At 41.7% G+C, this 103146-nt stretch overlaps 1 protein-coding gene across 3 annotated transcripts; it reads right to left on the reverse strand.

Moving 5' to 3' along the window:
- Positions 1 to 9051: 9051 nt before the first annotated feature.
- CABCOCO1 (ciliary associated calcium binding coiled-coil 1) lies at positions 9052 to 68743 on the reverse strand. 3 transcript variants are annotated; one of them, XM_077930549.1, is made up of 8 exons: positions 68597 to 68743; positions 52354 to 52454; positions 51611 to 51780; positions 49606 to 49750; positions 42672 to 42744; positions 14903 to 15025; positions 13758 to 13892; positions 9052 to 9344 (listed from the first exon to the last, which is right to left on the reverse strand). In XM_077930549.1, exons 2-8 carry the CDS (start codon positions 52422 to 52424, stop codon positions 9270 to 9272), a joined length of 792 nt encoding a protein of 263 aa, XP_077786675.1. In that variant the 5' UTR covers positions 52425 to 52454; positions 68597 to 68743; the 3' UTR covers positions 9052 to 9269. The 3 variants fall into 3 exon arrangements, with proteins under 3 accessions (XP_077786675.1, XP_028585191.2, XP_028585190.2); XM_028729358.2 differs by having other exon boundaries at positions 68551 to 68743; XM_028729357.2 differs by lacking the exon at positions 68597 to 68743 and adding an exon at positions 68238 to 68505.
- Positions 68744 to 103146: the final 34403 nt, after the last annotated feature.

Here is a 103146-nt window from a genome sequence, read left to right on the forward strand (position 1 = left end):
CGGCCTACATAGCAGAGCAGGCATGTTCCTGGATTGTACTGCTTCGGACTGCAGGATGGGAGAACGTTGCATGTATGATTTTTGAAACTGTAAATTTCTAGTGTGTCTTTTTCTTAATATACATGGGCAGTGTTCCCCCCCCCAAAAAAAATGTCTAGGGGTACTCTTATTTTCCTACTCATATTGAAATACTGCCTCTCAATGAGGCCAAACTTAGATTCACAAAATGTTTAGGGGTATGCATCCCCTCCACGTCCCATCCCCCCAGAAAAAAGCACTGATATTCTTATTCTTATTCTTATTCCACCCTTCACCCCAAGGTCCCGGGGCAGGACACTCCAACGAAACTCAACACTACAACACAATATTAAAAAGTTACCCTCCCCCCCCAAAATAGCACTGCACACAGGAAAAGAGCAGTCATAAATATGAAAAGTGACAATCCACACATTTTCTTTCTCTGCTTGTTTTGACCTACATACCCATATTTCTCAATTGGCCCAGGGAAAAGTCTCAATTAAAAGCATCGCCATACAGTTCTATTCCTGAATCAGGCCTGATCCTGTACTCTGCTTGAAGGGATGGGGGCACCTGGAAACCATCTTTACATCCCACTGAGCACCTTGCAGGAATAGTGTGGTATGTGTGATAATAATAATAAAAAAACATGTCATGAAATCCTTCAGGTTGGAAACTCACACCCTATATAATCATCTTCAAAATTAAACTGCCTTTTCTCACCTCAGTCTCTTTTTCTAAAATCCTCAGCTTTCAATGCCTTGAGAAGGGGGGGAGAGAGAAGCTTTCAGAGAGAGAGAGAGAGAAAAGAGAGAGAAGTCTTTTCAAATTATTCATGACTTATATCTAGGCCATTCCATCTTTCAATTCAACTGGCAATGTTAAAAAAAGAGGGAGTTTGATCTTTGTTAAAACCGTTTGTCTGAGGATCTTGTAAACTTCTTTCCAGCGGAATGACTTCCTTACAAAACTTCAGCATTCAAACGGAAGAAAGGCCTTTGTGTGAATGAGATCTGTAACAATAGCAAGGGGTTAACAAATGAGCGGCAGGTTCTACAGAAAAATTTAAGAAATCATAATAGGGGCTCAATGGAACTTAGCCACGCTTAAACGACCAAATAGATTCAGTGATGCTTTGGAAAACGAGTCACAGGCACAAGAACCCATATGGACAAAAAAGAAAATATTAATGTCCCCATGAGCCAATATATGAGTTAGAACAACATCAGTCTATTTATTTTGTTGGGCTTGAGAAGTGCTTTGCTTCATGTTGGGTTCCAACCAGAAAGGACAATCCCATGGAAGACAGAGGCATTAACATCCCAATTCATTCAAATGCAAGGAATTTAAGACCATGATTAATGGCACAACCGTATATGTTTCTAGTCAAAAGTAAATCCCATTGTTCTCAATTACAGTCCAATAATAGCCTCATAAAAATTATTATCAAAGGTCAATCCCATTGTGTTCTATGGGGCTTACTCCCAGGAAACTGGGTGTAGGATTGCAGCCTAAATTTCCAAGAGACTTAACCTTAGTTCCGTGGTAGCCATCTTTGAATATCTAAGAGAGGCTTGTCTAGCACCATCATTACATGTCTATAAATGCTGGGCAAAAACATTCCTCTTAACCTAGGCCTTTGGCTGTTAAATAATCAGCTGGCGGGTGTTGGTAGGAGACTGTTATTATGATTATTTTATAATTATGCTGTCTATTTTTATGCCTTTTATTATGTTCTTGTTATTGTGCTCCATAAAATGTGTCCTTAATGTTGTACACTGCCCTGGAATCTTTTGATAAAGGATGGTTAATAATAATAATAATAATAATAATAATAATAATAATAATAATTAATAATAATAATAATAACAGGCTGTCACATAGAAGATGGAGAAAGCTTGTCTCTCCTGCTGTGGAGGCTAATGACTTGAAGTTACAAGAAGGGAGATTCATTCAAACTACCGTAAATATCAGGAAGAAGTTCCTGGTGGCAATAGCTGTTCAACAGTGGAACTGGCTTCCTCGGAAGGTGGTAGGCTCTCTTCCCATTGGAGGATTTTGAGCAGAGATTGGATGGCCATCTGTCAGAGATGCTTCAGTTGGGATTCCTGCGTTAACATTGAAGGAGGTGCATTCTGGTTCTGTTACAGCAGAATACCACAGCTAAACAACAGCAAGCGCCCATCACCTATATGTACTTGTCAATACTAGGCCAAATCTTTAGTTGATTAATCTACCAACAAAATCAATTAAAGCCCTGAAGCCCTGTTATTACCCCTTCTAATCGCATCTCTTTCCCTTGGAAGAAAATTTGCTCCGCTCTGTTGCAAGAAGGTGCTGCTCGTCGGCAGGTGGCAAAGGGCATACTTTTTCCAGTATGTTTACCGTTGGGGAGGAGAGGGAGAACATCAAGTTTAATTGATTAATCAAAAGAGACATTTTCTCATAGAAGAAAACCTCTCCAGACTTTATTAAAGGCACTGAATAAACCATGAGCAATCAACGTTCGGTATCTGAATGTCATCTTGTGCGCCCAGAAAGCAGGCATAATATTTTTTTCAAATAACACAAACATCTTGCTGCTCAAGTTATTAGAAGAAAGTGTGGGGTGTCAGTGTTATTTTGCACACCCGGACATAGCAGGGATGCTTGGCGAGGGGAGGAGATGCAGGACATGCACTGCAAGGTTTAGGCCCAGCTTTAGCTCTGTCCGGCGCTATGGTCTAAACCACTGAGCCCCTTGGGCTTGCTAATCAGAAGGTTGGTGGTTCAAATCCCCGCAATGAGGTGAGCTCCCGTTGCTCTGTCCCAGCTCCTGCCAACCTAACAGTTCAAAAGCACACCAGTGCAAGTAGATAAATAGATAACACTGTGGTGGGAAGGTAAACAGCATTTTCGTGCACTCTGGCTTCCATTGCAGCAGAAGCGGTTTAGTCATGCTGGCCACATGACCCAGAAAACTGTCTGTGGACAAATGCTGGCTCCCTTGGCCTGAAAGCAAGATGAGCATTGCATCCCCAGTCGCCTTTGACTGGACTTAACTGTCCAGGGGTCCTTTACCTTTTTACCTTTTCTACTGTCCATATTGCAGTGGGATGCAATTAGGACACAGGAAGCCTATTTATAACAAGTCAGATATTGGTTCATCTAGTTCAGCATTGCTTACACTGATTGGCAGCAGCAGCCTTCCAGGGTTTCAGGAAGGGCTCTTTCCCAGACCTACCTGGAGATGTCAGGGACTTAAATAAGGACATGGTGCATGCAGTGCAGATGCCCTGCTACTGAGATATGTCCTTCCTCAATTATGTCACAAAGTGCATCATACCCAAAAAATTGTCTTATGTAACACCTTATGTCGAGTATGTCAAGACATTTAACATGTTTAAAGTGGTGGAGATTGATTAAGGACACCCCTGATACTCTGAGAAGTTTACTGAGTGAACAGATACATGTGTGCTCTTCTGGTGAATTCATGAGGTGGGAATGCTTTGGGGGATGTTTTAGCTTGAATGGAGGAACGAATGGCTGTAGAAGGCACTGACTGGCTAGTGCCTGTAACATCACCACCAACAGCACAGATTTGCAATTTTTAAAAACGTTTGCAAATCCTGCTCCTTATTATGATGAAGGAGCAGAAATGTGAGGAAACATTGACCTAGTTCCAAAATAATTATTTTCTTCTGCCTGTTACTTGAGCCTCGAAGCCGTATACAACCATTTAAACATCACTTGTAGCTGATTGCCCAGGCGGTGTTAAAATAAGGTGAAATTAAATAGCCCACTGAAATTAAATGCCAGCGAAAGGCCTGAAAACAGAAAGGCACTTTTAAGAGGCATCAGAACGAGGAGATGGTTCCACAGCAAGGATCACATGGGAAGCTGCCATCAGGTGAATAGTCCACATGATAGTTGGAGTGGGGGGAACTGGTGGCTTAAAATCAAGCACTTCTTTTGCTGCTGTTTCACTAGGTCTCTTTGATGGATTTTGGTATGTTTTCTATTGTAATGTGCTTTCCTCTCCCCCAACAAATGCTTTACTTTTTGTTTTTAAATTTTTGCAAGTTGCTTAGAGACTCCTAATGTGGCAAGCAACTAATAAGCTGAAAATAATGTTAATAATGCAGGTTGGGAAGTCAGGTTTGTATTACGGATGAGAATCCCTTTATGACAGCGTTTACAATCTTGCGTCTACATTTGCCGTTGCATGACGTGATTCTATCACTACCCACAGAGCTAATTTCCAACACAAATGAATAGCTCTCTCCTACCAAAACCCTGGGCAGATTTGTTCCAGCTCTGCAATATGATTCCAAAGCCAAGGCCCGGTTTCCAAACTTGGTGCCGTATGTTTTAAGCTGATCTGTCAAAACTACAGTGGTTACAAGGAGATATTGCAAACAATGCTGCCTAGTATTATATTAAGGAATGCTATGCATGGTATTTTGACTGTATTCCTTGAATTAGAAAAACAAGCAACCGCTTCCTAGAAACAGGAATGTTTTGCAATGCAGAAACAGAGTTTGTGGTAGACCTTCGTTTGCAAACATCTGCCAAATCCCTCCTCCCTCCCCCGACCCATTAGCAGAAATGCGTTTATTATGGCGAGGATTGGGGTGGGGGGGTCAATAAGGCTTGGGAAAAAGTGGCTTGTATGATCCACACCATGCATTTGGCAAGGGGGAGAACTGAGAACATTTCTCTGGAACTCAATCAAGGCACAAAATCATTCCCTGTGAGTAGTCTTGATAATTCTTGAATATTATGCTCTGGGGAAGATTATGAATCCGAGCATGGGGCAGGCTGGAACATTTGGAGTTGATATCTACCCGATAGTACAAAGGAGAGGATTAGAAGGCGGAATTCTCATGTTTGCATACATAGATCTTTTATGGCGAGTTGCCCAATATAAAAGCCTTGCTCCGCAGAGATTTCATTCCAATTTTGACGGTATTGATTTTACAGCCTCTCCCATCTCAAGGAGCTTTTCCAATGGCTATCAATCATGACTTCTAAATAGAATTACCACATATAAAAGGGTGGCTTTCCCTTAAATACAACATGCTGGAGAAGCTATGCTTGCAAGTGCCCAGAGGCAACTTGTCGGCAGCTAGTAGTGGAAGCGGCACTGCAGATTAGACGGCACTTAGGTCTGATTCAGCAAAACAATCCTTATGTACGGAGGGCAGCATTGTGGACCCCAAAAGTGCTGTAAAATATCCAGATGAAAATTCAAGGTAGCTGAAATGCAACAGACGTGTCACCTCTTCAAGCTCAAAACGGTCTTTTTATCTTAACCTTGCTGCCTCTCTCACAAACAACTAAATAAGGTATTATAATAGTTTCATGTGGTACAGTGTTGTTGCATCAGAGTACAGATGGTGGAAATGACACATATTTGCTGTCTGTGGTTTAATGTATAATTTCCAGCATTCTTCTTTCTGTAACCCTACCCAAACCCTTAGAAATAATGGGACTCATTATTGATATCTGGTGAAAAGATGTTATTGGGACGGGGGTTGGGGGAGCATCACAAGTGTACACATTTCATACTGCTTTTAGCTCTCTGGAATGGGGAAAAAATAATCTGGTGTTAATTCCCAGGCTTGAGCTGTCCTGTCCTGCCTTGGCATGCAAATAGTAACAACAAGAGGGCACTATTGGGCAGACATGATGGAACACTGAAAGTTGCCAGCTGTTAAAAGACAATTTGGTTTCTGGGATAACCAGCAGTGGCTCCTGCCTTCTCTCCCCCCCCCCCCAACTTAATTTAAACCCTCATTTAAAGTAAGTCTTTTGAGAAGCCCATTCACGCATTATGGTGGGCAAACGTAGGCTTGCAACTCAAAATGCTCTTGATAGGGAACTGCAGTCAAACTTGGCTCTCTGATGAATGTACCACAATTCATTTATTTTTGCGAGGGGTGGGATAGTTTACAAACCTTATGTGCACACCAAAGAAACATCATGTGTGAATTGACCATGCGCAGGCAGCAATGTACAGTAAACCTGTATTAAAAAGTATTTTAGTAACCTGAAAGCAGATTTTACTGTCTGGGACATTCTTGGCAATCACTGAATTTTAAAGTTAAGTGAATGCAAACTTTGTCCTGCTTTTAACGTTGAAAAAAAGGTATTAAAAATATAATATTAACAAAGAATCCGTGTACTAGTGAGAAGAAGGGGGAAAGCAGGTTAGTTTGGTGTACAGACATATTTTTATTATATGCTGAATTTACAAACAAAAAGAGCAAGTGGTGTCCGATTCCCAATGTCACACAGGTTATTTTATGCAGTAGAAAGAAGCTGCTTTGGCCGACACATTGTAAATGTTGGTTGGATGTAAAAAATTGTTATACACTTATATCCCTTGGAGTCTGCAATATTGTGCATGCCAGAAAAGTCACAGAGAGCTCAAAGCAACTTTTGCTTATAAACTCACTGCATTCAGTTAATAAATGATCAAAATAAACATTATCTAAATACGTTGATGGAACTTAAATTGGGCAAAACTGGAACAATTAGTATAATTGGGCAAATATTACCTAGACAAAAGCTCAGGCCATTGGAAAATCCATCAACTTTCGCTTTTCTTAGTTTCTCTGTTTTCTAGTTGTAAGTTTCGTTCTCCACATTAGCTGGTTACTTTCCCCCAAAATAATGAAAATCTGCTGCTGCTGCTAATAATAATAATAATAATAATAATAATAATCTTAGCCTATCAGAAGTGTGGGCAGTTTTTAAGCTTGGTCAAGACAACTTCCCCAATTCTTAGTGTGGATGCAGAAAACATGATTAAATCTCCCCAGATGAGTCAACTGAGCATGTTCATTCTTGGGATGGGAAACTCGAATGGGGCACAAGGAAGGTATTCAAGGAAGCATAATAAGGCTATGGAAATGGCAGGCTTCCTGCAGTCTCAGCCCCATCCATCTTCACACTGACCAGATTAAGGCTGCATGGGCTTGGGGTCAAACTAATGGACCAAACTGAAACACTCGCAAACCATGAACTGGGAGACTATGGTTGCAAGCCTTAAAAAACAAAACAAACCTTGTTCCTTTTTATAGTAGTATGGCCTTCAAGGGAACGACAGTGGCACAAGAAGTGTGGAATTTCTGTTAGCTGTATACAGTCTTTTGCATCATTAAGAAATACATATGGAATACTCATATTTGATATCCCCCTGCCCCATCAACCCGACATAGCAGGTTGGGGTTGGGAACAACCTGATAAGTTAGCAAATTCAAAGAGTACAGTGGTACCTTGGTTGTTGAACGGCCTGGCTCCCGAACGCTGCAAACCTGGAAGTGAGTGTTCTGGCTTGCGAACATTTTTCAGAAGCCAAACGTCCGACATGGCTTCCGCAGCTTCCGACTGAGTCCAGGAAGCTTCTGCACCCAATCTGAAGCCGCACCTTGGTTTTCGAACAGTTTTGGGAGTCGAATGGACTCCCGGAATGGATTGAGAACCAATGGACCACTGTAGCTCAGTCGTAATAGCCTTGGATCATTTGGAAAAGTTAGTTCATATTGGCAGGTTTATCACAAGGTGACTGCACTGGGATTTGTGCTGGCTCCAGTAGTGTGCAGTTCTTCAAGCAGGGCAACCTCACTGATCTCCCCACCCTTACCCCAGCCTCTTTAACCTGGAAGAGGTAGAACATGCAGATGGGTAATTCTCACATGTTGCCTCAGGCTTTCTTGGGTGCTCCATACAAAGTCCAAATGATGTCTCTTTCAGGGTGGTGGTCCCTCACAAGCCTTGGGACCCTGGCAAATGCCTAATCTTATTTACCAAATGAAGCTGCAGCACCAAGCGGTGACTGGCAAGTCTGAATGAGTCATTAGGCACCAACCACCCTTGACACAACTTTTCAAGTGTCTCATTCGTGGCAAGCCGTTAAAAGAGCAGCCAAATGGAGTCTACCTACATATCAATGAACCAGAAGGTACCCTTCTCTTCAATGTTACATGTGCATTTATAATGCATTCTCATTTTCTTTCCAGCTGGTTTTTGTCCCTTCTTTCCATTTCCCATTAAGACCCTAATCAAGTCCCAAGTGTGCTTAATATAATCAACACAATTAAATTTTATTCACTTCAGTGGGCCTCTTATCATACAGGACTTGGGCTTCACTTAGCCAATTTTTAAGTGCACAGATGTCCAGCATATGTGTGAAGTCGAACAAATCAGCATCGTTGCACACTTATATAGCACTTTTTTCATCTTCAAAGTGTTTTATAGAGCTCCCAGGGCCTCCATAAAACCTGGGAGGTGGCAGGGGGTATCAGTTGATCTTCAGAGTTCGCTAAAGTAAATCAAAGTCAGGCCTAGTCCATAAAAAGACAAACATGGGCTTTGCATTATGATCTCAAGCATAGTACATAACCGTCTGAATAGCTGGCAATATTGATTTAGGAGAGTCTGGCAATAGAAATGCTAAGAAAAGGATCAAAAATTAAACTTGCCAACAACATAATACTATTATACAGATCTAGGCTATGGCTACATTTGCAATATTGCTTCATTGCCCTAACTGGCCTTATTTGTACTAGGTACCTTGTTTGTACCTAGTACAAACACTGGAACTTAACTATCCTCCAGATTTCTCTGAATTTTATGATAGGGTGCTTGTCTCAAAAACAATGCTAAAAAAAGCATATTTTATAATCAAAAATGTTTAGAAATGCACCCAATGACATAAAGTATGGCTTTAACTAACATGTTCTCATTCTTTTTAAAACAGATGAGAAATGGGACAGAATGGATTTATGACTGGCTTCATGCAAAACTTACATGGGCCTGAAACAGACCGATCAATCCATCCCTAAGGGATGACGTAACTATTCTAGGTAAGAGGCTGCTTGTTTATGATCCCCCAAAAGGTTACAATATTTTTATGCCCTTGGATGTTCCGAATATCTTCCACCAACACACATATAGGGGAAAATTTCACAACCCTGATGACTCTCAGATTCAAACAAACAAACAAACAAACAAACAAACAAACAAACAAACAAACACAACCTTCAATAGAGGAAAATTAAAGTTTAATTTTATTTATCTTTTCATAGAACACTCAAATAATATAAAAATAGATGTGCTATGGTAAAGAACAGTGCTTTCTGGATGATGAAACAGCGTCCCAATTATGCTGACTGTAGGTAATAGCAACACATCACAGGGCTTGCTGTCCTGTGTTTTATATAGCAAGTGCAAGACACCACCATCCCTCTGCTTGCTCAGTTCTTTCAGGCCTTCTTCAGCTTGTCTATTCTTGCAGAATAGGCCTCTTGCTGCGTTTGTAGCCTTTCATTAATCTCAGTCTGTAAAGACAATTTTAAAGAAGAAGTAGATGTAACTGAGCTATCAGCTACTGCACATTGTCTTCATGGTTTCACTATAGCAAAGGCTGGCATTATTCTTTGGACAGCTTCCTGTTTTGCAGATGTTACGATGCCCCAGCCTGTACTTGCACAACAATACTTTATCTCATTACTGTGTGCATAGTTCAATACACTATATATGCTTGTCATGAACAGGAAGTGACAACCATCTCTCAATCCACCCGACCAGTAACCTTGCCTTCTCAGATGAATTTTACCAATAAATCTAAATTGGTGAGAGGAGGTGGAATCCTCTGGCATTTGAGTTATTTTCCATCCTCCCCTCCCTTCACAGCAGATGTTTAATCTTTAGAGCAGATCTATTGCACTTAAGAGTGCATTACTGGAAATGTAATGAAGCAATGTGCACAACAACAAGCCAGAACTACTTTACTAGATGTTGCTTGTCTCTCTCTCTACTAAAGCTTCGTTGCAAATGAACATCATACAAACAAGCATCAGAATGTTTGGATTTCCTTGCAGTATACAGAACAATGTCACAAGGATGGCAACAAATATTCCTTGACAGTGATAGTATGTGTCTGCAACTTTCATTTTGTTTTGTTTCTGCAACTTTGTACAAATGCTGGCTGAAATGTATCAGTGGCCTTTGAATTTATGTAACCTTTTAAATAGGTGGATGTGTGTATCTCTTTTGTAGGAAATGTATACTTTTGTGTATTCTGTAATTTCCTGTTTTGGTGGAGGGAATATGGTTGACAAAAGCAGCCTCCAAAGCAACAGAATACAACAGAAAAATAACAGTTTTCTCTCTCTGCTACTTTAGACATAGTTTAAATGCATCTAAGAATTAATACCAAATTCTCTGCTGAATTCAAAAGGATGTTGTTGAAGTCTTGGTGAACTGGAACGGAATTTAGCTCAAAAATCACTTTGTGAAAGAGAACTAGTAGGCAATGTTTTAAATATGGCACAGGCAGAAAGATTGTGGCCCATTTAGGCCAATTTCTGGTGGAAGGCCTCATGTCTAATGGTTACTGAGATTCTGACAAAAACGATGGATGAAAATGGACCTTATACGCACCCAGTTAAATACTTCTCATGTCTCTGAACATGAATGCATAAGAACAGAATAATTTAACACAGATTAGTTATGCCTTCACTGTTAAATATCAGAAGGGCACCCTGAGGATCTCTTAAGTTTGAAGCCCCATTGGTGGCCCATAGGGATCCTAGTTAAAATCACACAGTATTTTTATAAACCCAGTTTGAAACAATTTGTTTCAGAGACAGTGTTAACAGCAAACCTCAACAAAAGATGTAAACTAGATTGTAAAATTGTTTTAATCGTTGGCTTTATGGATTGTATAATGTTTGCACCCTGCTCTGGGTCCCTTTTTGGTGGCAGAAGATGCATCTTAAATAAAATGAATACAGATTAGAATCATATCATGTTCCTCATACGTGGCCCAGATTAATAAAATCCTCCAGAATAAAAAAGGAAGGAAGGGAGTGGGGGAGTTAGACAGTGGAACATAAAGACAAAAGGGCACCTTGGATTCGCCCCTAAGAAGACATCCAAAATCCCTGAGGCTTGATGAGTATCCTCCTTGATTTTGACAGGAGGGTTATCTGTTCAATCGGACAAAGACCCACTACAATTAAATGGTTCAGGGATATAGACAACAATACAGGTGGATTTCCAGAGATTGACTTTTATAGCGATCACAGGATGAACTTCTCCTTATCGTATGTGGGGATGCTGAGCAAGACAGCAGCTCCAGAAACAGGGCAGAAAGCAAATGGCTCACACAGGATAAAGAGAGAAGGGAGAAGGGGAGATGAGAAAAGAGCTATAGCTGGGCCATAGAAGCAGAGAGTCTTAAACATTTTTAAAACGCTGCAATCCTATGCATGGCTAAGCCCCACTGAGTTCAATGCTACCACTCCCCAGTAAGTGCAAACAGGATAGCAGCTTAATTGTTCCAAGTCTAAAACTGGTTCCAAAAAGATATGAAGCCTCGTAAGAAACAAGGTGAGGGTGGGGGTGGGGGCAAGGAGAGAGAGAGACAGTCCTTGTATTGGGATTAAACCACAAGATATTCAAGTAATGGCAGGCACTAGATAGATACACATCAAAATAACCAAACCAAAACTTATTTTGCCCACTGACACATTTTTGCAAATTGCTGACATGCAAATAAAAATACCTACATCGCTTTATTTAAAATGTAACTTGGGGGGGGGGGCTATCTGACTTTTCACAATAGTGCCAGGGGCAGAAGATGGGGAGGAAGGGAGAAAGAAGAGGCCCATCCTAAAGGCACGTGTTTATAGTGATTTTATTAAGTACCCCTGATTTGCGTTAGAGGGAACTGTTGGTTGCAAATCCACTGAAGAGAACTGTGTTTCTTCTATACAATTATTGAAAAAGAGGACAAACATGTGAGGTTAGCCTGACTGTCCTTCAACTGCTTCCTAATGCTGCATGAGAGGGCAAGAATGCAAATGTCTTTATATGACACAGTAGACTTACAAACCAAGGAAGTCATATGATGGTTATGCCTGAAGCTGAATATGCAGACTCTCGCAGAATGGTACTATCTAACCTAGATCTAAACACCTTACAATGTATCATGTTGGATGCTGCCTGCTAGCTATGGAGGGCACTTCTTCATATATAGGCTTTTCTGCTTTTCCTGCCCAGCTAGGACAAAAAAATAGCAGTGGGTGAGCTGTTGTGTACTTGGTAGGCCACAACACATGGCTGGTGGGGTTTGTTAAAGCTCTGTAGGTCCTACTCTGCGCAGTCCTGATTTGCCTTGTTCTTCTGTCCTTGCATCTGCCAAGCAATAAACTAATGCCTGAAACAAACCACACACCAACCTTTAGTCCTGTTTATTTTCTATATTGGAAAATTGTATGCTGCTGCATGAAACACACTTTTCACCCTATGCATTATTATCTAGCATTCCACTCCAGCCCTTTCTTCTGGAATTGCTATTCTTTGTTCACTTACTTTTGGTAGAGAATCCAGGGGACACCACTGCCAAATCCTCACTGTTATGTATTGTCCTCTGGCATATTTTATGATTTGTAACTTTTGAAAACGTTTTTAGCAATAAAATGCAACTGCAGCACCAGCCTGCCCACTGGGGACAGACAAAGCACTATTCCAGCTTTCCTGAGTTCCTGTGCCTTTAATTAAAGGTTTCAAGTTTGTAGGACCTGCCTGTTGTGTCACTTCCTGTTGATTGCAGCTAGGCATTAGTGATTAACGGGCTCTTAATGGCCCTGGGAAATGCCTATCTTTAATTGCTCCATTTTCAGTTTCTGTTTCCATGCAGAGTATTATCTGAAGGCTTTAATTACTGAGTTTCTCATGTTATTTTTTTCTTTTCATGTTTAATAGTGAAATGGCATTATTATTTTTCCAAAAAATGCAGGTCAACAAGTCACTAAAACTCTGCCTATGGCATGAACAAGAACTGATATTGGAGCAATTAAGAGACTAATCCCCAGAAGCCATCAGCACGAAACAATGAAAAGGCCAAATCCTGCAGACAGAAACTTTTAACTAATGTTAGAAAGTGTCTCTGATGAATGTGGCTAACTTATGGGTAAGCGTTATACAAAGATCATAATATAGGACCTCTATTTTAATTCTGCTTCCAGCTAATTATGGAAAATAAACGTTCCAGCAATCCAAAAGGGCTTGAGTGCAGAAGCAATCCCAAATAATTTAGGCATTGTTTGGATCACAGAAATACAGTGGTGCCTCGCAAGACGAAATTAACCCGTTCCGCGAGTCTCTTTGTCTTGCAGTTTTTTCGTCTTGCGAAGCACGGCTATTAGCGGCTTAGCGGCTATAAAAAAAAGGAAACAAACTCGCAAGAACTCGCAAGACGTTTCGTCTTGCGAAGCAAGCCCATAGGGAAATTCGTCTTGCGGAACGACTCAAAAAACGGAAAACCCTTTCGTCTAGCGAGTTTTTCGTCTTGCGAGGCATTCGTCTTGCGGGGCACCACTGTAGTATAATTCTAAGGTCAATGGGCAGGGGCTAAATAATATGAACAAAAAACACTTTGGTTTTGGAACAGACTTCCGGAACGAATTAAGTTTGAGAACCAAGGTACCACTGTATTGTACTTCAGTCTATAATGAGCTGCGTGCAGGATCTTGCATCAATGCACATTTCTATATGCATCATGCATATAGAATAAAGTCTTGTGGCACCCTGAAGACTAACGCATTTATTATGGCATAAGGTTTTCACGAACCAATGGACTGTAGTCCACAAAATTCTATGCAGTAAGAAACTTTTTAAAAGTCACAAGATCCTTTGTTGTGTTTTGCTGCAACAGAGTGCCATCGCCACCTCTCCGAAAATACCTGAATACCGCTGAGCATTTCACCGGTGAGCTGGCCCAGTACCATCTGAACATCCTCAATGGTGTAACCTGTCAAAGGATCCACAATGGTTTCGGCTTCAGCCTCCTCTTCCTGAGGAATGCCTCCCTCCATTTCCTAACAGGGTGGGAGGAAATCTTAGATGAAATGTGTTCGTTTCGGCACCATAAGCAAAAGCAGCATTGCTGTACAGTATTGGCGTAAAAGAGGTAACTTGGAAGGTTGTTTTGGCCAAGCCAGTGGACGGAAGGCTGTCACATTACTTAAGAAACTGAGCAGAAGAGCAGAGACTCAAAGCTAGCAAGTGCCTTGCTACCAGCTGGTATAGTAGATGCAGAGGTCACCAGCTATTTTGGGCCCATGGGCTTCTACAAACCAGAAAAATTGTGATGAACACCATCACACGCCACCTTTTCTATTAGTTACCAGGTATTTTTAAGGCTTTTTTTTAGTGTGCAGTTGGACACAAAATGTGCAGCTGAGGATCTTATCCATGTCCTTGTAAATTGGTGACCCTGCAAAGCATTTGATCTCATCTTGCAAAATCATGGTGTTCACAAACTCAACGAATGCAGTGCCCAACATTTCATCAATGAAAACAGATTTATTTGCAGTACTGCTTTCTTAGAGGAGTGCCACAAACACAACCCAAAAGCAGAATACTACTTCCAAGTCTGATTTCAGCTGGGGGGGGGGGGAGACTTGGTGGGTGCTGGGTTTCCATGGGAACCACATTGGGGACCTCTGTAACAGAGGAAACAAATTCTCATCTTAAAGTGGGTGTAAGTATAAACTGCATTCAATTATGTCTACTTCTGCAGAGGAAGTAAAATATATGCAACACACCAGCTCGCCTTGCATTTTTTGGATAGCTCAGTTGATTAGAACATAAGTGCTGGTAATACCAAGGTTGCAGGTTTGATCCCCGTAAGGGACAGCTGCATATTCCTGCATTGCAGGAAGTTGAACGAGATGATACTCAAGGTCCTTCCAATTCTATGCTTCTATGTTAGAAGACCAGCAAAAATTCTATGGCAGCAGTTCCCAAAGGCCTCACCCTGATGGATAATTAAGGAGCATATCATTTCCTTGACCAAGATAGTTTTAATAGGAAAATTCTCCTTTACCTTAGTTGCATCCTCTTCACCTGGGATCTGTGCTATAAATTTGGAATATATATCGTTCGCCAAACCTTCTTCCAAAGGAGCAGGGAAAGGGCTATCGGCGGGCTTGACCAGTTCTACAACATTCTGTTTGGAAAACAAAATGAAAAAGCTTATACAACAAAGATGTATTTAATGTTCATAATACGCTGATGGGTTTTTCAACACACTTTAGGCTGTTAACCAAAAACACTTTTTGTTACTCTCCCAAGTACTCTGAACTGGGCAGTTTCCTGTCATCCTTTCCAGATCTGTATTTAATTTCTAGTCGTATGTTTTTTCCAGCGGTCCTCCTAAAAGCTGAAAAAGCATTCATCTGTCAGCAGATGCTGAATTCTGTTCAATTACTTAGCATGGAATATTGCACCATTAGAAGGACCTGTGATTATGGATATCACTACCGTTTAATATAAATACATTATAGAAAAGGACTATCCTTATCAGGGCATAGTTTTGTTAGTTTATAAAAGAGTGGTTTTCAATTCCCGGTCTGCAGAATGATGCTAGAGCCCAAACTGCTGGCCTTCAGTACAGAAACCAACACAACCTTTTTTTGCTACTACTGTGCTGCTCTTGAAGCACAAGATAGTTGCACTTTCATTGCCAGGCCAGTGATTTGTGGGCGACAATCTTTTCCTGCACACGGAAGGAAGAGTTAAAAAAATAAATAAATAAAGGAAACCTGAAAGATTCTTTCCTGTAAAGCAAAGAGAAGCTGACTGGCTATAAGGGTGAAAAAAACAGCCTTTCCAATCACTTGCTGTTGGGTTGGGAAAAGCTGGCTAGACATGGGTCCCCAATGTTTTGCTTTGGGGGCCTCAGGCTCCTAGCCCCCCAATTCTTTTTTATATTAGGGGGTTTGAGACTGTTGGATGGGCAGGATTGCATTTTTGGTGTGTTTGTGCAACTGGCCTACTTTCCCCCCCTTATGTTTTGTTTGGGGAGTTTGTGCAGTGTTTTGCCTGCTGTTTGCAGGGAGGGGGTTCTAAGCACTCCCAATTTTTCTTTTGCGAAATGGGCATTTCGTGGTGCCCATGGCAGTTTCTTAAGTTTTCAGATCTGCTCCTAGGATCAAAAGGGTTGGCACTCCCAGGATATATCACTGAATGTCTTTAAACGCATTACAAATGCATTGCTGGCCATTCAGAATTTCAAAATTATTCAAGCCTTAGCCATTAAGATGTTTGCATGTATACACATGTCTTTACAGTGACCTGTATACCTACAGTGGCTCTCCCTGCATTTTCTCTGCTGCTGCCGCCCTTTCAAACAGCCAATTATACTGACATTATCCCAGAACTCGCTGCTTTTGTGAGTCACAACAACCCTAACATTTAGACAATAGCTTTTTTAAAAAAATGCAACTGCAAACAAAGAATTAAAATGAAGTATTTTCTTTAGTAACAGAGGTTTTTGAGCTGAACTATGCTTTGAAGCCAGAATGTAGTGATCTAAAAAGCGTTATTTGGCTCAGTCCTTCCTAAATTTTGCATTCTTAACAAGTCCAGGGGAAAATCAGAATGAATGAATTGTGAAGAGAGCCCAGAGCCAAATGTATTTAAATGAATCCTTCTGATGCAATACTTTCCTTTTAAAAAAATACAATTAAGCCTTTGTGTTTCTTTTAAACAAAACCTCATGTATACGATTACCAATGATTATGCAGTAAAATCTATTTAAAAATAGAGGAGACAAGGTCACCACTATAATCCTCTTTTTAAAGTTGCAATTTTTCCAAGAAAAAAATTACAGCTTTCTTAAGAATGTAGAATAAAGGCGTTTTGCTTCTACAGGCTTCAAGGGAATTAGGTCCACAAATGAATTTAAATTTTTTTAAAAAAGGATTGTTATTTTTTCTAAGTTACAAAACATTTACATTTTCTTAGAATGTTTTTCACTTCCCTATGCAATGTGTCATCTTTGCATTACAAAAATGTTTAAAAAGAATAAAGCAGTGATTATGCAAACCTATGTCTTGTAACGATTCGGCATTCTACAAAATCAGATCCTCAGCAGTTTGACTGCCATGATGCAAAAGGATTTTGAACCGGGCCTCTATAAGCCACTCTGGCTAGGTACATATTAATGGCTTGAAACATGATGAGGTAGCCCCTGTGGCCCAAGTCACTTTTTAATATTGCTATATGGACCAGAGAGGGGGCAGGGATGTCTTCACCTGATGCTCCAAACATGATTTGTTTCCCACGCTGAACTTCACTAAGGCTGTTAACTGTGCATGCGCACTGGCTGCCTGAAATGTGCACACCTCTGCTTAATTGAGGCTTCTGTTTTCTAATTGGATGGAAGCTGGTTTGAAGGAAAGTCCATCAAACAAGAGTGTTTCTCATCATCACCATCTCAATTTATTCCCCACCTGTTACCTTGAGGTCGATGGGTAGGCTATGAAAACCGCATGAAAAACGCTGTGTGTGCAACCCACCTTTTCTAGAAGTGCCCTCCCTCGTCATGTACCGTATTTTTTGCTCTATAAGACGCACTTTTCCCCTCCTAAAAAGTAAGGGGGAATGTGTGTGCGTCTTATGGAACGAATGCAGGCGGGAGGCTCTGCTCAGCGCTCCCTTTAAAGAGCCGCGTGGAGCGTGTGTGCGGCTCATGGGGGCTTTTCCCCGAGGAGGAGCCTTAGCCGTGCGCAGCCTCTTCCAGGCAGGGGATGAAGGCTCCCCTTGCCCGGGAGAGGCTGCGCGCGGCTATCCCATAAGCCAGGACAGCCAGCGGGATCACTGCGCTGTGATCCCACTAGCTGTCCTGGCTTCTGGGATTCAAATTTTTGTTTTTCTTGTTTTCCTCTTCCAGAAACTAGGTGCGTCTTATGGTCTTATAGGTGCGTCTTGTGGTGCGTCTTACAGAGCGAAAAATACGGTACCTGTCAACCCACCCCTGAAATCTGGTAGCAGTCGAGTTGCTGCCGAGAACCCTGGTGTGTGCCTAAAGTGGGTTCTTTAGCATGCAGCCTTGCAGTCTAAAAGTTAGCCTCCAAATATGCTTTTAATTTTCATGGGGGGGGGGGGATAGGAAGTGGTACAACAGATCCACTTCCCACCATGTGTTTGCCATATGCTGTTTGTGGTTGACGTCCAGCAGATTTGCTTTTTAAAAAAAACACACACAAAAGTGTGCAAGACAGCAACATTAAAACGGCATAAATAATAACAAATATTCTGGAGAATGAATGGAAAGGGGTTGCTAAGAAGGCCTAAGGAATGAGTTGCGCAGATGTGGTAGTTATGACAAAATTAACATTGTGCAATCTACCAGTATAAAATCCCACGTCCCCCCAGATGTTATGCTACTTAAGTTCTCTTAAAATGAAAATTATTGTACTGTTTTTCTATACACGATGCTACGGTTACTGAAGTATAAATGGAGAGCTGATTGGTGGAAAAACATTTAATATCATACAAATGGCTCTATAGCATTAGCCACAGCACAGAATACCTGCTCATGTAATATTACAGAGATGAAAGTCAGCTATTTATTTGTGACAGCTAATTCTAACCGCAGGAGACTCCAGCAGCATTTTTCTTTGCAGAAGAAGGAAAAGCTACCTATTCTACTTGAGCAATAACTGGAAACGAGGAGTGAGAGAAAGGGCAGAATGTTTTACTAATATGCCTCCAGAAAATCAGAATCTATCATCTAATACTGCTTAATTTTTCATTAAAAAGAGTGGATATTTGCAGCACAAGCTCCCTTCATCCCTCTCTCCTCAATCTCCCCAGCCATGTTTACATCCATATTGTGAACACGTTATTAATCAAATGTTCAAACAGCAGGGATGACATTAGAACCGTAGTGATAAAATCTAGCCATACCTCTCCAAATATTTAATCACATTTTAGGAGTTATATCCTTGTCTTAGAGTTTGGGCCAAACCAGAATCACACTGAATTTCTATTCCTCCTCTCTTTTTTTGCTTGCCATGTCCGCAAAATTCTCTACCACATATGGGACACAAACATACCATAGGCATATCCAAACATGTCTCATTTCTCAGAACGCAGACACAGGCAAGCTTGTAAACTGAATCACTTAGCTAAGTTAAGGAAGCCTAAAGTTCACTCAATACTCTCATCTTTAGCTGTGCATTTCAGGTTTGGGGAATAAAAAGAGCACACATTAGATGTGCCTGTGCTTGTTTAACTGAAGAGTAAAGTGCTATGACTAATAGGTTACAAAGGAGTTGTTTGTGTAATATTAAAATCTGCTCTTGTTCTGTAGACAGAAAGCATGTTATTCCCTGAATTGAACTGTATCTTAGATTCATGTCCAAATTTTGCCTCCTATCGATTGACTCCAGATGGTACGCCTTGGCTGAGATCCAAATAATTGCATAACTTGAGCCTTCCAAACACATTGCCATCATGTTTTGAAGCTGCTTTCAAAACAGTGAAAGCTAGAAACTTGTTAAAAGGGAAAATGAGATCTCCAGGACTTAGGTGATAGCTTGTGAGGCCACAAAAAATATGACTGAGCCATGTTTTGTATTGATTAAAAAAACATTTTTATAGGGCCTTTCAAAGCAAAAGCAGTACAAAAATACTTTTAATAAGGCAGTTTGCAAGTAAAAGCCACAAAACAATAAAAACATCAAACACTATTAATTAAAAGAACAGGACAAAACCTTCTTATTTCAATATTAAAAAAATATCAGCCAAAGTTAAAACTACAGTTCATAAAATGTAGATGGGCAGCATTATTCAATTAAAAATAGAATAGTATCCAGGTCTTTAGGGTCCATTTAAAAACAGAGAATGAGGCATTTCTCCTGTGAAAAGGTGTTCTATAGGAAGGGACCAAACTATCCAAAATGTATAAAATGAGATCTAATACTTGCTGGAGGTCTAAACAGGCAGAAGGGACACTGCTTCACATATGGTGGGGTTGCCTGGGAAGCTGATGGACACATCTGGAAGACACCATCCCCTTCATCCAGCTGTGGGGCCTATGGGCCATCTGTTATTCCTCCTGGGATGGTGTTTTATATACAGTGCACCCTGGCTTTCCCTGGCCTTCTAATAAATATGAAAATATCTGCATAAAACTACTTTACAAGTATGAAACATATATTGGACAGCAAAACATTTTAATGGCAGAATTATACTGACAATCTAGGAAGCTGTGCATCACTTTAGTAGCAACTTGGCCTCAAGGACATGAGATTCATCTGAAACGCAGTAATCTATACTAATGAATATCAACATGGAATTTTTAAGTGATGTTTAGCAGCAGCACAATGCTTTATGGTTTCAGCTCCTCTACATTCAATCCATAAATTGCTGACAGAAAACACATAAATATTTCCCCTTAGATTCAAGCTATTAAACAGTTTTGAAACACTCTCCCGCAGGTCAACACAGATAATTTTCTTGTTACACCAATGAATGCTGCTGATTTGTCTACTTAGTCAACCAGTCAGAGTACTATTGGCAGAAAACAACCAATTCCCATCTATATATTGACACAGTTTTTAAAAAATGCATGTCGCAACATAAAATAAGGTCCAAATAACTGAGATGCATCAGTTACCAGTTCCCTCCTGACTTATCAAATTTCACAACCCCTATCCCATGTAGATCCACACCATGGCTGCCTTATGCTAGCGTTTCCAAAACGTTTTCATCTCACTTTTCCCTTAAGAATATTCTACCTTCTAGAGCCTCCCAATCCAGCATCAGCCATATGCTCTACAGGTGAGCACGCAGAGATCTCTGCAAGAGGCATACGTGCTAATCTCAGCACTGGCAACTAATGTGGAATAAAGCAAAAATCTGACCATGCACATGTAGCCATAAAAAGATGGAGGCCACAAGTATTTTTTCTTTTTTAAAAAACACAATACAGCATGGTAAATACCGTATTTTTCGTTCTATAAGACGCACTTCCCCCTCCTAGAAAGTAAGAGGAAATGTGTGTGCATCTTATTGAGTGAATGCAGGCTGCGCAGCTTTCGCTGAAGCCAGGAGAGCAAGAGGGATCGGTGTGCACCGATCCCTCTTGCTCTCCTGGCTTCGCTTCGCTGGAGAGGTGCTGCGCAGATTTCCCTCTTTGCGCAGCGCCCCTTCAGCGAAGCGGGAGGAGAAATGGAAGGGGCTCCATTTCTCCTGCCGCTTTGCTGAAGGGGCACTGCGCAGGGAGGGAGAGCTGCGCAGCGCCCCTTCAGTGAAGCGGGAGGAGAAACGGAGCACCTTCCATTTCTCCTGCCGCTTTGCTGGAGAGGCGCTGAGCAGAGAGGGAGAGGATTTTTTTTCTCTTGTTCTCCTCTCTAAAACTAGGTGTGTCTTATGGTCAGGTGCATCTTATAGAGCAAAAAATACGGTAAGCACAGAGAAGCGAGTCCATTCATTAGAGTGCCCAATGACTGGCTGTCAAGTATAACAAAGCACTCCCCAAGGAGCAGAAAACAGACCGGACCCCTATCCAGATAAATCAGCCCCCTCCACAATGCTAGATGGGATGTTGGTAGGAGGGGGACAGACTGACAAGTTGTAGATTTTTGTTGAGGGAGAACAGAAAGGCAAACCAACTTTCTGAAAATAGGGCCACCTGCCCCTTCCTAGGGAACTCTGGGAATTGTAGCTCTGTGGTGAGAATAAGGATCTCCTTAAAACTCTTGGCACCTATAACCAAGGATATTTTGCGATGGGGGTGGGCAGGGAGCTATGGCTGTTTAATTGGTATCATACTGCTTTAAATGTACAGCACCGAGGTAGCCTAAATGACTAACAGTGTGAAAAAATACTTAGTGTTGCCCTACAATACTCATCTTTCCCATCTTTCTCCATCACCCCGTGTTTCAAAAGTCATTTCCAGTTACCTCATCTCTCTTTGTGGAAGAGCTGTCACAGAGTGAATGCATCAGAGACAAAATACTGCACAACAGCTAACAGTGTGGAGGCCATTGAAGAATGTGTATCAAAGTTCTTTTGAGTCCTTGCAGGCATATACTAAGGCTGCCAAAACCCAACTCATTTCCAGCTTATGTATGAACCACTTTTTTTTTCTAGTTCAAAGTAACTGGCATTTAAAAATAAACTTGTCTTAATCCAGAAACAGCAGGACACAAAGTTGTTCAAAGATACAAAAACCGTACTAGTTTCTTTTATAAATACTATGCATTTAGTTAAATGTGTGGGTTGTAAGGAGACGTAAAGGCAGTAATGTTGTGTCCTCTGCCATTAGATACAATATACAAAGAGCTTAAGTCTTTTCCACAAAGCGTGCAACTTTCTGTTAAAATAACCATTTATTCTTTGGACTGCAAATTCAATTACTGATTTTATTGGAATCATATTCCGCTGCGGAAACAAGCACACAGAGAACCAAGCGGAAACTCAAGCCGTTTTTAAAAACATTCCCAAACAGGCACGATTGTGTGAACAAATTGGTTGTGATTATTCCTTGCCTGTGAAAAGCAATGTGTTCCAACCTATTTCCATATTTTTAATTAACACCTACTTAAAAATAAACTCGTACCATAGCTCACTTTAATCATAAAATGGAGGAAACACTAAATTCACTTTATCAGAAAATTGACTAGAGATTGTTTGAGCGACTGTTAGTTTTCATGCCTGCATCATTAGAATTAGGTTATTAGCATGCACTTTCCCTGCTCTGGAATGCTGAAAGTGAAACAGCACCTTTCTAAATGGTCTAAATCCCCACACCTTGTGCCTCAAGCTATGGAGAAGCCAAGTCAATGGCATGACCAGGACAGGGATTATTTGCCCTAATATCCCCCATCCCATGTGACTTCCTTCCTGCCACTCAAGACACTGCATTCCAACGCCTTCTCCTCGTTCAAACAAACACCCAGGTGGAGGTGCTCCAGAAGTATCCACACAGCATCCACTGCAGCCCACATGCTCAGGGTTCTATCTGGGATGGGGCCATAGCTCAGAGGTACGACACACCCTCTGCATGTAGGAGGTCCCAGGTTCTACAGTGGCATCTACAGTGATTAGGTGAGGGGGGAAGCTTTAAGGAAGCTTCTTATCACATGAATCAGTGTTCTTCAACTCTGGGCCCCAAGTGACTGCTGGAATCCCTGATCAATGGCTAAACAAATGTGCCTGGGAATGTTGCCAGGAGTCCAACAACATCTGGGGAGCCAAGGTTGAAGAACGTTATTCCAAACCAAAGAGCACATAAGTTGTATGCAGTTGCCCTTTCTTTCAACAACATTGTTGTGAGCTAGGTAGGTCTTTTTTAAAAAGGCCATGTTCCAAATTTATACGTATTTTTGGTCCCCAGGGTTGCACAACTAAAGTACATCAACAATATGTGATAGAGGCTTAGAATATCTATATTCATTTCAGGACTGTTGAGGCACTGAGTTGCTCCTTCCCTGCCCAAATTGGTGGTTAACAATTCAAACTATAGCAAAACTATACAGCCCTGTGCCATGTTCAATTCTCCCCTCCCGCAATGTATACTTGGACATAGGTAGCAAGTTTTTCATGTTTCTTACAAACAGGCAATTCCTCTCTGGGACACCTGTAATTGTCACATGTCTTTTAACAGTAGCTTAGAATCCACTTTGATGATGTAGCCCATGCAAGGGGAAAAAAAAGAAAATATGAAAGTTAACCAAGGTCCTCCTCTCTTTCGACTGATTTCTCACTGTATCTTTTAGGACTGAAGAAGCTGCCCATGATTGATATGTTTATTCCCGCTGTGTCTCTTATCCCCTTTATATATAACATGGGATTTTGCTCATTAGTCACTTGAAGGAAAATACAGAGGACAAGCTGTTGACTGATACGACGCTTGCTCTAGTTTTTCAAAAAACATAATCATAGGATCATAAGGCTGACAGGGCTCTGAACATCTCTGTGGTCCAATGAATTAAGATAATGAAATAAATGGGACTTACTTCTGAATAAACATGGCTGGGCCTAGGCTGAAAAACTGTACATTTTCTGTGGTGTGGTTAAAAGGTCAAGGGAACCCCCACTACCAAAGAATAAAAATCAATACAGTAAAGGTAAATTAAATATACTCTAAGCTGTGCATTCAGGCAGGATTCTCCATTTATTCACCCATATTTTAGAAGATTTTAATGTGCCTCAAACCAAGAGCAGGAATAGTCAAGGGACACAACACTGGAAGACAGAAGCTACATACACACCATCCATTTAAAGCACATTACTTCCGCTAAATAATCCTGCGAACTGTAATCTGTTAAGGGTGTTGGGAACTGTAGGGAAAACTACAGTTCCCAAGATTCTTGGTCAGAAGTTATGTGCAATCCTGTTCAGATAAGGGGAAGGCGGGCAGGAGAAACCACAATGGCCTCAACCCCGATTCATCAATGAATGTGAAAGCACTGGGGGAATCTGGCAACCAGGGTAAAATTACTGCAATACGGCATAAATTCACACTGCATTGTTATACCAGTTATGAGTTACTTGTGTTTGTAAAAACACAGTAAGGGAAATATAAGCTCATCTGGGTGGGGGTTCTTTCTAAAAACCAACCAGCTCACTAACAAAATGTTTGAAAGCCTTAGCGCCATATCACAGTTGAAGATCTAAAATGAACCACTTTTCTCAAGGAACTAGTGGCCTCCAGTGTAACACATGAATCAAACCAACTGTGTGTTCTATTATAAACAATTTTAGATCAAACGAGACCAACATGTGAGTTGGATGAAATTCAGTTAAACGGGTGCTAAACAAGGCAGGACAACAGAAAACTTATCAAACTAACTCCCCAGACCAGGCAAGCCATAGAAGCTGCAAAACTGGGGAAATGGGAACTGTGATATATTCAGAAGCCAGAAGTGTTGTTTTTATTAGGCCTTAGACAGCATCGGAAAGTGTTATTTCCAAGCGTTGTTGGGCTTGAAATAGTTTCTACTGTGACTTGCTTTGAAAACTGCCAGCAAATCATGTTATTAAATCAGGGTGTTTAAAATGTGTTTAACTAAGAGTGGGAAGAAACAATAACCATCTTCAACCAAATAGTTTCCCCCTGAAGTGAATTGTTACATAACACAGCCATTTCACTCCTTATCCCTCGCCATCTGTAATTTAATTTCCATTTCTTAAAAGCGTGAGAGATGACATTTGTTTAAACAAGATCCCCATAATCATGAAGGGTTTAACCTCAAGCTGAGATTCATGAGAAAAGGTTCTATGCTGCAGAAAAACAGTATGAAGCTTCAGATGCAATTGGGAATGGGTGAGGAAACGGAGCGTTTGAATGCTTGTGTTCAGCCTTTTCTGCTTAGTGGCTCTCTTTCCATTCTTCCAGAGGGAACATCAGATGAAAGATTTTTCTGTTTGACATTCTGTCTGGAGCCAAATGTTCACATAATTCGGCCTAATCTCTGCAGGCCTGTTATGAGTCTCAATGTTTCAAGTTTCACCTCCATAGCAAATAGGATAGGGATTTAAGATTTACGTTGACCAACACCATGGATGACATTAAGGCAGGAGTTGTGATTTAAATTTTTTAAAAGAGATTTTACATTCATATGGATGTCTGAATGAAAGAGAGGTCATTCTTCAAAGTGCTTTCTGATTCTTATATACCCAAAATGGTACCATCCAGGCTGAAGAGGGAGGCTTGACAGCACCATAGGTTTTTCAGAAGGACCCGAAAAAAACACAGCTCTGGGGGAAAATCCTAAGGAAGAAAAAACTTCAAACATAATCCAGTGAGGACCAAGCATGCTCAGTAGCCAAATCTGACCAGGAGGGCAGGGAGATAAAAAAGCAGGTGGGATGGGAATGGGATATCCAAGGAAAACGGAATGGCTGGTTGGTTGGAGTCCTAAACAGGGATGTTCCACACATTTAACATTTTGTTGCCGGTCTCACTTGTCCTTCAAAAAAATATGTAATTCAGGAAACCAGCCCTACTATTGAGGACTATATGAACTGGATAAAGATCATGAATAGAGTGCTGTGTGCTATCCCAACAAAAATAGTTACTGTGTTCTCTTGGTGAAACAACCGGAAGTTGCATGAGGCTAGACTGCTCAGGTATGCCAACCCATCAAGGCCACAAGTGTGAAGAAAAGGAGACATGGTGAGATGAAGAAGTAGTTAGCACAGGGTTTAACCCTAATCATTTTTACACTGAAAGAATCCAACATTTCAATGGGACTTGTATCTAAGGGATTCTGCATTTAAAAATTGTGAGATAGGCAAAAGAAATTAAAGTGGTTTGCCCAACGGAGTTGCATCTGGACATCTGGAGTTGCCCAACCATCAATCAGCAATTGTGAACCTGTAAGCAGGGGCAACACTGAATATGGAAGAAAGAGCCAGCAAGGAAGGGACAGCAAAGAAGGTACAAGAACTGAGCAGGAGAACATGCAAAAATATCCGCTTGGCAAGTGCTTTGCTGTGCAATTTCCACTTTACATTGGCCTGATTTATTGGATGCAACCCCAATACATGCCACATCATCACCATACAAACAATAAAACGGGAGCTTCGCTCTGCGTCTCCCTAACAGGAGCAAAATTTATGGGTCCCACTCTTATACATGGTTCATGCAGAACTAAATGAGCAACAAAAATGCTTCAACTGACAGAAAGCTTTCCTTAAAGAAAAAAAACTTGCCCATCTGATTATGCAAATATTATCTTCTGTGTTATTTATACCTATAGGTATACTCCGCCAATAAATTACCGTACTTTTCCATGTATTAGATGAGGGTTTTTTACTCCAAAATAAAGTAAAAAATGGGGGTCATCTTATACATTGGTAATGCAGAGTGGGGATGAGTGATTGGTTGCATCCGCAAGCAGGATCTAGCGATTGGGTGGGTGAATGGTGTCTGCTGCAAGGGCTGCTTTGTCAAATGGGTGGGCTATTAGAGGATGAATCAAGGGCTGCTTTGGATTGGCTGCCGCTTCGGCAATTTGGCTTGCGTTGCTGCGACTGTTAGCGTTTGCCAGTTGGGTGAGTGATATTTGGTTCGGCATTCCACCCCCCAATTGCTCATTTTCTTAAATTTGAGCCCCCCAAAATAGGGGGCATCTTATACATGGGGGCGCCTTATAGACGGAAAAGTATGGTATGTTGTAAACCAAACTGGATGCAGAGCTCCCTATGCCTGAGATCATGTCCAGTGGAACCCCTGCTCTGCTTTGTATTTAAAGATGATAAATGAGCTCCTTCCTCATGGAAATGAGTTATAGACACCAAAGTAATGCCTTATCCTGTCCCTTAACTCCTGGAACATCACATCACTTGAATGCATGTATGTTTAAAATGAACAGCCACTCAAGCACCAATATTCTAATTAACTCAGAGCTGCTGATTTTAAGAATCTTTTTCCATTGACTCTCCCAACCCTTCCTCTCCCACTGATTTTCCCCTCAATATTCCAGCTTGATAAGAACAGGACAAGTCAGAGCAGACTCCAACCATTGCTGATGACATTCCATGTATAATCTGGTATCTTTAAATTAGACATTTCCTACAGGAAAGCAGCAGCCCCCTTTGATCATTATATGTATATTGGATCTATGATTTTTTAAAAAAACAAAAAAAAACCACCCACCCAACCCAGTAACATTACAACCAAAATTTATAATAAAAATCATCACATAAGATCTCAATCAAACTGAGTCACACTATCAGCTTCCAAGTCAACATGCTGCCAGTAAAGTTGGCAAATTGCCCAGAAAAAAAGTGGGCAGCAGCTGGTGGATCTGATTACCATCTGTAAATCTTCTAATGTGTAAAGGTAAATTGTTTTGTCTCCATCTAGTGATCAATCGCATTTAGGAGAAAAGCTGAGTGGAATTTTAAAATACTAATAATTGGGGAATATCTATTGGGGAATAACTCAAGCATCTTGACTGAAATATGTGTTCTAGGAAAACAACAACAACTTTACGTATGACACGGACTTTAAAAGGATGGCTTTAAGCAAGTGTGAGCCAAGTCTTCAATATAAAGGGTATTAACCAGGTTTCATAAGCTTGCATTTATTTCAATTTCAGCACATTAGAACACAACGCACAGCAAACCGTGAACGGGGAACACTTTGTCCCCAAGTTATTGGAGACCAGGATGCATCCCTATGGTCATTGGGAATGTTCCCTCAGTTGAAACACAGGCATTTTAACCTTAAATTTCAAGGCTCTGTCAGGTTTCACTCAGACGTATCAAACAGAGGACCAAATAACCCGAGCAACTATAAGAGTGACATGCTAGATTGTCTTTATTTTCTTCTCGTCACAATAAGTTTTCCTTATAGATCTCCTACTCTACTTTCAAGAAGGTTATGTGCAAACTTGGATGTAGGAATTCTGTCTTGTGAGTAAGAATGGGCCTGCCTAGGAATCCTGATATTTGGAGTAGTCAGGGAACAGCATACATGCCTCAGAGCTCAAGTCTGACCTACAAGGTCCTAGGTGCTGAGTCCCAAAAGTCAGATACTGATGAGCTCATCACCCAAGAGTGCTTCCTCCATAACAGCCATGGACTTTGGAAGCCCACTGGGATGGAGTTACTTCACTTCAATAGCTCAGCTATTGAACGGGTCTCTCAGTAGATGTGCCTTTTAATCATCAGGGATGAGGAGTTTCTGTTGGGTTGGGGTCTCTATCTCCACTGCTTTAATCCTGAGTTGGGTGTTCCTGGCTCCAGTGTCGACACTTCTACACAACTTGAAGCATAATTTGCTTACAGTTGATGATGAAGGAACTGGAACATCTCTGATTATATTTTCACAGGGCACCCAGCAGTAGTCATTCTTAGTTGGCCAAAAATATGTCAGTGAAGAACCAGGAGGATGCATGAACTGAACTTTAGCATCCCTTTCCTCTACACAGCTGTCTAGAAGAAGTGTTTTACACCATAAAATGAACAAAGGTTCCAAGACGTATTTTTTTTATTAAATAATTAATAAAACTTAATTTTTAAATATTTTATAACCACCAAAAACACCCCTTATTTTTAAAACACAACCAGTTCATGGTTAGCCCATTCTACCAAAAAAAAAAGTATGATACATGTGTTAGTTGTTGCTTGTGCACTATGGCTTATCAAACCTACCAAGATAGAAAATGACTAAAATTCACTTTGAATGGTCGACGACCCTTTTCTGTGGCACTTAATGCCATTTTTATACCTTATTTTGAAAGAGACCAAAACTAGCTTTATTTTGAGACCCAAATAAGCCCAATTGGTTGAAAAATATGCAGAACAGGAGGTTTTTCCTAAACTTGACGCAGAAATTGGATTAGCCTAAATCGTGTGAAAATCGGAATTAAAAAAAAATTCTCCTGAGACCAAAAAAATCTTTAAAAATTAATTTGAGGTTATCTCATAGGTATGTACACAAAAAAACTGAACAAAAAAACTGAACAAAATCTGAGACGTGAGAGCACGGTAGAATATTAAAATCAGGTGATTTGGCATGGAATGACCCAGATACAACGTCTGCACTGAAGAAGAATCTAGACCAGGGTTTCCCAAACTTAGGTCTCCAGCTGTTTTCAGACTGTAACTCCCATTCTCCCTAGCTTGCAGGACTAGTGGTCAGCATGATGGGAATTGTAGTCCAAAACCAGTTGGAGACCTAAGTTTGGGAAACCCTGATCTAGACCATGTAGCAAGTTATCTCTGCAATCTGTGTTAAGCTTTTAATTGAAGTTTTCCCTGTCCATCTTCAAATCAAATTGTAGACATATCATTTAAAAGAAATGTTGTGGCTGCTGAAAAAATTGAACATAATGAATGTTTTCTCATGAATGTCTATGAGAACTCTATGATTCACGCATGCAGTAAGCCCCACCAACCCGATCTCTTTTAAATAAGACATTTTTTTTTATTTACTACAAAAAAATGAATCACTGTAACTGATTTTTTTTCAGTATGAGAGTGGGTTTCCATATCCAATTCTTTGTTGTACTTGGAAAAAGACATTTACTACTTTGTAAGAAGTTCAGCTAAAGGGGACTCTGGTGTAATTGCAATTGTTATACATGCAGCATGACCTCAACTAGCGCACCAACAAAATGTCAGATTTAATCAGAAGCAGATCTACCGCATAAAGGCTGCTTTTATGGAAAATGTGACAGCCCAGTGAGATGCTCAGCTGTGAGAACGGGAAAAAAATAAGAGCTGATGTGTACCAACAGCAATTGTGCTAATTTATTATAAATTATGAATCCTTTTTTGTGGAAGAAATAATAATGGATAAGTGTAGCTTTGGGCTAATTTTAATTCTCTCTAAATAAGGATGAGTGATGTTGAAATAACTTAGAAGAAGTAAGAATGCAGAACGCTCCGAAGAGACTTGCTTTGATTTTGTCCTTGTTCTTAGTGTTTCGGTGCTAGCTACATCATCTTATCCTGCTTCCACGAAAGGGTGCTGGTGATGGAAAGCAAAGCTTGCTCTATGAGGAATAGTTTTACTCTCTTTTTGCTACTTAAAGAAACATAGGAGAAAACCGAGAAGACTGCCGTCTTAAGATCTATCAAATGCTATGTGATAAGAGGCAAAATAGACAAGCTGAAGATGTTTGTGAATGGGAAGAAATGTTGGGGGTAGAGGGGAAAGCTGCCACAAGAAGTTTGGGAATTCTATCTGGGCAAATCTGAACAATTATGCAGTTTGTTCTGTATCATTGTGAGAATTCTGCAAAATCATGGATGCAATTAAGATTTGATTGAAGATAAGAGGATGGAAATGGGGAATGGGGAAGGCAAACTTCATTCACTGTTGGTGGATGTGCCCAGAAGCAAAGAAGTACTGGCAAAGTATTGTATATAATATTTTGAAATGATCTCTTTCCTGACAACCTAAAGTTTTACTGCCGTCTTATTTGAAATATATTTTACCAAAGCGTAGAGAACTATTGTGCCATATGGTTGCTAGTTTTCATTGAACGGTTAATAATTTTATTTCATGAGTTTGTATACCACTTGTATACCACAGTCATCTCTAAGTGGTGTACAGAAGACCCAAAACAATAAGGCTAAAACAAGTTAAAACTCAAAATCAAAATTCAATTAAAAATTGCCTACTGGAATAAAAACAAGTCTTCAGTAAGTGCCAGACATTCAACAGGGAGGGGGCCTGCCTGACCTCAACTTGAAGGAAGTTACACAAAACTGGGACCATAGTATTGAGGCTCATGTTACTTTTTGCACTGTAAACACTACAGGATCAAGCACACATCCTTCATACAGGTCAAACGCGGACAGTCTTAAAGCCAAAGTGAGAATAAACAGGAACTATGTGAAAAAGTTAACAGACTGAGACTTGCCCCTTTACAGATATACCACTAGAGCTACACTGTGAGGTCTATTGAGTCTCATGCAATGTGGTTCCTTAGCGAAAATTATGAGACACGGGCAACTGCTTTGATCCATTTGGACTGTTGCAAAGTGGGGGAACATCTGCTCTGCATACAGAAGGTTCAGTTGACCACAGGTCCAGTTAGGCAGGCTGGGAATGTCCCCTAACTGAAACCGCGGGGGAGCAGCTGCAGGCCAGTGCAGATAATATTGAACTAGATGGACCAATGGTCTAGCTCCACAATGCAGCTACCTAGGTTCCTCTTTGGAAAAATCCAAAAGCCACTGTAGGATAACATTGTTATTAGGACAAACAAAAGAGTCACAAAATAGTGAGCAAACTTCCATGTTCTCCAGAACAATTCTTCAGGACGGATGCTGAGCAAAACAGAACAGCGGAGTGGGGGAGAAAAAACTGGCAATGTTGGAATCCGCTCAACATAAACATAAATTTTTTTAGCTTCTTTTTCACATCTTCCCCTGTACAAGACATCAAAACTGTAAAAGGGGCTTTGGAAACACTCAAAACGAAAATTTCCAGGACAGATCCCTTACCAGGAAGTTATTTAAAACTCACCAATTCTATTGTTTCCTATTTTTGCAGACAGCTCACGGATTAGTGCTTAAGGGAGTCGAACTGTTCACAAAATGACCCTGCTTGGCATCTGTAGTCATTTAGCATAGCTAGCAAGCTGTCTTCTGTCTGCCACCCCCACCCCCTTGAAATCAACCGAAATAGGAGAAATTCAAAACGAGGTCCCAACAGTGAAATGAGATCATCCATAAAACGTTATCACACACTAAAGCTCTTTTAAACAGCACCTCCAACCCCTTGTCATCTTATGCTTGGTTTTAGCTAATACCCAATACTTTGTCACAATCTTGATGCCTCCCTCATCTAAGCATCTGGAGGAGGAGAAAAGGACAGAGTGTGAAGAAAGTTGCGAGTGGAGCAGGTAGAGCAGTGGCCCTTTCCCCATCCTGTGGAGCCCATGGGAAACTCAACAAACCTGCTATACCTGGAACCGGGAGCGGAGGCTGCAGCTGAATGGGACATACCTGTGGGAAGGATGAGGAAGTACCTTCCACCTTGGGCCTGCCCATAAAAAACAAATCTAGATTGAGAGACTAGAGTGATGTCCGCTGTTTCCAGGAGCTCTTCTCGTTGTGAGACTTTTGTGGGTGAGCTGAGAGATTGGACCCAGAGGACAAGAGGGAGGGTGTGTCAGGAAGGCAAATGGATTGATATTGATTTATATATATTAGTAACTTTGTATTGATGTAACTTTTTTATATGTAACTGTGCATTTTTGTAATACTGTAAGTTGTCTATTGTTGCTTCAGTACACTGCTTAGAAATATTTTTAGTATATTAAGCAAGGGGGAAATAATCACTCAATCAATCAATCAATCAATGCATAATATAATTTTATGGATGACCCCAAATCCTGTGCCCTTGTACCAATTCCCCAAACAACATAATTCCCCAAGCAACATAATTCTACCACTCGTTTTGTTGAATCAGTCATTTTTGGAAATCGTTGCAAGTCAGTGACAATATTGGCTGCAATCCTATACCCACTGACCTGGGAATAAGCCCTGTTGAACTCGAAGAGTCTTATTTCAGACATGTATAATTGTACTGTTAACTGAGAAACCCAGCTGCCATCCCAATATTACATCTTCTCAAGTTTATTTTGTTTCTAAAGATCAGAAGCCCTTTCCTCGAAATGAAATCCCTTTATTGAGGAATCCAAAATACTCACACGTACACTTCATGAATATTCACCGGGAAAACATAAAAGCATACCCTCTGAACGGAATTTTCATACTGAATCCAAAATGTAGCAAATGAATGTAGCCTAACAAAGCATTTTTTTTTTTTTGCGAGAGATTAAACTTCTTGTTAAACTTGAAGAACTGAAATTGCTGATGCCCCATCCTCTCTTCTGTGAAAAGGAGCCGATATGCAGAGCAGGCATTAACAGCCTACTAAATAACTTTTATCCCTACATTTCGCCTTTAGAAATGTTTTTCAAGGCATCACTCTTGCCTTTATCAGACAGAAGCTAGCAACCAAAACAATTCCGCTCCATCTTCTGTTCTTGACCTCGTGAGGGACTCTACCCTGCGAAACAATGTAAATGCTTAAGACTGAAACATTCTACTCTCTTCTCAAATTTAATCACAGATTACTTCCTCCCTTTTATCCAGCTTTTGCAAAGGAGCAGATTTCCTAGACGGAATTTGCATTCTCCATGAATCATGCCTCTTGGTGAACTGACATACAACCCAATGAAAAAAGGTAACATTGCATCTGGGGTAAAAAAAAGGTAAAAGGTAAAGGATCCCTGGACAGTTAAGTTCAGTCAAAGGCGACTATGGGGTTGCGGCACTCATCTCGCTTTTCAGGCCAAGGGAGCCGGTGTTTGTCCACAGACAGCTTTCCGGGTCATGTGGCCAGCATGACTAAGCCGCTTCTGGTGCAACGGAACACCTTGTCGGAAGCCAGAGCGCACGGAAATGCCATTTACTTTCCCGCAAAACTGGTATATACCAAGTCAGACACATTGGCCCATCTAGCTCAGTATTGCCAACACTGACTGGAAAACTATCCAGGGTTTCAGGCAGAAATCTTTCCCAGCACCTATTTATCTACTTGCACTCGTATGCTTTCAAACTGCTAGGTTGGCAGAAGCTGGGACAGAGTTCAGAAAACGGCAACCATTGTTAAGCTACAGCAAGGCCAAGGAACACAATGCACTAGGAAGGATGGTTAGTATACAAAAACCACAGCATAAAAAAGGTGGAACGGGCATGTTGTTCTTTGGCCAACTGTGGTCCAGAGGTTTGGCGCAGCCAGCCTTTTATAGGCCAGGGACGGACTGGAATGAAGCCTGATCCACTTCAGTCCTCTCCCAAGCACGGCCCACTCCAACTGTCCAGTTTCAAATGCCTGCATTGCAGGTTGTTGGACCAAATGACCCTCAGGGTCCCTTCCAGCTCTATGATTCTATTGAATGCCCTTGACATTTATTACCTTCATTGTATTTTGCTTTGTATCCTGCAAGTTGGGCCGAGGGGGGCGGGCGGGGGAGAGAGACACGGCAACATAAATCACTTCAGGCAATGATACTATTTTCCATTGTACTGCACTTCAGATTTAAAATATTAAAAAAAAAAAATACATTCAAGTTGCATTTGTCAAACATGATTATTCCCTTAGTGCTTATAAGCTTGCTTAATATAAACTGCCTGAAGCTGAAATTAATAAAATTTACCAATGGCTTATTATTATTAGTCAGTGAAGCTTGTGGACCATAACTGACTGGAATCCTATTGTTTTCAGTGTCACAAGCAACTTTAGTTGGCTTTTCCCTCACAATCTCTACGACCACAGCATTAACCCATTTTCAACCACCTCTACAACATCAACATTTCAGTATTTCTAGATTCATGGCAACAGGACTTTATGCCCAGCTTCAGTAGTGAGATAACCTGCGTCAGGGATAACCTGTGTCCCTGTTTGTATTAATTGACAACATTCTGGTTTTTGATACTGTTGATTGTGGTATCCTTCTGGGGCGGGTTTATTTACATTGTTGCTACAGTTCCTCAATCTTTTAGTGTGTGTTTTAAAACAGCTACTGTACAGATACTATACACTGTATAATATGTTTTTATCATAGTATACATATATAGGCTGTAAATGTCTTTGAGACTATATTAAAGTGATCTGCGAGTCTAATAAATGAAATCAAAACAATCCCAAGCCCATTTTATTATTGAAAAATTATTTTTATTCATGCAATCTTTACTCCCTTTATTAGTTACCTGTCCCAATGAGGATTATTCCCAAACAACAGAAATTCTTCGTTTGGAATGCCAAGTCAAATTTAACCTGTCCTTTTTGCCACTTTAGTGCCATGAGTTGTATTAAATAGTAGCTAGGAAAAGCAGATATAAGTCTGAAGCATGCCTTTGATTGTCCCCCCTGTGCAATTAATTCATCCTGAGCATCTCTGAAAGGAGGATGATTTTCTGATTCAGAAGGATTTATAATACCCAGATAGAAGAGTTTTAAGAAACAGAATTATAAGCAAAGTAAGATTCCTGACCCATTGCTCTGGAATGAACGCTTTGTCTTTTTCCAAAGAGTAAATTTCTAAACAAATACAATATCCTCAAGGCACGTATCTGACAGGCATTTTGACGGAAAAGCATTTCCAGAGAGAGCAATGGGAAAGATGTTTCTGAAACTCCCACATGAGGGCACTCTAGTGCCCTCTGGTAAGAAATTTCTGAAGAGCAACTTAATCTTTATGCAATATCACTTTTTAAACCAATTTCGACTGTACTCAAAATTTAAATGAGCACGTACACACACCTACAGATCTCCAATAACAGAGGCAGGTGAAAGAATAATTCCATTAAATATTCTCTTTGAAGAACAATCATTATGGGTTAATTTAGTCTTTCCTCTATGTAAACGCTTGAAATAGGAATCCAAAATCCTGTAGAGATTCAAAAGCTAACAAGTGGTTTCTATTAGAACAAATGAAGGACCATTAAGGGAACTGCTTGAATAACATTGAAGAATTACAATGATAAATGGACACCATGAATAATGCAGTGAGGAAAACTGTGTGAAAATGTTAAACAGGAATTTGAAGAACTTTGGACAAGTGACCTCTTCACCTGCATTTCCCCCGTTTGTATAAAGAAGGAGACCTGAAGAATATGTACAAGTGCAAAAGCAATACTTGCACGATCGAATTCATTATTTTAAATTAAAAATGCACAGCAGCAGCATTCTACCTACCTTAGGGTTCCTTTCTACTCAGAGTTCACCTGAGAGCTGTCAATTACAGAAGCCCACCAGTCACAAAATGGTGGTGCCTGTCACAAAATGGCAGCAGATGGTGGCATAATCAGCTGGCAATTACATATATCACCTTTCTACCAATTTATCCACCTTTCAAAATTGCTAAATTGTTTGCTACAGAGTTCTCCATATTGCAAGGAGTTCTGTAGCTCAGCTTTCCTCAAACATGGTCCACTGTACCAAATGTGCTAAGAAAGCCAAGGGACTCAATACAGAAGAATTTCCCCGTGTCAACTGCCCAATTACTTATGCAAGATGGCTTTTGGGTGACAAACCCAGCTGATCAGTACGTATTGGCCAAATTTTGGTAGTGCAGGCCAAGTCTGTGTGCTTCTCCAGAATCAAGTCATGGAAGAAAGCAGTCTTTCTTTTTCGGTCAACCTCTTGTTCGCCAGCAGCAAGGCCAAGACAGAGGAGCTGACAGATGTGGAGGCCACATCATTCAAGTCGGGAAAGAAATTGGGAGCAAGGAGAGCTCTAGGTGGTCTTCCCAACCCATTTGATTGCATGTCTCCCCACTGCCATACATCTAGTGCCCCAAAACTATTTGAATTAACTACAACACGCTCCATTCTCCTTGACAGACACATCTCTCAATAACAACTTATTATTATTATTTATTCAATTTCTACACAACCCTTCAACAAACAAAAACAATACCTCTCAATTTAAAAGATCATAGATTGTTTAATTAGCTGAAGTCCTGGGAGAAGAGGAATGTTTTTGCCTGGCACCTAAAGATATGCAACAAAGGAACCAGGTGAGCCTCCCTGGGGAGAGCATTCCACAAATAGGGAGCCACCACAGAAAAGGCCAGTTCTCGTGTTGCCAGCTTCCAGACCTCTCATGGAGGAAGTACATGAAGAAGGGCCTCAGATGTCTATCACAGGGTCTGAGTCAGTTCATATGGGAAGACGCAGTCCTTGAGGTGTTACAGACCTGAGCCATTTAAGGCTTAGTAGGTCAAAGCCAGCACTTTGAATTGGGCCCAGAAACCGTCAGTGGAGTCGGGCTAGGATTGGCATTATATGCTCAAACCATCTTGCCCTTGGTGAGCAGAGGTGGAGACAAAATAGCACTGTGTTATTAGCATCCTTTCTGCTTCAGGATGGGCAGTTCAAAACTAGGACACTGGCAATATCATGGTCTCTTGTTTCTCTCCCAGACTGTGTCAACTACAAACACAGGAAAAGTCAGCTCAAATTCTGAACTCACTGACCTTTCTATAAAATTCATTTCTTTAATTAGAAGACAAACATGGAGGAGAGTTTCTGCTCTGAGCTTTAAGAGCATGCTCAAAGCGGGTTTGAAACTCGTGGGTTTCTACATGCCACTCCTTCTCTTAGCATTGCTAAATGTTTCCATTGTCTTGTGTTTTGATTATTCAGTCAGTCCAAACCCTATGCCAAATGTACCCGGATTAACAAACCACAAATATTTAACTCTGAATATTTCTTTCGTTTCAAAGAGCGAGCTCATATTAATAGTCTGTGTTCTCATTGTATATATCTTATCTTTTTTATTGAAATATAAATAATTCCTTAGGTAGAGTTTCATAAATATACAGATGTATATTACAGGGCTAACCATATGGTAGCAATTTAAATAGTAACACACACTCATTTCCCAGCTGTAGTTATGCAGTGGGTATGACCTCTATTTTCACATTAAATGTAACTCATTGCTGGTACAATAATTTTCAGCTAATATGGGAAAATGCCCATTGACTTGCACGTAATTGGATAGCACAGTACCAGCTAGCTTACTCTGGAATCACCCACAGCTGTAGGTAAATATAGCTTGAAGTGAGACTTTGTTATGAGAACAATGCAGAGATTTCTGATATATAAAGATAAAAAATGTATTTTCTAGTTTGTAAAAATAATTATACGCTGAAGTGAATATTTAATAAGTGTTGTGAATATTAATACAGAACAATGTGTGTATATCAGAAGGGTTTTTTTTGGAGGGGGTGAAATTATGGTGATCCCAAGATGTGGCTTTATTGTAGAATTAGCACAGCTCATGTACACAAGCTTTTTTTTTTCACCCTGCAGATGATCTCATCATCAAAATGTCAAAATGTATTTGTTTTTACATTAAATCAGGGTTTACTCTTATCACATATAATCATTTAAGTAAAAATGAACCATTATATTTCCATAGTCTTTGCTGGTGTGGAAACCAGTTAGAATATTTTGGGGGCAGGTAACTTATTACGTAGGTGTTCCCTGGGAGGTGTTTATCACCACACTCTAATTTTCATTTACTTCCCAACTAAACACAACCTAGCCATATTGCTTCTGTTTGTCCGAACAATGTTAAGTATGCATATTTCCAGCTCCATGCTAGGCACATCAGTCAACAACCCAGTTCAGAAGATCTCAGTTCATATACTGGGATTAAAAAAAATTAATGAAGAGTTCTTGCACAAGAAAAAAGTACCAGATGAAGACTTGTTGAAAGCAACACACGGATAATACCCACAACAACCCAGCTTCAGCTTCTAATTTTCAAACTAACTCCTTTTAAGTAAGGCTTTCTAATCAGCCAATTTGGGGAACAGGGGGGAACAACTTTTCCTGTAACAAATTCACATGAACAAGTGATATATTCCAAATGAAATAAAATCAGGGTTGGAGAGAGTCCAAGTATGGTTATACTCAAGACAGAAATAAGTTAATGTAAATAGTTACTATTTTGCAAAGGTAACTCCAGCGTATGATATCGGGTGACTATAAATTTAATGACAGAGCACGTGTAATATTATATATAAAAAATTACACACACCCCTTGCAATCTGACTCTATGACATCTCTAAGCCCTGGGCAGAATGCTCTGGAAACTTTTTCTGCTCTTGAGAGTTTGAAAATAAACTCATATCATTGGAACTTGTGCACAGAGGTTTCTGTGGACTGTGTCCAAGGTATGAAATTCCTTCAGAAATCCAGTCAGCTGGGCCGTAAAAGGTTGATTATTCCATCACACTGATTGAAGCAAGAAGGGATAAAACTACATTTACCAACCACATTATTTTTTATTAGGAAACGTTTCAAAGCAAACACCATTCCAATTTTTTTTAAGGCTTGTTCCATTCAAGAACAGCATGAACATGTAACCATCAAGGCTGCATTTGTAAATGTTCCCAAAACTCCCCCCACCCCAGGCACGCAGCAATACATCACCCTAAGTAAAATAAATTAGCTGAGCCCCCCCCAACAGAAAATAATAAAAGCTTCTATGCAATTAATGTCTTAGCAATGTAAACATTTGTTATGAGATCTGACATATGTTAATGGAAATTGCTTTGCTGAATGTCTGCATTCAGCATTCCTCCATTTGTGCTCTGTGAATAAGTAGGCTAAGCCAATGTTATATTAAATAAGCAAATTCTGTACCTGAGACAGAAATGAATGCCAAGGCTCGAAGCAAGCATTTCCTGGGTAGATGCGGAACAGTTATTCTCAGTGTGCAGCACACTCCTATGCATGTTTACTCAGAAGTAAGTCCCACTGTGTGATTAGGACCATGGCCTACATTTACAATCCATGGGCTCTTTGGATCCCCAGAGGTCTTCTGTGTTTACATGCTTAAAATGTCCCAGAACATGTGAAGATGAACAATTTTATTCCTGCAGTTAACCTGCCCCGACAATTTATTAGATTGTCAAATGTCAGTCCCCCCTCTCCAAGAACTAGAATTTGGTCCAGAGACAAAAAAATATCAGTAAGGATGTTAAATTAAACCTGCTTAAAAGATTGTAAGGTACTGGGAGACAGGTGTGTCAGAGAATTCCAGTGAAAATGGAAACGAAAGTGGAAACTGCTGCAGTTGGAGTGTTTGTCTGTGGTCCAGAACGGAAATCGGTCAAATCACTATGACTGGTGTTTATTCACATTGCTGTTGTTGTTTTAAGTCCGTAAATGAAATGTCATTAATGACTTTCTTTACATTGTTTAGAAGTTTCATTTGCATGGAAATGAATGTCAGTTACATGTGTCACATAATTACAGTGGTACCTCGGGTTACATACGCTTCAGGTTACATACGCTTCAGGTTACAGACTCCGCTAACCCAGTAATAGTACCTCGGGTTAAGAACTTTGCTTCAGAATGAGAACAGAAATCATGCTCTGGTGGCCCAGCAGCAGCGGGAGGCCCCATAGGCTAAAGTGGTGCTTCAGGTTAAGAACAGTTTCAGGTTAAGAACAGACCTCCGGAACAAATTAAGTACTTAACCCGAGGTACCACTTTACTTAAGTTATGTAATGTTCGACTTCCGAGGTACAACTGTACTAATCCAGAGTATTTGTGCCTTGTGTTGAGCACTTGGGACAGAAACTGGGAATTCTGCCACCCCACTGTCCTGACTGATCTAATGAAGGTCATCTTGGATTTGATGCTGTAGACTCCCAGAATGCTGGTTCTGGGGACTACAAAATTCATGCTTGGGCCACCTTGTTTATGGGGTGGAGTGAGAGCTCATGACTTCACTACTACCATAACATGCCATAAGCTGAGTACATGTACCAGACCACATTCTTGAATGTGCTTTTCTAAACTGTACAGGATGTTGACAATTTGAAGTGGGGGCTATATTCCCTTGTACAGCGCAGATAATTTCCAGCTGAGGATCAGTATTTTAGTGACTTTATCCATGGGTGTTGAAGCTACTGAAATGGTTTGCCATAGAAGGAAATGGATTCCTGAGGATTCTGGAGGATTTTCTGCCTGATATGGCAGGTGTTGATCACTGCAGATGGTGACAGCAGCCACGAAATTAAAAGACGCCTCCTTCTTGGGAGAAGGGCAATGACAGGCCTAGACAGCATCTTGAGAAGTAGAGACGTCACCTTGCCAACAAAGGTCCGTATAGTTAAAGCCATGGTTTTCCCAGTAGTGATGTATGGTAGTGAGAGCTGGACCATAAAGAAGGCTGATCGCCGAAGAATTGATGCTTTTGAATTATGGTGCTGGAGAAGACTCTTGAGAGTCCCATGGACTGCAAGAAGATCAAACGCATACATTCTGAAGGAAATCAGCCCTGAGTGCTCACTGGAAGGACAGATCGTGAAGCTGAGGCTCCAGTACTTTGGCCACCTCATGAGAAGAGAAGACTCCCTGGAGAAGACACTGATGCTGGGAAAGATGGAGGGCACAAGGAGAAGGGGGCGACAGAGGACGAGATGGTTGGATAGTGTTTTCGAGGTTACCAGCATGAGTCTGACCAAACTGCGAGAAGTAGTGGAGGACAGAGGTGCCTGGCGTGCTCTGGTCCATGGGGTCACGAAGAGTCGGACACGACTAAACAACTAAACAACAACAACATGGCAGGTGTTCCCCTCAAAGCCCTAGCTGCTCTTTAGTAAAATTAGCCAAATAAGAGACACTGTCCAGATTGGATTTCGGGTCCCATCCCGCAAAAAAAACCCCACTGGATTTATTTCAATGGCAAATTATTTCTAGAAGGCATTCCCTGCTAAACCATTAAAGAAACTTGACTGTTACTGGACAAATGTTACCTGTTGCTAGCTAAATGCCAAGTTATACCTTCTCGAAAGAGTTTGACATTCATAGTCTGACAGTTTTCTTTTGCAATGGCTTTTTTTTCTCGTTAGACAAACTGAATTATGATGGTTAGCACTCAGCAGGGTAGTAGTGACATTTATTACTTGCTTGCTCCCTTAAAAGCTGCCTTCTCATTGGCTAAAAAAAATAGTTCAAGCCATAATTTTTAGGAAGAGATCATTTTAAAAGTCTCTGGGGAGGGGGGAATCATGTGTTTCACATATTTAAAGTATATGCAGCTTTATCATTTAAAAATAGAAGTGCAGTCCAAAGGTGTGATATGTGAACAGGACAGACCCATGTATGCAGTTGGAGCTCTATCTGCAATTTCTGTCATATCAGTTCCCACTGCCAAAGATATTAGCTGCTCTTAAGAAATGGATTGCCTCCTCAGCAGTGGGAGCACCTGTGGCAGAAAAGGCAAGCTGTGCAAATTCTACTTTCCCATTTGGATTGTGGTCAGTTTCGTGACTAACCACACTAAGGCAGTGATCAAACTGCTGAAGTGAACAGATGTGGGTAACTGAAAGGGATATGGACATATGGACAGACAAGAGTGGAAGAGTGGCACATCAGGAATAGTGAGGAATTAGAAATTAACCACTATTATTATTGAACCTCTTCCACATGCTGATTTATCAATGAAAACAGTCACATACACATTAGCTTTAAACCTCTACAGACCAGCCCTCAGCCATAAGCTGTATCTAAAATTCCATACATCTCCCTTATAAATGATTTCAATGAAGATATTATTGACAAGACAGCAAGAAGTCTAGCCAACAATGGCATATTTAGTCTTCTAAATTTCAAATTTCTGAGGAGACAGGCATTACTGCATTTCTCTTTTATTCTTTCATCTGCAATTCTATGCTGTTAACACTTGAGCTATTGTGACACAAAGTTGCTTTGAGCTATAGAAAACAGATGCCAGCGAACATGCATTAAAACATCCCACTTAATCAGTTCCAGTCATACAAATTACTTACCTCATCTCCCAACACAATTTCTTCCCTGGGAGTGTAGAAAAGAAATTCATATAGTGTATAATGCTGGAATATGCTGGAAGACAAGAACATTGACACTTCATTATGCAGGGGGTAGGGAATCCATTTAGAAAAAGTATTTTGGGAGGAAACTAGGGCCATTTTGATTCACAAGGAAAACATTGCCATAACAAGACTGTACTCTTCTACCTAGATTTTTGGGAAGTATATCTGGGTTTTTTTTCTTACTTTTCCATTGTCCCACCATATTCCTGATTTACAAAATTTTTGTGGGGCAGGTTCTGTCTTTGATTTGTATAGATGTGTGTGGGTTTTAAAAAAATAGATTTCTTATGGTTTTTGTAATTGGCTTTAGTGTATATGCTGTATTGTACGTTGCTCTGGGTCACTTCCGTAAGTAAAACAACAACAACAACAACAACAACAACAACAACAACAACAACAGTGAATATCAGAACCCAAGATAGGACATATTTCCAACTTTATTTAGATAGATTCTTCTATACAAACCTAACAAGGAGATCAAAGAATGTATCAGAGGTCATAGTCTCCAATGTGGACCAATATACTGAAATTTGGAATGTTAGCACAAGTGTTATTTTAAATTAATTCTGATGCTGAGAGACATACCTCGCCTTGAAACACTAAATTTTTTTTAGTCCTTGCTGTTTTTCTCGGTGATCAAGTGGTACAAATTGTCTTTTTCTATTATAGCCCATCTGTTTGTGGGTAGGGGACTTATTCTGGTGAGATCACAATGCTAAGAAAAGGTGACTCATGGCCATAGCAACATGAAAACATTATGACATCAGAGAGTGCGAAAATAGTTGCAGCAGATACATGGCCAGAAGACTCACTTGGACGTACTGATGGAAGCCATGCAGTCAGCAGCAGTCACAGTGCGTTTCTGCAATCCTTATCACTGCTCTCTCTGGATGATATAACACAACGGCACCTATGAATGCTTTTCCTTAAGCACGACTTAAAGAAAAGTTTGATGGGCAAACTTATCAATAGCGGGCATCAGGGACACTGCAGTGTAGTTAGAAATAGCCTTCTAAGTCAGAGAATGGAACGTACAGCAGAGTTCTAAAGAAACAGAAGCCCTTTGTGAACATCACAGAGCCAGGGGGATGCAGTGGATAGGCTAGGACTGGGGACTTCAGTTCAAATCCCCACCCAGCCATGAAAGTTCATTGGGTGTCATTGCACCAATCACCATCTATGAGCACTAATCTGTCTTAGAATATAGAATCATAGAGTTGGAATAGACCACAAGGGCCATCGAGTCCAACCCCCTGCCAAGCAGGAAACACCATCAGAGCACTCCTGACATATGGTTGACAAGCCTCTGCTTAAAGACCTCCATAGAAGGAGACTCCACCACACTCCTTGGCAGCAAATTCCACTGTCGAACAGCTCTTACTGTCAGGAAGTTCTTCCTAATGTTTAGGTGGAATCTTCTTTCTTGTAGTTTGGATCCATTGCTCCGTGTCCGCTTCTCTGGAGCAGCAGAAAACAACCTTTCCTCATAGGAATGTTGTGATTTTATATATATACACACATACACATGGTTCAGTCATGAACACAACCTTGATCTCCTTGGAGTAAAGGTAGGATAGAATTGCTTTATTTTTTATTAAGTTTTATTTATTATTATAACAAGAACTTCCATGTCTATATATTAAAACCCCTCATGAACTCCTGGTCCTAGTTTTTTGTTTTTTGAAAATTACCGCTACAGAAATACTTTATACCTTGGCCATGTCTCTCAGACCGAAGACATGCTCATTTGTGTAACTGAATACACCCTTTTGGATTCAGGGAGGCGAGGGGAGTGCGTATGCGTAGGCCAAATTATTACTGTCCTGGTTCTCAAGGAGCTTCATTGAGCCACATTTCTATCAAATTATGTAGCTTGGACAACATACATATTTCTCCTCCAAAACAGTACAAAATTTCCTTTCCTTTCTTTTTTTATTTAAGGGACACAATGGAATACACTTGGCATTCCTTTCTGCCGTTACTGAGGGTTAGACTTTTGGCACGACAAGACAAATGATTACACATGTGAATGAAGTTACAGGGTAGGGCTTTTTATGACACCTTGCAAGGATCTGAAAGTGATTAATGCCAACATATTTCCCCAGCTTAACTGTTTCCTGAAAGAAAATGTCAAGAGATATGTTGATGCTTGCTTGCCTGCCTCCGGAGACAAGATGAAAAAAGGGTGGGGGGAAGAAAAACACTGTCATCTTTTAGCAGACGTGAAGGCATCATCAGAGCTTCTGTGTGGATTGTGCCTCTATATTCAGGCATTTCTCCTTGTTTTTATTACAGTTCTCAGATGTTTATAACAAAGCTTCCTCCAGGGGGAAAAAAAAAAGGTTTTAAGAGCTGAAGCACCAAATACTCATTTTGAGGAAGGAAAAATACCTTAGCTCCATCACTGAAAATATATACAGAAGTACAGCCTTTGTATCCAGCATCCCTGGCAGCTGTTGATGACTTAAGTGTCCTGGCAGAACCCAATGTTGACCTTCAACTCATTTCTGACATTCTGTTCAGCATTAGGGACTCCATTCTAACAGCACATTATTACCCCAATGCAGAAGCAGGCCAGGCCACTGTAGGAAATTAAAATGATGGACCCCAGACCAGGAATTCTGTGATTCTATGCCACTTCTGCAGCTCTAACAGTAAGGTGGATATGACCTGTTTTAACCTTTCTGAGCACAAATGCAATGAGAAGGAACAGGAAGGTTTAAACAGGTCATAGCCACCTTACTGATAGAGCTGCAGAGATGGAATAGAATCACAGAATTCTAGAGTTGGAAGGGGGCAGAGGGTCATCTAGTCCAACCCCCTGCAGTACAGGAATCTCCAGTAAAGCATCCATGTCAGGCCCAGAACTGGTGTTACTCCACTGCCCTGGTGATCCAGATGCAACTTCTAGTGAAGGAAGGCATGCTGTCTTTCAAGAGACATCTAGTCCCAAGCCAGATCAGGGACTGGCCTGCAGTTTGTGTTTTTTATTATTATTGATTTTACATTTCCATGTCGATACTAAACATTCATTTTTCAATCCCCCCCCCCGCCTTCCCTCAGCTTCCATTTCTGGTTTATTACGTCAAACGATACATTCTACTGTTTGAATATGGGATAATTTTCCTGCAGTTTGGCCAGCAAGCAAGCAGCAAGCAAGCAACAAATGGAAGGATGCAAAGTGAGAGAGCTGCTGTGAATGGTCCACCCCTTTTCTCCCTCAGGTATTAGCTCTTGACCAGTTTTCCTGAGTGGAAAAATGCATCTATCAAGTCTGCTGTTGTACGCAGTTCCCCGTTTCATTGTTCTTGTACAATTCCAGACAGCTTTCACCCTGATATTTATGTTAGGCGTTTATGTTCTGTTGGTTTGTTTTTCAAATTGCTAGTTTCGATGTCCGTTTACATCAAACACATTTATTTTGCCAGTATTGTTGTGGCAATGTGTGATTATGTTTCATGTTATGTTTCCATTTTTTTATGGCTTGTAATATGTCATAAATTGTGCTTTAACAGGTTGTGAGCCACTTTGTGTGAAGGAAACTGCAAAAGGTGGCCTATATATAAATAAAATGTGGCAGCTGATTGGAAGCTTCGTGCTCAAAAGCAGCATACCTCCAAATACCTGGGAGAGGTTGTTGCCTTTGCATGTGACGTTCCTGGGAGCATTTGTCTTTCAGAGAATGACAGAACTGTTGAGTTGGAAGGGACCCAGGGGATCATCTAGTCCAACCCCCCTGCAATGCAGGAATCTTAACATGACAGATGGCCACCCAACCTCTGCTTAAAAACCTCCAAGGAAGGAGAGTTCACCACCATGGGAAGAAGAAGAGAAGAGTTTGGATTTGATATCCCGCTTTATCACTACCCGAAGGAGTCTCAAAGTGGCTAACATTCTCCTTTCCCTTCCTCCCACACAACAAACCCTCTGTGAGGTGAGTGGAGCTGAGAGACTTCAAAGAAGTGTGACTAGCCCAAGGTAACCCAGCAGCTGCATGTGAAGGAGCGGAGACGCGAACCTGGTTCCCCAGATTACGAGTCTACCGCTCTTAACCACTACACCACACTGGCTCTCACTGGCACTGTTCCATTGTTGAACAACTCTTACTATCAAAAGGTTAATCCTGATATTTAGCCAGAATTTACTTTCTCGTAACTTGAAGTCATTGGTTTGGGTCCTAGCAGGAGAAAACAAGGTTGCTCCATCCTACATGTGACAGCCCTTTAGAGATTTGAAGATGGCTATTGTATTTCCCTCTCAGTCTCCTCTTTACCAGGCTAAACATAATTCCATCAACCATTCCTCATAAAATTTGCTTTCCAGATCCTGTATCATCTTGGTTGCCCTCCTCTGCACACATTCCAGTTTGTCAATATCCTTTTTAGTGGTGCCCAGAACCAGAAACAGCACTCTAGTTGCAGTTTGACCGAGGTGGAATAGAGCGGGACTATTACAGTTGTGATCCAGCCAGACATTTATTTTTATATTTGCATTAGTTGCCCTGCACCAATGCTAATATACCTCTGAATAGATGCTTCTTGGGAGAAACTGAACACTTTGTTAATTGAAACTGTTAATGACATTTGATTTCACAAAAGAGGACTGCAACCCCAAGTGGGCAGTTAAGTAAAAAATAAAAAGGGACACCCCCCCCACCTGAAAATATTAATTTAAGACACATGCAAATATAATTAAAAAGCCTATCAATTAAAAAAACAACCTGATGATTAACATATGTTATTGTTTTTTTAACAAAAAGTGCAAATGTAACAATAAAAGAAAACAAAGAATCAAAAATGTAATAATCTGAACAAAGTGTAACAACAAAAATGTAACAACAAAAATGTCAGAAACTGATTAAGATTACACCACTCTCCCACCTAGAAATATACTTTGCCCCTTCTGTGCTCTTCCAAAGAAAAAAAAAATCTGATGCTGCCACTGCTTGTACTATAAGAATTAATGCCACTATCTGAGTCCCAATCTTTACTGTTTAGTTGTGAACCTTCCAGAAGCTCAGAGTTCATTCAGGGCAGTTTACTACTACAAAGGTTGGGTAAAAAGGTAAAGGTAAAGGTACCCCTGCCCGTACCCCTGCCCTTGACAGACTCTAGGGTTGTGCGCCCATCTCACTCTATAGGCCGGGAGCCAGCGCTGTCCGCAGACACTTCCGGGTCACGTGGCCAGCGTGACAAGCTGCATCTGGCGAGCCAGCGCAGCACACGGAATGCTGTTTACCTTCCCGCTGGTAAGCAGTCCCTATTTATCTACTTGCACCCAGGGGTGCTTTCGAACTGCTAGGTTGGCAGGCGCTGGGACCGAACGACGGGAGCGCACCCCACCGCGGGGATTCGAACCGCCGACCATGCGATCAGCAAGTCCTAGGCGCCGAGGTTTTACCCACAGCGCCACCCGCATCCCTAATCCCTAATCCAATGCACGAAATAAGTAAAACTGTAAGTAAAACTGTATACACTCTTGTCTCCTTGTCCCTGTCTCTTCTTCTTTGTCATCCTTAAACATAGACTGAATTTAAAAGTCCCCCCATGTTTTGTTGGCCAGAAACTGTGGCAAGAATATGCATAAGAGGTATTAACTAGAAGGCGATCCCAGAAGTCTCTTAATATATTTCATTTAGTTTAAGATGAACTTTACAAATAGCTTGTTTATTGACTTTTGCCTTCTGGTGAGATTGCTGTCTATTATCACACAAAAATATTGGGGGGGGGGGGGAAGTGTTATATTCACTGTAATAGTAACCTTGATAGAGCTAACTTGTAGTTTTTTACTTTCTCCACTCTGCCCTCTTCAGGTAGTTACTGTATTTCCTCTTAGCTCAGTATTTTCTAACCAGTATCTGCCAGTGTGGTTAGATATTTGTTCACCAACTTTATTCCTATCTCTGGAAGAGCAAAGAAAGACTTTGAAGGAACCTGGGTCAAACTAGTATTGTTAATACTGCTTACTAGCGTGGCAAGTTGAACATACAGTGGAGATATTGTTGAAGCTTCAAACATTTATATTGGGGTTCACAGGCAGGGAACTCATGTCTGACCTAAAGTCAAGCATTTTGTTTTGAACTGTAGTGGGAACACATCATCTGGGAAATGCTGAAATGTAGATGCCAAAACTGAGCTTCAGACAGCTCACCATGATTCAAGACATTTCTTAAAATTGGACATTGCTACTGATCAATGTGAGTAAGGATATAAATATCAGAGAGAAATTGTATGTGAGGTTCTTCCCATCAAGACCTCCTTGACTTTGTGCTTTTTTGTCACTGTTATATGCACCCATATCATATTTTGTTATCCTGTGAATTTGATATGTTGAAGTAAATTAGTTTTTATTTTTAAAAGGACCTCTTTTTCCCATTTAACTTGGTTTTATATTTTAATGGATGTATGATACCTATCAGGACCCTCAGAAAATACAGATGTATGTCACACAAGTAACCCAAAACATGGTTTATTAGCTGCTGTGGTGTGTGTGGGCTTATTATTATAAATTAATATTATTACTACTACATTTCTTTTATATCCCACCTTTCCTCTAAGGCGCTGAAGGTGACATGGATGGCGCCCCCCATTTTATCAACACAACAATCCTGTGGTGTAGGTTATGCCGCGACAACCCTGTGAGGTAGGTTGTACTGCGAGACTAACTGGCCCAAGGTTGCTCACTGAACTACATGGTTGAGCGGCTATTTGAACCCTGGTCTTCTAAGTCCTAATCCAATACCACTCTGCTTCTCTTATCCATAAGAAGCTATACTTATTCATAAGAGGCATCTATGACATCTGAACACTGCGTGCATTTGGTAAGGTGCATCACAGAGTGCTTCTTAACAATGAACATGTAAGATAAATACCTGATCTTCAAATAATTGATTATGGCTTTGGCTTGGTCTACTGTGAAGAACTCAAAGCCACCGCTTTTCTCCGAATTACGTCGCCCAATTCCAGCCATTGCATTTCTGAGTTCTTGGATGTTATCTTCCAGTGTCATATGCTGAGCTGCAATGCATACCAGAAAACACATACAACCCACCCTCATTTTTAACACTTTGAAGGTTTTAAATCAAGTGTGGAAAATAAGATCTGACAACTAGTTATTAGCTGGAAAGACATTATGTCGCAAATCTTTTACATACAAACAACTAGATAATTCAGCTAGATTTCACCCGGATCTCATGGCTTTCAAAGCTCAATGTATTTGCCACATTAAGAAATAAATTGCACAAGCAATTCTCCAGGCATAATCACTCCTAAATTCACTTGATTGGTGTTCAAGAGATGAATTAGATACTGAACTAAGAGAAGGCAAAAAAATAACCAAGGCAAAATCAGATAATGGCCATTTTCTTCAGGATATTAAAGTGGGGATGAGTGAATTGCCCTGTAAGAATGCACTCTTGTTCAAACTACCAAAGACAGTGAACAATACTGCTATCCCAGAGCATAGTCTTTGATGGAGGTCATATACTTCTTAAAATAAATAAATAACTATGCCAGCCCCAAATAGCATGGAATTCCCTGTTAATGTAAACAAGGTGGTTGATTCAGAAAAGCAATTATGAGGCAGCCACCTCTGGAAGAACACCAGGAAGAACCAACTGGGAAAATATTCCCACAAAAGAGCAGATCGTACCTTTGGACTGAGTCTACTGAAAAGAATGTCAAGCTCTTTTTCAGAGAACTGCTTCATATTGCAAACAGATCTGCAAAGCTTTGGCTTTCAAATACTCCCATGTCAAGGTTAGTCTTTATGCACAAAGGTGGCTATAGAAAAGGAGAAAGGAGGAAGCAAAGAAATGTGGGGTGGGGGTGTTTCTGTGTGCAAAGGGAAGTTGAAAAAAATGAAGGAGGTGGTAGGGAAAAGGGGGAAAAGGTAATCATGGTATGTGCAAGGAGGGGTGTTCAGAATGAAAGGAGAAGGTATGGAAATGGGGGATAATCTGTGTGCAGAAGAGAGTTGAGAAAAATAAGAAGACTGGTGGAGGAAAAAAGGGAGTAAAGGTGAAAATAAGGGTGCAAAGGAGGTTCCAAAAAAAGTAGGGAGTAGGTGGCATGGAAATAGGGTTGAACTTGAAACCTGGGACATGAAAGGGTCTGAAGGATAGGAGAGGATGGTGGCTTCATAACTGGGCAGAACGTGGAAAGGGTGCTTGGTAGTTGCACTGTGTGGCATGAGGAAGATGCAGAAGGTCATCATGGGAATGGTTTGTGCTCAAGGTGGATTACACAAAAGCAGGAACACATGGACACGGGTGAAAGCGAAAACGTGTGCAAAGCGGTGACTTCAGAAATTGGGTTGGGAGGGTGAATGAGGAGGGAAGGGGAAGCTCCAGGGGTTAATGTTAACAGACTGACAAGGGAGTTGGTGAGTGGAGCAAGTAGGGGCGCAGCCACACACACACACAAGTCTAAAAGTGCAGCAAGTTTACAATATGATGATCATGGTCGTTATCTGGTTTATATATAAAGTAAATTAATTCTATTTTCAGATCCTTTCAAATAAATTAATTACAAAATATATCAACTGTATTTGATTAGTGAGAAGGTGTGCAGAAGGCTTCAAACAACATGAAACCATGGTCAGGCCTACACAGTATGTCACTGCCTTTAACTCTGCAATTTCTGGCTTCCATGCATCTTTTCAATTTACTAAGCAAAATAACAATGGCTAGTGAGTTGTATCAAAAATAAACTTACAACCTGCTGAAACTTGGGATGCTCAAAAATCATGCTTTTGCAACTCATTCTTGCTCAAAAACAAAACAGGGTTGAGAAAACAACTACTTCTAACAAAAAGTAAATTAATTTATTAAAATGCTCAAACGGGAAACCCAAAATGCAAAATACAACAAAACTTACTCTCAATGTTATTCATCAGCATATTTAAGAGAGTCAGGAGTCCTCCAAGTTGCACAGGTGTGAACTCTAATGCTTTAGCCCACCAAAATCCAGAGACATAATAATCCAGTAATACAGCTTGTTTCAAAGACGTCAAAGGTTCTTTCATATTTAGGAACATTTCCATATAACTGCAATTAAAAATTGTGATTATCCAAAACTGGAGCATTAAGACCAAGCTAGGACATGTAGCTACAACAATCTTGCTTCCCATACCCTCCTTTTAAAAGAGCAGGTTAACCAGACTTTAGTAATCTGCGTAAATCCTGTTGACCTGATAGAAAACCATTATCATGTGATTCCTCACTGTAAGCACTGTATCATGAGCTCAGGCCTAATTTAGTGCAAATAAGCGTTAATTAATTACGATAACATTTTCATGTTGTCAGCTATCCAGAGCTTTGGAAAGACAGGGCATAAATTAATAAATGTAATTAACTCACTTTGATTATGTAGTCACTTTAAATAAACCCACAAGTGGAGTAACACAAGATAAATTCCCTTACAATGGCAATCAAACACAAGAAAGCATGAGTGTGTGGATAACTACTAGTCAAAAGATCCTAAATCAGTATAGGATTCCATTGCTCTATCCTTTGGAAAGAATCTGGCAAAAACTGGTATAAGCTGTTCAACCCATTAACTCAACAGAGAATAAAAATAAGAACAAAATCTATACTTATGGGTAAGTTCAACAGACTTACCTTTGAACTCCTGCTATATCTTGTTCCAACAGAATATTAATCTGCGTAAGGGAAAGCAATTTCCAAGCCATTGCCTCTTCTTCTTTAACAGCATCCTCATCCTGTAGAAAGCAAATTACATTACATTACAATAGCAGCCACACACACAACTTATTTATCTCAAGGATCTCTCTTCATCAATGCATAAAAAGAAACAATGGCAGCTGCCAATGCTAACTTAGCTGATTTGGGAACAGACAGATAAGTGGAAATTAATTTGTCTTACATTGTAAATGAAATACTTCTCAGAGAACGCAACATTGCAAAGCAGAAATTCAAGTTCATACTAGATAACAAGTTAAATTTGAATGAAACTCTTAACCCAGAGGTTATTTAACTATGGTCCAAGAACCACAAGAGGTTCACCACAGACCACCCTTTCAGGGACTTCACCAAGACGGTAATGAAAATAGACAACAAATGCTGAACGTCCCTGAAGCTTCTTTCACTTACTGAAATAATAACCTATCCCAGGCACCCCCAACCTTCGGTCCTCCAGATGTTTTGGATTACAATTCCCATCATCCCTGACCACTGGTCCTGTTAGCTAGGGATCATGGGAGTTGTAGGCCAAAACATCTGGAGGGCCACAGGTTGGAGATGCCTGACCTATCCAATTCCTATAAGGTGTCTCCTCTTATCTCCCCCCCCTCCAACTTCTTTTTTTTCCTTCTTGAAAAAAACCATTGAAATATTTTGCCTAGTTTCAAAATGCATCACCCAAATTTGATTATATAGATATTGATTAAGCAAAGGAGGAACCCTTTTCAGCCCTAGGCCAGCATTTTCCTGTGCGAAACCTGCAGAGGAGCACATTAGGGTTGACAGATCAAGAGACCCTGTGATATCAGGGGCCTAACCGGAGACCTAGGGGGCGGCCCCTGATGATGTCATGGGGGTAGGTCCTGAAGATGGAGCTTAATTGAGAAAGGGGAGGGGACAGCCCCTCCCCACCCTGACTGTCTATGCTATAATTTGCAATGAACTCCTGTCAGGCTGAAGCTTGAAATCTTTATTTATTAAAGGCACTCTTGCCCACTTGGAGATGCGGGGGCCGAGCAAACCTGGAGACTTCAGGCTAGACCTGGAGCTTTGGCAACCCTAGATCAGGTGTCTGTGATAGGGTCAGAGAGAAGTAGGTGTGGCCAGAAACAAAAAATTGGTTGGGCCAAGGTAAGAGTGGTAGAGCAACATAATGCAATTCCAACATTCCAGCATGCAAACATTTCTGCACCCAAACACATTTCTATAACCTCCATGAAGGCATGCAAGAGAGATTATCACAGTTCAACAGCACATCCCTGACACATAAAAGCACTCAAGGAGGGTATGGAGCATGGCTAATGATCTTTTGATGAAGGGCGGTATATAAATTTAATAAATGAATAAAAAAAGGGGGGAGTGGCCTGGGAATTGGCTTGGGCAAAGTCCTGAGGAGTGGATAGAGTGGCCTGGATGACCACATTTGGCCCCCAGGCTCGAGCTATAAAGGAAAACAGGCATCAATGATCAAGATAATTGGTTGTCTCCAATGGAATCACCCCATTAGTGCAAAGACGTCTGCTTCCATGGTGGAACTTCCACTCTCTACGCCCCTCCAAAATCTGCTCAAGGAGGGGGAACCCCCAGAACAGATGCGGGGCATGAGGAGGAGAGGAAGAGGAAGTTCCACTGCACAAGCAAATGTCTTCCCATGGAGGAAGCAGACTGCCTTTCAAAAGAAAGCAATGGCTGGGGATGAGTAAGTACTTCTGTAGCTGGACAATCTTTATGTACCAGATACCATATCAGGCTTTGGGGGGAGGGTTTACATAACATTCACTGGTAGAGAAGCTAGCCAGTGCCTTAGACCCCAAACTCGTCCTGCACATAACTGACATAGTCTAACAGCACACAGACTCACTGTTTCTAAATATACATTAATTTCTGAAAGTCTCAAATTATCCATGCTATCACCAGGCAGGTAGAGTGCAATAGCATCTATTTTTGAGCTGTTCTATTTCTTAAGCAAGGAAGCACACCAAAAATAGCCATGTTGATTTACAATCCCACTCAAAATAGAAGTCATGTCCTAGAACAGTGTTTCCCAACCGGTGTTCCGCGGCACAGGAGTGTGCCGTGAGACATCGGCGGGTGTGCCGCGAGATGCCTGGAGGGAGGCGGGCGAGTCGGCGGCGAGAGGCGGGGCGGCGGCGGCGAGGAGAGGCCGCGCCTCCTGCTGCTGCCTGGCGCTCCTCCTCGCAGCCGGCAGCGCTGCCTGGGCGCCTCCGCGCGACTCTGCCTCGCTGGGTTTGGTCTCCCAGCAGAGACGGGTCACACGCGCCCCTCCCTCCCTCCCTCAGCCTGCGCGGAGGGAGAGCCAGAGAGAGGCATCGCTCCTGCGCGCCGGGAGAGGGAGCAGCCGGAGCGATGCCCCTTGAAATCTTCGCCCTGCCTTCTTCTGGAGCGACGGAGAGCCTCTTAAAACTCGTCCGTCCGCTTCTCTCCCTGCCAAGAGGCGTCCAGCAAGCCGGCTTTGCCAGCGGAGCCAGCCTTGGAACAGACCCATCCGTCAAGCGGGGATTGTGCGTCCTCCTGGACAGAGTGTAAGCAACCGGGTTTAATTTGGGTTACGCGGAACTCCAGCGCTCAGGGCGGGAGTTTAGGAAATCCAATCGGGTGGCGCCGCTCTTCCTTGGGACCCCATGGGGAAACACTGGGGACCTACTTCTAAGCAAACGGGTCTACACGTCTCTCTGCCCCCCCCCCTTTAACCTTTAGCTTCAAAGCCAGAGCAAACCGAGGCTAAATCCGTATTTACATAGGATAGCTTTCGTGCGTCCCTCCCGGCGTGACGCTGCGCGCTGACGTCACGGGGCGGGGCTTTAATGGTGGTGTGCCGCGAGATTTTTTTTCAGTAAACAGGTGTGCCGTTGCCCAAAAAAGTTTGGGAAACACTGTCCTAGAAGACAAAGTCAATGCAAGGAGGGAGCCCCCTCCCTGACCCCACCAGGGCTTAATAGTTAAAAGCAATTAAAAAAAAAGGAAAGGGAAAATAAACCACGGCTTGTAAATCACACTGTAGAACTATAGGAATTATTAGCAATTTAAGAAATGTGCACCTGTTTACTTGTACCGAACACCAAATACCACTATTTACCAATTCATATCTTATTACCAACAAGAAGTGAAAAGTCCCCCTGCCCCCTTGCTTCGGCTGTACATGTATAAGAACATAATGGCCTGTTGGATCATCGTTGCTTTCTGTGGCAGAGGGTTCCATAGTTTTACTGCTGGTTTATCAACTGCAGTGGTTTGCCCGCAACACTGAAATGTGTGAACTGGGATCTTCCTTACTTAGAGATTCCCAATTGTCTCATTGGGGATATGTTCATAAGCAATCGCTGTATTGGGAGAAATTGCTGCCATATTTTGGACTTCTGAGGTTTTAGTATCATCTGGCAGCAACTTCTGAAGCAGCAGCTACAATTAACCTAATATCCCTCGGCAAATTGGTAGAAAGCAATGTGAGGTTCTGCTGGGGAAGACTTAGTTCCTATAAAAGCCAGCATTTTATATCCAATAGCAACAAACCTCACTTCTTACTCCACTTCATTGTGAGAAATGTCTGCATACTCCTAATCTCTGCTTCCTGTTCTTTAACCAGTTACCAATCCACGGCAGCTAAGTTTACTCAAGAGCCTTTGATGAGGACCTTTGCCAAAAGCTTTGTGGAAACTCAACTATATAATGCCTACACCCATATTTTTGTGTTTGTTGACACTTCTAAAGAACTCCTAGGGGTTGGTAAGACAGAACTTCTTTTTTCAGAAGCCACATTGATTTTTCCTCAGCAGAGCTTGTTATTTCATATGTTTAATTCTGCTTCCCATCAATTTACCTGGAACAGACAGTAGGATTCAAGACCTCTTCTTAAAAACTGGTATAAGATTAGCAGCATTCAAATCCTCCAACATGAAGGCCAATTTCAGTGCAAAGATCAATCAAGGACTGAGTAAAGTAGAACCACTCATCCACACTCCCTTGCCTCAGAACACACAGTGGGAGCTGCTGTGTGGCAACTACTCACAAAGACTTAGCTCTACTGTGAGATGAGCGAGACCCAGCTGCTTAGACCCACTCCCTTGCCTACTGTAAGCTGTTGCCTGCCAACTGTTATCAAGGAAACACTTGCCTCCATCATGCCTGCCTCCATCATCACCTGGACAAGACCCAGCTCCTCAGTCTCATTCCTTTGTCTCAAAGATCTCAATAGGAACTGTTGCTTGGCAACTGCCAACAGGCAACAAAGGAAGATTCTCTCCATCATGGTCTGAGTGAGATCCAGGGAGGACATCAGAAGTGCAACCAGGGATGAGGGTAGGAAATACCTCCTGAATAATTCTGGCACCAAAGGGCTAATAATAATAATAATAATACAGTGGTGCCCCGCAAGACGAATGCCTTGCAAGACGAAAAACTCGCTAGACGAAAGGGTTTTCCGTTTTTTGAGTCGTTCCGCAAGACGAATTTCCCTATGGGCTTGCTTCGCAAGACGAAACGTCTTGCGAGTTCTTGCGAGTTCTTGCGAGTTCGTTTCCTTTTTCTTAAAGCCGCTAAGCCGTTAATAGCCGCTAAGCTGCTAATAGCCGTGCTTCGCAAGGCGAAAAAACCGCAAGACGAAGAGACTCGCGGAACGGATTAATTTTGTCTTGCGAGGCACCACTGTAATAAATTTTATTTATATCCCACCCTCCACAGCCATAACTGGGCTCAGGGCAGCTAACATCAAAACATAAATACATTAAAACATAAAATTCAGCAATTGACTGAAATACAGCTTAAAATCAGATTAACCATGTGCTCTCTTGTCCTAGTAGCAGGCTTGAATCTTTCGTAGGTCACTTTGATTGCCTTTTGAGACTATAAAGCAGGATATAAGTATTAATAAAATACATATTCTTAAAGTATCAGAAATTTCACTTTTAAGAACTCTTATTCCTAACCCATGCGGACCCAGCCATGCATTAATTTTTTATTTGTTGATTACCTCAGATAATTAAACTTGTCGCCTTTATTTGACTTAGTTTTCAAAGTAGTATCTTCGGCAGGGCTCTATGAAAATCTACCAATCCTTCTTCAGTCATCCTTTTGTACGTAGGTCATTTAACAATTCAAGCGCCTCCAGGGCTGGTTTCTGGATTCTGATATATTTAGACTATTTAATTTTGTCTTAATGTTTTCAGCAACAAACTCCCCAAGTTCTTTTTCCCTTGCCTTGTTGCCAAAGTATGCACTCCTTTTTATTTCCCCCATTTCAACAAAACTCCCACTTTTTAAATGAAAACTTCTTGCCTTTTATAGCTTCCTTGACTCTGCTCGTTAAGCAGACTATTGGTGCTTAACATCAAAAAGGCCGCAGAGCAGCTTTTAAACCTATTTCTGGGGGAAAGCTGACAGGAGCTGTGGAACATTGGGTTCAGGACAATTCATCCTTTAGGGATGATGGTGTAAATATTTCTAGTCATCAAAGTGGCAATAGGGTAAAACTTGACAATGAGCATACAGGGGAGGGGGAGAAATGACAGCTGTTTGAAGAGGCCAGAGAGAACTTGCACACAAAGAGACAATTTTGAGAGGGGCACAGAGTAAAGGTACTTACAGGCTAGTACTAGAACAATTCAAGATAGAGACATGGGATTGCACACTGTTAAGAGAGAACATAGGTATAATGGGCATATCACAAATCTTCTGGAAGAGAAAAAAAAATCCAGGAAAAATAGAAATGTCATTTAGGTACAGTCACAATACTGCTTTCCTACTTTGAGGTGATTTTCTGAAGCCATCTTTTGAAAAATACTGTGTTTCATAAAAAAGAAAAAGCAAATCCATCTCAGAAGGAAAGAAAATATGGTAAAGATTTTGCCCCAGTTTTTAAGTGTACAGATGTCTATAGACAGAGCCAATCTTAGTATTATGGGTGAGATCCAATGTTGCACCAGCAGACACAGTGGTCCTTTTCCTCCTGCCCCTTGCAGCCCACCCATGGCCCCAACCTGTTTCCAAGGGATCCCCAAACCCCCTAGAGCTGATTTTGGGGGTACACAGGAGGGAGCTGCAGGGAGAGGAGAAAGGGGAAGTCCTGGAAGAGGAAGTCTGCTGCACAAGTGGGATGCCACATCTGGATATTGACCTGTAAATGCAACTGACCCTTTTCTACAACACTGTTCCCAAAATGATGGAAACCCAGGTAAGGATAAATGGACCCATCTTTCCCATCTTTGACAAAAGAGAGCATTTGAATGCAAGGAAATGCAAGCCCAATCTTTACCTGACCATACTCCAATGAATTACAATTTTAATTCTTACACAATCTGAATTAATGCACTTCACCATCTCACAACCATTGGTCTGTTCAAACCATAGTTAAAAACTATGGTTTAATGTGAATGGGCAGCAAGCTGGTGCCTTACTACTTCTCTGCTTCTGCCACACTGCCAGAAAACAAGTCAGAGTTTGTTTTGTTTTAATGTTCAAATCCTAGCTTGTGATTCATTTCTCTCCCAATAAACCGTAAGTAGTAACAAAGGTTTGTTCTTGGCTTACTTTTCCTGGGGGGTAACAAATCAGAAGCCAAGGTTCGGATATCACGAAAAATCAGATTCTTAACTCTTTCCCATATGTACTAATCCATTTATTCATAAAATAATTTCTATACCACACTTTGGTCCTCATTAAAGTGCCAGTTTAAAAAGTTATAAAACCAGAGAGCATTAAAACAAACCAACAAATTCATGCCACAGGCAGCTATGAATTAAAATTAACTGAAAGCCTGGCAGAATAAAAATGCCATACCTGTACTACTAGATGCAATATTTTTCCATTGTATTTTTATGTTGTGAGCCTCCCCAAGATCTACAAATAATGGGTGGCATACAAATTTAATTACCGTATTTTTCGCACCATAGGGCGCACCGGACCATAGGGCGCACCCAGTTTTTAGGGGGGGAAATCAAGAAAAAAAAACTCCCCCCCCCAGCCCCAAAGAGCAGCGTACAGGCTGCGCACAACCTCTCCCTGCCGGAGGGGTTGTGCTCGGCTATGGCACAAGCCAAGGCAGTGAGCAGGATGGATCCCGCTCGCTGTTTTGGCTTCCTCTTTAGCCCCGCGCAACCTCTCCTTGCCGGGAGACGCTGCGCAGGGCTGAAAAAGCCACAGCCCCGTGCAGCCTCTCCTTGCCGGAGGGGTTGCGCACAGCTATGGAAGAAGCCAAGGCAGCGAGCGGGATGGATCCCACTCACTGTTTTGGCTTCCCCTTTAGCCCCGTGCAGCCTCTCCTTGCCGGGAGACGCTGTGCAGGGCTTTCCTGGCTTTACTGGGAGGTGGGGGGATTCCCTCACCTCTCCCAAAAGCCCGCAGAAGCCGCGCAACCCCTTTAAAGAGATCGCGGCTTCTCCTGGCTTTTCTGGGAGGTGGGAGAAGGGACTGATGCGGCCAGTCAGTCCCTTCTCCCTCCTGTGGAAAAGCCCGCAAGAGCACACGGAGCTTGGGGGCTTTTCCCGCCTGCCTCCCCCCTGCATTCGCTCCATAGGACGGACACACATTTTCCCTTGCTTTTTAGGAGGGAAAAAGTGCGTCCTATGGTGCAAAAAATACGGTAATTTTTTTATTAAAAAAATCATTAGTGAGAGGTGTAACTGAACTTCTAGATAAAACACAGACTATTAAAATCTATCTCACACACATACATCTTTCTGGTTTAATCCCAGCTACCAGCAGCAATAGAAAAGTGATTTCCTTTACATCTCATGCCAGTCTACTTTCTGAATTAAAGCTCTTCCTTCATACATTTGATTCACACAGGCTTCTCCTGACTGACCTTCCTTCCCTTTTTGGTTTTCTTACTTACTTACTTATCAAACCTTTATTAGGCATTATGCAAATAAAACCATAAAAGAGAAAATAGCATATAAAAGCCTTAAAATATATATAGAAAGGCAGCAGTTGGCTACATACATATTTATATATATACATATAAAATCAGTGGTTTTCCTTGTTAACCTGCTCCTTGGAGGACTGCTACCAAAAACTCGGCTACCCCCGCCGTTACCCTTTGGTCAACGTCGGATAGGCAGAATCCCACACATTCACCTTGCTGGGGTTCCAGACCACCCAAAAGAGGGGACAGCACGCGTTGACGGAGCGTACTGTACAATGGGCAATGAAAGAGAATATGCTCTACAGTGTCCGGGACATTCATAGAACATCTGCAGAATCTCTTGTTTCTGGGAATGTTTTGATATCTTCCCCTGACAAATGCTGAGGGAAAAACATTCAAACGGGCCAGCATAAAAGCCCTACGTTGGGCTGGGATTATTAATTTAGTGACATAATTGGCTCTGCTATCTAAGATATTTAAATCATAGAATATGGGGGAGCAAATTTTGTTTACAGCTGCCATAATATTTTGTCTCTCGACATCCTTTAGTCTAGTTAGGATATTATGGAAAATGTATTGCTCATTAGAATTGTACAGGGGCTCCAGCTCGATGCCTAAAGATTCAATCTTTTTTTCGAGGTACTGATACCATCTTGATTTATAGGAGTCTTTGAGCAAATCAGCGAGCAGACTTGATGGAGGGCAGCGAAAATGGCAGCGTAACCAGTACTTTATTGAGGTGGACCAGGCCCAATATTCCATTGTGTGTATGCCTATTTCTGCACACATTGTTTCATATTTGATCACAGCTGGGAGTCCAAGAATACGCCTCAGAAAGCTGGAGTGAATCTTTTTTAAATCACTGTTATATGCTTGGACCCATAGCGGGATTCCATAGAATATCTGGGATTGCACTTTTGTTTGAAATATCTGATTGGCCGCAGGAATAAATTGATTACCTTTCTGATAGTAAAAACGGGCAACTGCTGATGAGGTGCACTTTGCCTGTTTTATGGCATTTGTGCGATGATTTGCCCACCCTAAATTGCTCTGGAATAAGATTCCCAGATACCTATAGATTTTCACTTGTTGGATTTCTTGCCCTCTTATTTTCCATTTCTCTAATTTCCAACCATTCGAGAAGACCAAAATTTTTGTCTTCTCATAATTTATAGAGAGTTTGTTACATTCACAGTAAAGGATCAGAGAAGATATAAGACGTTTCAGACCCACGCTCGTTAATGATAGTAGGACAGCATCGTCTGCGTATAATAAGAGAGGGACTGGTTTCTGATTAAGTTTAGGGGCATGTGATTCTATTTTTTGAAGGTGATCTGGCAAGTCTGATAAAAATAAATTAAATAGAAAGGGGGCAAGAATACACCCTTGTTTTACCCCTTTCGAGTTTGGGATGTCTGATGAAAGGTGACCTTTGGTGTTAAGTTTGACTTGACAGGTATTGGAAGAGTATAGATTTTGTATTAAAATCAATAAACGCTGATCAATTTTTAATTCTGCGAGTTTCCTCCACAGCTTTGGGCGGTCAATTGAGTCGAATGCACCACGAAAGTCCACAAAAGCAGCATATATCTTAGATTGCCTTTGGGATCTGTATTTTTCAACCAAATGCATAAGTATAAGGCAGTGGTCTAATGTAGAGCAACCTTTGGAAAAACCTATTTGTTCTTTCCCTGGTAAATTTAGGTTTTTCATCCAGGTAAGGAGTTTAGATAAGAGGTGCTTAGCGTAGATTTTCCCTATCACTGATAGTAGGCTTATCGGTCTATAATTCCTTGGTTCTTTTGGGTCGCCATTTTTAAAGATTGGGATAATTATTGATCTTAGCCATATCTCAGGTATGATCCCATGTTTATCTATGAGAGTAAACAATTGAGCTAAGGGTTCTGCCCACCAATCTATATAGGTCTTGAATAATTCTATTGGTAGACCGTCTGGCCCAGGAGATTTCCCCGATTTGAAATTTTTAACTATCTCTCTAATTTCCTCTTCTTCTACCCTTGGCCACTCCTGGAGTTTATTGATTTTATTTTTAGTGGTCTCATTTCCTTTAGGTTCACTGTGTAGATTGTTAAATACAGATGTAAAGTATTGGGACCATTTGGATTCTGCAATTGGTGGTAGAGTTAGTTGATTTTCGGCTTTCAATCCTCCGTACACTAGGTTCCAGAACGCTTTGTTGTTTTTACTCTGAATTGAGTCGAATAATTGTAGCCATTTTTGGGTTGCATATTTCTGTTTCTTTTCGGCCAGAATGTAATGATATTTTCTTTTTTCATCAAGATAAGAGGGCTCTAGTTTAGTGCGATTATTTTTAAATATTTGGCGCAGTTTTCTTTTTAGCTGGAAACATTCATCATCAAACCAAGGGCTAGCGCTATGTTTAAGTACCCAAACTTTAGGTGGAGTACTAAGCTCTACGAACATTTGGAAGATTTCATTATAAATTTTCGGAATATCACTGTGGGAATTAGTGGTGTTTAAGTTGGATAATATTTGTTTTCTCAGGTTGGCTGTAAGTTTTTGCCCCACTGCTGCACTCATTTCCTGGGACCATTTTAATTGGGTCATTTGTTTGTATTGAGAAGGTTCTATGATACTGTACTTGGTTGTTTTGGTTTCGACCTTTAAGTTAATAGACAACGATAATGGCTGATGGTCGCTTTCAGTACGCGTTCCAATTTTGAGGTCCATGATCGAATTTATAATATTATAAGGGACAAGAATATAGTCGATGACACTGCATCCTCGGGGGGAGAAGTATGTAAACTCCCCGCTTCTATCGCCTTTTGTTGAACCGTTCACAATCTGCAAATTAAAGTTGTTACATAATTCAAGTAGGCGTAGGCCTTCGTTGTTTACAACCCTATCTCTAGAGAATCGTCCTATTTTCAGGGCATGTGCGATATCATTATCGGTATTCCAATTTAGTTTGCTACATAGTTGTTCATTGTTGGTTCCCACTCTGGCATTAAAATCACCTGCTATTATCAGTGAGGCGTTTGGGTATTTATCGGTCAAATTTTCTATATAAAAGGTTAGTTGTGACCAATTTTCACTGCTGCTGTTGTTTTTAGTTGGGGGGATATAGACATTTACAAGTAGCAAAGTATCGTCTTTTTGGGTTAAAAGTAGAGCTTGTGCAAGTGGTAAGCATTTTTCTAGCTGCTTGATTTCAAACCCTAAGTTGTCTTTGATCATACAACAGAACCCTGCTTTCGGCCGGCCCTTCGTGTTTGTTTTCAGTGCGGGTTTCGTATAGGAGGTGAATCCATTGATTTTAATATCTCTAGTTGACCATGTTTCTTGTAGAAGTATTAATTCAAAATCTTTAAAGAAGTTCATTAGGTCTGGGTCTCCGTCTTTGTTTCCCCACCCTGCAATATTCCAGGACAGCAAGCGTAGGATCCGTTTTTGAGTTGGTGGCTGGTTGACAGCATTTAGTCATTCTAGTTCTGTTATTGAGTCCAGCGAGGGATTTTGTCTTATGCAGATACAGCCATTTGTCGCTGCTTTCGGTGGGGAACATAATGGTGGATCTTTTAGACTCTTTTTTAAAGTGCGGGAAATTAAAATTTCCTCCCTTTCTTGATTTTCTTCCTTAGCTGTTCCTTGTTCCTGAGAAATTTCTGTGGTTGGTGGACTGTTATGGACAGTAGGACTGTTTTCAGTCTCTACTTCCATTTCTTTGGCCTCATTTGGTGTTGAGCTCAGTGTGTCAGGTCTGTTGGGGGTCATCTTTTGTTCGGCAATGTTAGAGTCCTTTGTAGTACTTAAATAAGGGGTACCTATTTCATTTGGAGCTAGTATTTGATATCTCAGCCAGGAATTTGTGGTCTCGTTGCTGGAATTTTTCCTTGCCATTTCATATTCTAAAGGAGGCTGGATTTGAAGCTCTGCATCTATACATTTGAAAGTTCCATTAGTAGCTCTCTTTTTGACTATGCATTTTGGGGAGAAGGCTGGTAAGTGTAAAGTTTGATTGTGTATTGTTTCTACTGCATTTTGTTGACCTTGTTGGTGAATTTCGGTCAATCTGGCCTGTAGTTTCGTCAATTTACTGAGTATGTTTATTTGTTCTTTATCTGGTAGCTTGGTAAAGTTACTCAGCAGATCTTCTTCTTCTGGGACTGTCCAGTCTATTGTGTCAAGGGCGAGGCTGTTATTTGATGCTACAGTCGCATGGTTTGGGAGCTTGGATTTTTCTTGCGTGATTTCCCGGGTAGCTGGCTGCGGTTTCTCCCATCTACTGGGTTCTTCCACGGGAGTAGGGCAGATGTCGGCTTCTGGTGGAATGGCCTTGTTCATCTTGTTCTGTCTTTTAGATGCAATCAATGGTCTGAGTGATATATCTTTAAAGTGTCGACGCGGAATAATTCCTTTCTGGGCTAAATGAGCCTTTTCCCTTAAGATTTTGGTTGGAATTTTGGTTTTCTCCCCAATGTGCTTTGTCTAACTTCAGATTGTAAGTCTTTGGACACTGCCTGTTTTCTTCCTGATTTTTGTACACTGCCAAATAAATTATATTAAAAAGCAAGCCAGCTTTACTCAGTCTTCAGTCCTACACATGCTTATTTAAGAGTAAAACCCTACTGAACTGTCTCAAACACCAAAATTAACATGCATAGGATCAGGCTGTCAGATTTCCAAGTCATGGCCCAAACAGAAAGCTTTGCTTCAAAACACTGACATCAAGGGTTTTGGTGTTGTTTTTTTAAAAAAAAGTTTGTGTCTTTTATTTATTTATTTATAAAAGTATTTATATACCACCCTCTCATAAAATATCAGGGTGGTGTACATTATGTATACTATAAAATATAAACACAATTAAAAACAGAACAGAGTGATCATTAAAGTGACTGGCTGGTCAAAAGGTTTAAAAAGCAGCATAAGTCTCTTGGCATTTATACCATTAAAACATGTCAATTACCAATCTACAGGACCATAGGAAGTTGCTTATACCAAGTTAGATCACCTGTCCTTTTAGGTTGCTATTGTCTCTAAGCTGATTGGAAGAACTTCTCCATGTTTTCAGGAAGTTATCCCAAGGTATGAGTCTGGGAACTTCCGCATTTGACACATGTTTAGCTAAAGCTCTTTGGCATTGCATGTACACTATTTTTAGCAACTAGGTTGGCACTCCACAACTTCTGTTCTTCTTCTCCTTCTTCTTAACAATTAAAGCTTACTTCCAACACTTCCACCATGCTAACTCTGCCCTTTTCACTCATTTCACATGATCCGCTTGAAGCGCTTTCGAGTTTCTTTCCCATTCTTGGTATGGACGCATAAAACATGAAGATGCAATACTAAATGTGCTTGCATCAGTTTTTATGGACACCTAGCAATATGTATTTATAACTACATTCAATCTTTCTGCATTTTTGCATCACCTGTATACAAATGCTTTCTATCTGGAGGGAATGTTTAATTCTCAGAACACCATCTCCCCCCACAGAATCATTCCAATTTGGGAGTGGCTTTGTCACATTTTCAGTCTTTGTCTATGTAAATCTCTTTGATCACAACTAACTGGTATAGGATGGACCCCAGATTCCTCCTCTTTTACTATTGCAGAAGACATCTGCCACACAGCCATTTTCTTTACTGTTCCCATCCCCTGGCCTCTCATAAAATTAATAAGAGATAGGGAAATCATTAGCAATTTTGTAGATGCGAATTTCCTTTTCTCTATTCCATTGCCTCTGAAGTTCAGGGAAATTAACAAGGTGGGAGAAAAGCATGGCAATTTGTTTTAATCTAAAAACCACTATGTACACCAGTGCTAATGCAAACATGTATATACTGACAAAACTTATGGTTTCCCTACCGGAATCCAGAGAGGCACATCTTGGTGAAAATGAAAAGGTTTTCTCATGTTTGTGAAGAGTAGTAGAGAGGTAGTACAGTGAAGGAAATAACAGTGTGGAAGACTGAAAGAGAGCTATGTCATCAGTTATGTCATAATGGAGCTATATCCCCTTATGACATAGCTGATGCCACTGTCATCAGATATGTCACAATGTGAATCACATCTGAATCTTGGTTGCCATTCTTTTGCTAGCAGGGCTCCTTTAGCAGCAGCAGGACAAGCCACAACTCTGAAGGGCCATATGAATGCTAACCACTATTATTCCTCACCAATCTGCCCATGTACTCAGGTCATCTTCGGGGTACCTCTGCCATCTCAGGTAAGGCAGGTGGGAAATAACAACTATTTACTTCAAGATCTTTTCAGTGACAGGCAAAGGCCTTTCTTATTCTTGTAGTTTTTTGCCATCTGAGGGAGTTTCAAATCATGCCGTTTTTACCCTGCTGTTCTAGATATTTTGCTGAAATTATTGTATTTGCATTCTGGGTTTTTTAAAATTCCTTTTATGCTTTAAGAAATATTCATTTATATAACGAAAAACACAGAACATAGCATCCCACAATGAACAAAAGGCTCATTTACATGTTATATGCACCTAAGACTGCAGTGCTATGCACACTTACAAGGGAGTAAGCCCCAATGAACTTAGTGGGACTTACTTCGGAGTAGGCATGCATAGGACTGCACTGTAAGCAAAACAGAAGAAAGTGGGCTGGATGCTGAAGAGACAGACAGAGTCATAACACAGGTGCAAGGATTTTTACACATGCGCTGTATGGAAGTCCCACTGAGCTCTGTAGGACTTACTCCCAGGTAAGTGTGCATGACTGTAGTCTAACAATACCCTTAGCTTTAATCAATGGCTACTAGCCATGATGGCTTTGCCCCATGGTTGGAGGTGGTAATGCTTTTGAATACCAATTGCTGGAAGCCACAGGAGGGGATAGCGGTCTTGTGCTTCGATTCTGCTCCCACGGACATCTGTGTGACAACTGCGAGAACAAGATGCTGGACTAGGTGGGTCACTGGCCTGATCCAGCAGGCTCTTCTTTTATTTTTAATGTGCCCTGATATGTGCAATTTTAAGGGTGATAATAATAACAGTTATAATGTATATGTGTATGCTATGTTTTCTCCTGCTCTGGAGGGTGGGACTCGAACCAATGACTTCCAAGTTACAAGAAAGAAGATGCTGACTAAACATTTGGGGAAAAACTTTCCGACTGCAAGAGCTGTTCAACAGTGGAATGGTCTCCCTTGGGAGCTTGTGGACTCTCCTTCCTCGGAGGTTTTTAAGCAGAGGTTGGATGGCCATCAGTGCTTTAGCTTTGTTTCCTGTGTTGCAGCGGGTTGGCCTAGATGACCCTCAGGACCCCTTGAAACTCTACAGTTCTACAATATATTTCTACAAAACAATTTTGTAGTCATTGGGTTCTTGTTTGCATTTTGACTATATATATAGACAGACATATAGACACACACACACACACAGTGGTTTTATATTTTGATTTTGTTCTGTCTTAACCGCCCTGAGACCACCGGGTATAGAGCGGCAGGTATATAAATTCAATAAATAATAAATAAATAAAACAATAATTTGAAATGTTATTATTTCAAAAGGCAAATGTAACATATGACCACCCTTTGGAACAACACTAATAAAATTATTATTAATTAGAGCCGTAAGTGTTGGAAGCCGTCCAGAGTGGTGGGGTATAAATAATAAAAATAAAATAACAACTACTACTACTACTACTACTGACCATTAGACTAAATATAAGGATTTGAGCCTTCCCACAGCCCCTCAATACACTGGAAGGGTTGAGAATATTTTAGGGAATGGGGAGAACAGAGCATTTCACCCTTAGGTGGGAAAAGGGGGGGAAAGCCAGACTGGGGTGGAGGAATGAACCAAGGAGGGCGGCTGAGCGAAGGCTGGCGAGGCCTCAGGGCGGCGGCGGGGCTCGCGTAAGGGGCCAGGCCGGGGCCCTGGGGCGGAGAGGCAGGCTTTTTATTTGCTGGCTCGCCTCTTCCTACCTGCCGGCTGGCTCCCTTCTCTTTCTCCTTCGCCTTGTTTTTCTTGGCTGCCATAACGACTGCCCTGAGCATGTCGGCGCTGCCCGTGGAAATCTTGCGGGAGGGGACATGGTGAGACCTAGGCGACGAGCCGGGATGCCCCTTGGGGTGCGAGGGGCGGGCCGAGCCCGACATGTCTCCGTCCCGCCCTCCTCCTCCTCCTCCTCCTCCTCCAGGCCGGCCGCGTTCCAAGCGGAGCGCGCCGGGTTCCGAGGGCGACGGAGCCCCTTCTACTTCTCCTTCCTCCTCCTCCAACTGGGTCTTTTCCCTTTACCTCTTGGGGCTACGCGTCCGTTTCGAGAAGGGGAAAGCGAACTCACTCCGACCCGGGGAAGAATCTGATCCGAAGTTGGGGCGCAACCCCTTGGTGGTGGGTTTAGACGTGGGCTGCTTCAACCTGCCTTTCCCCAACGTGGCGCACTCCGGATGTTTTTGCGCTCCCGTTCACAGGTGACAACAGCAGCGCCCATCCTATAGCCGGCCTCCCTCGTCATAAAGGGGCAGCCACGTTTCTAGGTGGGGCAGTGCCGGATTTACGTATAAGCTAAACAAGCTATAGCTTAGGGCCCCACTCTCTTGGGGGCCCCAAAAAAATTTAAAGGAAAAAAACCACTGGATGTACATTTCCAAAATATAAGGGGGGGGGGGACAAATAAAATACAACCTATATACAGCAACAGTGTTTTGTGTTGTCTAGGCCAGTGTTTCCCAACCGGTGTTCCGCGGCACACTAGTGTGCCGCCGGACGTTGCCTAGTGTGCCGTGGAAGTAGTGGCGTAGCGTGGGGGGTGCCAGGGGTGCCAGTCGCACCGGGCGCAACATCTGCGGGGGGCGCGAGTCCAGAGGGAAGGGACAAGTTCCTTCCTCCGCCGGGCTCCCCGCCGCCACCGCCAGCCTTGCGCCCTAGCGCGCGCGCCCCCCGCCGCCGCTGCGGCTGCGCTCCACTCACTGCTCGCAGGAGGAGCAGCCACTGCAGCAGCGCTGACACCGCCACCGACGCCTGGCCGGGCACGGGCAGCCTCCGCTCCCCGACGCCGACGCCATCCCCTTCCCCCTTTTTTTCCAGAGCTGGGGGAGGGGGAGGTTTTAAAAGGGGGTCTTGCATTGGCGATCCTGCAGCACTTTGGGCCGCACGACGCGAGCGCGCAGCACGGATCAGCCACGACCCCACCCCGTGCATTTCCCAGGGAAAAGTGCTCCACATGGGAGGCGCGTTTCCCCTTCATTCCCTCTCGTGCAAATCCTCCTTGGGTTCCCTCCCCCGTCTTTCCTCTCCCTACCTCACAAAAGCCTCACCTCGTCGCCTCCTCGCTGCCTCTCGCCTCCGCAGGAGCGTTTCCCTCCGCGGAAGAAGGAGCAGGGCGCTTTTGCAACTTTGCCTTCCCCGCCCCACCACGGAGCACATTTTCCTCGCCCCCCCAACCCCCGCATGTAGAATAGAAGCCCTCCAGCCTCCACGGTGCACAAACTCTCCCCTCTGCAATGAAGCGCTTTGTTGCATATCTTTGGTGAGGTTTTTAGGCAGTCTTGGTGCACCTTAAATCAGCGCTAATTGCGCCTGGACGCAGTATTTACTTCTGAGTAGGCCCCCTTCTCCCCCCCCCCGTAGCACCTGACGTTGCTATTCGTATCATCAGGTTTGTTTGTTGATAATTTAATTGTTTTAAAAGCATCATGCTAAAGAGCTCTCTCCCACCCCCAGACCCTTGGGCAAAACAGAAACACACACATACACAAACACAGAGATTGAGCCCTGCAGGTTTTATGAAATGAATGGATTCTGAATGCCTGTTTCAGTGGCTTGTCCGCCTTAGGCTGCTGGGCCAGACACCTGTTACACGGTGCAGTCCGTAAGCTGTGAGCGCTGCTACCTGCCGCCGAGACCACGTAACGACAGTCTTGAAAGACCTACATTGGCTCCCAGTACCTTTCCGAGCACAATTCAAAGTGTTGGTGCTGACCTTTAAAGCCCTAAGCGGTTTCGGTCCAGTATACCTGAAGTAGCGTCTCCGCCACCATCGTTCAGCCCAGACACTGAGATCCAGTGCCAAGGGCCTTCTGGCAATTCCCTCACTGTGAAAAGTGAGGTTACAGGGAACCAGGCAGAGGGCCTTCTCGGTAGTGGCGCCCGCCCTGTGGAATGCCCTCCCATCAGACATCAAAGAGATAACCATTACCTTCTATGCTGTTACTATTTTTTTATTTTTTTTTACATAAGTAAAAAGTGACTTTTCCCCATCTGGCATGGTGGTGTGCCTCGAGATTTTTTTCATGAAACAAGTGTGCCTTTGCCCAAAAAAGGTTGGGAAACACTGGTCTAGGCTCCTATGGTGTAAGTAATGGGCCCCACTTGCTAGCTTGCTCCCTAAAATATCCCATATAAAGGGCCCCATTACCTTCAATAGCTTAGAGCCTCATCAAACCTAAATCCAGCCCTGGGAGTGGGGATGCAAGGGCCAGGCATTAGGAGCCAACTCCTAATGGGTCAGGTCCCTTCGCCGCCTGCTTTCCCCCAATAAAATATTTGCGGGGGGCTGCCTCCTATAGTTGAGGGGAATTACCATTCAAATTGTGTCTGTGGGCCACGTCATGCGATCAATTATGAGGGGGTGGGGCTTACCTGCCCCCCAATATTTTATTCAAGTTGGCAGTCCTGGGTATTGTCATTCAAATGATGCGCATGTGCCGTGTTTTGTGATCGATTATGCAGAGTGTGCATATTGAGAAGGCCGGGCAAAGAGAATAAGAAAAGACCCCCACGATGGTTAAGGTGTAAATAATTTTATGCAACAGGTGTGATTTCTGTTTTAGTTTGGATGGCACGGCTGTGTTTGGAAACAGCTGTACTTCTGGCAGGCCCTTCCTAGCCAGGCTTTTCCACCTTAAAGGTAAAGGTAAAGGTACCCCTGCCCGTACGGGCCAGTCTTGACAGACTCTGGGGTTGTGCGCCCATCTCACTCAAGAGGCCGGGGGCCAGCGCTGTCCGGAGACACTTCCGGGTCACGTGGCCAGCGTGATATTGCTGCTCTGGCGAGCCAGAGCCGCACACGGAAACGCCGTTTACCTTCCCGCTAGTAAGCGGTCCCTATTTATCTACTTGCACCCGGGGGTGCTTTCAAACTGCTAGGTTGGCAGGCGCTGGGACCGAACAACCGGAGCGCACCCCGCCACAGGGATTCGAACCGCTGACCCTTCGATCGGCAAGCCCTAGGCGCTGAGGCTTTTACCCACAGCGCCACCCACGTCCCTTTTTTCCACCTTACTCAAAAGTAAATCCAAATTAGACAATATTGTGAAGAGTAGAGACTTCTTCCTGTGATAATCATGTTGCTCCAGTGGTGCAACATAAAACTAGTCTGCTGCTGATCAGAATAACTATCACTCTTGGTTCCATACACACAGTAATGGTCAAGGGTAAAATGGGAGCAAAAGGTAAAGGAAAAGGAACCGGAACCGCTCATTACCCTCTCGGTGACTATGAGGGTGGCTCAAGAAGGGAAAGCTATGTTATCTATGTCATGCGTGTTAAATGTGTCCCCCAGGTGTCTTTTACCAACCCCCCTCCCATTGCTCTATCATGTAATATCAATCTTTTGTACATGATCACACACTTTTAACTAATATTTCTTTGCGTTATAAATTACCTTTAACTATCTTGGTTGTATAAACGGGTGGTGAGAAAATTATTCAAGGACAATTTAAATTTACTAGTAATCACACAGTTTATGCCCACAGGACTGTTTGATAATCAGCTCGACCATATGCTCTCAAGTTCACACAATGCACGTCAAGAATATTTTGCTGAAATCTAGAAACATCCCCAGATATACTCAACTATATTCATACATAGTTAGCAGCAGAAGGATACAGAGAATGTTGGGAGATCCTCCAACAGTTACATCTAATTCCTCACATGCTTCTTCCGCCTTACAGCTAGCTGCGTCTGCAGCTCAAAATAGTAACTTTAATTGACAATAATATATGTGCATTTAGTAGAAGAGGAAATAACTGCAGCTTTGCCAGCATCAGCTGTAAAAGCATTGCAGGGAATTTATATAAAAATTCACAGGGGTTTCATCAGCACCGTCTAAACAGTTCTCGAAAATGCTATAACTAATTCTACAAAACACCGCAGGATCTGGTACCCTGTGTCCTGTTCTAATGGACAAACTTAGTTTGGGGAAAATCTGATTGGTGGTTAGGGATGCAGAGAGGTCAAAGAAGCTCTGGAGCAGCGGAAGAAGAGATGGTACAACACACACAGTGATTCTCAAACCTTAAATCACAGTCTTTGCTAGTAAGGAAATGGGCTTTTGCTCATTTGTTGTGACAAGGATTTGAGGGGATGGAGGGCTCTGCGTACAGTTCTTGCATTTTGCACAGGATGGAGCCTCTGATGACAACCTTCAGAAAGTGGCCCACTGTTCAGAAACAATGGCAGCTATTGAAGGAGTTGCAGAGATCCTGAGAAGTCTATCCAGTGTGGCTGCGGGATATATTTTTTGTTAGACAAAATTGCAGACGATGACTCTCACCTTTGAGAAGAAAAAAAGGGAGTCTTTCTTAGTTAAAAATTGCATGGCTGAGGGCTGAATTGTTCCAGAAGTATGAGGCATTCTTTTATTGACTGTTCAACACTCCTGGCCCGATGCTGCCTTCTTCTGCTACTTCCCATTTGCTTATATAATTGATCCTCTGTCTGGCTTCTTTAATTCCCATACACAATCCCAATGCCTGTCATGTGGAAAAACTCAGCCTCCGGGGGCCAAATCCAGGCCTACCTATCCAGCCCTTGGGCCCCTACCCAACCCACATTTTTCATTGGCCCTGCTCTGCACCCTCCCCTGGTGGGTCTACCTGCTTTAGAGTAGGGATGACTCGCCGTTTTCTTGGCTAAGGGCTTTGTTTGCCCTTAGCCAACCCTCTATGGAATCTTATACCAGTGGTGGGTGTGACCAAAACTGGATATGGCTACCACATACTGCATGTATGCACAGAAAACACACACACAGGTGCGTACTGATCAGTTGAAGAGAGTGGATTTTTGTCCTGTTTCCACTCAAATGATTGATCCGATGACCGGGGAGAAGCCAATTTGCATCCCCATCAGAGTGCTAGGCTCCACCAATCCAAACATTGTTTCTACTTTGATTTCTTCCCTTCCCCTTTTTGTTGTTTCTGCCAAAATCTGTGTGGTGGGGGTAGAAAGATTCTTTGGTGCTGGTGGGAATATCAGGTCCCCAAACTGGGGGTTATCCACTCCTGCTTTAGAGGCTCCCCATGGCCTCTTCAACGGTCACCCATGAGCTGTCTGCCATTGAGAATTTCCCACAATTCCCCAGAGTGATGCTACATCAGGGCATTGTGGGAAATTTCCAATGATGCTCACTAATAGGTGAAAACTGAACTGGAAGAGTAGGTGGCAGGTTAAGTCCAATCTGGAGCAGGCATGAGCCCTTGGTAGTTGACTGAGGTTCCTGGGGCTGTTCTACCAACATATTCTGCATCCCATCCCATGACTCTGGAAGGGCAGAAGGCATCCCAGTGACACATGGTACTTCTGAGGTAAAAGGTGTGTGATTCTTTCTGTGTTAAGCAGCTATGTGATGCTAACAGAATGGAAAATATTTAACAATATTACGTTATGCTGACAATATTTGGCTGCTTTGCAACACAGATCTGCTCCTCATGATGCATAGTCATCAGTTTCAAAGAAGCACATATGGAATCAAGTTTTCATCTCTGTCCTCATTGTTAACAGATGTAAGAGACAACACTTCCCAGGTATGCAGTGTTTGTATTTGACACCTTAGGCCTGGCACTGACAGCATCCCAGCTGTTGCAATGCCACTCTTGACAAGGGTAAGGTGAGAACCCCCTTGCCACATCGAAGGAGACAGTGCTGAAGCTGTTCCCCATAACAGCACTAATCCGCTTGCCAGAAGGTGGACAAAGAAGAAGAAGAAGAAGAGTTTGGATTTGATATCCCGCTTTATCACTACCCGAAGGAGTCTCAAAGTGGCTAACATTCTCCTTTCCCTTCCTCCCCAACAACAAATACTCTGTGAGGTGAGTGGGGCTGAGAGACTTCAGAGAATGGTGACTAGCCCAAGGTCACCCAGCAGCTGCATGTGAAGGAGCGGAGACGCGAACCCGGTTCCCCAGATTACGAATCTACCACTTTTAACCACTACACCACACTGGCTGAAGTTTTGCAGTTGGCTAATGTTAGCCTCTGGACTTAATGGTCCTACAGAGTCCCCTTTCTCACATCAATTACTTCAAAACTTCAAAACATGGCAAGCCAGCCTAGCTACATTTAAGTATCTCCCGCTCATTCTGCTGTGAAGCTCCAGACTTCTGCTATGGCAGGAGGGACACATTTGGCTCCTGAGTGGACCTGAAGCTATCAAAATCCAGCCCAGCTGTGCTCAGTTCAATTTTAGTGGTTTTAAAGTTCTGTCAGAAGTTTTATATAATCAATAATATATGTGTATATAATCATTTTATTTTAATAATATGTGTGTATATAATCATTGTATTTTAACTTTTTCATTATTTTATTGTTTATTTTCACTTTGCTGCTTCTATATCTTCCGAGTGTGTTTTAAAGTTCTCAAGACCAGTGTCTCCTCAAGAGGCATCTGATTGGCTGTAGCTGGAAATGGGCACTTCTGCTCATTGAATTAATTAAGACACTCCCACAAATGTGTAGAATTGCAGCCACAGCTGGATGCTCTTGCTTGCTGTGGTCTTTCATGGTGAACCAGCTTGATTCTTCTAAACCCACACCCAACTCTTCTGTTAAAGGTTCTCAGAGCAGGACACAGTCTAGAGTCCTCTGAGAACTTTATTGGCTGAAAAGTGACAAGTCTCAGGACGCAAGTGCAGAGGCTCATGCCAAAGGCCATTAAAATGTATGTTTAAACTACTATTTAAACAAAAAAACCCCACAGCTACAAACAGTGCAACTATGGGGGGAAAGAGCAGCAGTTGCCAAACTGAAAAGCAAAGTCCTATTAAAACTTCCTTTGATGGTTTGTAAATGATGGAGATAGTTCATAAAGAAGCAATACTGATGTCTGGGAAAAGGAAACTGGCTGTAAAGTGGATCTAGAAGCCATAATTTTGATTCAGAGTGGGGTGATGTCATTGTCAATTAGTGCACTTTTCTTCATCTTCCAAGAGTCATCTGTTTGGTATGGAATCTGATTTAGTACATTTACTGTCATTGGATCAAATTCATCTCTGGGTTAGGAACACTGAGGCCAATTGAGATATTCTAGGGATATTATTCTTAGCATGCCTCATTTCAGTGCCATAGAAACTTGTATGTGACAAAAATACTTAGAGAAAGTCTTGTCAGAAAGGTTGCATGGAGAAATTCATAGCTGCTGTAAATATCTTCAACGTCACGTTAATATTATTTATTTGATGGAAGGAAGTAGATAGGAGACCGTTTTATACACACACACACACACACACACACACACACACACCCATTGCTGAATGCAGGGTATTGTGTCTCTGAGGTAAACTGTCAATCACTGAAAAAAAGCAAAACATTTTCATTATCAGAGTCATTACTTAAAAGTTTTTCTCCTAGCTCCTTGACATTCCTTCTCACAAAGTGAACGTCTTGTTCTTTTTCTACACTGCATACCAATCATGTCATTCTAGAGTCACATTCACATGAACAGTTGTGTCAGTTTAACAAATGCTCTTTAAGCCCTTCATGTCCTTTTAATGCTGGTAGTCGGCATGAAGAGGACAAACTGAAAGAGTACAAACTGCCAAAATTGGCTTCCATGCCTATGGAGACTCAGGTAAGCAGCATCATCAGTGCCATTGCTTCTCTGCCATTATGAGCTTTTCTTTAATAACCATTAAATAATTATTAAAATATACACAAATCATGGCCTATATAGTCTATGTGTCTGACTTGGTATATACCAGTTTGGCGGGAAGGTAAACGGCATTTCCATGCGCTCTGGTTTCCATCATGGTGTTCTGTTGCACCAGAAGTGGTTTAGTCATGTTGGCCACATGACCCGGAAAGCTGTCTGTGGACAAATGCCGGCTCTCTCAGCCTGAAGCGAGATGAGTGCCACACTCCACAGTCACCTTTGACTAGACTTAACTGTCCAGGAATCCTTTACCTTACCTATACCAGCTTCCCATGTTCCTAATTTTATTGTAATACATAGTTTGGTGATGCTGAACACTTTTGTGGAACATGACTTGTCATCCTTCCAATCTTACAGCAACCCATTCGAAGCTTCAGCCTTTCAGCAACAGCCCTGTTGGCTACGCTTTATAACTAGCTATTAAGAGAACTTGCTTGCCTTGTGCGATTAAAATGTAGTTTAAGCAATGCTGTGATAGCCAATTGTTTTCAGCATGGTTACTGTTATTGTGTGTCAAGCAAATGCTTCTCCAACAATAACTCACAATTATGTGGCCTGAGGTAAAAATCGTATGCCATTGTAATCTTTCCAGGCCATTAAGCAGTGTGATAGGGATCTGCCTATCTCTTGATAGGATAAGTAAATAAATTTCTCTAAAAGTGTGAGTATGAGACACCCTCCTTCGTTTTTCATAGGTATGTATGTAAGATCAGCAGAGAATGATTTACCCCAAACGTAAATAGGAAACTGTTCAGTCATGACGAGATATTTCCTAAAGGAATATTTTTTCTATCTCATCTCCTATTTGTGAGTATAATTCAGGAACGGAATTTCACAGCCTATCTTCCATAATGGATTATATCATTAGTTTTACAGCGAGACCTGTTGATTCTGATGGGATATATGTGGCATCATTCCAATGATTTTTAATAACAATATTGAAAAGGATGTCACTTCTCAACGTGCAAATATAATTTAGCTATATAGGTACAGGAGTCATATTAAGTTTTACATTATTCAGATATTTTTAGTTGGTGCTCCTGAACATAGCAGGTCGATATTCTCTCTCTCTCTCTCTCTCTCTCTCACACACACACACACACACACTTTTGCATTTTAGACAGGAGCAACAACCCAGTACTTCATGCATTTAGTTAACTGAAGTCATGTACATACTGTAACATACAAGTAAAGCTCCACCTCCTGCAAAGTATCCTGGGAATTGTAGTTGAAAAACTGGGAATTGTAGCTCTGTGACATGCAAACTACAGTTCCAAGGATTTGGGGGCAGGGAGCAACATGCTTTAAATGCACATTGTGCTTTAGTTTCTCACTTTTCCTGTTTTCAGAACACCTTGCTAAACCAAACCTGAGTTGATGTCCCAGGACAAAATAGATTTTTCATGTCTCAGCCCCCGTTGATGCATGCAGACAAGTTCCAGCTATAAATAGACAAAAGGATGGTGGCTGTTTTGTTTTGTTAACTTTGTCAGTGGTGAAGTTTAGTGGTTTATGTTATGATTTTTTTTTTGTTCTTATCATTTGCTCTTGTTTTAATTGTGATATTTTTGTAACCGGCCCTACAACCATTTGGTGAAATGACGGTTTTCGTTTTTATGGAACATGAACCTAATTCAAGCTGGATATTTCAAAGGCAGCAAAGAACAGCTCCTAATCCTACAATGCACCTGTTTGTTGCAATAATAATAATAATAATAATAATAATAATAATAATAATAATAATAATAATTTTTTTATTTATATCCTGCCCTCCCCAGCCAAAGGCAGGCTCAGATTATGATTATTGTATAGATTATGAATGCTTCACAAGAATCCCAAATGATCAAACACTATTTTGCATTTGAATCCGGATCAAGCGGGATGTTGAAGCTGCTGTTACAAGAAGTAGCCTTTGCATCCATGCAATGAGATAAGGCAGTGCAGATCACACAGTCTTCAACCACATGTCTATGTTGTTGTTGTTGTTTAGTCATTTAGTCGTGTCTGACTCTTCGTGACCCCATGGACCAGAGCACGCCAGGCACTCCTGTCTTCCACTGCCTCCCGCAGTTTGGTCAAACTCATGCTGGTAGCTTCAAGAACACCATCCAACCATCTCGTCCTCTGTTGTCCCCTTCTCCTTGTGCCCTCCATCTTTCCAACACATCAGGGTCTTTTCCAGGGAGTCGTCTCTTCTCACGAGGTGGCCAAAGTATTGGAGCCTCAGCTTCACGACCTGTCCTTCCAGTGAGCACTCAGAGGTGCCAGCTTCTTCAAAAAATTGGGGGTGGGCTAACGCAACATCATACAATGTCCTGTCTTCTGAATATTGAGGAGGCCCGGCTCCTTCAAAAAATATATTTTGGGCACCTGAAACTGCCTCAGTCCCTAGGAATCGGTGCCTATACTGCAAACAGGTTTTACCAATTCTAATAAGTCCTTTGCATTCATGCAATTATGGGCATTGATTTCACTGATCTCATTCCAAATGAGTGTCATATGAAAATAAATTTGTACAAGGTGAGACTGCAGCATCCCTAACTTGGGTGTCACTTGACGGCATTGCTTCTCAAATTCAGGAAGAAGCATGCCATGCATCTCCTTTAATGTTGCCGCTGTGGCACTGTCTGTTTTATACAAGAGACATATACTCTTCTACAGCAAGAAAGATGGCATCAGGCATGTTTCCTGAAATTCCAATTAAACTGAGTACATGAAGTATTTCATCCGTTGATGAAACTGGTGTAGCGTAGCAGCTAAGAGACTATGAAGTCAGGAAGTCTTTGATTTGAATCTCACCTCTGCCAGGAACTCATTACCCAGTCTTAAACAAACCCTTCTAGCGCTGTTTAGAACCACACAGTACTAATTATGTGAGGGAGGAAAGCAGGAACACTCCAGCCCACATCTTCCCTAACATTGTCTATGCTGCTCGTTCCCAAATGTTCCTCTCCACAGATGACTTGAAAATGGCAGACCACATGGTGATTTCTCTGCCTGTTAGCAGTGCTAGATGCTGTACGATTTTAAATTGTATTTCCATTGCTGCTTTCATTTCTTATATATTGTGTTTTATTCTAGGCCACACAATCTAATGCCATAACAGACTCTTCAAGTGTTCCTATATTCCATGGACAGTTCCGGATTTACAGAAGCCATCTCGGTTTCTGATTTGATCCCAGAATCTCCTGCTTTTCCTTAGGACGTCCCTATTTAGACCAGAGAAATGTTTGAGGGGATAAAGTTCTGTGGCACGCCCCCCCCCCCAAGCCAAGGAGGTAAGTAACTATACAGTGGTACCTTGGGTTAAGAACTTAATTTGTTCCGGAGGTCCGTTCTTAACCTGAAACTGTTCTTAACCTGAGGTACCGCAAGATTTGTATTTTCATCCTGAAGCAAAGTTCTTAACCCAAGGTACTATTTCTGGGTTAGTGGAGTCTGTAACCTGAAGCTTCTGTAACCCGAGGTACCACTGTACAACCTTTAGAAGACATCTGAAGATAGCCCTGTATAGGGAAGGAGACACTTGGAGGGTCTGAGGTGATGGGCAGCTAAAGAGCTGGTTTCTAAGTGAATAACAAATACTGGAGATTTGTAATTATTATTTATTATTATTTATATACGGCCCTATACCCTGAGGTCTCAGAGCAGTTCACATAAAAGATCAACATAAAAACCACAATGTGTCAGTGAGGGAACTTCTTTGACATCATTGTGTGATTATATACACACAATGTATATAATAAAAACCCCCAACAAAACCAATAACACAAAAGAGCCACATTTTAAAAGGGCATAGGATGTCAAACAGATCAACCAAAGGCCTGGTTAAAAAGGAACGTTTTTGCCTAGCACCTAAAGGTGTACAATGAAGGCACCAGGCGAACTTCCCTGGGGAGAGCATTCCACAGACGGGGAGCCACTGTAGAAAAGGCCCATTCTTGTGTTGCCACCCTCTGGACCTCTCAAGGAGGTTTTTGTGGGAACTGTGCTGGTAGGGCAAATTGGAAGAAGGCAGGTAGGCAGGACAGGTCCTAATAATAATTTATAATAATAATTTATTACTTATATTCCGCCCATCTGACCGGGCCTCCCCTGCCACTCTGGGCAGCTCCCAACAGAATATTAAAAACACGACAAAACATCAAACATTAAAAACTTCCCTAAACAGAGCTGCCTTCAGATGTTTTCTAAAAGTCAGGTAGTTGTTTATTTCCTTGATATCTGATGCGAGGGCATTCCACAGGGCGGGCACCACTACCGAGAAGGCCCTCTGCCTGGTTTTGCCCTAAGCAGCATCAGACCTCCCCCACCCAAGCAACAACACATGCCTGACAGCTCTCTGGGAATACTATGGGGATGGACTATAGCTCAATGGTAGAGGTTCAGTCCCTGGTATCTCCAGGTAGGGCTTGGATAAACCCGTGTGGAACCCCGGAGAGCCATTGCCAGTCTGGGTAAACCAGCCACGGGAAAGCTTTGGGATCCCAGATGTTGCAGAACTATGCCACATATATCCCATCAGAATCAACAGGTCTGATGGGATGCCACATATATCCCATCAGACCTGTTGATTCTGATGGGATATATGTGGCATCATTCCAATGATTTTTAATAACAATATTGAAAAGGATGTCACTTCTCAACGTGCAAATATAATTTAGCTATATAGGTACAGGTCTTCCGGTGTGGCGCGATCTCGATACAAGCGGGGGTTTTACCGAGAGGGAAACCCCGGGCTATTGTGGAGGAATAGAGGGTGCTTCAGGGCGCGGAAGCCCCTCAAAACTTCTCTGGAGGGTGTTCAGAGAGTCTGGTACCCGCAGTGACTGGAAGCGACCGACTCTGCCGACAGGTAGCTTCAAACGAAGCGAAGAGCGCGGCGGTGTCGATCAGCGGTCGGGGGGAAGCCATTGCCGACCTCCATTTAGCGAAGCCCCAGGCTTGCCGTGAAAGCGCTACGCCCTATAACAAAGGTCTCCGACTTCAGAAAGACTCTTATCTTTGTGGAATACTAACTTTGTGAGCACCAACAAGGAAGTCGGGAGAGAAGTGAAGGTTTAAAGGAGTTCAGCTCGAGAACGGGGTCGGATAGCCGCAACACGACTCCAGTGCGGGGAAAGCGAAAGTGAGTTACCCTGGCGGATACTTTGTTTCCTCTTGCTTATCCTCCCCTTAAAAGTAACTTTTGGGCTGAAATTTAATATCAAGGACTTGGGGTAGGAAAAGAGGGACCAGAGATAAATTGTTGCAGCGGAGAATCCTTGGGAAAACAGAGGTCTGAAAACGGACGAAAGGGATACTCCTATATATCTCCGAAGTGTAAAGGGAGAGGAAACCGGAAGAGGAGGCTCCGCCGCCATTAAAAGTTTTTCAAGCGTGGCGAACTGAGGAGAAGTATAAGACGAAGGAAGGGAAAAAAGGGGGCATCTATTCCTGTTGTGGGCGAAATAAAGACACTTTGGATCTAATGTAAATGCTTCGGACCCATTGCAAATGAATTTCCCCCTGACTTCTCTTCGGGACTTTGGATATATGTGAGAGACTAAGAGTCCGCGAAATTGGAGTGGATTGGATAATGCTACTTTGGAAGGTAGCGTTAGCTTGAAGAGACTTGATGACCCCTAGTGGTGAAACTAAGACTAATTGATTTACATTTGTAATTCTGCTCCCCTGTTTCTCCCCATCCTCGACCCTTTTCCCCCCTCTCCCTTTTATCCCTTCCTTCCCACTCCCTTCTCTCCTCTTTTTACTAATTTCTCTCCTCCTTTTACCAACCTTACCAACTTTAATGTGTGTGTTTAAGAGACTGACAAAGTATTCAGAGTGGTGTAAAAGCACCGTTGGGAGAGAGCTCTATATTGAATGAAGGGCAATTCTCTGGGGGGGAAGAAGCAACTTTATACAGTGTAAATAGTAAAAAGGAGGAGGAGAGAGGGAGGGGGGAGAACAAGTGAGGGGTTGTACGAAGAGGGGGGGACAGGGAAATTAGAAGAATATAAATAAGATGTCGCACACGGTGAAGAAAGGTACAAACGGGGGGACTCCTGGAGAAAGGAGAGGATCTAAACAAGAGATTGACTCGAAGGCGGATATTGTGAAAATGCTAGTGGAAATTAAACAGGGTCAGACCAATATGGAGCATAAATTAGAACAAGTAGATAAGAAAATTGGGAATATGGATAAAAAGTTTGATGAAACAGTCAATGAAATTAAAGGCCAGATGAGAGAAATATTTAGGAGAACGCAGAATGTGGAGGAAAGTATAAAGAAGACAAGAATGGAATTAAAAGATATTAAACGGGACAAGGAAAAGATTAAAGCGGAAATGTCGGATTTAAGTAAAGCTCAAGAGGAGATAAAAGATGGGATAGCAATGAATGAACTCCGACAGAGAGAGGTGAATCTTAGGCTGAGAGCGGTCCCGGAGATACACGGGGAAAATATTAAGGAGAAACTGATAAAAGAGTTAGCGAACTGGATGGAGGTATCAGTAGAAGAAATGACTAACTATATTCAGAATGCTTTTAGAATGAAGGTTAAAGCAACAAGAGCAAAAAAACCTATAGGTGACTGTCTGATTACATTCAGGGACAGGGAAGTGAGAAATAGGATTCTACAAAAGAATAGAGAAAGGAGACTGAATATAGGGGGAAACTACATAATCATATTTAAAGATATCCCAATTAGGCTACTTAAGCGAAGAGATTTTTATAAACCACTAGCACAGACATTGAAAAAGAATGCAATTGAGTTTAGATGGGAGTTCCCCGAAGGAATGTCATTTGAGTACAGAGGTAAAAGACATAGGTTATTAAATTCAGAAGAGACTGGAAAATTTCTGAGGAAATATAAGGAGTTAAAATCTGACGAGGGTGGAGCAGGAGAGGCAGAGAGAGGGTCACCAAGAGACACAAGAACAGAGGACGAACAGGAAGCTAGCGGAAGTAATTCGGATGAAGAAGAAGAAGGGGAGGAAGGAATTACAGGAAATTTATAAGGGGAAAGAGAGAGGGAAAGAAAGGAGGAAGGAAGGGGAAAGTAAGGTGAAGGTTAGGCAAAATGAGATTAAAAATTTTGAGTTGGAATATTAATGGAATGAACGAGAAAAAAAAGAGGAATAATATTGAACACTTCCTGAAAAAGAAAAATCTGGATATTATTTGTCTTCAAGAGACGCATGTGGCCAAAAGACATAAAAAATTGCTAATTAATAAAAGACTGGGAGCAGAATTTGAATCCTCTGATAGAGAAAAGAAAAGAGGGGTGGTGCTATATATTAATAATAAGATCGAAGCTAAACAGATATTCAAAGATGAGGAGGGGAGAATGATAGCTGTACGAATTAATTGGCAAGGAGAGAACTTGGTGGTGATAGGGATATATGCGCCAAATGGTAGCAAGACTGATTTCTTTAAAAATTTAGAGGGGAAAAGTATGGACTATATGGATCAGAAAATTATTTTAATGGGGGATATGAACGGTGTGGTCTCTGTGGAAATGGACAAACTTAGGGAAGGAACAAGTAAGGAAGGGAAATTACCAAAATCTTTTTTTTCAATGGTGAAAAACTGTAATCTGATAGATATATGGCGTCTTAGACATCCTCTGGGTAAACAATATACGTTCCATTCTGAGCCACACCAATCGATGTCACGGATAGACCAGGTCTGGGTATCGGGTGAATTATGCCCTAGGATTAAACAAATAGAGATAAAACCGAGAGTAATCTCGGACCACAGTCCGATAGAATACGAATTGGAGAGTCCTGAGAGAGGATCTTACAGGTGGAGACTAAAAGATTACCTCCTGGATGATCAGGAAATAGTAGAAAACGCGTTAAAAAGGCTAACAGATTATTTTGTAGACAATAATGACAAAGGTACAAATATCAATACGGTTTGGGATGCAAGCAAAGCTGTAATAAGAGGATACTTTATCCAACAGAATGTGATTAAAAATAAGAATAGAGAGAAAGAAAAAGAGAAAATTTTAAGACAGATTATGGACAATGAACAAAAATTAATACAGAAACCCAGTTGTCAGGAAATAAAGGAAAACATCAAAATTCTACAAATCCAATTTGCCACAATAATAAACAGAGAGGTTGAGTGGAACATCAAAAAACTAAGACAAAAGAACTTTGAATTTGCAAATAAATCTGGTAAGTGGCTTGCATGGCAAATTAAGAAAAGAAAAGAACAAAGTACAATAAATAGAATTATAATAGAGGGAGAAGAAGTAACTGATCCAAAAGGAATTAGGAAAGAGTTCCTGAACTATTATAGAAGCCTTTATAAAAATAAGGAGAGAAATAATCAGAGGAGAATAGAGAGGTTCCTGAAAGATAAAACAGTGCAGAAAATCCCAACGGATAAACAGCAACGATTAAATGAATCAATAGAAACAGAGGAGATAGAGGAGGTAATTAAAGATCTAAAGAGAGGGAAGGCTCCGGGACCTGATGGATTCACAGCGAGTTATTATAAAGAGTTGAAATCTGTTTTGTTGAATCCTTTGAAGGAGATTATGAATAACATCCTTAAAAAAGGAGTAATCCCCGAGACCTGGAAAGAGGCTTATATCACCTTTATCCCGAAACAAGATGCAGACCTAACTCAGGTTAAAAATTACAGGCCAATTTCTCTGCTAAATACGGATTATAAGATCTTTGCTGGAATTTTAGCGAGAAGACTGAAGTCCCTACTGGCAGAAATTATCCACAAAGACCAGGCTGGTTTTATCCCTGGCAGACATATGAGAGATAATATAAGATATATAATCAATATGATAGAATTCCTGTCTGCCAGGATAGATAAACAGGTAATAATGATGTTCGTGGACGCAGAAAAAGCGTTTGATAACGTGGTATGGGACTTCATGTTGAAAAACTTGGAACATATGGAAGTGGGCAAAGATTTTTTTAACGGTATAAAAGCAATATATACAGAGCAAAGGGCCAAATTGATCATAAATAACACCGTGACAGAAGAAATTAAGATCCAGAAAGGTACAAGACAGGGATGTCCACTCTCCCCGCTACTATTTATAATGGTTTTAGAAGTCCTGTTAAATTCAATTAGGCAAAATGGGAAAATTAAAGGAGTAACAATTGGACAAAATGCCTATAAGACCAAAGCATTTGCGGATGACTTAGTCATAATGACGGAAGACCCGATAAGCACAATAGAAGAAATCCTAAAGGAGATAGATCAATTCGGAGAGATGGCAGGATTCAAATTAAATAAGAGGAAAACAAAGATGATGGTTAAGAATGTCGACCAAAGCGTAATAGAAATGATCCAACACCAATCACAAATAGAAGTAGTTAAGAAAACGAAATACCTCGGGGTCTGGCTTACGCCCAAAAATATAGACTTATTCAAAAATAACTATGAGCCGATGTGGAGAGGAATAAAAAAGGATTTAGAAATATGGAGAAGACTAAGATTATCCTTCTGGGGAAGGATTAATACTATTAAAATGAACATTCTACCGAGGGTACTATTCCTATTTCAGACCATCCCAATAATCAAGGGTAACCGAACGTTTAAAGAATGGCAAACACTACTCTCAAGATTTATATGGCAGGGCAAAAAACCTCGGATAAAATTTAAATTATTGACAGATAGAAAGGATAGGGGAGGCTTTGCCCTACCTGATCTTAGGTTGTACTATGAGGCATCATGCCTCTGCTGGATAAAGGATTGGGTTAAATTAATGGACAAAGAACTACTTGATTTGGAGGGTTTTGATAATAGGTGGGGCTGGCATGCCTATTTATGGCACGGTAAGAGGAAAGTGCACAAGGGGTTTGAGAATCATATTTTCAAGGGGCCACTCATTGAAATATGGGAAAGATATAAGAACATACTAGAGCCTAAAATCCCGCACTGGCTCTCCCCCTTGGAGGTACTGAGTGTTAAGAAAATCAATATGAGATCAGACTGGGCAACATATGGCCAATTGTTAACGAAAGAAGAAGGGAAATGGAAATTAAAACCATATGAGCAGGTTAAGAAGCATGTATACGACTGGCTCCAATATTTCCAAATTAATGAGATGTTTAGAAAAGAGAATAAAGAAAGAGGGTATATAGAGAAAGGCTCAAAATATCAGACAGAAGTTATAAATAATGAGGTGAAAATAATATCCAAAATGTATAAGATACTTCTGGATTGGAACTTGGGAGATGAAGAAGTTAAATCAGTAATGATTCGATGGGCTAAAGACGTGGGTCACAATATACAATTTGAGGACTGGGAGAACTTATGGAAAGAGGGTCTGGACTTTACGGCGTGTATAACGGTGAAAGAGAATGTCATGAAGATGTTCTACAGGTGGTATATAACACCTGCGAAACTATCGAAAATGTACAAAGTAGACAGCAAATGTTGGAAATGCCAAGAGAGAGAGGGCTCCTTCTACCACATGTGGTGGGAGTGTGGGAAAGTGAGAGAATTTTGGGAAAAAATATACACAGAGTTAAAGAAGGTTCTAAAATATACATTTACAAAAAAACCTGAAATCTTCCTGCTAGGGATATTAGGGAATGAAATAAAAAAGAAAGATCATAAATTTGTATACTACGCAGTCACAGCAGCAAGGATAACCTTAGCTAAAGATTGGAAAAAACAGGAAATGCCAACAATAGAGGAGTGGAGGACAAAGTTATTAGACTACGCGGACTTGGATAGGCTGACGGGAAAGATTAGACACCTAAGAGACCAAAAGTTCATCAAGGAATGGGGAAAGTATGTAGATTACCTGGAATATATTAGTAAAGGGCAAATAACGTTAAGGGGATTCAGAGAAGCACTGTGAAAGACTAAGAGTTATTGTCTAATGTAAAGGGATGAAGAGAAATGTACAATGGCAATGCAGATTAGGTAATGCGTAATGTAGATTTTGACTATGGAAGATTTACGGACGAGCTGAAGGAAGTCCATAAAAAAGAGACGACAATGTAAAATTATAGGTGAAAAATTTTCTTTATTGTGCATATTCTTTCTTATTCTTTTTTATCTTTTTTTTTCTTTTTTCTTTTTTTTCTTTTTACTGTACTTTGTATACAGTCTTGTTTTTTCTTTGATTCTTCACGTGTTCTTTTTCTTGTAAAATCAATAAATATCTATATGGAAAAAATAAAAATAAAGCATTTTTGGAGCTCTAAATTGCAGGTAAAAAAAAAAAAAAAATAGCTATATAGGTACAGGAGTCATATTAAGTTTTACATTATTCAGATATTTTTAGTTGGTGCTCCTGAACATAGCAGGTCGATATTCTCTCTTTCTCTCTCTCTCTCTCTCTCTCTCTCTCTCTCTCTCTCTCTCTCACACACACACACACACACACACACTTTTGCATTTTAGACAGGAGCAACAACCCAGTACTTCATGCATTTAGTTAACTGAAGTCATGTACATACTGTAACATACAAGTAAAGCTCCACCTCCTGCAAAGTATCCTGGGAATTGTAGTTGAAAAACTGGGAATTGTAGCTCTGTGACATGCAAACTACAGTTCCAAGGATTTGGGGGCAGGGAGCAACATGCTTTAAATGCACATTGTGCTTTAGTTTCTCACTTTTCCTGTTTTCAGAACACCTTGCTAAACCAAACCTGAGTTGATGTCCCAGGACAAAATAGATTTTTCATGTCTCAGCCCCCGTTGATGCATGCAGACAAGTTCCAGCTATAAATAGACAAAAGGATGGTGGCTGTTTTGTTTTGTTAACTTTGTCAGTGGTGAAGTTTAGTGGTTTATGTTATGATTTTTTTTTTGTTCTTATCATTTGCTCTTGTTTTAATTGTGATATTTTTGTAACCGGCCCTACAACCATTTGGTGAAATGACGGTTTTCGTTTTTATGGAACATGAACCTAATTCAAGCTGGATATTTCAAAGGCAGCAAAGAACAGCTCCTAATCCTACAATGCACCTGTTTGTTGCAATAATAATAATAATAATAATAATAATAATAATAATAATAATAATTTTTTTATTTATATCCTGCCCTCCCCAGCCAAAGGCAGGCTCAGATTATGATTATTGTATAGATTATGAATGCTTCACAAGAATCCCAAATGATCAAACACTATTTTGCATTTGAATCCGGATCAAGCGGGATGTTGAAGCTGCTGTTACAAGAAGTAGCCTTTGCATCCATGCAATGAGATAAGGCAGTGCAGATCACACAGTCTTCAACCACATGTCTATGTTGTTGTTGTTGTTTAGTCATTTAGTCGTGTCTGACTCTTCGTGACCCCATGGACCAGAGCACGCCAGGCACTCCTGTCTTCCACTGCCTCCCGCAGTTTGGTCAAACTCATGCTGGTAGCTTCAAGAACACCATCCAACCATCTCGTCCTCTGTTGTCCCCTTCTCCTTGTGCCCTCCATCTTTCCAACACATCAGGGTCTTTTCCAGGGAGTCGTCTCTTCTCACGAGGTGGCCAAAGTATTGGAGCCTCAGCTTCACGACCTGTCCTTCCAGTGAGCACTCAGAGGTGCCAGCTTCTTCAAAAAATTGGGGGTGGGCTAACGCAACATCATACAATGTCCTGTCTTCTGAATATTGAGGAGGCCCGGCTCCTTCAAAAAATATATTTTGGGCACCTGAAACTGCCTCAGTCCCTAGGAATCGGTGCCTATACTGCAAACAGGTTTTACCAATTCTAATAAGTCCTTTGCATTCATGCAATTATGGGCATTGATTTCACTGATCTCATTCCAAATGAGTGTCATATGAAAATAAATTTGTACAAGGTGAGACTGCAGCATCCCTAACTTGGGTGTCACTTGACGGCATTGCTTCTCAAATTCAGGAAGAAGCATGCCATGCATCTCCTTTAATGTTGCCGCTGTGGCACTGTCTGTTTTATACAAGAGACATATACTCTTCTACAGCAAGAAAGATGGCATCAGGCATGTTTCCTGAAATTCCAATTAAACTGAGTACATGAAGTATTTCATCCGTTGATGAAACTGGTGTAGCGTAGCAGCTAAGAGACTATGAAGTCAGGAAGTCTTTGATTTGAATCTCACCTCTGCCAGGAACTCATTACCCAGTCTTAAACAAACCCTTCTAGCGCTGTTTAGAACCACACAGTACTAATTATGTGAGGGAGGAAAGCAGGAACACTCCAGCCCACATCTTCCCTAACATTGTCTATGCTGCTCGTTCCCAAATGTTCCTCTCCACAGATGACTTGAAAATGGCAGACCACATGGTGATTTCTCTGCCTGTTAGCAGTGCTAGATGCTGTACGATTTTAAATTGTATTTCCATTGCTGCTTTCATTTCTTATATATTGTGTTTTATTCTAGGCCACACAATCTAATGCCATAACAGACTCTTCAAGTGTTCCTATATTCCATGGACAGTTCCGGATTTACAGAAGCCATCTCGGTTTCTGATTTGATCCCAGAATCTCCTGCTTTTCCTTAGGACGTCCCTATTTAGACCAGAGAAATGTTTGAGGGGATAAAGTTCTGTGGCACGCCCCCCCCCCCCAAGCCAAGGAGGTAAGTAACTATACAGTGGTACCTTGGGTTAAGAACTTAATTTGTTCCGGAGGTCCGTTCTTAACCTGAAACTGTTCTTAACCTGAGGTACCGCAAGATTTGTATTTTCATCCTGAAGCAAAGTTCTTAACCCAAGGTACTATTTCTGGGTTAGTGGAGTCTGTAACCTGAAGCTTCTGTAACCCGAGGTACCACTGTACAACCTTTAGAAGACATCTGAAGATAGCCCTGTATAGGGAAGGAGACACTTGGAGGGTCTGAGGTGATGGGCAGCTAAAGAGCTGGTTTCTAAGTGAATAACAAATACTGGAGATTTGTAATTATTATTTATTATTATTTATATACGGCCCTATACCCTGAGGTCTCAGAGCAGTTCACATAAAAGATCAACATAAAAACCACAATGTGTCAGTGAGGGAACTTCTTTGACATCATTGTGTGATTATATACACACAATGTATATAATAAAAACCCCCAACAAAACCAATAACACAAAAGAGCCACATTTTAAAAGGGCATAGGATGTCAAACAGATCAACCAAAGGCCTGGTTAAAAAGGAACGTTTTTGCCTAGCACCTAAAGGTGTACAATGAAGGCACCAGGCGAACTTCCCTGGGGAGAGCATTCCACAGACGGGGAGCCACTGTAGAAAAGGCCCATTCTTGTGTTGCCACCCTCTGGACCTCTCAAGGAGGTTTTTGTGGGAACTGTGCTGGTAGGGCAAATTGGAAGAAGGCAGGTAGGCAGGACAGGTCCTAATAATAATTTATAATAATAATTTATTACTTATATTCCGCCCATCTGACCGGGCCTCCCCTGCCACTCTGGGCAGCTCCCAACAGAATATTAAAAACACGACAAAACATCAAACATTAAAAACTTCCCTAAACAGAGCTGCCTTCAGATGTTTTCTAAAAGTCAGGTAGTTGTTTATTTCCTTGATATCTGATGCGAGGGCATTCCACAGGGCGGGCACCACTACCGAGAAGGCCCTCTGCCTGGTTTTGCCCTAAGCAGCATCAGACCTCCCCCACCCAAGCAACAACACATGCCTGACAGCTCTCTGGGAATACTATGGGGATGGACTATAGCTCAATGGTAGAGGTTCAGTCCCTGGTATCTCCAGGTAGGGCTTGGATAAACCCGTGTGGAACCCCGGAGAGCCATTGCCAGTCTGGGTAAACCAGCCACGGGAAAGCTTTGGGATCCCAGATGTTGCAGAACTACAGCTCCCATCAGCCTCTGCAAGCATGGCCAATGGCCAGGGATGATGGAAGTCATAGTTCAGGATTCACTGTTAGTTGCCAAAACTTATGGGTAAATTTGAACAGCAGAGCAGGATTGCCACGATCTCTCAGCTTATTTCCCCATTTGTGAGATGCAGTACCGGCATGGGTATGGATAAAAGGCAGAAAGTGTTTCATGTGTTGAAAACTGCTTCCCAAGCATGAAACTTCATAAATTTCCACGAAATCAGGAGTATCTGAGTCATTACAGAATGAATCAGAACTACTTACCAAGATCGTGTGACCAAACCTGCTTAAAAAACAGAACTGCTAGCACAGTGTGCTTTTTGAAACAAAAAGAGAAAGGAGACTGTGGAAATGCAGATGGAAGAGAATTTAATCATGGCGAGTTGTTCCTACAAATGAGGCAGCGTACTAAAACTATTATTTAATGACCTCTCTCCTTAAGAAACATGTCGTATTAAAAATTTTACAGGAACTTAATAAACCTAATTGCAATTGATTTCAGTGGTCTTTGTATGCTCGACTATGCAGGATTGCAGCCATTGTGGTTAAGAAATACAACGCCAGCTAAGAAGAAAACATCAGTCATGTTGAATCGTAAATGCTATTCAAAAGTCAATGAATTCTGAAACATTAAAGTGAAATATTTATGCCCATATAAACTTCTGAAGGGGAACAATACACTTGCTGTGAGAAGAGCAACCAAAGGCTGATGGAGGATTAATTTTTCCTCCCAATTACCTGCTTCCTATAGATTTTTAATGTATTCTGCGTCAGACACCAGGTTCAATACAATATAATTCTCGACAGACTATGTAATAGGCTCTCATTTCTGTGCCAGAACCTTCTCATCAGGATTAACTGCCACAGAAGGAAAGCAACGGCACCCAACACCAGAATCACCTATGAGGGCATAAATCTATTTAAAAATGTTGCATAGGCTTAGCAACAAGTTTATGGTGTGCACTTTTTTTTTAAAGAGATTTGCTCAAATATATCTTATTTATTTATTTATTTATTTATTTATTTAGAAATGTTTAAATCTCCTTTCCAGAAGAATAGGCAACATTATAATCAAAATCTTTAAAAACCTTCTTTGGTAAGATCAGACTAAAACCAAAGCTCAGTGCCGTGTAAAACACAGCCAGCTAATTAGAGCCTGGCAAAAATCTTGGGCTGAAAATTAGGAAAGGAGAGAACCAGTTTGATTTCCTAGGGTTAGGAGTTCTGCAGGATGGGGGCTACAACAAAGAAGACTCTGCTGTATATTTTATTGATTCCAACAAGGGACAAGACTTTAATATGAGGCGGCAAATACAGAAGGAAGTATAGGCATCGTGTCTGATATGGGGACAACCACACACAAGTGCATCACGCCGTACCTGGAAGTGACCTGAAAATGTCACAAAAATATCACAAAAGAGTGGGATGGGGGATGGTGCAGGAGATGGAATGGGGTGTTTGCAGGCTTTTTCAATAGTTGTTCCAATTACAGTGGTACCTCGGGTTAAGTACTTAATTCGTTCTGGAGGTCTGTTCTTAACCTGAAACTGTTCTTAACCTAAAGCACCACTTTAGCTAATGGGGCCTCCCACTGCCGCTGTCCTGCTGCCGCACGATTTCTGTTCTCATCCTGAAGCAAAGTTCTTAACCCGAGGTACTATTTCTGGGTTAGCAGAGTCTGTAACCTGAAGCGTATGTAACCTGAAACATATATAACCCGAGGTATCACCGTATATGCGATTTCACGCAGGTGCACAATGGCCCAGAATGCAACCCCGGACATATGGGGAGTTGCCTTTATTCACAAAGGTGCCTTACCCATTCTGCTTGCGGCATCTCCTCCTCACTCTGCCCCTCATCAGGTGCTGAATGGATCTGTCCCTTAAGGGAGTGTTGATCTGATGGGATCAGCCTCTCTTACATCTAGGTCCTTGTTCTTAAAAAGCACAAAAAAGAACTTCCACCTGTCAGGCTTACAGTCGCTATGTGTCTACCTTATGGAAAACCATTCTCTATTTGAAGGACTGCCTGGTCCAAGTTTAGTTTAAAGATAAAGACTCATAAGCAGAGAGGTTAAGAGCCTTAAAGTTCTTATCAACATTTAGCAGCTGGGTTGCAGATTGAGCAAGCGCACAGGTCACCTGGTCCCAGTCTTCCCCACTATGATGAGAAGTGTTGTATTTCTCTCTAAATTGCGGCAGATATTTCTAAACTTGCATCTATACACTTGGAAATTTTGAGCCAATGTGTCCTCTTTTGGGGCCAGGAACCTGGGACTCAGCTACATTAGTCAAAATGCAGTGTTATAAATGCGTTATAACACTGTGGCACCAGATGGTGCTATAGAGCTGAAATGGCAACCCAATGATATTTTCAATTGTGAGCTCCACAGCATGTTTTTTTTTTGCAGGGCGTTTTCAGAGCATTTTTAATAGCTGTGTAGATCTAGCCCTGGAGTCCTCATTTCTGTATGTAGCTACCATGTGTGATGAGTTCCACACTTGCCATCTGGCGTATTTTCCAGGGTAGTGAAGCATTCCTCAGCTTTGCACTGGATTCAACCACCTAGGCTGGTCACCTGGAGCTTCCAAGTCTTCCTGTCTGGCTTGGGGGTCTGCCTGAAGAACAAAGTTTTTCTTGCTTCTGCTGTGTTTTGGTGTCAAGGCTTTGGTCCTCAGCCCTGACACCCTGGTACTACTCCTGACTGCCAGCCCCTTGCTCCTCCCTTAACACCAGAGGCAGCGTTGCTTGTTTATTTGCAACTGCAAATGGCAAAATAGGCTTCCGGGCAGTTTACAAAGTATAAAAACCAGTTACGCAGACATATAAGCATTAACGCGACATATTTCCCATTTAAACGCAAGCACCCATAATTACAACACACAATAAAGTAATTCTATTAAAACGGCACAGCAATTAAAGCTGGAGACTCAAGTCAAGAGATAAAAGGAATGTCCCTTCGGTAGCAGTAAAATCATAATGTTGTGTATTAATTAATTTATATACAGCTTAACACAAAAACAGGCTTCTAAGTGGTCTACAAAGTATAAAAACCTGTTACATAGACATTGGAAAATAAACATCCATAACTAAAACACAAACACACAAACAATCCAATTAAAGCATTAAACTATAAGCACCCATAATGAAAGTGCACAATAAAAGAATCCTATAAAACTAAAAGAGCAATCAAAAGAGGAGTGAATTTAACGGACTGCCTGCTCAAACAGGTGCATCTTCAAAAGCCAGTAGGCACCTTGCTTCGCTTTGCTCTTGGCAAATGGACCCCCCACGCTGCATGGAAATGTATTTCAAATATGAGGGAAGCTTCAAAAGCAGTTTGCGATATGGCATCAGGGATCTGCCATTCAAAAGGGTCAGAGGAAGATTGCAAGCCTTTGAGTAGCTCTTTGGATCCATTGAAGGCATCTGAAGGCAGCCCTGTATAGGGAAGCTTTTAAAGGTTTGTTGTTTTTATATATGTTGGAAGCTGCTCAGAGTGGCTGGGGCAACCCAGTCAGATGGGTGGGGTACAAATAATAATAATAATAATAATAATAATAATAATAATAATAATAATAATAATAATAATAATAATAATAATAGAGCTACAAGCCCAATTTTTGCAAGTTTATTAAAACTTTCAAAATGGAAAGCCCAGCTTATGAATCGGACATGCAATTATACACTCCAGATCTTATAGAGACCGTTTGTATTCTTTATGTTTAAATTTGGACAAGAAACATTACACCACTAAAACAATTTTATATACAGTACTCAGAAGAGGCTGGTTTCCTGAGTGATTCACCAACACATGAAATCTTAGTGAATCATGGCCCACTGTGATAGAAGAAAAGAAACTGCTGAGGGATACTTTCACCCTGTTTAGCTTTTGAATTTTCCAAAAAAAGAGAGCCATTCTCCTCTTTTCTCCTGAAATTTTCCAGAGCAAGTTATCTTTGGGATCAAAAGAAGTTGGCCGATGGAATTACAAGAGAATTTTGTATTAAACAGAACTACCAGACCTCATTTCTCTTGCAATAAACTGAGCAAGAGACAGCGTTCATAATCGAACTGCATTTTTGGGTACTCTACTTTTCCTATAAAAGGCAAAATAGTATAGTGTCCAAGGCAAGGATTTTGAAAACTATTTAGTACCTGCTGTTCTGGCTTGGAATATTATGTGGGAGGGGGAACCAGATAAATTAACATGAAGATCCCAGAATAGCCAGTTCTTAATAGGCAAGTGCATATTTTGGAAAACGTATCGCTGATGTTTTTCAAAATATTCTGTTTGAACATGCAGAACTTCAGAGCAATAGAGGAAATACAGTGGTACCTCGGGTTACATACGCTTCAGGTTACATACGCTTCAGGTTACAGACTCTGCTAACCCAGAAATAGTGCTTCAGGTTAAGAACTTTGCTTCAGGATGAGAACAGAAATTGTGCTCCGGCGGTGCAGCAGCAGCAGGAGGCCCCATTAGCTAAAGTGGTGCTTCAGGTTAAGAACAGTTTCAGGTTAAGTATGGACCTCCGGAATGAATTAAGTACTTAACCTGAGGTACCACTGTACAGGCAAATACAGGCTGCATTATGCCATTCAAAGCTGGGGAAAGCTCTTAAGATACAATGGTGGTACACACATAGGACATTGCATGACACATCACTGAACAGAGTTCCATGTGCACATTGGGACCCCGCAGAACTTTGGAATGGGCAGACCATTGCTGGATCAGAAGATGGAGCTCTGAAAATGTCCGGTATTGCACCAACAAATTAATGTTTTCTCATTTTCATTGGTGGCACCCTAATGCTCTTTTCAGAATCTGAGCCAGGATTCAAGGCCACAGTCCAACTAATGAAACAGCCCAAGTTTGAAAACAGGCAGAGTGAAAGATTCAGTAACAACAAACTCAGCTCAGGTGATACAAATGGGCAACTCAAATGGTCCTTGCCCAGTGCTGAAAAGAGATCAGGCTGGCAACAGGTGAGCAGCTCGAAAAGGGCATTCTACAGGTAAATTTCTACACGTGGGAGTAACTTCTGAGTTTGTTATTAGTTTATAGTATTAGAACAGAAGAAGAGCCTTGTGGATGAGGCCAATGGCCATCTAGTCCACCATCCTGTTCTCATAGTGACCAACCAAGCGCAAGAGAATGCTCCCCACCTGTGGTTTCCAGATATTCATAAGCACACTGCCCCCAACTGTCCAAGCTGAGCATCACAGGGGTTGCTAACCTGTTGGCCTCCATATGCTGCCAACTACAACTCCCACCAGGCCAAGCCAGCATGGCCAATGGTCAGAGGTTATGGAAACTGTAGTTCAGCAACAGCTAGAGAACCACAGGTTAGCCACCCTGGTAAATAGGTTCCCTTGAAGATGCTGTAACAATCAAGCAGGGTTGTTTCTTAATCTCGTTTGGTGAGATGTGTTCATGTTTATTGGACTCAAGTTGTAGGGCGAATGTTTCGAAAAGCAGATATAAGGCTAAGCGATGTGTGGCGATGTTCCTTCTGAATTATTTGGAAGAGGACTTTCAAGGAGCTATTATTGTTGCCAAATCTTTTAGCTGCTGTGAAAAATTGCATTATCTCATCACGGGGAAGATGGTTCAGTTCAGTTCTAGATATCGCTGAGATGGATAAAGCGACAGATGAAGTGTGATGAAGGAATGGCTTAGGAGGAACCATGAAACTTGCTGGAAAATGCCTTCCATTTATTCTGTAGCGGAATATTCAATGTAATAACGCAAGACCAGAATGCGTTTTGTGGGGGCAAATGCATTCTGATAATAAAATACTTTTTCTCATTTTTTAAAAAAATGGTTGTCTGAGCACAAATCACAGCCATAAAATTTAGCAAACCACCACCCTCAAGTGAAAAAGAGATTTAATAGTAATTGCAGAGGATTTAAAAGATGCTGAAGCTAATAGTTAATTTATATTACACATGGTTTCTTTGCTGTTTGATTGTATCCTGAAGTGAGGAATAAAACACATAGCTCAGAATCTATAATTAAGAACTACATCTGACAAGATTATTTCTCCTACTGACAAATAAATGTCATTTTTTAAAAGGAGTGTTAGAGGGGAAAATGATAAAAACAGGCACAGGGGCAAAAAAAAAATTGGTTCTCTGAAGAACACAGAGAGGTCTTTATAAGTACTTACAATAAGCATTTACACTGTTGAGCTGGCATGCAGATCAAAAGACTGACAGTTTTAATTCATGTTTCCATGCTGCACACACAATGGCATGTACAAGCCAATCTGGATGGCTTTCAGCAAATAATTGATGGTAGGGAAAACTGAGATGTTAAAAATCATTAGCACACAACTCAACTCTTAGGAGAACGCACAGCACGACAAATATTCCGATTCGGCTGACATTCTTTCACTCCATGTCTTTTCACATCCACATATTGGTTTACCAAAAAAAAAAAAAAAAAGAATAATGTCACGAATATTTAACTGTATCATAAGATTAGGCACTTCAATTTGTATGTGAAATAGCAAACGGCGTTCAAAGAATGGGAAAGGACAACACAAAAGAAGCCAGATGCTGGGATATGCTTCTGCTACTGGCAATGTACATGTTGATGGAGAATTGTTGGCATTGTAAACACAGCATTTGATTCTAGAATCATTGGAGACGACTTGTTTTTTTCCTGTGTAGTCCACATCCAATCTAGATCAAGTGCCTTTGGGGAGGGGCAAATTTTCAAGGGTTGCATTTTCAGCTGGTTGAATTTTTGAAATAGCCTGCATTATCCTGCCATGCGTCCATTTGAGAAGAGATAGAAACAGCTGCAGGCCACCCTGGCAATGGTGCGTGGGTGGTGAGTGTGTGTGTGTGTAATATCCACACCAGACCCATGATGGTGTGGGTGGGTGAATACTGAGATCGCAAACACCACTTCCTTCTTCATTCACCTGGGGCACGTGCAGGCCCAAGACATTTTCCTGACTGAGATACAGGACAAGAAGGGATCATCACCCCCATATACAGAAGCCGACTGGACCGGCAGCTGAAGCTTACCTCACTGATGGTGACAGGCAGAATCTCCCACCAGGCCCAAGTGGCGCGATGGGTCAGTGTGCCTAGCTGTTAACCAGAAGATTGGTGGTTCGAACCCACTCAGGGACAACTGTGGGCAGAATTCCTGCATTGCAGGGCATTGGACTAGATGACCCCCAGAGTCCCTCCCAAATCTCACAATTCTATGAAAGGCAGCAGGGGAACTTAGGGGAGGCAGGGCTGACCACATGGACATACGCAGCTCTGTTCTCCTTGCCACTACTTCCAAGCCCGCCCCACAGCATCAGATGCCTGGGGCAAATGCCTCCCTGCTTTGACTAGGAATCAAGTGCAAAGCTGGTCCTAATTACGGGACCTGATGGGTGCCGTGCAGAGATTTAGCCTGTGTGCCACAGCCCAGCTTTATATTATATCCATTATACTGTTTTATCTCCCTTCTTCCCAAAGAAAACCAAGGGAGCAAACAGCAAAACTGCGAAAAAAGTACAAGGACTTGGAAAACATTTAAAGAAAATCAAATATACCCACAGCTTAGTAATGTCAAGGTTTCCAGGAGAAATATATTTTAGCCATCATCAAATGCCCAGGTGAACAGGAAGGCTTTCAAATTCCAACTCGAGGAACAGATGCATTCTACCATAGTTCTACTCTACACCAACACAATCAGTTTAGGATAATGTTATGTGGCAACCCCACCCCTGAGAAATTTTACTAGTCTTCTTGATATTCCTCTTGATCCATGTGAAAGTTCTCAGGGGTTTTGCCCAACGGGAACCTCCACATTCACTTTCAACAATTATTTTTAGATTCAACTTGGCGACAGGGTTTTGGAGAAGGCCATGAGGAGTCATGCTTACAATATTTATTTGGGGTATCATCTGCAGTCTCCACATGTGCTGGGGGAGACTTTGGTCCATAGTGGCTCTCTATCCCTACATACACACAAGTGATGGAGTTGACAGTCAACGTAGCCAGATAATTACTTACCTGATGCTGATGTGCTGATATTATTAAAGAAAAAGGAAAAACTTTGCCAGGAATGCATCCTACAGTTCTGAACTGGGACCACTATGTGTGGTTTTGTCTTTAAAAGAACTGGAAATCTTCCTGAATTTCTGTCCTGGCTTGAAAGTTGCAAGTGCCAACTGCAGCACCCATATCCCTGTCATTCTTCCTCTCAGCTTCCCAACTTTCTTTCTTTGCTTTTCTTCCTTTGCTGCAGTAAACCCATTCCCCCCTCTGCTGCTGGATCTCGCTGGAGGAATTCCCCCACGGTGACTGTGGCTTGGGAGTCCTCTGCTGGCCATGATATGCTTCTGTGCTCTGCTGCAGATTGCCATTTTGTGTGTGCACGAATACACTCTGGAATGCTTTCCCCTCTTTTTAAAAACCAGTGTAGCCATCTTAGGTTGCCAAAGAAGAATAAAACACAGGAAGTCCTTTTCTGGTGTGTTAAGGACCACATTTCTGTTCAGAGGCACACACAAATGCACCCAGACAAATCAGGGCATTCATCTTTCCTTAAAGAGATATGCATCTCTCTCTTTATACCTCACTTTAGTCTTTACTTATTTTCACCATTTTAATTTCTGGCCAGTTTTGATTTCTCCCCACAAGGGACTGAAGGTTGTGTACATTAAACACATTTCATTTTGGCAACAACTTTTGTGGTGAAGAGTTGCTGCTCTCTTGAGCCAAGCCAAGCCAAACCAAGCCAAGCCAAAATTTGAATCTGAACCTTCTACATCTCAACCTCAGCATACTAGGCTGTTGTCAGACTCCAAGACCCATCAGCCCCAGGCAGTGTGGCCAATGGTCAGGGATGATGGGAGATGTAGTGGAGCAACATCTGGAGAGTCACAGGTTCCCCATCATGAACATAACATGTGAATGAAAGCAAAGCTCCACTGAGCTACTGCAGGGCTTTGTCCTGGGCCCATTGTTGTTCAGCGTCTTCACACGGGTGAAGGAATGACCTGTGAATCCAGATGACACCAAACGTGGAGGTGTGGCTAATGCCGCTGGAGGAGGGGGCAGAGCATGAGGTGCGCAGTCTGTTTTATGCCACAGAGAGGGTCAGAAACAATGTTTGGAGTCGCTTGGAATCTGAGGCTGCATCAGTAGAAGGAGCAGGACCTTTGGGGCTGCGAATTCTCTGCACTCTCTCAATCTAGGCACAGATTGTATCTATGCATAAATAAACCATATATCATAAAGACCCAACAGTCTCCACAATGCCTCATTGTTCCAAAAGGAAACCCAGACCGTGGTAAACACACCTGATACCCCTGGAATCTCTCACCCTCAGAGACTGGGATGGCACGTAACAGAGGCGACTTCTGGCCACAATATGTAATTGTACAATTGTACAACATTACCTTTATAACAACCTGGGTTGTATCCAGTGCTAGCCCTACTCAGAGCAGACGGATTGAAAATAATGTACATGACTAATTTGAATCCATTAATTTTAAAATTGTGAGTGAATCATCGTTGGATACAACCCCGTTTCCTCTGCACCTCCACCCCCCTTCTTTCTTTAATGGTTTTATGTAAACTTCCGGAAGACTCTGTCAGATGAGATTATGATTCACTACTACATAGCTCAAAAGTTCATTCTTTAATCCTGAGATGCCACACTGAATCTATTCCGTCATGTCTGCTCTTCACTCACTCTGTCTCTGTCAGAATCATCCCATTGTTCTCCACAGCTCTCATCTGGTAGCCAGTGAGAAATGGACAGAATAATTTCCTCTTTTGGCTTGTCTAAACAGTGCTCAGAGCCCACAGTCTGGCCTGAAAGGAAGTTTACAGAGGGAAGTGTTGGTGACGCATTTGAGTGATGGCAAAAGGGAAAGGGCTGCGGCATCCTGTTCTTCTGCGACCCTCGCTCATAGTGAGGGAAACATTTCAATTCCAGCTTCTGTTTTTATTGATCCAATGTGAAATTACAAGGCCGCTGTAACTTGTGGATTGGCCCAAAGTGAATATTTGAATTTGGGTTTCCCTAGTCAGACTCTAGGATTTTACCCAATGCATCTCACTGGCTCTCCTGTCAAATCTAGACAGATTCCAAATCTATTTCACCCTAATGGTACTATCTCACAAGCACAATGTCACCTTGGAATTTCTCATTATTGTGTTCTTATCACTTTCTTTTCCTGTTTCTATACACTGTTTCTTTTAGAACCAATCAGCCCAGCCCAGTGTACTCTGTGCTGTTTAGATAATGTTGGGCATATGAAGTAGAGAAATTATAATGATTATTGGGCTTAGTAGGTTGATGAAAATGTATCAGTTTCAGCATCTGAACTTTAAAAGGATTGCTTGATCCAATTCCTTCAGACGTTTGTCATAGATGCAGAAATACTTCAGTCAGGGTATGTGTTTCATTGTGTTCTCTACATCTTTTGCAGACATTCCTTTCTTTCTGAAGGAACTTGATGTATCATTTTTTAAAATGCGATACAATGCAGACAATTTTGCATCTGAGGGAATATTTCTACAGGGGACGTGAACTGAAATTGTGCAAAAATCAACAGCAAAGATTTTTCTTGCTCAGGGACACATATCCTAGCTCTACAGTTATATTGGTGGGTGATAAATTAATCATATTCACAAAGAAAAAAGAGGTCAGACCTTTTCCTGTTAGAAAGAGTCCCAAGCTAGTTCGCTGTAAAAAGGAAAGATAAAAAAATGTACCTATGTGATGCTGCAGGCTGTGTGATATTCTCTCTTTTTAAAAGTGGTCCATGTTTTTTTTTAATTTTACCCTATGAAATGAGGAATGGTGACCAGACACAGCTGGTTTTGTTATTACTGTTATTAATGGTTTATTGTGTAAAAACAATTCTTTCCCTGCACCCTTTCTCTGGCTCACATAACTGACACTTAGCTTAACACAATAAATATCAACTCATGAAAAGGAGTTTCAAAGCAAATACACTAGCGATAAGTTTGGTGGCCTGAAACACCCACGTATTAATTAATTGTGGAGGGGAAGGGGACCAGATTAGCCAAGGCCAAAGGAATCATAACTGATTTAATGAGCCATTTGGAGTTTCACTGTAATGCTTGTGTATATTTAGACACGCATGACTTAATATTTGAGACAAACATATGCTGCTGGCAGGATCAGCCAGGTAGGAGGTACTAAGAGATTACCTAAGATGATGGCTGCAAGATGTTCAAAATATCATCTCTTTGCGGAGAAGCTAAACATTTGTAGCAGCACCTAGGCTTGCCAATGATGACATAAGAAAAGCCTCCTGGACCAGGCCAACATCCAGTTCAGCATCCTGTTCTCACAGTGGCCAACCAGATGCCTATAAGGAGCCTGAAGGCAGGATCTGGGGGGAAGAGCTCTCTGCCTGACCTGCAATTCCCAGCATTGGACGTTCAGAGACATACAGCCTCTGACAGTGGAAGCAGAACCTAGTCATATGGTGGCTAGTAGCCACTGATAGCATCTACCCCAATTAATTTCCCTAATCCTCTTTAAAAGCCATCCGAGCTGGTGGCAAACACTTCCTCTTGTGTGAGCGAACATCATAGCTTACCTATGTGCTGTGTGAAGACATACTCCCCCCCCCCTTTTCTTTTTGGCAAAAAGTACATAACTATAGAAAATGAGAGATTTTACTTTCTTGGGCTCCATGATCACTGCAGATGGTGACAACAGTCACGAAATTAAAAGATGCCTGCTTCTTGGGAGAAAAGTGATGGCAAACCTAGACAGCATCTTAAAAAGCAGAGACATCACCTTGCCGACAAAGGTCCGTATAGTTAAAGCCATGGTTTTCCCAGTCCAGTAGTGATGTGTGGAAGTGAGAGCTGGACCATAAAGAAGGCTGATCGCCAAAGAATTGGTGCTTTTGAATTATGGTGCTGGAGGAGACTCTTGAGAGTCCCATGGACTGCAAGAAGATCAAACCTCTCCATTCTTAAGGAAATCAGCCCTGAGTGCTCACTGGAAGGACAGATCCTGAAGCTGAGGCTCCAATACTTTGGCCACCTCATGAGAAGAGAAGACTCCCTGGAAAAGACCCTGATGTTGGGAAAGATGGAGGGCACAAGGAGAAGGGGATGACAGAGGACGAGATGGTTGGATAGTGTTCTCGAAGCTACGAACATGAGTTTGACC

This window comes from Podarcis muralis, chromosome 6, assembly GCF_964188315.1.
Source record: "Podarcis muralis chromosome 6, rPodMur119.hap1.1, whole genome shotgun sequence".
Classification (NCBI taxonomy): domain Eukaryota; kingdom Metazoa; phylum Chordata; class Lepidosauria; order Squamata; family Lacertidae; genus Podarcis; species Podarcis muralis.

Bases quoted from the DNA above. Each gene is read 5' to 3' on its own strand.
- CABCOCO1 (XM_028729357.2), bottom strand. From the start codon at position 68,411: ATGTCGGGCTCGGCCCGCCCCTCGCACCCCAAGGGGCATCCCGGCTCG. The intron at 15,026-42,671 runs GTAAGTAATTTG...TTTTCCAAACAG, and splicing joins AAATTGTGTTGGGAGATGAG to AATGTTGTAGAACTGGTCAA. The intron at 9,345-13,757 runs GTATTTTCGGAG...TTGTCTTTACAG, and splicing joins AAATGCTCAGCGGTATTCAG to ACTGAGATTAATGAAAGGCT.